We start from the raw sequence: 144,179 nt of genomic DNA, 5'->3' as shown, positions 1-144,179 counted from the left end.
CAAATTTCCCAATTATCTGTTTTCTCTTCTTCTTGTAGAAACTTCATTATTATTATTTTCATTTCTTCTTTTTTTTTTTTTTGGTACAAATATAAGTTGCTAACCTAGCTTAGTAAAAGCAGCGGCCGAGGTAGTCAAGTACAAAAGACATAGCATAACAACACAAAGGCACCCTCCACTTTGTTAAAGATCTCATCAAACATATGTGCAAATCTCCACGGAGGCGGTTGGCTCCCACACACATAGATTAGTAGGTCGGCTCCATGATCCATTCCTAAGCACAAGACTACCGAGAGAGAGAGAGAGAATGCCACTTACCTTGTTTCCAATTACCATCAGCAAGGGGATATACAACTTACCAAGGGGTCAAACATTGTTTTACCCCCTGTTCAAAACTTAAAGAGTGTTCTAATAATAAAAAGGGATTTGGTAGGTTCCATCGCAAAAGGCTTTTCACGGCTGGATTGACAAACCAGCCTCGAAAAGTCTTTTGCGATGGATGCTAGCAATCCCCTAATAAAAATATAACCCACTTTCCTCGTAAGTTGTTTCTGTGCTGCCTTCTATTCAGCCTCAAAGAGGCGAAATGGCACGCACTTAAGGAGGTAGTAATTAGGAACTACATAATTCAGAGTCGTGTTAGAGTGGAAGTCGGAGAAGTTACCAAAATATCCCTTACTCATGGAAAATGATGAAAATACCCTTATGACATAAAAATGATCAAAATACCCCATATAGTAGGGTAAAATAACTAAAATACTCCCGAGTCGTGGAAAATGACTACAATACCCTCTTGACATAAAAGTTGATCAAACTATGGCGTATTGGGTAAAAATGACTACAGTACTTCCGTGTTATGGAAAATGACCGAAATACCCTATATCGGGTGAAATGACCAAAACACCCTTGCATCATGAAAAATGACTAAAATACCCTTATGATGTAAGAATGATAAAAAAAAATCCATATTGGGTAAAAATGACTAGAATACTCCGGGTCATGAAAAATTACTAAAATACCCCTATGACATAAAAAATAGATAAAAATCATGAAAATGACTAAAATACCCCCATGACATGGAAAATGATCAAAATACATCATATCGGGTAAAAATGACCAGAACACCCCTAAATCATGGAAAATGACCGAAATACCCTCGTATTGGGTGGAAATGACCAAAATACCTCTAAGTCAAAGAATATGATCAAAATACCCTGATGAAATTTCACCCTCTATAGTATGTGGTCTTGGAACACTATAAATAAAATACCCCCTTATTTACTTTGTATAATGGAATGACGAAAATTAAATCAAATGCAAACCAATACATGGTAAGTAGATTACACGGGAATGGTTTACCCTAAAAATGGATTACTCAATTGTATTTGCCCTCACTGGAACATACCCTGGGGTAAATGACGAGCGAAGGAATAAGTCCCATACTCCACTCCTCCACGAGGATGGAGGTAGGGGCGAAGGGGGCAATTGCCCCTTCCCCCAAACCCGTGAAAATCTCAAAAAATCTTTACCAGCATATGAAAATACCAAAATTTCCCGTGTCTTCATTTAATTTCCCAATTATTGTGAATGTGGGACAAAGGTCCTTATCGCAATCTATGACCTTTGTCTTTCCATGACGGAATTGTGTTTTTCCAAAACTGCAAGAATCAATATTTCTAGGGATTTTTTTTCACGGGACATAGGCTCATGACCGTTTCTAACTATTTAGGTAAGTTCCTCAATCTCTCTCTGTATCTCCAGTCTCTCTCAATCTCTATGTTTCCCTCACTGATGCGGACGAAAATGACCAAGAATAGTTCGGTTCGTTGGGGTGGAATAATTTTCTTATCTTTTAATTTGTATTTTCGTCATTTTATTTGTAGTAATTTTTAAGGCATTAAATCTTGTTCTTTTGACATGATTTTGGTGTTTTTAGAAAGGTTTTTCGATTACCTATCTAAAGAGCCCAAGATTTACACGATTTGAACTTGATTTGGCTAAGTTATAGGCGGTTTTAGGATATGATAAGTGTCTATTACGGGATTACTATTTTAGGTAAGTTTTAGTCATGTTTTAGGTTTTATTCATGTTATTTTAGATAGACGGCTACGATTAGTTGCTTAAACCTTAAGTTAGATTTTAGGGTTTCTTTTATTATAAATAGATGTTATGAAAGTAATGTAATGGATTTTGATTATTGAATGAAATTTGCCTTTGGTTTTTGAGTTCTTTTGAGAACTTTTGGTTACTTGGATTAACACCTGCAGGAATATTTTCTAGTTTCGATCTAAGAAACTCGACTTCGACGGGATCCAAGTAAATCACATCCCCTTTGACAGTGATCGAAGTATTATATTCCTTAAGACGGTGTTAGAAGGCCCCCCTTTTCATTTATTTTATCAATCTTGCATCCGCTGCTGCGCCACGAAGAGCGTCCAGATTTTTTGACTGTATCACTCACCTCTCTCTCTCTCTCTTGGTGATCACTTACTGAGAGAGGGGGTACTAATTTTTTTTAGTGAATAAAAAAAGCAGATTGAATTGGAGATGTCGTGTTTGCTTCCCATCGGAATGGAATTATGGAGCTATCATTGTGTCCTGGTGTAGTATTATTTTGCCCCCTTCCCAATCTCGTGAAAGGGGGACAACAAACAAAGATTTGAACATTGCATCCCCTCACGCAAGAATAATGGCGGACTCTCTCTTTCTCTCTCTGGTCCTGCTTGTTAAAGATTGTGAGAACCGATTGTGTCTAGATCTGATTATTGGACTCAGATTTACGTTTAATTTTGAGTCCAATAATTAGTTTTGGACTCATAATCGGTACTCAAAATCCAAAACAAGGGCTTCTTTGCTCTAAAGTTCATGATATTGTAAAGGTAAGAAGTTTTTTTTCTTCTCATTAATTCTTTATCTTGACCTCATAAATTTGTTAAATGCAAGCAAATTCACATCCAATCTGCTATTTGAAAATTTTCCTTAAATTTTTTTTTTTTTTTCCAACATGTTGCTTATGTGACTTATTATTCCATACTTACAGTTCTTGTCAACTAAATAATATCTTTACAACTAATACTCCGCCCCTTATGATTTACTTGGGACACTCGGCACATTGAATCCTTCTGACGTGAAGTACATCAGGTCATTGATACACTGCTGCTGCAGGGTGTCCCAAGTAATCAAAGGGGGTGCATTTATCATTTTCCTAATTTTTTGATTATTTATGACGTCAAATCACGTTAACATTGGGTGCATTATCCTAGAAGGGGGCGAAAAAAATATCTCCCCCAAATTAAATATACTCTATTTTTCATCTTCAAGAGAAGTTTCTCAAACCCCCCCTCTTTTTGTTTCTTGCCGCCCAAGAAACCCCTATGTTTATAAGAGAATTTGGCCACATCTTGGAGACCAAAAGACACATCAGGTATTTTCTTTTTTTTTGGTTCTCCTCCCCTGTCACCCTCTCTATGTTTATTTTCCCATTCTTCTTATATCTTATTTTTAGGGTTTTATTTTATTTTATTTGTATCCTTAGTCTAAAATCGTGAAAGTTAGGGTTTCTTTTCTCTTTTCTAACCATCCCTATTTTTTAAAGTTCTTTTGGAACATAATCATAAAATTCTGGTATTTTATTTGTTCTTTTTCAGGTAGCATTTCATCGTCTATATTGAGACCCAGTATGATGGTAAGTTCATTTGATTGTTAAATCTGTAATTTTTTTTTTTCCTTGTAAAATATGTGGGTTGAGAGCCCATTGATTCACTCTACCTTTTGTTTTTGTTGTTTTAGTTTTCATGTTTGTTGTTTCAATTCGATATCATCTTGTAGAATGAATTGCAGTGGAACAAGTAGGTGTATGAAGATTTTGTTTATTTGAGTCAAAATTTTGATGAAAATACCATATTATGACACATTAGGATGAAGATTGCCTGCTTTGTGTTGCTTAATTCTAATGCATTGTGGCTTTTAGACTAGTTGGGTCTCTTTCCAAGTATCTCAACTATTCGTAATTCATATGCATTGTAGGTATATCATTTGAGTAAAAAGTTGAGGTAGAAGTTAGGGTTGTGCTTAATGTAGGGCTTAGCATCCCTGAATTTCCTTTGAAGCTAGTTGACGAGGATGCAATTTCTTTGGTTTTAGAAGTGAAGATATTGGAACTTTGTTACGTAGCTAACCAATATGCCAAAAGCACTAGAGCTGATGGAACGCATTAGGCTAGGCCCTTTAAACCTATTCCATTCCAAGCTGGGTCCCACCTAGTCCCATACCTAAGCAGGCCCACACTCATGACCATAACATTCCACAATGCTTTGGCATCCGCTGTCCTCGGCGGCCCACTCTATGACTGCTTTCACTCTGGCCTTTTTCTTAGGTAGCCCTTTCCACAAGTCGCCCCTCCCGTGTCTCGAACACGGGACGTGGTGGTTGCTCTGATACCAAATGTTAAGTACCTAACCAATACACCAAAAGCTCCAAAGCTGATGGAATGCGTTAGGCTAGGCCTTTTAAGCCTGTCACATACCAGGCTGGGTCCCACCTAGTCCCATATCTAAGCAGGCCCCCACTCAGGATCGTAACAAATTTTCTCTAGTAGTTGTTTCTTGGTGGTTTTATTTTTTAACTTGTCACCTCTTTGCAATGTGCTTGGTGGTGATGCCGAAAGCTTGAAATCTTTTCTCACATTGCAGACCGAATGGAAGTATGTTGCCTAAGCTTTGGCAAGGTCATAGGAAAACACAAGAAGTGCTAAGTCATTGTCCTATTTTTGCTAATACTATGATATATTTGTATTGAATTTTGAGCCCCCCACCCACCAACCCACCCACACACACACACACACATACACTTTGGTAGGTTGTTTTTAATTTTCAAACAGAAGGTTTATTTGGGTTAACATAAAAGCACCATTTGGAGCGCTACTAGTCCTAGTTTTCTAAACAGTATCAAGAAGCTTAAGATCAGGGAATTCAAGCCAAGTCTTACTGCATGGGGAAGTGGATTTTTTCTTGGATGTTGTAAAACAATTTTCCCTTTGGCTTTGGGAGGCTCAAAAGAACCTTGGCTAGTTGGTTGTAAATGGAATAATACTGCATGATAAATATCTGAAGCCCTCCAAGGAGCTTGTCCAACCCTACAATCAAGCCTAAGTCTTGTTTGAAATGCTACGTTAGAGTCATCGATTTTATTGGAGGATGATACGACCTCTTCCACCCTGGTAATGAGAAGTTTTCTTGAACGATGTAGAAGCGTTTCCTACCTTTGGCACATAATAAATATCTGAACCCCTCCGATAAGCTGGTCCAAGTTCACAATGAAGGCGTCTTGTTTGAAACATAGTTATGGATGGGAAGCTCGCTTCCCAAATTTAGGGGATGCCCGCTTTCCAGATGCTTCATATGTGTTTCCACTTAATTAAGATTATGCTTCCTATTTAGGTGATTATTTCCTCCTAAAAGAATATTTTCCTCTTTTGATAATGCCGAAGGAGCTTATTTAAAAAAAGAGTGTATTTAAAACTTGAAAATTCTTCTCTAGTTTCAAATGAAAATTATGTGGATCTTGTTCCAAAAACATGACATTAAATATAGATGAATTATAAAACATGTGAAACTATAAATTCCTAATACTTGTAATCCCATTTGGTTAGGAAGTCTTTTCTTTTCTATTTGCAATTCTTACCTATATTAATCCTTCCTCTTTAACCTACTACAATCCTACTCTTTCTATGTACTTCTTGTTGGCTTCCAATGAGGCTTATTACATGCTTTAGGTTGACTTTCAATGCCGTTTCCCACTTATTTTATCTGTACTTTCTATAAAGATTTTTGCTTCCCGCATTGTCTCTTTTCTCAATGTCTTACTTCCCGCTTTTGCTTCCTGTATCACTTCTCGCACTCGCTTCCCACTCCGACAACTACGGTTTGAAATAATACTATTTGTCTGATTTATATTGGTTTTATTGGAGGATATGCATGTTAAACCATTAAAGAGAGGGACCCTATTTGCATCGTTTAGGTCACGTCAGGCCTCAATGCATATTTCTATACATGATACGATTGGGTTTCTAGGATTTTTCTTCTGATCTGGCTGAGTTTTCAACATGTTACAACTACTAAGATTTCTAATGTTTTTTCTTTTTCCAACAATGGTTTTTCTATTATCTGTCTTGTTAAGGGCCAATATGACTTTATTTTGTTGGGTCGTAAAAGTTTTGGATGTGACCAGTTTCCGATCATTATTTTGACTCATCTGTACTGCAATAGATCTCAGATCGTTTCTTGGATTAATGAAGAATATTGCTCGGATCACTTAAAGTTTAGAGCCTCAAGTGTGACTCACAGTCTAACATCTCATTGCTTTTCCAGCCTTTTTCTATTAGAAGCTTAGTCTAGTAAACTACTGTTCTGGCATGCCATCAATGCAGAGCATTTCTTGGATCAATCAAAGTCTAGGGCTACAAGTGTGACTCAGCCTAACATCTCATCTCTTTTCCAAACCATAAATTCTTGAAGCTGGAACATTTACAGGGATACAAAAGTAGTAGTACCTATTGGTTGCTTGATTTTCTTGTTTGAGTTCCTTACTAATATTTCATTATCTATGGACAACTATACCAACAATCATTGAGCTTAAATTTCTCATGCCTAGAGTCATTCCTCAGACATGATTTGAACTTGGCAGTTCCAAATCTAACCTTCCTTTAATTTGAACCATTTTACTCTGTATTCCACTATTGCCAGTTGACAACCAGATTCCTTAGCTTTAGGTTTGTTGTATCATGCAATGTTTGCTTCCTTTGAGTTTGCTTACATGGTTCATCATATCACCTACATCAATGTTTAGCGTCACTGTAGGCTTTCATCTGCTGATAAGAGAAATCAGAGGTTTGAGCATGCAGAAAATTAGCAAGAAATTATTAGAAGGTGAAATAGTGAGACTTAAGTAGAAGCCCTCAGAGACTTAAATCATGCAGAAAATGTTTAATGTCACCATAGACTCATCCGCTTGTAGCAGAAGCCTTCAGTCTAGTTATTTCTAAAGCAGAAGTAAAGGGTTTCATCAGCGGGTTTGTACCAAGTATGAATTCTCCTTCCATTACACATCTACAAATTGTCGATGACACTCTAATCTTCCGACATGAAAATCTGGAGTACACAAGGAACCTCAAGACAATCTTCAGATGGTTTGAAATGGCGTTCGGTTTGAAAGTCAATTTCTCCAAAAGCGTGTTAGCAGGTATTAACATGGAGGCTGGAGGGACAGAGTGGAGCACGCCTCCACCCTTAGATCAAGATGCGAGAAATCTCCCATCACTTACGTCGGGGTGCCTAAAGCCTCTCAATGGGATCAGTGATTGAAAGAATGGAGAGGAAGCTACCAACATGGAAAATATATACTTGTCTCTTGGGGAGAGAATCACTCTAATAAAGGTGACGCTGGCAAGTATCTCAGTGTACTACATGTCTCTGTACAAAGTCTCGACAAAGGTGGCTAAACAAATAGCAAAATTGCGACTTCTTATGGGAAGGTAGAGAGGCCAAAGGCAACCTAAAGCATCTTATGCTATGGGAGAACATATGTAGGCGGAAACCTCAAGGAGGGGTCGACATTGGACGGATTAAGATGCAGAATGTATATCTTCTGGGGAACTGGCTTTAGAGGTATGGAGAGGAGGCTTTATGGCATTCCATCGTCGGCAACAAATATGGATATGGATGGGGGGATTGGGAGTTTATGAACCCATCTTTTGGTAAAAGTTCGGGTGCATTGAAGTTCATCTGTATCTCGAGACCGTTCTTTGAGCCATGTGCAAGATTATTAGTGGGTAGGTGGGAGGGTACTCGGTTCTGGGTAGATGTTTGGTTAGGGGGGAGTCCTGTCTATGACATGCATTTCTATGATTACATGGAAAGAAAAGGGGGTTGGGAGGGTAGACCGGATCATCAATCTTGTGAGAAACCTAAAGGACCACGAGATAGCCAGCCCTTTCCTAGCTCCTCTCTTTCTTCTTGAGTCACACTATTGCTCCATTTCTTATCTAAATCACAAAGTCTGGTCCCTCGATATTTCCTTTTCTATTTGGTTTTTTTTCCACTAGTTAGTTAGCGGCAACGGGCCTGGAACCAAATTATCACGGATCTGGTGATGTGCGCCTCCCTAGGGTGGTGGCTTTTGCATGGGCGATGAGTAACAATCGGATCAACACTTGCAATAGGCTCACAAGGCACAAAGTCACTCTTGTCAGTCGGTGAATATTGTGTAAGGCAGCTAAAGAATCCATTGATCATGCTCTCTTACACTTCTCTTACATTGCCGCTTCTCTATCAATCTATGTAGTGCCATCATTAGAAGCTTCGATTTCTCTAGAGTATTCCAAAGGTCCATCAGAAGAATAGTCTTATACTGGTGCAACACCCCTTCCGGGAAGACGAGTCGCACATTATGGAATCTGGTCTCGTATGCGACCATGTGACATATCTGACAAGAGAAGAACTGGAGGATCTTTGACGATAAATAGAAAAGCGTCGTGAGAAGCTTGTTAGACATCAAGATTGGTCTCGTCCCATGGGCCAAAATGGAGGACGTGCTATCACCATATTCCATGTCCCCCAATAATGGATGGCTAAAACTCAACTTTGATGTTATTGCTAAAGGAAAACCGAGTCCCGCAGGGATTGGGGGTGCGTGGGGGGGGGGATCCATGACTCAAACGACTACTCTTTGATGTCTTATTCTAGTCTATTTGGGATTTTTTACTCTAATGAGGTGGAGGCTAGGACCCTATTGTGAGGACTAAGGTGGTTCGTGCCACATTAGCTTCCTTTCCCTTGGGGTTTGTTCAGTTGACTTCCTCATTTCAGAAACCCCGAGGAAATGACGTGCAAGGTTTTAAATTTCGGTTTCGGTTTCGGTCGGGACGGAAACGGAAACATTTTAGTTTCAGTGGAAATCTTGTAAAATCATGAAAATGCATGGAAACATATGCAAATGATGAATTTTTTTTATATTAAAAAAAAATTCATATGCAAATGATCAAATTTTAAAATGAAACTTTGGGAAATGCTAGAATAAGCACAAAGAAACACCTAGTGACATGCATTGCCACACATGTCTGGAATAGTGAAGTTAATAAAGAAGTACAATGTAATGAAGTATAAGAAAGTATAATGACCAGTTTCCTCTCTAAGTGCCCTAACTCTATGTCAATGCCACAGAGTTACGAGGTATTATTGGTCCCTTGTCAATCGAAATCATGTGCAGTTCAATGATTGTCTACCAAATATCATTCTCTACATTAATGAAATGAAATGCAAATAATAACATCTTTCCATTTTTTTTGTAGTTCTGACCATTTTGGTCGAATTTTGGGAATTCTAAAATTTCGAGAATTTCGGTCAAAGTTCAGGAATTTTGGTAAAAAATTTGGGGAAAAATGATGTAAAAGAATGTAGATTTCATTTCGGTGGGGATAGAAATGGAAAGATTTAAGTTGTTTTGGGAAAATTTCGGGGAAATTTGAACCATGATTCTCAGCCATTCAGCCAGCCCCAAACAGATCCGGCACCCACGCCTAAAACTGAAGAGGCCTTATTCACCCCAAATCTCTCTACACCATAGCAACCCTATGTTTCCTCCAGACTGCCCCACCATCAACAACTTCCATCTTCAACGACTTACCCTTCTCATCCTGCCACATCCCCTTCGTATTGAACGAAACTGAAGAGACCCTATTCATCCTCAAATCTCTCTACACTAGAAATGGCCCTCTGTTTCCTTCAGACCGCCCCACCATCAACGGCGTCCATCTTCAACAACGTCCAACCATCTCCGTCGTTGGACTCGGTTGCCGATCATCTTCAACAACTTCCAACCATCTCTCCTTGGACCCCAGAGAGAGAGAGAGAGAGAGAGAGAGAGAGAGAGAGAGAGAGAGAGAGAGAGAGAGTTTCATCAAAGAACTTCCTTTTCCCCTGCTGAGCAATGGAAAGGGATCGGAGAAAATTGCTGAAATCCCCATCACACGTCAGATTTTGTATTTTCCACGTCATAAATTCAAAAAAACTATTAAGGTTTCTGAGGAAACTAACCGATCACCCTTTCAACCTCTTTGATGGAAAAAAAAATGAGGCTTTCTACACTGTTTCGGTGGAAAAAAAGCAACTGAACAGACCCTTGGTACTGGAGGAAGATTACACAAAGTCACAAATGTCCTAGCACGGGCTAGCGATTTGGTAATGGGACCTTGGAAACTGTCAGGTATTATCGCGGAGATTTGCGATTGCTGCAGGATTATCCGACCACAATTTTCTCACGTGCTTCGTTCCACAAACAAGAAAGCAGATAAACTTGCCAAAGATGGACTGGAAAAACCGGTCATGGAGGTGATTCTGTCAAGCCTTGATTAGTGGTTGATGGCTGTTTCAATTGGTGTAGCATTGCTTTTTTGCAGGTGGGTCAGTGATTGTAATCGTGTCGGGTGACGTCTTGTTCCCCATCATAATCAGCTGTAATAACATTTAGGAATAAATAAACCTTGCTCACATTATGTGTTTGCAAGGCAGCTCACTATTGTGAATCCTGCTCTATATTATTAAATGATTAATTATGTTTCAGAACTTCTGTACAGAAGGGATTTGATGCCCTGCTTGTGGCATTGGTTGGATACACTCAACTGATTAGGCAGTGGATCAGTGGATCTGTCCACTTGGAGATCCACTGCCGGTACATTTTTATTCGGCTGCAAGTGTTCTTTCTTAAGCTACTAATAAGAAAATGGGGCTTTTTTTTCATTTGTCAAATGAACTGGATATGGGGCTGCATGATGGGTGGTGCACTACCTCAGAGTACATCTGTGTGGCAATTAGAGTTTGTTGGTATAATCTTGTGTTGCATGAAAGGGGAAAGCACATTGAGTTGCATCACTTCTCATTCAAGGGAAGGCACTTAAGGGAGTTCCATTATTCAAACTTCGATGATGAACAAGTAAAATGCCAGCTCAAAAGAAATAACACTTCTTTTGGAGGTTGGATCCAACCCACTTCTGGCCCAATCAATAAAGGTTAGCAGTCACCAAGATTGTAAGATTCCATTTCTAGTGTGCCAAACAACATGTGAGTGGGAGTGTCAAGCCATTCATTGGTTTGGGAGTAACAGCTTGATTCTTGACAATGTTATAGTGATTTCTTAGAAAGTTATATATTCAAGTAGATAAACTAAACTTTTCCTATCTGATGAAGTTACAGGCCCGGCCTCCGATCATTATTTGGATTATAGATTTCTATATATGCATTTTTGTGTCACTGTATGTACAATATTTTGCGCAGTATTTAACATTCATACTCGAGAACTTGGCCAAGGAAACTTGAGTCGACTCATGCGAGATGATGGTCGACCCAGTCAATATTTATCAACTCAGCGAGTCTTTAGGAGTTTTGATTGACTAGGTAGATGATGATGGTTGACCAGATAAAACTTAAGTTTTGCTTTTACCTTTTTGGTTTTTAAAATTGTCAAGGTTTGTGGGATTATATGTTTCCCATTTGAAGTGTCTTAATAACATGGCCCATATGCTGACTATGCTTTTAATCTATGGCATTGCAGGCAGGTCCTCTAATAACAGGTATTTCAGTTGCCGCCGCCGCTTTGGGAGGCAGATATATGATCCAAGCATGGCAGTCATTCAAAGCCCGACCCATCGTTCCTCGAGCACGAAGATTCTACGAGGGTGGGTTTCAGCAGGTGATGACAAAAAGAGAAGCTGCATTAATCCTCGGCATCAGGTACAGTCAGGGCCTCCCTTGACACATTTTCTTCTCCTTTTTTTCCCTTGTTCTTCTGGGTTCTAAACTGTTACTGCATTGGGTTTCAGAGAGCGTGATGTGATGGAAAAGATTAAAGAGGCCCACAGAAGAGTGATGGTAGCAAACCATCCCGACAGCGGCGGAAGCCATTATCTCGCTTCTAAGATCAACGAGGCCAAGGATGTTTTGACGGGAAGGACAAAGAGTGGTGGGTCTGCTTTCTAGAACATGCATCCCTTCTCCTCTGATTTATATTTAAACAACAACAAAGATACGAAGATAAGAAGTGAATCCCTGCAATGGGAAGGGAGAAAGGATACTGTAGTTTTTGGATGGAAATTTTTTTATACAATAAACTTCAATTTTATTGAAAAGTTTAATAAGCTTGTGAAAACTATAATCTATAAGCCTTTGTTTTTTGAAAGGTTTAAACTATAAACTTCATCGTTAGGTAATATGACATTTTTGAATGTTAAACGTCTGTCCGATGCTTGTGATTTTGATGTGACCCATTCCTCATTTTGTTCACTGTAAGTGTCAGCCTAGGTTTGCACTCTAATTGAATTATCAGTGTAATTTGTGTGAAAATTTGCAATACCAGAACTCTATTGTTTTGGTACTGGCACTCCTCTCTTCATAACAGAATAAGAGCTGAAAGTTTTCCCGTGTTTTGGCTGTGGACAATTCACGTTTGCATCAAATCATTCCTCATAGAAGAGAAAATCCACATGGGGTGTGTTAAATCCATATGAAAATGCTGTCATTCATTCTTTTTTTTTGTAGGGTAATAATTTTATTATATATTAAATCCCAGGAAGAACAAAGATAGACCAGGGAACAAGATGTCCTACGAAACTAGTACATCTGAAAGCAAAAAAGAAAAGAAAAAAAGGCCCAGCCAACAGCCAATTACAGCTGCCACCTGTACTATCTTCCCCCATCCTTTCTGCTCTATCTAAAAGCTGGTTTGGTTTTCCATTTCAAGGTATGGACATCCAGACCTCTATGGACTTGTAGTTCCAAAAGAAAATGTAACTTGGTTCTATCAGTAATCTGTTTTCTTTCTTTTTGCTTGTGTGTTCTGTGGCATTTGCAGAATGATCACATGGATTGTGGCTGAAATCTGGAGGCTGAATTATCATACCTGATAGCCCCGCATCTTCACCATTGTTACCTGTGACTCGTTTACTGCTACTGCAGACCATCTATTACTTTAGATAGAACCCCATATCCACTATCTGATTTCCCTTTTCTGCCCGATGTCTATCTTTCTCCTGATTTGAGACACTTCTCTTCTAACTGAGCCAGGCCCACTCCTTCCCTTTGTTCTAGTGAGTTTTGAACCAGCACTAGCATCCCCTGATTTGCTACTTCCACTTCCTCTCTTTCTGGCCCATCCTTTGCCAACTTGTCTGCCTTTTCGTTCGCTGACCTCATTTGATGTTGGATTTGAGGTTTAATGTCTTGGACCAGATCCTTTATCTCTGTTATATAATGTTGGCGAGCTTCCATGAGCCTATCGACTTGCTGGCTGCCAAGCAAGGGCATTTGTAGAGTCTCCTTCAATAATCAACCGTCCGAGGCGGGATTGCATACCATCTTAAACCCCAAAGGAGGGCTTTTGCTTCTGCCTCATTTGCATCACATTCCCCCGCATATCCAGAAGACCAGAAAACGACATCAATCGTCCTCCATTAATCGAATAATGCCTCCAATTCCTGCTCTACCTGGGTTTCCTTTAGAGCTACCATCAAAATTGAGTTTCAGCCAACCTATCGGGGGAGGTGTCCATTTGGGAGTAATTTAATTTGATCTTCACTTCCTTTTCTGCCACTACCGTCTACCGTTCTCTAAGGATGTCTCCTACACTGTAGCTCGTTCCCTCACCTTTTCTAGCCCATAAGATCGATACTGATATCTGAAATAATTTTGCTTCAGCTCTTTTTTTTCTTTTGAAAATGCGATTATTTCTCTCTTTCCATATGTGACATACTATCACATATGGGACTAGATGTTATAACTGTTGCCGTGATTCTCTGAACGGGCCGCCGCTCCAACTTTGCACTACACTTTTGATAGATCTTGGAATAACCCATAGGAGATCAAACTATCAAAGCTCTTAATGATCCCTCTGCCAAAGATGATAGGAGCAGGGGTAATATAACAATAGGTGATCCAGTGACTCTTCATCCTTCCTGGATAAAACACACCAGCTAGTGATATGCATCTTTCTTTTTATAGGCAATCGCACTATTGATTTTCCTGCTTTCCAGAATCCAAACAAAAGTTGTAAACGCCAAAAGTTGACAACCTTGGGGGGCCTGACAACTTCCAAAATTTTGCACAGCCTGATGGTAAAATGTTGGCATTCTTATGCCATTAAATCCTCATTCTATCAAGAACAATAACCTGAGCTTCACCAATAGTCCCTACAAGAACAGAACCCTTCTCTAAATCGATGGAAGCGATTTCGATCCCTTACAATTATTTCTCTTTGATAGAGCTTTGAGACTAGCTTGGTATGAGTGTGACAGTCTCTACACACTCTAAGGTTCTTTACTATTCTAATGGGTATCCCATGGCCTATGTTGATGACTCCAAAAGCAATTGCCAACTTCTCACTGTGATAAGACAATGCTATCTCCTTCTCTTCCTCATCAGCCATGTCCACAAACATCTGAGATGTATCTTGTACATACCCAACCATCTTCAATTTCCTTTCCATTTCACCCAACTTTGCATAGATTTCTTTACTTTGAGGATGACTTGTGTCCCCCACAAAAAACTCATGAACCACTCCGTTCCATTCTAAGAAACTACACCCTCTCTCCTTCGTTACTCCCTTCTCTACCATCACTCTCCTTGTCTCCACAGCATCCTCCCACCGGCCAGCGGCCGCATAGATATTTGATAAGAGAACATACCGGCCTCCATCATGAGGTTCCAACGAGATGAGACGCTTTCCAACCCTCTCGCCCACCTCGACATTATTGTGGGTTTTACAAGCAGCCATTAGAGCACCCCACTGAGAAGCTTGAGGCTCCATTGGCATGTTGGTTATGAGCTCCTCAGCCTCTTGAACTAGCCCGGCGCGACCTAGAAGATCGGCTAGGCATCCATAATGTTCACTCAAAGGCTCGATGCCGTAATCCTTCTTCATGGATTCAAAAATCTCGAGCCCCTCACCGACCATTCCCCCATGGGTGCACCCACATAGAACCCCAATGAATGTGGTCTCATTAGGAGCCATTTCATGCCTTCTCATTGTAGAAAAGAGCTCCAATGCATCTTGTCCATGTCCATGCATGGCAAGCCCACCAATCATAGAATTCCACAATATAACATCCTTTTCATGCACCATATTGAACACTTCTAAAGCAACATCTAAGCAACCACACTTAGCATACATGTCTACTAGAGCTGTCCCTAAAACCACATTCATTTCTTTCCCTAGATTGTTCTTCTCAACATATTTATGAACCCACCTCCCTTGTTCAAGTGCACCCAAGTTAGCACAAGCCTTCAAAACACTCACTAGAGTGATTAAATCAGGTTTCATACCCCAAACTTGCATCTCATTGAAGAGTCTCAATGCCTCTAAAAATCCCCCACACCTTACATAGCCATCGATCATGGCACTCCAAGAAACCAAACTTCTCTTTGGCATTCTCTCAAACAGATCCCTTGCAGATTGGACATCCTCATGTTTCCCATACCCTGAAATCATCGAATTCCAAGAAATCAAATCCAAATCCAAGCTCTTGTCAAACAACACACGAGCCTCCTCTAAGCAACCCATATTACAATACATACTCATAAGAGAGTTCCTAACAACAAGCAAGTCCTCCACCCCACGTTTCAAAATTTGGCCATGTACTTTCCTCCCTAGCCAAATGTCATTACTACCCATTATACAAGCCTTCACAGTAAGGGCAAAAGTGTAATTGTTTGGCGGGACCCCCCTCGCCAACATTCGAAAATAGAACACAATGGCATCATGTTCTACGTGGGCCGCGATCATGGCATTCCACGTGTAGACATCGGGTTGCTCTATGGATTCAAACACAAGGTGTGCGTATCTCCGGTCGCTGGATTCTGACTTCAGGCAGAATTGGACTATGCGGCTTGCCGCAAATGTGTCCCTAATGAAGCCTGAAGTTATAGTGTAGGCATGGAGTGTCCTTAGATCTATGGGTTGGTTATAGGCATATTCTAAAAGGGGTAATATTGGATGGTTTGGGATAAATCGGCTGCCGGGATTTGAGTCGATGTCGCCGGAAAATGACACACCGGTGGAGAGAAAAGAAGGTGAGTGTATAGCGTAAGTTGAAACTCTCAGCCATTGTCGAACGTAAGTTGTTTGCATGGCGTTGGATTTTGGTATTAGAATATGGGTAATGTTTTGGTTATATTAGTGTAAGGAAAAGCCAAATGAAATACCCTCGTTAAGATGTGAAATTACGAAAAAGCACTGCTTGTGCTCCTCTTGTAAAGTTGTAATAATTAGGAGTACAACTAGGGCTGCAACAGGGTCGGATTTTTCAAAACCCTAGCCCAATCCTGGATCCCATTATCTCGCCCTGACCCGACCTGACCCTGAGTCAGGGCCGGAAAACCTCAACCCATTACCCGCCCTACAGGGTATTGTGCTGGCGCTGGCCCGCCCTGATTGGGCAGGGCCTGGCTGGGTCGCCCCTAATTGACCCTAGTGCAAATACCTGTTAAGAGTGCCAAAGATAAAGTAACCACTTATTATATGGAACAAAATGATCAATAAACAGAGAAAGGGAACAAAATAAGACAATATGAATTCAACAACATGCGGGCAACAGAGACAATTAATAATAATAATCTAAAGAAACATCAATCCAAAATAATAGAAAACATTAGCAAAAGAAACATGCACAGATGGTTCAATTCTATAATAGAAAACTCAGGGTCAGGCCGGGTCAGGTACCCAAAGCATTAACCCAAAACCCGCCCGACCTGAGTCAGGGTTAAAAAAAAAAGAAGAACCCTGACCCGCCCTCAGGGTTAGAAAATCCAGCCCTGACCCTGTTCGGGCTCAGGGTGGGTCAGGGCTGACAGGGCCAAACTTGCACCCCTGAGTACAACCATAGTTAGCAAAACTTCATCTTAAACTTTGGGATTTGCTAGAGACTTTCTCGAGAAGGCATTTGGTGGCTCACTTTTGCATGAGAGAACAGTCACATAGGCTCACTTTTCAGCAGATTTTGTCTTATTAATTAAATTTATCTGAGTTGGTTCCTTCTTATTCAAAAGTTAGTCTCGAAATTCCATAGCAAATCCCGTTTTATTTTTAAAAAAGAAAACGGGCTTTTGTTGGTTGGCCGTTTAATACTCTGTTTAAGGCCATTTTTTTAAAAGAAAACTCTTAAAACGTATTCTAAATGTACTACTAAACGTATTTTTTGGCCAACTTTTCAACTTTACCCAACTATATTTTAAATGTATTTGACTATTTTTTACTCCGTATTTCGAACTCATACCATATTAAACTTGAATTTTTCCTCCCCCCACTTTTTTTTTTTTTTTTTACCGAATCACGTTTTGCTAGTTGTCGGTACAACTCGGGTTGATTTTTTGGAAATTTTGATTGAGCTTTCACCATAACATTAGGTTGGGTTCGAGTTGATTCTAATTCAGTTTTTTCAGCAACCCAGCCCGACCCATCTTGCACCTAGTAATAATAGTGACTTGGTTGGCGTGGGTTTAAGCTTTTGTTGAAGGGAAATGATAGTTGTACCTCTATGTTTTGATAGTGCCACTCCTCTCTTTACATTTACCTGATGAACTTCTATAGGCTGTTAAGTTCAAATCATTTTTTACAAATTGAGGAGTACCATTATCAAACCTCGGTGTCCAGAGTCAAAATTGCCGGAAGTGACTTGGTACGAAAAGCAAAAACCTAAAAGGAGTGTTGGAAGGTCGTGGTGTTGGGTAAACATGTTAACGAGCATTCAATGCCCAAAAGAAAGACCCAACTTCATGAAAACAAAACATTAAGTGTGACAATGGCTCATGAAGCCATGTGGAATCATCAATGGGCTACTCAAAGACCATTCCAGATGGGATTTCAACTCCACAATTTTTCTCAAAATAATGATTTTCCTTGACCACTATATACATATAAGATTATATTCAAGTAAAACTATATGAAAAAATATTTTTGGGGGTATACAAAGAGGCCCCAACTGAATAATCAGATCATAAAATTTGAATTTTCTGAATTTAGTATCAAGAAATTCTGACCAATTCCTATCCCCAAAAAATTCATGCTGAAGTCCTGGTTAACCATTATTTACAATGCTTAGCTAGTAAATATTTGTTGAGATTGAAAGGCCATACAATTCAAAGTCATTGAGCAAAAGAAAGAATTTTTTGGTTGTAATGGACAAAGCCTTCCCTTTTCTAACTTTGACTCTCACTATTGGAAGGTTGAACGTTCCAAATAATAGTAGAGCACTCCGCACTTAGACTTGTTCCACGCATACCTTTTCAAACATACCCTATTTTTCACATTTCACCTCATCTTCTGATCATATAGATCTAAATTCTGCTTTTTCATGATACCCTAAGATTTTCTTCACGTGCTTAACAACATGTATCCAAGATTTATTATGAAAAACTATAAAATCCATTCCGACCTAGGTTATTAGTAGGTCTTCTAATGCTAAAAAATGGGTCATGTCAGTTTAGCTTAAACACAATTGTTTAATTATCAAAATGTGATTATTTCTTACATAGCCTTCGATCATGGCACTCCAAGAAACCAAACTTCTCTTTGGCATTCTCTCAAACAGATCCCTTGCAGATTGGACATCCTCATGTTTCCCATACCCTGAAATCATCAAATTCCAAGAAATCAAATCCAAATCCAAGCTCTTGTCAAACAATGCACGAGCCTCCTCTAAGCAACCCATGTTACAATACATACTCATAAGAGAGTTCCTATAACAACAAGCAAGTCCTCCACCCCACGTTTCAATATTTGGCCATGTACTTTCCTACCTAGCCAAATGTCATTACTACCATTATACAAAACTTCACTATAAGGGCAAAAGGGTAATTGTTCGGCGGGACCCGCCTCGGCAACATTCGAAAATAGTACACAATGGCATCAAGCTCTACGTGGGCCGCCATCATGGCATCCACGTGTACACATCGGGTTGGTCTATGGATTCGAACACAAGGTGTGCGTATCTCCTGTCGCCTGATTCTGACTTCAGGCAGAATTGGACTATGCGGCTCGCCGCGAATGTGTCCCTAATGAGGCCTGAAGTTATAGTGTAGGCATGGAGTGTCCTTAGATCTATGGGTTGGTTATAGGCATATTCTAAAAGGGGTAATATTGGATGGTTTGGGATAAATCGGCTGCCGGAATTTGAGTCGATTTCGCCGGAAAATGACACACCGGTGGAGAGAAAAGAAGGTGAGTGTATAGCGTAAGTTGAAACTCTCAGCCAATCGTCGTACGTAAGTTGTGTGCATGGCTTTGGGTTTTGGCATTACAATGGGATAATGTTTGGTTATACGAGTCAAATACCCTCGTTTAGATGTGAAATTACTAAAAAGCCCTGGGTTTTGCTACTCTTGTAATAATTAGGGTTACAATCATAGTTAGCAAAACTTCATTTGAAACGGCCCTTTTTTTGGGAAAAAAAAAAAAAAACAGTTACTCGGTTTAAAATTTTTAGAGAAAAAAAAAATCCTTAAAATGCAAGTCCAAATATTCCTTAATTAGAGCAAAAAAAAAGTCATTATAATGCGTTTAAAACTTACTATACGCCTTTTTTTGGCCAACTTTCCAACTTTACGCCAGCTATATTTTGTAAATGACAAAATTTAAAATGTATTAATAGCATTTTTTCATGTTTCCGTGTATTTAACTGCTTTTTACTACATTTTTTGAACCAATGCCGTATTAAACTCGAATTTTTCCTGTCCCCTTTTGTTTTGCTGAACTGCGTTTTCCTAACTATGGGTACAACTACAACTCGGGTTGATTTTTTAAATTTTTTTTGTTAGATTGAGATTTTATGTAAAATTGGGTTGGGTTCTAGACTTCTAGTTCATTCCAATTCATTTTTAGCAAAAGCTCCACCTGCCAGACCCAAATTACCCCTAGTAATAATAGTGACTTTTGGGTGGGGTCGGTTTGTGCTTTTGATAATGCCACTTATCTCTTTACATTTACCTGATTAACTTCTGTAGGCTGTTAAGTTGAAAGCAATTTTTACAAATTGAGGAGTGCCATTATCAAAACTTGGTGTCCAGAGTCAAACTTGCCGGAGTTCGGAATTGATTTGGTACGAAAAGCTAAAACAAGAGATGAGATAAAGGAGAACTGAGACTGAGAGGAGTGTTGGAAGCTAGTGGTCTTGTGTTCACTTGTATCTTGTATGTTAGCAACCCTTCAATGGCCAAAAGAAAGACCCAACTTCATGAAAACAACATTAAGTGTGACAGTGGCTCATAAAGCAACATGGAGTCATCCATGGGCTGCTCACAGACCATCCCAGATGGAATTTTCAACTACGCACAATTTTTCTCAAAAACAATGATTTTCCTTAATAACCACTATATGCATATAAGATTATATATTCAACTAAAACTATATGAAAGTATATTTTTGGGGGTATACAAAGAGGCCCCAAGTGAACAATCAAATCATAAAATTTGAATTTTCTGAGTTAGTATCAAGAAATTCTGATCAATTCCCATCCCCAAATATTGTTTTTTTTAGCTAAAGTCATGGATAACCATTATTTACAATGATTTGCTAGTAAATATTTGGTGAGATTGAAGGACCATACATTTCAAAGTCTTTGGGCAAAAGTATGAATTGAATTTTTTGGTTGTAAAGGACAAAGCCTTCCCTTTTCTAACTTTGACTCTTCATTGGAAGGTCCCAAATAGTAATGGAGCATTGCACTTAGACTTGTTCCACTCACATTTAACCTTCTTCTTCTGTTCATATAGATCTAAATTCTTCCTTTTTATGATATCCTAAGATTTTCTTCACGTGCTTAACATGTGTCCTCAATTTATTATGAAGAAATATAAAATCCATTTCAACCTAGGTTTTTTTTTTTTTTTTTGATGAGTAAGCTGGGGTTAGGCAAGACCCCGAACAAATATATTACCAAAAAGAAAAATATTACAATAAGAGACCACAGGGGCAGCAGAGGCAAACAAGCCAAAACAAGAAGCAAAGAAACATAAAGGCTAGCCAAAATACAATCTGACGAAGCTCTCCCTAAGACAACCATCATGCAAGATGACATGAAAAACAAAAGGGATCAGATTAATAATTTCAAGAAGTTTGGGAGGGAGCAAGAAAGGGATCAGAAGACCCGCTAATAACCTAGGTTGAAGAGAGCGACAGAGCTGGGGATCTCAAATCTTTGGATCGAATCCGATTCTCTATTTGCTATAGACATTCTTCAGGAAAAAGCAAAACCCACTTGGCGCAAATCCAGGCAGATAAATGAAGTTCTGAGTTCCCTCCAAAAGTTTCAATTGGCGCATCTCACACATTTGGAGGGAGGCAAACATGGCTGCCAATTTCCTTTCTAAAAGAGAAACACTTATATATATATATATATATATATATATATATATATATATATATATATATATATATAATTTTTTTGGTGCGCTTAAGTGGTTATAATGCCTCCCATTCGTTCGCTTAAGCAGGGCTCAAACATTTAAACGAATGGGAGGCATTATAACCACTTAAGCGTATCCAAAAAACGGACCACATCATATGTTGATCTAAACCGTCCATGTGACGGAATACAACAGAAATAGGTTGTGCCCATAAAATCATTTCTATAGGCTGATCCTAGCCCTCCAATCTCTAGAGGTTTTCATAATATGTTGTGCCTCTTAAGGTGCCCTGAATTCGTCAATATTTCAAAAGGCGCCTGAATCCGTAGTATTATGTAATATGTTCACAAAAATCCGTAGTATTATGTAACAAATGTACCAAATCCGTAATTTTGCAATTTGACTTTGTCCACTTTTTTTATTACAAAAGCATAAAGGAGGAAGGTATGATTGAAATTATGGGGCTTTAATGGGTGTCTTTGTTAAAAAGGACAAAGGAGGGGTAGGATTGAAAATATGTGGGTTGAATGGGTGCCTTTGTTAAAAAAAGTCAAAAAAGTGATGTGTAATTCTATTAGAATTTTGGAAGAAATTCAAAGAATCACATTTGGAGTGATTCTAATGAGACACTGAGCATATCATCATGACACTTCTGTTGGGTCGATCCATGACACAATCGGCTTTCACCTATAGGACACATCAAACCCAGACAACACAGTGCTAGGAGTGTTCATCATTGTTCGACTAAAGATACACCTCAAACCAAGCCGTTCAGGCCTACCCTTCTCATACCTCCTATTTGTAAAAAGAAACCAATTCTCTGCTAAGCTAACTGATGCCTTGGACAAACCGATGCAACCATAATGTAATTACACTACGTAAAATGTTCCATGATGTGCAACACAGATATCAATAAACTACTAAACACCTAAGTGATTATATTTTCCTAGACGAGATCAAGTGTGTGTGTGTGTGTTTTTTTTTTTTTTTTCTGCAATGACAGTCCTGATGTAAACCAATTCTTTATTTGAAATGCTCGCACTTTCAAGGATGTGGTTAAAAGCTCTTCCTTTTTCCTTCTACAGGATCGTATCGTCAGTGGTCTCCTAAGCAAAAATCCTCCTAGTTTTTCACTTTATTCGGATTTTGACATAGAAAGGTGCTGGAAAGAGATTTGCAATTGCAAGGAGAATGTAGAGATTTTTGTCACTAGAAAGACCCCGCCTGATCATGGGTAGTTGAAACTGAATTTTGATGGATCTAGCTTGGGAAACCTAGGGCCATCAGGAAGGTCTTCTAAGAGATGAGAATAACGTGATTAAATAGACATTCTCTGGAACAATTGGAATTAAAGATTCCAATGAAGCAGAAGTGAGGGCGGTCCTTAAAGGCCTAATGTCAGAAAGAGATATGGACAACATCATCGTGGAAGGAGAATTTTTGAACGTCATAAGGTGGTCGGAAGGCCGATCTGCTCAGCTGTGGAGATTTTCAGAAATCTTTGACGTCATTTTAGACTTGGTTGAAGGACATAGGATTATCTATCATCATGTTAGGAGGTTGGTGAAAGAAGACGTGGATTGTTTTGCTCGTGAAGGAGTGACAAGAACTGATATAGAATTTTTCGATTTTCTTCCCCATGAGGTCATCATATGTTTGCTCATTTGTAATCCATTGTATCTGTCTTTGTGCTTGGGCTCTTGACCGCCCTGGTAGCCTTTTCTTAGCAATAAAAATCTACCAGTTCAAAAAACAAAGAAAAAATCTATTAAATTAACATTAAACCACATAAGATGAGGCTTGAATCATGGATGAGTTAAAAATTTCCAACTTATCCTCAATCAGAGGGATCTTATTTCAATCAGTTGCCACTAAATGAGACCGACCATGGCAAGAACATATTCATAGGGCTTATGCCATTTCAAAAGTTTGCTGGAGTTTTCACAATAGGTAATGAGTGGTTTAAGTGTACAGTGGAAACCCTACAATTACGTGCCTAACTTAATGGCACATGGGCCTTTAAAAAATTGACCTTATGAGGCCATTACAGTGGAACAAAACTCGGCTCAGGTCGGGATCTGAGGAACTTTCCTCAGACCCCTATAATAGCAAAGGGTGTGGGGGTGTGGAAATATCAATTCCGTGCTTACTTTTTATTTTCAGAAGTAATTGATATTTCCACACCCCTTGCTATTAGACTATTAGCAAGGGGTCTGAAGAAAGTTCCTCAGACCCCGACCTGAGCCAAGTTTCGTTCATTACAGTGTATACTACACAACATACTTAGCCAAACCATGGTTTTAAATTTCGATTTCGGTGGAGACCGACACCAAAACCACACAAAACCGAAACGGTCATTTATTTCGGCCGAAATTTCGGTTTTTCTGAAATTTGACACAAAAAATCTGTTTTTTTAAATATTAATTTAATATTTCACTGAAATTTCGACCGAAATTTAATAATGAATAAAATATTGTTTTTTTTTGTACCAAATTTCGACTGAATTTCAAATTTTCAAGGTCCGAAACCGGTACTAAAACCGAAATTTTAAACCTTGAGCCAAACCACTTATTACCCTTCCTACGGTTTTATTACAAATCCAAGAATTGTCTAAGGGCATTAATCTGGTTCAAACATTTGTTCAACAGAAGAAACCTTGAACTAGTACAAAAGCCAGCCCAAAACACGTACAACTCCACACATATTCAAAGTTGAGACTTAATGGGTTTGAAAATCAGAGAAACATATTCGAAGGATCGAAATACCCCTAGAATATGTCAAAATCTCTGAAAAAATGTTTACAGTTGATGCCAGAAAATCTAGGAAAAATTGTTTTCCCCATTTTTCTCGCCCAAATTTGGATGCTCCCAAAGAGGGCCTAAATTTCATGTAGAACTTTTCGGATACATTCCAGTGGAGTTAAATAAGGGATAAAATGGATAAAACTCTCTATCTCGCTCCACCTCTTGTCTCTCTCATCATGTCTTCTCTCTTCATCTCTCTCTTTATAGCTAGTCTTGTGCTTAGGAATGAACCATGCAGCAGGGCCCCATTATTTCAATGATCTAAACCATTCATTTAGTTGTCCTCGCCGTAGATCCCATGGCCCAAAAAACTTCTCGAAGAAACGATTTCAGCCCTCTGATCTACTTGGTGAAAAAAATGTATGGCATAAAAAAGGTATACATTTTACCCCTACAACATGTGGTCACTAGAACATAAATCCAATACCCCTTTCATTAGTTTACACTGCACATTTGAACATTGATAGTTACTTTAAGGGCACGTTTGGCTACTATGAATTTTTTTTTTCAGTGTTTTTCTTTGGGAAATGTTTTCAGCACTACTGATCCTAAGCCTCTATAGATCGGAGGGTTAGGATCAAGCTATGGAAATAATTTTTGGGGAACAACCTATTTAGGCTGCAGCCCATCTAATGGACGGTTTGGATCATCATATGGTGCGGGCCATACCGTACTTTTAATAAAGTGAGGAGTGCCCTCATCAAAATACAGTAGTGCTGATAACATTTCCCTTTTTTTTTTCATGATAAATCAGCATCAACTAGTTTCCTGTCTTTTGTTTCCTTATTTTTAGCCGCTTCACCTTCATCTCCACTTGGGGACATCGATTTATCGTGAAAAAAATTTCATGGTAGCCAAACATGCCCAAGGGTAAACCAATATGAGTCAAGTAGAAGATATACACATTTAAAAGTACAACTCAACTCGATAGAGAATTTATGAAACGAGCTTACAGAAGAAATGCGTAATCTTGACATAAGCATGTGTAAATTAGGCAAATGTTTGAATGAAAAGTGGCTTCTCCCAAAAGGGGCTGCATTTCTACCTCTTTTTGGTGTCACATTTTCAAGAAAAGAAAAAGAGAAATGTTGACAAACGGACAGACCAATAAGGGTAGTTCCCTGTTTCAATAGTGGCACTCTTCTATCTAGTTAATTCATACTTCTCTAATTACTTGTTAAAGGCTGCCACAGACTCACAGTTACTAAAAAAAAGTATCAATAGACAATAAAAAAATACTTAATTGGTAAAGTGACTAGTGCCATTATCAAACAAGGGGGAATATCAGTTCCCTTGGAACTAGACATGTGTTTTGTCTACTCAACTCAACTAAGCCTTTGTCCCAGACTAGTTGGGGTCCCACGTATATTATCTACAAAACAAAAATTAAGACCATGACTAAGTGAGCCTCATTTGAATTCTTCAAGAAGACTATCTTAACGAGAATTTATATGATGGGTGGCCGCGAAAACACGTGAAGTCTAAAAAAAGTAGGTACAGCCCATTTTTTTTATGATCCAAACCGTTCATCTGTTTGGGCACAACGTAAATAGGTTGTGCCCCAAAAATCATTTCCATAAGATGATCCTACCTGTTCAGATCCGAAAATGGAGATTTCCAAAAATCATTTACGGAATCTTCTACAGATCGGAGGGCTAGGATCATCCTTTGGAAATGATTTTTGGGGCACAACCTATTTACGTTGTGCCCAAATAGATGAACGGTTTGGATCATCAAAAAAAGTGGGCACTTTTTTAGACTTCACGTGTTTTCACAGCCACCCATCATGTAAATTCTCCTATCTTAACATCTCTAAATTGATGACCAAAAAGGTTTTTTTTCTTCTTAAGCACATGTAAACATCTGTGAAGAATGATTTTTTTTTCTCAAGGTATTGAACAATTGTTTATGATCATTTGATATAATTAGATGAAGGGCCTCATTTGAATTCTTCAAGAAGACTTTCTTATCATCTTCATCTAAACTGAAGACAAAAAAAAAAGGTTTTCTGGTTAGAATATGTAAACATCTTTGAAGAATTATATCAATGTATCGGACAATGGCCTGATCATTCGATATAATTAGATGATCTTGATCGCTCGGGGGCCCTGCAATGTGGGTCACAAGTGTTAGTGATTTTGGATTTTCAAAATCATGTATTTTGCATGTTTTAGTGTTTTTGGGCAATGAGCTATAGGGCGTTTTTTTAGGCGCACTTTGCACTTTGCCAGCATATGTGATTCAATGGGTTGTGTCCCTTCCCCCAACAGTCAAGAGCCCAGGGGGTGCAGGGGTGCGTCCCGCACCGTAGATGGTTGATCTAACAGTTACGGGGTTGGAGGAAGGTTTTGCACAACCCAACAGTCACTTTTAGGATCGATCACAACCGTTCAATAATAAATGGGTGCGATCTAATTGTCAGATTTCAAATATTCTGGAAAGGTGCCCTCTAGAGGTGTTCTTTACGCTGAAAAGACACCAGAGGCTCTATAAAAAGAGCAAATTTCTGTCAATTGAGTACAGAAACGAATTGGCAATTCCCTTGTGCAATTCTGACAAACTTTAAAACACTCTTCTACATTCTTTCAAAATCCCCAAGTGTTTCTACATACTGTTTTTTCTTTTGTTTACTATTCTAGATACTGTTCTTTTGCAGAAACAGTATTTGGAAATTTCTCTAAGGCTTGAAATTTCTGAAGGGCATTTCGAGTTTGATTCCGTTAGTGCGAGGCGCCATCTAACATTAGTAGGGCTTCCCTACTAGGCTTCATTGTATCTTGGAGGCAATTCGCGGATCCCCTTTGCACACTACTGGTGGGGGCAAATCTTGTCTTAAGGAAAGTGATATCACGCCTTGAAGCCTTGAAGCAACACATTTCTGTTCTCTCATCACCAACAGTAACCCTCAATTCTACAACAACAAGTAGGTCCTAATTATTGGGACCCGGTTAGAACTCGCCCTTAAAAGCTATTCGTTAAGGAGAAGGGTGCCCAAGTCCTTATTGGCCTTTCACATCCATTCACTTTTCCAATGTGGGATCTTTGCTTTTGTGTGCTTTAGAATTGATGGCCTCCAAATGGATAATTAAAATAAAATGGTCCACAGATTTTCTAGATCAACCAACCATATAGCCATGGGTGGGAAGACCTAAGATGTAACGTAGAACAAAATTTTTTAATGACCAAGATCAAAAGAAGTTCAGTCCAAATTAAATTGAAAACTTCAAGTGATCATAACTTTTGATCCGAGCATTGGGTTGACGCTGGTGAGTACTTAGTGAATTATCTTAAATCGAGTAATATATAAATAAGGTTGAAATTTAAGTTTTTCAATTAAAATTACTATTTCTGATAATTTTTATGCTAGCCAATTTATGGGGTTTGAGTCCAATAATGTGTTAGATTTTGATTTTCAAACTCTTGCATTTTGGTTAAAAAATAGTGATTCGGAAAATGTTTTCTTAGAGTGTTTTGGAAAAGAAAAAATCTTGCTTGGAAAACATTGCTTTTTTTTACGGGAGAGCGTGGAAGTGTAGTGGGAAAATAGTCCCACATCGGATGTGACAAAAGAAAGAGATGTCAGATGGGTATATATAGCATTACCCACTTCTCTTGTTTACTTTATTGCAAAATGGGTTAGCAGTGGGTTGTAGGGCACACTTTATAAATACAACAGAAAATGTTCAGAGCTATAACAATTCGAAAATTCCTTTGGAAAACCCACATTTAGTCTACTTGGAACCCTTTGCACACTACTAGTTTTGAAAATTCCTTTGGCAAACCCACGTTTAGTCTGTCTTCGAACCCTTTGCACACTACTAGTTTTGAAAATTCCTTTGTCAAACCCACATTTAGCCTATCTTGGAACCCTTTGCACACTACTAGTTTCGAAAATTCCTTTGGCAAACCCACATTTAGTCTATCTTGGAACCCTTTGCACACTCCTAGTATCGTCAAGGACAGCGCCTTCGCGCCTGGTTATAAAAATCTGCACACTACTAGTATAAGTCAAGGACAGCGACTTCGTCAAGGACAGCGCCTGGTTGTAAAAATCTGCACACTACTAGTTTCGTCAAGGACAGATACTTAGCGCTTCCAAACATAATTGGTTTTGGATTCACAACTGGTTGTAAAAATCTAAAACATAATTTGGCCTTGAAGCATCTCCATTCTACATCCACCCGAACATAAATTGGCCTTGAAATATCTCCATTCTACATCCACCATTCTTTTTCTCCCACATAATTGCTTTTGGATTCACAACTCGTTGTAAAAATCTAAAACATAATTGGTTTTGGATTCACAACTCATTGTAAAATTCTAAAACGAACAGGGCCTTATGGTCATGATAGCCTGGAGGTCTTACTTATTTCATTGTAGCTTGAACAAAGATGGTTTTCAAAGGGCTTTAATGTCTTAGAGAGTGTGGAGTTTGTATTCATTTCATTGTAGATTGAAAAAAGATTAAGTTTTTTTTTTCTCGTAGATATAATTTGGGTTTGCCCTAATTTTTGTTAGGGATTCAAGGGTTTGCTTAATGATGAAGATGATTGTTACGTGCCCACTTGGAGGAAATAAAGTTGTTTAGATTCTGTTCCTTTTAGGATTTGCTTTCTTAGTTGTTTGTTATGGCTAGGATTCTTAGGGATAAGAGTTAACTAGATTAGTGGATTTTCTATAAATAAGATGTACGTAGTTTGTTTTGAAATGAAGAAACCTGTTACAAAGTGTCTTTGTACACAAAGGAGGATTGATCCTTCCCTCGAAGTGGATCAAGAGGCTGATCTTCCCTCTAAGAAGATCAAATCCGTTGCGAACCGGATCGGGTTCGTAACAATTATCTTCTGCCCTCTATTTAATTTCATGTTTTTCGTTATGCTGTGATGGTTTGTTATGATGATAGTTAGAAACACTTTGCTTTAAACAACGATTTAAAAAAAAAAAAAAAAAAAAAAAAAAAAAAAAAAAAAACTCAATTTATATAGGTTTGCTGTTTAATACTCCATTAAAAATTTTTACACCAGGAAAATTCAGTTTTTTAGGAAAAAGTTTAAAATGTGTTTTAAACGTATTAAACACATTTTAATTTCATGGCCAACTTTTCCACTTTTCCCAGCTATATTTTGTAAATGATAAAATTTTAAACGTTTTAAACACATTATTTTCATGTTTTCGTTTATTTGAGTGTTTTTACTACATTTTTTTAACATACCATAGTAAACTTGAAATTTCCCTGTCCCATCTTTTTACTAATCTAAAACTCCTTTACTACCGAAATGTCCAACAAAACTTGCAATTCTATAAGTTTGGCTTACTTTTCAATAAAACGTACAAACCATTCATTCAACGGGCCCTGTCGATGATAGGCAATTGCCAGAAATATGCCTTCATTTGAATGATCCATATTAATAAGGCAAATCAACATCAATCAAAGGACTAGGATGATTTGAAAAGAGATATATTGGGTGCCAATTTCCATTGATCTAAAGGTTAAGATCATCCTAAGGGTAGCAGTCTATTGCACATCACAGATCCACCGTCAGACCCAATGGATGAATATTTCTCATTGATTAAGTGGTTCCCAAGTGTTTGGTTGCACAAAAGCCGGGATGACTTAGGTGTCTTGCTTGGCTTTTGGATGCCGCATAAGCAAAATCCTCTATTTGCTTGCCAATACAGGGTTGACATCCCAGGATACTTCCACATATATCTCTTGGCTAATAAGCGCATGTCTGGTGATGTGTCACCCTTGTCCCCTCTCTATGATATCCAAGCTAAAATCTGCAAAAGGTAGAATTTTGCTTGAATTTCTTAGAAATGATGTGTTTTCTCTCCATTCCATTTCTCTCTCTTACCTCTCTACTCTCAATATTGATAACGAACCCTACTACTACTATAGGAGGTTGACAACCAAACACTACTTACCACTATTCTCCCAGGTAAGTTCCAGCGAAATCCAATGCTTGTCTTACCTCTCTCTCTCTCTCCAATGCTTGTCTTACCCCTCTCTCTCTTTTCATATTGTATTTTCATTGAATCAACTGACACGTGTCCCACCTATTCAAAGCGCAGACTAATCTATCTAAGAAGGTTCTACTACTAGAGTTTGACAGAGATACCGTTTTGTTTTTTCCTTTTCCTTTTATTAGTTGACTAGAAATTTTTTGGTCATGGCTTCAAGTCTTCGTGGGCCACCATCACTATATTCTGATAGGATTCACTCAGTCTTGAGAGAGATGGTTGGAAAATTGAAATATAACAAAGTCTTGATTTTTTAGAATTATGTAAAGCTGAATGTGGGAAGCTGAGGCTGCGCCACGTGTCACCCCCACTGCATTCCGAAATTTAATAACGGGATGTGGCACTTCTTATTTTGGATTTGAAAAAAAAAGGCTAAAATCAAGGAATGAAAATATCGCCTAAAATTAAGGGTCTATACACAGAACTGGCAAGTATATTTTTCTTTCTCTTAAAAGAGATGATACATAGAAGTTGTGTGTATAGATTAGATACACGCTATATTTATGGAGAGTTATGCCTATTGGACTTCTATGAATATCTACACACGAAATTATAAAAAAATTTGCAATTATGTAGATAGAGAGAGGGTTATAGATAGTTTTTTAGAATACTAATTTTTCTTCGCCCCGTGCATCGAATGGGACTGCAACTAGTTTTTAGAGATATGGACTTTTTAGATAACTTATTCCTCTTTTTCTGTAGACTTAATACATTATTTATTGATTTAGTTTTTCTTTCTCCTCATTCCTCTATCTATGATAAAATTGGGATTTGCTAAGCAATTTTGGTGAAAGCCATTTGCAGCTCACTTTAGCATGAGAGAACAAACACGTGAGATGAATTAAACGAATAACACAAAATTGAGGCGCGAAATTGCTGTAGGTTAAATTGCCTACCAAATCCCAATAAAATTATATTACTCAAGCCTTCTCATTCTCTGCTTCAACAAGAGGGCGACATGGGAAACACTAGAGCAATTCCGCTATGCTCTGATAAACTTTTTTCAATGACTAGGAATTATAAGGATTTGAATAAATGGGCCAGCTTTCATCAATGTCTTCATTCTCCGTAATAAAAAAGGGGGTAAAGTCTTAAAACATTCTAAAAACATGTGTAAAATTACGTTTTCAATGCACCTTAGCAAGTGCCCTTACGCAACTCATTAGCAAAAACCCATAAAATAAAGAAATGTTGAGAACGGTTAAAGAAGACACGATATGACTCTAACCTTATCAAGAGATAGAATAATGCTAGGTGTTAGACCGAAAATCGGTAACAGGTACGGCAGTGACGTAAGGGCTGAGCTGGATGACCAGAGGAACCGAAGTGAAGGAGTCGAGCTCGGCGGGATTGAAATGAAGTGACTGTGTTCTGCACAGAAGCAAACGAGGTCAGAAGACCAACCCGGGTGTTACTCCGGACAGGCCCTTCGACACTCAAGTCAGTATATGAGCAGGAGTGCAGAGCTAGTTTAAGAGTTTTTTGAGGAGAGGAAGGTTATTCATTACCCTTGGTTTGAGCTTTGAACCTCCTTTTATAAAGGGAAAGTTGATGACGTGGGGTTGCCCACCCAAGGGCAGATGGCAGCCTGCTATAACCTGGAGTTCACCTACTCCAGGACAGGTGGCGGCCTGCTAGAGGCTTGAGTTCACCTACTCCAAGACAGGTGGCGGCCTGTGATAGGCTTGAGTTCACCTACTCCAAGACAGGTGGCGGCCTGTGATAGGCTTGAGTTCACCTACTCTAGGACAGGTGGCGGCCTGTGATAAACTTGAGTTCACCTACTCCAGGACAGGTGGCGGCCTGTGACAGGCTTGAGTTCACCTACTCCAGGAGGTATCGGCCTGCTACAGGCTGCTGTTTTTACATCCCATCAGTTGCCCCCCAGTTCTCCAAGTCATTGTAGTGACTTGGGGAAGTGTGGTGAGTTACATTTCTGAATGGGCGGAATCTGTCCGGAAATTTGCTGGAAATGAGTCCGGAAATTTATCAGTCTTGCCTGGAAATGAGTCCGGAAATTTGTCAGTCCGGCTTGGAAATGAGTCCGGAAATTTGCTGGAAATGAGTCTGGAAATTTGTCAGCTCAGCCTGGAAATGAGTCCGGAAATTTGCTGGAAATGAGTCCGGAAATTTGTCAATCCAGCCTGGGAGTCAGTCCGGAATTTGTCAGTCTAGCATGGGAGTCAGTGCGGAATTTGTCAGTCCGGCCTGAGAGTCAGTCCAGAATTTGTCAGTCCGGCTTGGGAATCAGTCCGGAATTTGTCAGTCCGGCCTGTGAGTCAGTTCGAAAATTTGTCAGTCCGGCTTGTGAGTCAGTCCGGAATTTGTCAGTCCGGCCTGTGAGTCAGTCCAGAAATTTGTCACTCCGGCCTGTGAGTCAGTCCGACTTGCGAGTCAGTCCGGAAATTTGTCAGTCCGGCCTGTGAGTCAGTCCGGAATTTGTCAGTCCGGCCTGGGTGTCAGTCCGGAATTTTGTCAGTCCGGCCTGTGAGTCAGTCGAGAATTTGCCTGTCTGGCTTGTGAGTCAGTCCGGAAATTTGTCAGTCCGGCCTGTGAGTCAGTCTGGAATTTGTCAGTCCGGCTTGGGCGGGACTGATTTTTGTCGTGTAGCGAGACGCGTCATATCCAGTCCGGCTTGGGCCGGACTGATTTTTGTCGTGTAGCGAGACGCGTCATATCCAATTCGGCTTGGGCCGGACTGATATTTGTCGTGTAGAGAGACGCGTCATATCCAGTGCGGCCAAGCCGTCAGTCCGGCCTGGAAAAGCAGTGCGGCCGAGCCGTCAGTCCGGCCTGGAAAATCAGTGCGGCCGAGCCGTCAGTCCGGCCTGGAAAATCAGTGCGGCCGAGCTGTCAGTCCAGCCTGGAAAATCAGTGCGGCCGAGCTGTCAGTCCGGCTTGAGATGACATGAATTTTGTCCTGTAGTGCATTGCGGTATATCCACTTCGGCTTGAGATGACCTGAATTTTGTCCTGTAGTGCATTGCGCTATATCCAGTTCGGCTTGAGATGACCTGAATTTTGTCCTGTAGCGCTTTGCGCTATATCCAGTTCGGGTTGAGATGAACTGAATTTTGTCCTGTAGCACTTTGCGCTATATCCAGTTCGGCTTGAGATGAACTGAATATAGCGCAATCTGCTAAAAGACGAAATTGAATTTTGTCTTGTAGCGAATCACACCGAGTCCTGGTCAGCTTGAGATGAACTGAATTTTGTCCTGTAGCGCATTGTGCTATATCCAGTTCGGCTTGAGATGAACTGAATTTTGTCCTGTAACGCATTGTGCTATATCCAGTTCGGCTTGAGATGAACTGAATTTTGTCCTGTAGCGCTTTGCGCTATATCCAGTTAAGCTTGAGATGAACTGAATTTTGTCCTGTAGCGCTTTGTGCTATATCCAGTTCGGCTTGGGATGAACTGAATTTTGTCCTGTAGCGCTTTGCGCTATATCCAGTTCGGCTTGAAATGAACTGAATATAGCGCAATCTGCTAAAAGACGAAATTGAATTTTGTCTTGTAGCGAATCACACCGAGTCCTGGTCGGCTTGAGACGAACTGAATTTTGTCCTGTAGCGCATTGTGCTATATCCAGTTCGGCTTGAGATGAACTGAATTTTTTCCTGTAGCGCATTGTGCTATATCCAGTTCGGCTTGAGATGAACTGAATTTTGTCCTGTAGCGCTTTGCGCTATATCCAGTTCGGCTGGAGATGACGGATGAACCTTCTTCAGGTTAAGCTTTACCCACGCGTTATATCCAGTCTGGCTGGAGATGTTCTGAATGGCTTAGGATGACCAAGTTTTATTGAACTTGGGTTTCCGAGCAGCAAGTACCCTAGTTTTAACGAACTGGGTTTCCAAGTAATGAGTACCCGAGTTTTAGTGAACTGGGTTTCCAGAGTACCCGAGTTTTAGTGAACTGGGTTTCCAAGCGGCGTTGGTTTTTGCATCGGGCTGGTTCCGGACCAGGAGTACGCTCCCGATCTTTGCGGAGACGAGCCGTGGCGAACCAAGCAGCGAGTACCCAGTTTTAGCGAACCGGGTTTCCAAATAGCAAGTACCCGAGTTTTAGTGAACTGGGTTTCCAAAGTACCTGAGTTTTAGTGAACTGGGTTTCCAAGTTGCGTTGGTTTTTGCATCCGGGCTGGTTCCGGACCACGAGTACGCTCCCGATCTTTGCGGAGACGAGCCGTGGCGAACCAAGCAGCGAGTACCCAGTTTTAGCGAACCGGGTTTCCAAATAGCAAGTACCTGAGTTTTAGTGAACTGGGTTTCTAAGTTGCGTTGGTTTTTGCATCCGGGCTAGTTCAGGACTAGGAGTACGCTCCCGATCTTTGCGGAGACGAGCCGTGGCGAACCAAGCAGCGAGTACCCAGTTTTAGCGAACCGGGTTTCCAAATAGCAAGTACTCGAGTTTTAGTGAACTGGATTTCTAGAGTACCCGAGTTTTAGTGAACTGGGTTTCCAAGTTGCGTTGGTTTTTGCATCCGGGCTGGTTCTGTACCAGGAGTACGCTCCCGATCTTTGCGGAGACGAGCCGTGACGAACCAAGCAGCGAGTACCCAATTTTAGCGAACCGGGTTTCCAAATAGTAAGTACCCGAGTTTTAGTGAACTGGAATTCCAGAGTACCTGAGTTTTAGTGAACTGGGTTTCCAAGTTGTACGAAGAGATTTGCAAAAGAGCTTCTGTCATTCACATTCAGCAGATATTTGCAAAGTCACTTCCACGCCGGGTGGTCTACTACTGATAGTATTTTCTGAGGTCTTCGGCGGGTTCACTCACCTGCTTCGTCTCTTAGATCAAGTAGTTCAATTGGCAAGGATTCCGATGCATCTTTGCCTTTTGAGTGCCATGGCATAGCACTCCCTGGACTGTGGTTGATCTCCTCTGATGCAAAAGAGCTTCTGTCATTCACATTCAGCAGATATTTACAAAGTCACTTCCACGCCGGGTGGTCTACTACTGATAGTATTTTCTGAGGTCTTCGGTGGGTTCCGTCACCTGTGCTTCGTCTCTCAGATCAAGTAGTTCAATTGGCAAGGATTCCGATGCATCTTTGCCTTTTGAGTGCCATGGCATAGCACTCCCTGGACTGTGGTTGATCTCCTCTGACCTCACCCACGCCGTTTGGCGTTATGAACATCATTTTCTGGTGATACACTGAAGCGACTGCGCGGATTAGGTTCTGGCCAGGCCGTCCCAAGATAGCGTTATAGACCGAAGTGGCCCTCACTACCAGGAAGTTGACAATGGCGAAGGCTTGGCAGGGCGGCTCTCCGACGAGGACTGGGAGTTCAATCTATCCTTCCATTTTCACGACTTCCCCCGAGAAACCGAACAGATCGGAGTTCGCCGGCCTTAAGCGGTCGTCACCTATCATCATTCTCTCGAAAGCATGATAGTACAAATATCGGCCGAACTCCCATTGTCGACCAGGATTTTCTTCAACTCCCAGTTCACGACGAGCATGGTTATGATCAGTGCGTCGTCGTGTGGCAGTATCAAATTGTCGAGATCCGCATCTGAAAAGGAGATCTCATTCTCCGTCCTCATCTTCTTGCTGCACGTGTGCACGGCGTTGACTCGGCGTGCATATGCTTTTCTTGCAGCTGATGATGTGCCCCCAGCGGCGGGTCTGCCCATAATCGTGCCGATGACTCCCCTTGGCTGGGATCAGTGTGCCTCTGGTGGTGGACTGTATGGCGGAGGAGATTGACCCCGGGTAGGGGGCGGCGGTGACCGCCAAGGGCTCCGGCCCTGAGGAGTTTTCCCTTTGCGCTCACTTCTGTGGCCATCACTTCGGATGTACTTTTTCAAATAGCCTTGGCCAATCAACTGCTCGATTTCTTCCTTGAGCTGCCAACATTCGTCCGTGTCGTGACCGTGGTCCCTGTGGAACCGACAGTACTTCGACTTGTCTCTCCTGTTTCCCTTGGAGATCATTCTGGTTGGCCATCTTACGAATTCTTCTCCACTGATGGCGATCAGTATATGTTTCCGGGCGGTGTTGAGAGGCGTGAAGTTCTCTTCTCTCATTTGGGGGTACTTCTCTCTTCTGGGGGCCTTATCATCCCTACGCTGCTTGGTAGGGTTCTTGTCCTCAGAGGTTCTCCTCCAAGTCGAGTCCAGGGCTGCCAGCGTTTCCTCCACTGTTATGTACTCCTTAGCTCCGGTCATTAGATCCGCCAGTGAGTGCGGATTTTGGTGAGCCACTGAGCGGCGGAAATCATTGGATCTAGCGCCCGCGAGGAGTGCGTTCATTGCCGCTGAGGGGTCCCAATTCGGCACTTGGAGTGCCTCCCTGTTGAAGCGGCGAACAAACGCCTTGAGAGGATCGTGATCCTCCTGCCGCAAGGCCATCAGGGATGCTGTTGTTTTCCTTGGCCTGCGGCTGCTTATGAAATGGCGGACCAGATCATCCCCAAAATCTTCAAAGTTGCTGATAGAGTTTGGCTTAATTCTGGAGTACCAGTCCCGGGCCGCACCAGTCAGTGTTGTCGGGAATGCTCTGCAGAGGAAGCCATCGGATGCGCCGTGGAGGAGCATCATCGCTCTAAACGTCTCTAAGTGGTCCACAGGGTTAGTGGTCCCGTCGCATTGCGGGACGGTTGGCATTTTAAATCCTCTGGGTGTTGGGGCACCCATGACGTCGTCGGTGAACGGCGTTCTGCTCGAGAACGCCCTAGAAGCGGGCCGGCTCTGATCCTTTGCCAGCTCTTCTATTCGGTGATCCATTTCTTCTATCCTCCGTAGCATCGGATTAGCTCTGCAGTCCGGCTGATCCGGTGATCTGTTTCTCTCCACTGACGGGCTCGCCGCAGAGCCGGACTGACTTTCCGGACTCCTACGATGAGGCCGGAGTTTTTCCTGCAGCGCGCGGTCCTCTTGGGCTCGATGCTTTCGTGCAGAGCGGGACCACGATCTCTGGCGGTTGTGAGGTTCTGTGTGAGCGTTCCGAGCTCTGGAGTGATGGACTGGCCTTGAGGAGTGGTGAGTTTGGTCCTCACCGTGGCACGATGACTCTCCCCTGTGTATATTCGACCTTTCCTAGACAGGTTGTGGAGTCTCTGGAGGATGTTGGGGAGGTGCTTGGATCAGCTGCTGGTACTGACCGACAAGGGCTGTCATTTGTTGAAAAAGAGCTTGGACTTGATCCGGAGTAGGCGTAGGATTGAGATGGTCCGAGCGAGCGGGGCTCTGCTCGGCTGTGGCAGAGGTAGCCACCACCTGAGAAGCGATTCGCTCACTACGAGTCCTGCGCGGTAGCGTGACTCGGGTTGTCCGCGCAGTTGGTACTCGAGCACTCTTGCGCCCTACCATTTTGTTTATAGGGGATCTGAACAGCTTTTAGTTCGGGGTCCCACGGATGGCGCCAATCTGTTAGGCCGAAAATCGGTAACAGGTACGACAGTGACGTAAGGGCTGAGCTGGATGACCAGAGGAACCGAAGTGAAGGAGTCGAGCTCGGCGGGATTGAAATGAAGTGACTGTGTTCTGCACAGAAGCAAACGAGGTCAGAAGACCAACCCGGGTGTTACTCCGGACAGGCCATTCGACACTCAAGTCAGTATATGAGCAGGAGTGCAGAGCTAGTTTAAGAGTTTTTTGAGGAGAGGAAGGTTATTCATTACCCTTGGTTTGAGCTTTGAACCTCCTTTTATAGAGGGAAAGTTGATGATGTGGGGTTGCCCACCCAAGGGTAGATGGCAGCCTGCTATAGGCTGGAGTTCACCTACTCCAGGACAGGTGGCGGCTTGCTACAGGCTGGAGTTCACCTACTCTAGGACAGGTGGCGGCCTGCTAGGGCTTGAGTTCACCTACTCCAGGACAGGTGGCGGCCTGCTAGAGGCTTGAGTTCACCTACTCCAAGACAGGTGGCGGCCTGTGATAGGCTTGAGTTCACCTACTCCAGGACAGGTGGCGGCCTATGATAGACTTGAGTTCACCTACTCCAGGACAGCTGGTGGCCTGTGATAGGCTTGAGTTCACCTACTCCAGGACAGGTGTCGGCCTGCTACAGGCTGCTGTTTTTACATCCCATCACTAGGGAAACCGATTGCACAACTGGGCAGGAAACAGAACTAATTGTTTATTGCCACTATATCACAACTGGTTCTTTGTTTCAGGGATATCTTACTCTCGGTTACCATATCATTTTCCAGAGATATACAAATAAGTTTATTTATTGTATCGCTTAAATTTGTACGTACGTAGCCTTTTCATCACAATCCATTGCCAATTTTATGCAAAATTTCATATTACCCATATATTTTTAGAGATTTACTATGGAAATTTGACGAAAGACATTTCGTGGCTCTCACTTTTGCAAGAGACATCAGCCACCTCAAATGAATTAAATGAATAAGACAATCTGTTAAACCTGTGTGGCTGCTGCTGTCTCATGCAAAAGTGAGCCGTGAAATGGCTTTGATGTAATTGCCGAGGAAATCCCAAAATTTTAACTGATCTTAAATTATTGATGTATATATAGCTGACGAATAAAATTATAGTGATCTAACATGTTGATAAATTCTCGGTAGACTTTTTGTGACCGCAGAAATTTTGTTGTTTTCTAAGAAAATGGTTAATGAGGAAATGTAAAAAGACAAAGAAAAAGCTTTCTAATACAGAACACTGTCTTTCTACGTATTTACTTTGAAAAAACTAGTAATAAGTATAAAAGGGGAGTGATAAATCGACCCCTTTTAACAGAAAACATTAGGGCGTGTGAGTTGTACACTTGTATGGTGTTTAACACGAAAAACGTTAGGGTGTTAGTGGCACACTTGTACGGTGTTTAGCGAAACACCCTAACGTTTTACGTTAAAAGGAGTTGATTTAAGATATACTGGGGTCGATTTATCACTGCCCGTATAAAAATTAAAAGAAGAACTCTATCAAAAGTAGGAATATACCAAAAATGGAAAGGTCTTATGAAGATAGAGGGTGTCGGTATTAGCTTCCGCAGAGGGCTTATTGATGAAGGTGCATCCATCCAGATCATACAGATTGATGGCCAAGACTATCATATCTCTAATCGGACAGCCCAGGACCCTCGGATCCACAATTAGGCAATCCAGATCATCGATCAATTCCATACTATGATCGACGAATGTATTCCGTGCACCAATCGTCTTAGAGCCATCAAAGATTGAGGCGCGGATCAAATCAATGGCCCCTGTTTCTTCAAGAGTTCAAATTTAATTTATTTTTGTAATTTTTATATTGTCCGAGATTAGTTATTGTTTTAGTTTTGTTAGGATTTTAAGTGGCCAAAATTCTCCTTAGTTCCTGTGTGTTTAAGATTATGACAACCGATTGTGAGTGGTAAGCCGATTATTGGACACTGATTTAAATGTAATTTTGAGTCAAATAATAGGTTTCACACTCACAATCGGTTTTTATAATCTTAAACAAATAGGACCTTAGAGTAGGAGAGAAAATATGATCGCTATAGATGTTTTTTACTAGAATAACTGTTTCCCACCTTAGCAATCTTTCCCTTTTTTGGCCTTTTAATTCTTTAAATTGGCAAAAATATCCCTCTTGTGCCATGTGGCATGGGGTGATTTGTCCGGTTCCACTATCGGTTCCACTCTGGGTTTGCCTCTAATAGGACTCTTTTTAGAAATCGTTCGTGGACCCGCGAACTGTTGGGAAAAAACCCTTTCCCGCTTTGATCAAACCTGTGAGAAAACGATTGAACACAAACAATGGAAATATACTAACCACAAAAAATATCAACAAACAACCACAATCAACACAAGAGAATTTTTACGTGGAAAACTCCTTCAACGTGAAGGATAAAAACCACGGGACCTTTCTCGGAGTCCACCCAAATCTCCACTATAATACTTTAGGTACAAAACCTAATTCTCAACATCATCAACGGGATAAGCATCCCCCATTCTAACAACAATAGAATCCACAAATATGAGTGAAGATAGAGCAACAATATCAACTCCAAACAAGAAGAAAAAAGTTGAAGAAAATGGTGAAGATCTCACCCAAAATCTGATGTCCGTAAATGACTCCGAAACCTGATTTAGAGAACTCCAAATCACAATCCAACCGTTCAGAATGTAGATCAAGATGTCACGAACCTGCTGTCCAAAAATCAGCTCAATCGGACCACGGATCGACCTCCGATCGTCGGTTTGATCACTGCTGCGCAGAAACCCCTTTTCCTGCGAATTTCCCTTCTTTTTTCTTCTATTTTTGTGTTGTTCTCTCTTGTTGCCAAAGATTAGGGCTACACTTAGATATATGCTTTAGGTATAGAAAGACCATATTATCCCTCTAGTTAAAACAAATTCCAAATAAGCCCTTATTGGGCTGGACTTAAACCCAACAAATCTCCTCCTCCAGCCCAATGAGGGAGATTCCAACACTGACTCCTCAAGTGAAATCCATGCCGGCAAAAATCAAACTTCTCTCTCGGAAGTGCCTTTGTCGTCATATCTGAACCATTAGCTCCGGTATGTACTTTCTGTAGTTCCAACTCTTTGGACTCTAAGATGTCTCGTATCCAATGATACCTTACATCAATATGTTTCGACCTCGCATGAAAAGTGGAATTTTTTGCGAGGTGGATAGCATTTTGACTATCACAAAGTAGCACATACCTTTCTTGAGTGAGACCAAGTTCCTCTGTAAGCGCTTTCATCAAAAGCAACTCCTTGCAAGCTTCAGTTGCTGCGATGAATTCTGCCTCTGTTGTAGACAAGGCAATACATTTATGCAATCTTGACTGCCAAGCCACAGTTCCCCCTGCAAAATTGACCAAATAGCCTGAAGTAGATTTTCTGGTGTCAACATCCCCTGCCATGTCTGAATCAGTATAACCAACAACAATCGGCTGCTCACTTCCAAATAAAAGTTTCAAACTAGAAGTGCCTCGGAGATATCGTAGGATCCACTTTACTGCATTCCAATGCTCTCTTCCTAGATTTGAAGTAAACCGACTAACTACTCCAACCGCATGAGCTATGTCTGGCCTTGTGCAAACCATTGCATACATCAAACTACCCACGGCGGATGCATAAGGAACTCTTTCCATGTCTTTCACCTCATTTTCACTCGATGGACAATGTTTCCTACTAAGCTTAAAGTGTGTAGCAAGAGGCGTGCTCACCACTTTAGCTTTATCCATTTTAAACCTTTGAAGCACTTTCTCTATGTACTTCTCTTGAGACAACCACAACCTCTTGGCCTTTCTGTCACGACTGATTCTCATACCAAGAATTTGCTTAGCTGGCCCCAAGTCTTTCATTGAAAACGACTTACTCAAATCTCGCTTCAACTTTTCAATCATTGAAGCATTCTGGCCAACTATAAGCATGTCATCCACATAGAGCAGTAAAATGATGAAGTCATTTTCTGAGAACTTCTTCACAAAGACACAATGATCGTAAGTTGTCTTCTTATAGGCTTGCTCCCTCATAAAAGACTCAAACTTTTTGTACCATTGTCTCGGCGCTTGCTTCAACCCATATAAGCTCTTCTTTAGCTTGCAAACATAGTTCTCTGTACCTTTCACTTTGAAACCCTTTGGCTGCTCCATGTATATATCTTCCTCCAAAACACCATGAAGGAAAGCGGTCTTCACATCCATTTGCTCAACCTCAAGATCAAGACTAGCTGCCAAACCCAAGATAACCCGGATTGCAGACATTTTCACAACGGGCGAGAAGATCTCATCATAGTCAATTCTCTTTTTATGACTGAAACCCTTAACGACCAGCCTAGCTTTGTATCGAGGATGTGAAGAATTCCCATCATCCTTCAACCTATAAATCCATCGATTCTTCAAAGCTCTCTTGCCCTTAGGCAATGTCACCAACTCAAAGGTGCGATTGTCATGCAACGATTTCAACTCATCTTGCATCGCATCAACCCAGTCTTTCTTGTTCGCATCTTCCATTGCTTCTTCAAACCTCTCAGGCTCACCTGCATCTGTTAGTAGCACATACTCCTCAGGAGAGTATCTAATGGATGGATGGCGGTCTCTGGTAGACCTCCTCAAAGCAGTAGCTGGTGGAACTGTATGTGCATGCTATTGAACATCAACAACATTATCTGCCTGAGCATTACTGTCATCTGCACTCTGCTGGTCATTCTGAGTTTGATCCTGAACCTGATATGGAATCTGATCCTGAACGTCATACTGAGTATCGACGTCATCATGACCTTGCAACTGCGTCTGCAACTCGATGGATGGGGCTGAGTCAACATCAACCCACATATCAGAATCTCTGGATACTATCTTCTCCGTCTTCTCAATGTCTATTATGGTCTGATTCTCAACAAAAACAACATCTCGACTCCTCACAATTTTCTTCTCAACTGGATCGTAAAGTCTGTAGTCGAATTCATCAGAACCATAACCAAGAAAGATGCATTGTCGCGTCTTAACGTCCAACTTGGACCTCTCATCCCTCGGAACATGGACAACCAAATACTCTTAGATGGTTATAAGAGACATCCTTGCCAAACCAAACTCTATCAGGCACATCACCATCTAAAGCAGCAGTGAGGGATAAATTAATAACATGTGCCACTCTACTTAAAGCCTCACCCCAAAAGGATTTTGGCAATTTGCCATCTGAAATCAGGCATCTGACTCTCTCAACCAATGTTCTGTTCACTCTTTCTGCTATACCATTCAACTGAGGTGTTTTAGGAGGTGTCTTCTGATGTCGAATACCCTGCTGTCTACAGTACTCATCAAATGGTCTGATGTACTCACCACCATTGTCTGATCGGATGCATTTCAACTTCTTTCCTGTCTGTCTCTTTACTGAAGTCTGAAACTGCTTGAATACATCCAACACTTGGTCCTTCGTCTTTAAGGCATAAACCCAAAGTTTCCTGGAAGGGTCATCAATGAAGGTAACAAAGTAAGCAGCACCACCAAGTGTTAAAGGTTTTATTGGACCACAAACATCTGAATGTACCAATTCTAATAAATCTGCTTTTCTCGAAAGATGGTGACTTTGAAATGAAACTCTTCTTTGTTTCCCAGCCAAGCAATGTGCACATTTATCAAGCATTGCACTCTTCACTCCAGAGAGTAAATTCTTCTTAGCTAATATGCCCATACCTATCTCACTCATATGACTCAGTCGCTTGTGCCACAACTCGGTTGCATTCCCATCTTTCACAACATTACATATACCCTTGGAAATCTTGGCCTGCAACAAATATAAAGAAGACTCCTTCTTTCCTCTAGCCACAACTAATGAGCCTCTGGTGAGTTTTCACTGTCCATTATTAAAGGTATTGCAAAACCCTTCTTCATCAAGTTTCCCAGTTGAAATCAAATTCAAACGAATATCTAGTACATGTCTGACATCTCTGAGAACCAGCTTTGTTCCATTATTTGCCTCCAAACACACATCTCCCACACCTACAACTTTGGCCAAGCCATCATTGCCCATCTTCAATGTGCCAAAGTTCCCTGGCGTATAAGAAGTAAAGAACTCATTCTTTGATGTGATATGAAGCGAAGCTCCACTCTCAATGACCCAACTCGTCTCATTGCATGCAAAATTAACATTATCATCATAACATACAATGACAAGTTCCTCAGTGGCGGTGGCGACCCGATCATTGTCATTGTGATCCTTCTTCTCATTATTGTCACTACCATTTTTGTTCTCTCTTTTCAGCTGGAAGCAATTTTTCCTAATATGGCCCTTCTTGCCACACTCATAGCATTCAACATCCTTTTTCCATGAACGTGACTTACTTCGGCTCTTGTGTTTACCTTTTAGACCTCTACTTTGACTTCTCCCTCGGTTTTCGACAACCAAAGCTTCAGAGTGGGACGAAGAACCTTGAGTTTTTCTTCTCATTTCCTCATTTAGAATGCCACTCTTAACAAAGTCCATGGTGACAATACCATCAGGAGCAGAATTACTCAACGACATACGAAATGTCTCCCACGAGTCTGGTAGAGTACCAACCAACCAAAGCCCTTGTACCTCATCTTCAAATTTAATATTCATGGCTGAAAGTTGATCTATCACTCCTTGAAACTCATTCAAGTGATCGGATATAGATTGTCCATCTCTATATTTCAACCCCATAAATTGCTTTATCAAGTACATCTTGTTGTTGCCGGTCTTTCGCGCATACAACGATTCAAGCTTGCTCCACAGAGTCCTGGCATGTGATTCTTTATTGATGTGATTCAAAACATTATCATCCACATATTGTCGAATGAACCCACACACAACTTTATGCTCAAGAGTCCAATCGGCATCGGTCATGTTGTCAGGTTTTGTATCGCCGAACACCGGTAGATGCCAACGCTTCACATATAGAAGGTCTTCCATTTTACCCCTCCAAACATGATAATTTCTTCCATTCAAGCTGATCATTCTATTCAAATTTGTTTCCATCATTCAATCAAAGTCAATAACAACCTTGCTTTTCTCAAGCAATATCACAAACACCTTGTGTGCAAACAACCCGAATGCTCTTATACGACTATGTTGGGAAAAAACCCTTTCCCGCTTTGATCGAACCTGTGAGAAAACGATTGAACACAAACAATGGAAATATACTAACCACAAAAAATATCAACAAACAACCACAATCAACACAAGAGAATTTTTACGTGGAAAACTCCTTCAACGTGAAGGATAAAAACCACGGGACCTTTCTCGGAGTCCACCCAAATCTCCACTATAATACTTTAGGTACAAAACCTAATTCTCAACATCATCAACGGGATAAGCATCTCCCATTCCAACAACAATGGAATCCACAAATATGAGTGAAGATAGAGCAACAATATTAACTCCAAACAAGAAGAAAAAAGTTGAAGAAAATGGTAAAGATCTCACCCAAAATCTGCTGTCCGTAAACGACTCAGAAACCTGATTTAGAGAACTCCAAATCACAATCCAACCGTTCAGAATGTAAATAAAGATGTCACTAACCTGCTGTCCAAATATCAGCTCAATCGGACCACGGATCGACCTCCGATCGTCGGTTTGATCACTGCTGCGCAGAAACCCCTTTTCCTGCGAATTTTCCTTCTATTTTTGTGTTGTTCTCTTTTGTTGCCAAAGATTAGGACTACACTTAGATATATGCTTTAGGTATAGAAAGATCATATTATCCCTCTAGTTAAAATAAATTCCAAATAAGCCCTTATTGGGCTGGACTTAAACCCAACACGAACATCATATAATTTCATTTTTTTTTCTTTTTTTAAAGCTTCTATATATAAATAATAATGGGGATGATATTTTCACCTCCTGTGGTACTTGCACATCCCCCTTATAAAGTGATTTGACATAAAGTTGCCCACTTTTCTCGTCAAGTCAGGTTATAAGGGGGGTGTGCAAGTACCGGAGGGGGTGAAAATATCATCACCCTAAATAATGTGTCTAACCAATTGGGAAATAATATAATATATAATCAATTCAAACATCCAAAAAAATTCTTGTGACATTCATTAATACCATAAAGCTATTAGCAATTTAGCAGAAGAAGCTTCGGAAATCTCTTATGCCAAGTCTAAATTTTGGTCTTATTTGCTAGGTTCAAATCCGCAAGAAGATTAGTCCAAATGCCATATCACCTCTTTAGAAAGACTTTATGTCCCACTCCCTACCTTGCAGCCAATTTTTCAATTTCTCCAAGTGACGTGCTTTTATCACCGGCCTCAGCACACATCTAATCACAAACAATCCACTAGTCATCTTGAGAGACGTCATTAGAAGAATATAACCTATAAAAAGACCATTTCGCCCCCCTAAGGCCCAAGAAATCAAAGCTCATGACTTGACCAAAGCAACCATCTTCATAAATTTATAAGAATCGATCTTCCTGTACAGGTTTGTAATACTCTTTCAGTGAAACAATTAAGAGAGAGAGAGAGAGAGAGAGAGAGAGAGAGAGAGAGAGAGAGAGAGAGAGATGGAAGTGCAGAGTTCATTAGAAGAGGCTAAGGAAGAAGAAGTCCTTCCAGGATTTCGATTCCATCCAACGGACGAAGAGCTAGTCGGATTTTATCTCCGGCGGAAGGTGAACAAGAAACCCTTCAGCATAGAACTCATTAAACAGATAGATATATACAAATTCGACCCATGGGATCTTCCAAGTAAGTGCTTTTTATTTAGAGTTTTTTTTTCATGTTTTCTTTCTGAAAAAGATTACTATATTCCAAGCATAAAAGAGATTATAGATTCACATTTATAGGGAGAGAGGACCCAGAGTAAATTAAGTCCCTAAGTCCCTAGATTTAGCCAATCAATCCACTAGATCATTAGCACCTAGGGATATTTAGCAAAAGAAAGAATATTATTGTTAATCATAGAACTAATCTCATCTAAAAACTTGGCTAATCTCCATGAACCAGTACTTGAGCCTCGAACCCAAGAAAAGTCATTTAATGAATCCCATTCTATTTCCAACTTGCCTTCCATTTGGTCCCTAAATAAGCTCATACCATAGTGAAGAGCTCGAACACCATTTTCAAAAAGATAAAAATAAGCTCAAAGCGGAGCTTCAATAGAGTCTGTTATTCCATCAGGCCCATAGAAGACTTATATGTTGTTGCAATTACTATCTCTATACACCTCTCCGATTCCTGCTTTCTCTATAGTTTGTGGGGTTTTTTTTTTTTTTTTTTTTTTTTTTTTTTGAAATTTCTTGCCTATAATCACTGAAATTTTCACCTCATACTTGGTGTTTCTTTTCCTATAAAATCAAATTTTTTTTTTTAAGATATGCTTTTTATATTTTCTTTATCCTCTATGTCTTGATCACTCCATCAACATAAGGCCAAATTAAAGTTTCTATTCTTTAGAATAATCCACCTTAAAAATAAAAAACAGGAACTTCTACGTTTTCCTACACGTAATCTTGTTTGTCAATCTCAAAACTTCAGTCAAACTCCTAGAATTCAAGAAAGTATCAAAATAAGGGAGGACACATACCTTCTCACTAAGTTGGAGAAGAGGAGGAAGAAGAATAAAAAAGAGAGGGGGTTAAGTTCGCTCTTGCAACTTTGCAAGAATGTAAAATAGGGTCATGTAGGTGGGAAAGATGCATTTAAGAAAAGCTGATTTTTCTGATCCGTGTAAAATGGTTGGGATGTCATTTCAGGTGTGGTCAACTGTCTCGAAAAAAACCAGGTCGATTACAGCGGGAGGAAAATTATTGGTTGAATGTTTTGCATTGATAAGACTGCCAGGGGTGTTCTTATAAACATGGTTTCAAATTTCGTTTTCGGAATCCATTTCGGTCCCCACCGAAACTGAAATTTCGAAATTTCATCCGAAATCTGACAAAACAATTAAAAATAATATTTTATTTTATAAACAATTTCGGCTGAAATTACAGAAGGCCGAAATTTCCAAAATTTTGGTAATTTCGGTCGAAATTTTGGGAAAGTATTATAGAAGGTCCTTAAATTTCCGACGAAATCTCGGAAAAACGAAATTTGGAAATTTCGTCCCAAAAATGTAACATTTCGGGTATGTGTGATTCCGGTTTTCGTTTTGACCGAAATAAGAAAATTCGGTCGAAATTTAAAACCATGCTTATAAAAAACTACACCCTACCCTAATAACGATTATGAAGAGGATGATGATGGAATTTTTCATAATAAAAGTAACATCCATAGCAATCTTGCCTATCCATATGAACTGAAAATCGAAGTTCCCAACATCAGTTTAGTCTTGTCTAATGAAATTGTGAATGTGATAAAATAAAAATAAAAAAAGGCTACTGACGTTGTCACTGCCATGTTTTAATAAACGCACTACCTTATTTTGTCTTGTATTATTTAAACAGTTGTCAGAGGTTATTACAGTTCCCAAAAAGCTCTTATAAGCCGATTAAAGAAGAAGAAAAGACAAGCTGATTTTGTCCCATTATTAAAAAATGTAGTGCCAATATCAGAAGCCTAAAAAAGCTGCAGAACTTTAGGAAAAGTATAAGGAAATGATATTGGCACTCCATTGTTTTCATAAATTGCACCCCATACTTTATTAACCATTTATCAAATTGGCTGCTCGGGGTATATATAGAATTATAACAAACCTTAGGGTGTGTTTGGTTGCAAGGGCTAGGATGATCCTATGAAGCTGAGTTTTTGGGCACACCCTATCTATGTGAGGGCCAATCAAATGAATGCTTTGGATCACCCAAACAATGTGCGCCCCCATTGTATTTTAAGCTAGTTTGTAGATAACTTATCTACACTAGTGTGTAGAAACCGTTTTCTCATATGTATTATATATATAATTTTATAAGTTATAATCCTAAATTCCTCACAGGTTATGTAATTATTTAATTTGAATCATTTGATTGTACAGGACATGTCCAAAAGGCCCAAAATAACCCAAAATATGTAGAATTTTGGGGCCCAATTGGCCATTAACGAGCTCGGTAAGGCTCGTGGCCGAGCCCAAGCTCAGGTGTTGAGCTTAACGAGCCGAGCCGAGCCAAGCTCGGCTCGTTTACACCCGTATTTGGATTGATGCTTTCTCTCTCTTTTTCTAGCTTATCTCTCCTCTCTCTCTCTACTGGTAATGACACGCCTACTAATACTCTACAAGGTTGACAGCCACACGATACTAGTATTCTCTTTCCCACGAAATCAAAGGATGGTCTCCTCCGTGTGGACTATTTATTCCAATACTCTCTGAGTCTATGCCCGCATAAACAAGAAAGTACCGGTATCAAATTCCCAAAAAAATTCTTAATTTTGTTTAAAAATCTAAAATGACAGAATAGTAAAACGATTTTTGTTTTCAGATGATGATTTTTCTTACTACTACAAATGAAGAAAAAACTGATGGGATTCTCTTTTAACTTTTGTGTTTTGGCCATGAAGAAGCTAGTAGTGTGGGAGACAACGAGTGGTATTTCTTTTGCCTAAGAGGGAGGAAATATAAGAATAGCAGAAGACCCAATAGGGTCACAGGATCTGGTTTTTGGAAAGCCACAGGCATTGATAGGCCAATCTATCCTTCTGGAGACAAAAACAAAGACTGCATTGGCCTCAAAAAATCGCTTGTTTACTATGTTGGGAGCGCAGGAAAAGGAACCAAAACTGATTGGATGATGCATGAATTTCGCCTTCCCACAGGCCCTCTAAATGCCAAGAACGCCCATGAAGCTGTAAGATCTTTTCTTTTCTTTTTCTCCTCTCCAGTCTATTTTCTTATTACCACTCTTCTTTGTGTTGAAGTATAAAAATAGGTTGTTTCACATGGTATCAGAGCTATTGCTTTACATGTCCCTGGTTCAAAACCTAACAACACCTTGATATTAGAAATCCACATGCACGGCCAACCCATAAAAGGAGCTATGCGTGAGTAGGAGTGTTTGAAGTATAAATGATTAAATAACACCAACTCCAATAGCTTAAGCTTTTGGAGTGATTGGTTGTTTTGCACCACTCCTTTTATGGGTTCCCTTCCTTTGTCTTTGTGTTTTTATAAGTTTCTCGAATGAGTGTTTTACTAAACAATGGTCTTTCTTCCTTTGGGTGGCAGGAAATCTGGACTATTTGTCGAATTTTAAAGCGAACTGTTTCATATAGAAAATTCATACCAGATTGGAGAGGGTCCTCTTCCAACAAGCAGAAACCGCCTGATTCAAGTTCCCAAACATGCAGCTTTGATTCTGATGGCAGAAACAAGTACATGTCTTTTGGATCCTCTAATATCCAACAAGTTGATCACCTTAAACCTGTTGTTAATCAGATTCAAGAAAATACCCAGTTATTATCAGCCCAGTTGAGTTCAATAGCCCAAGCTCCCTTCATGTGTACAAGCTTCCCAAATTCGAATTCTGGCCAATTCTACACAGCTGGGAACTGGGACGAGCTCGGTTCAATTGTTGAGTTTCCTATTGATCCAAGCGCTTGTGTATGGCTGTAGATAGCCCTTGAGAGATTTGAAGTGTAGTTATACCTGGTAATTTATACCTTAGTTTTTATCGCTCATATGTGCCGAGCCTTGGTTCTCCCTCTCTCGCATGTTCCGAGTTAAGGTTGGTTTTGAGCTTTTATTGTATCATCTTTCTCTTTATCTAATAAATCGGTAGGGGTCCCCACTAAACCCCAGCTTACCCATCAATATAAAAAAAACACCTTGTGACTTACATCTATCTATCTATAATATAAACTAACGTGTTTCATGTGGATCATCTTTCTCCTTGAGGAATTTTTGTTTTTGTTCATCTGTATTGTATTGAATTGTGTTTGAGTGAGGGCCCATGACTGTCTTGGTCATGGCTGCGTTAATTAATAAAGATTCACCAATTCAAAAAAAAAAAAAAAAAAACATGTTTATTGCCTCTTGCATTCGTTCTCTAGAATTTTTACTAGTGGAGTTTTTTAGACCTCCCATACAATTGGTGAGGTCGCACATCATTTACACTCATACATAGCATAGGTGGGGTCCACCATTTTACATGGGAAGTGATACATTAGTGGGGGCTGTCCCAAGTAAAACAAGAGAGGCGAATATATCATTTCCTCTCGTGCTGTTATGTGGTAGCTAGGTGTGAAAAATACAGTTGCTCCATGAGCTTAAGCTGTTAGAGTTGGTGTTATTTAATCATTTATACTTCAACACTGAACACTCCCCCTCACGTGTGGCCCCTCATTTTGGGTTGGCCTTAAGGTAGGACCTACAGTGAGGCAATAGCTCTAATACCATGTGAAGTAAAGATCACCAACCGAGTGGGACCCAATCGAGTGAGGATTCAAATGGATCGTGAAATAGACATGGGTGGATCTCATCAGAACTGGATACCTTTACAGGAATGACAGCCCTAGTCATCACACTTGACAAATATCTCATCAGAACTGGATACCTTGACAGGAATGACAGCCCTAGTCATCACACTTGACAAATTGAACTGCGAGCTTCACCGGCAATAAGTTCTCGAATGAAATTATAGTCCACTTCAATGTGCTTGGATTTGCAACCATTCATATGGCACTGACATTATCACACCGCAAAGAAGGGGCTCGCTAAAAGAAAATACTCAAAATCATAGAGTAGGATTAGGGTTGCAACTCGGGTCGGGTAGGCCAGGTTTTCTAGAACCCTAGCCTACCTGAGAAATTATCTCAGCTCAGGTCAGATTGGGTGTTCTTGAGAAAACCCAAGGTTCATAAACCCGACCCTACCCAAGATAGTTTTTCGGGTTGGGTTGGGTCGGGTCGGGTCGGGTCGTTTTTTTATTATTTATCGTAGGATAATGACTAATTTCAAAGATCATAGATAACAACAAATTTTCATGCCAAAAATCTCTAGATTCATATCATCGTGTATAAATTTAAGAAAGAAACTATTTTTTTCACATCACAAACATGATCAACCCAATGAAAACAATTATCAAGAGACATTTAAGAAAGTAATACTACACTTATAAGAGTTATAAGAGTTGGATCGGTTTTTTTTTTTCTTTTTAACTTTAAACCCTACCCTACCTAAGATTGAATCGGGTTTTCCAAACTAAAACCCTACTCAACACAAGACCCATTATTTCTAAACCCGACCCAAGTTGCAGCCCTAGTAAGGATCGTAACCAACATAAATAAGTTCATAGTGATGGCAAGAGCCCCATATTTGGCATCAGCACTAGAGCTGAAAATCATGGCCTATTTTTTAGAGCATTTTGTGAAAAGATTGTGAGCAAAATAAATGAAACGTCTAGATATAGATCGGAGTACATCAATGGATCCTAGCTAGTCAACAGCTATGTAGAAAAATAAGAGAGGTCGACGAAGAGTAAGACTAGGTCCAACAGCACCCTCGAGATAACGAAGGATCCACTTGAAAGAGGGAGGGAGTGGGATACAGGTCGTTGATGTAGGAAGACATGAGAGCATAGGAACAGTCCAAGTTTCACAATACCAGCTATCACATCGTGGAGACTACGAATACTCAAACTACCCTCGTCAATAGGGAAAAAAACATGGCTCCAAACCATAGCTAGCACAACGTGATCTGCTCCAAACCATAGTTAGCAAAACAAATGGGATGGGAAAGATTCTAGTTTAATTGGAGTTCAGCTCAAAAAAACATACATAGTTAAAAAAAAGGTCAAATACATGGAAACACGAAAAAAATGCATTTATAAGTTTGAAATTTTGTTATTTACAAAATGTGGTGGGAGTAAATTTGGAAAGTTGACCAGAAAAACAAGTTTGATACATTTAAAATATTTTGATATATCAGTATATTGGCTTCTGAGAAGATAGGCATGGCTCTATATATTGTGATATATCAGCCAATATATCAATAGAGAAATTATATGATGCCCGACCGTCAAAATAAAGGGCGGAGAGAGACAAAACCTCTCTCCCTTGATTTTTAATCAAGGGAAAGCACCGTTTTTACTTTTCCTTGGTTCAAAACCCAAGGCAACAGGTTTTGTCTCCTTCCGCCCTTTACATTTTGACGGTCGGGCATCATATAATTTCTCATATCAATATATTTTTTTATCAACACCCTTACAATATGCCGATATGTCAAGAATATTTTAGAACATTAAAAAATAGGGATTTGCTAGCGCCCATCGCAGAAGGCATTTTGCGGATGGCCTGTTGCAGCCACATCGTGAATGAAGACAAAATCTGCTGAAAAGTGAGCCTGTGTGGCTGCTCTCAAATGCATCCACGAAATGCCTTCTGCGATGGACGCTAGAAAATCCCTAAAAAATATTCCCATCATATTGATGTTGGAGGGTGTTGCATCAAATCCGAGCTCTGATAAGGGACTGACATGTGGTGTGGGGCCAAGAGCAACCTCACGAGTCACGAGAAGCTTCCACGCAGAACAGCAAAACCGCAGTGTTCGGCTAGCTGGCACGTGGAAATCCTGGGGCGTGGCAGAAATCTCGGTGGACGGTAGTACGGCCCATGATTCCTGAAAGACCGCACGTGCCCCATATCGGCAACCATGCTGGCCATCATGTTGCCAACCCGCGATCCTCGGAACCTCTGTTGCCTCTTGCGAGTCAGAGGGTATCCCAGAGTCCCAACTTAGGGTGGACATGGTTCCGGTTCAACCCGAGGAACCGAACCGAATCGGCCACTTTGCTTCGGTTCGGTTCCACATTTAAATGGTTCGGTTCCGGTTTGAGATCCTGGAACCAGTGGAAATTCAGTTCGGTTCTGGGTTTGGGATCCCGGAACCGAGAACCGATCCTCAACAGATAAAATCATCCCCACCCCGAACAGTTTCCGATTTTCCTTGAGAACGGTAGTACGGCCCATGATTCCTGAAAGGGACCGACATGTGGTGTGGGGCCAAGAGCAACCTCACGAGTCACGAGAAGCTCCCACGTAGAACAGCAAAACCGCAGTGTTCGGCTAGCTGGCACGTGGAAATCTTGGGGTGTGGCAGAAATCTCGGTGGATGGTAGTACGGCCCATGATTCCTCAAAGACCGCACGTGCCCCATATCGGCAACCATGCTGGCCATCACGTCGCCAACCCGCGATCCTCGGAACCTCTGTTGCCTCTTTCGAGTCAGAGGGTATCCCAGAGTCCCAACTAGGGGTGGACATGGTTCCGGTTCAACCCGAGGAACCGAACCGTATAGGCCACTTTGCTTCGGTTCGGTTCCACATTTAAATGGTTCGGTTCCGGTTTGAGATCCTGGAACCGGTGGAAATTCGGTTCGGTTCTGGGTTTGGGATCCCGGAACCGAGAACCGATCCTCAACTGATAAAATCACCCCACCCCTGAACAGTTTCCGATTTTCCTTGAGAACCCCCCCCAACGTTTTGCTTTGCCTTTTAATTCACCCCCCTTTAACGATTTGCTTTACCTTAAAAAGTTAAAAATGAATAAAATCCCAATCGCAAAAAATGAAACCCTAGTTTTCTGTTTTCCACTCTCGTCGTCTCCGACTCTCTCCAAGACTCCAACTTAGCAAGGCGCAAGCCCCTCCTCTCGCCACTCTCGTCGTCTTCAACGAAGCTTGGATAAAACCGGGTATGAAACCTCTCTCTCTCTCTCTCTCTCTCTCTCTCTCTCTCTTTCTCTCTCTCTCTGCAATACAGTTGAAGAAGGGGATGTATTTGGGGATTTACTGATGGAGCTTTTTGGCAATACAGTTGAAGAAGGGGGATGTATCTTGTTTTTTATGCTTTAGTTAGTGTTTATTATGTTTTTTTGTTGGTTGTAATTGGGGGATTTATGCTTGTGATGCGGATATTAGGGGATTTCTTCTTGTAATGCAGAGATTAGGGTTCTTGTGCATATACATTGCAGAGATTAGGGTTTTTGTGGATATACATTGCACCTGGGTAAACCCAGAACCGGAACCGAACCTAGTTCGGTTCCAGAGATAAATGGTTCGGTTCTGGTTCCAAATTCCCGGAACCGATTACATATGGTTCGGTTCTGGGTATACCCCAAAACCGAACCGAACCATGTCCACCCCTAGTTCCAACTCCTGTCACTCCTGTATTCTTTGAGAGCAGGTTGTCCAGATGAGCTGACCACCCCTCCAGATGAGCTGATCACCCCTCTGCCATAGCTAGGCCGTGGGACCCATCCAAGCAGGCCAGATTCAAGCAGTAACAGAGGGGATCTGATATTCGGGTATGGCACACAAAGATATGATAAATTCACATGCAGAGTACACAAATAGCTTCATTGATGATATCAAGCTTTTTTTGTCTGTTGTTGAAAGATTAAAATGAGATTGATGATATCAAATCAAGAGTGCTGCTAGCAAAACGGGATTTCATTTCAGAAAAAAAGAAAGAAAAAAGATGAAAGCCTATGTTGTGACCGGAAGGAAATGAACTCGAATCCCCACAAAATGCAAAAAATACTGTGGAAATGACGAAATTGTTTGTCAATTTCACTTCTTTTTTTTTGAATGATGAGAAATTATATTAAAAGAGAAAGAGAGAACAACATCCACGCCAAGCCTAATTTAGACAATGCGGGGAAAAGAGCAGAGCTAAGGATATACAAGAGGAAAAAGAAAAGAAAAAAGCCACTACCCAAAAAGGGCAAAGCATTGGAGGCCTTCCTTGGCCACTCCTTCCCTTGCTCGCTAGCCGCCTCACTATTGGCCGAAAAATATTCGTGATCCTCCCACTCTCTCCCGAATTTTGTCAAACCAGTGCATAAACCTCCAAGGAATGGGATGGCTACCCTCTAACCATCTTATAACGTTAAGGGAATCCCCTTCAACAATTACCCTAGCAAAGAAGATCAGCCCTAATGAGACAGCGATTAATCCCATAAGTACATAGTTATTAGTAATTGAGATCCATACAACCTTTGATTTTAGCAAGGTAAATCTTGTTTCATCGTTTTCATCATGAAATTTTGTGGACTTTTTTTTCGAAAGGCAACAAGCTTATTAATGACCCATTAAAAAATAACTTCACTAATGAAGAAAAATAAACATCACAGTTACACGGTAAGCCTACATGGGATGAGGCGTCCCAAGGCAAGGAGAAACCAATATATAAACATCACAAAAATCCCACCCAAACCCCATATATCTCACCCCCTTTTTCAATTGAGTTGGATCTGACAAATTGACAATGGTCATATCCTCCTCAACTCCCTTTGCCATCTTATCCGCTTTCTCGTTAGCTGACCTCAATATATGTTGCAATGTTGGGCGTATTTTCAGGCACAAATCTCTAATTTCTACACTGATATCTCCCATTTTTTAAAGACCAATTGATTTCTTTGACGCCCATACAACCATTGGAGGGTGGATGCCACCCCCCATGGTTGGTATGCGATATCTATTAGCAAGCGATGCCTTCCCTCCCTATGGTCGGGTAGTCATGTCTTACTTGAGAGAGAAGACGAAAGAGCGGTTCAATTTTTTAATATTTTATTTGAAAATTAACAATTTTATTAATAATCCAGATCGAGTACAACCGAAAATTGAAAATTAACAATTTTATTAATAATCCAGATGTCCCCAAGAGACCAAAATAAATCCACACCACCCTTAATCAACGGTGGGTATGTTTACATCCTCGTTAAAAACAATTAACATTTCATCACCGGTCGTCCCCTCCTCGCCAGTTTGACCGCCTTTGTATTTGCCAGATCTCCTTCGATGCGCCAATTGCGGCTTTAGACAGCGGATTAAATCCCTAATCTCATCCAAAATATGAGAGGCGCCAAGGCCCCGCGCATTTCTTTGCGGCCCAAGCAATGACATTAGAGGAATCCCCTTCCGCAATCAAAGGACCAAGATTATGCGATCGGAACCATTTCAATCCAAATAGTAGGGCTCTTGCTTCAGCCTCATTGGCATCGCATATCCCGACCGGTCCAGAAAACGTCATTATAGTCTGGTTTTGTGAAATTGATTGTCAAAAACTAAGTGATAAAGGTTTTGTGAAATCTTCTAGGATGTTAATAGGTAAAAGTATTGGGGTCGGTTAAATGTATTTACCGAAACATCAGATTTGAAAAGACCTGGTTTGGTTGGAGCATCCAGATCGTGAACCAAAGAGGAGGTCTGGAATTGTAGAATCCAAGGTAACCCCAAGTTCGAATCGCACACCCAATGCCTTCATCAAAGTTAGTTTGAATCATACACCCTCACCGGTCCAGAAAAAGATAATGTGGGTTCGTCTAAGTTATGGAAAATACCTCCAATACCCACTCGCTGGACCTGGATTACCTCTAGAGTTTCAGTCAAAGTTAAGTTTTGATCGAACCATTCAGAGGTGAATGCCACCTTGGAGCAGCTCTCACCGCCATACCTTTTGTCTTGAATAATAGTCCTCCAATTTCTAAGAATATCTCCAATGCTGTAGTCTGAGAACTTCTTGTCATTTCTTCCTCCTAAAGAACTTGTCCTGACATACAAAATAGTCCACCCAATCGGAATAATGCTCTTGATTAATCTTTGAAACACCCACACTAATCCAAAGCTCGATGACGGAATGCTAAAGCCTTTGAGCCAAGAGGCAATGAACCATGAGATGGTCCAAATACTCATTCCTCCTTGCAAAGGTTACACCAGCTAACAAGTTTCCCTCTTTTGAAACGGTAACATCTATTAATTTTTTTCGCCGCCGTCCAAGCAAATTTTGTGGGCTTGGTGCTCCCCAATTTTTTATTACGGCATCATCCACTAATCTTCTGATGAACATAAAGTGGCCGATATACATCTCCTATTCCAATGCATCTTCTAAAAGTCATTTTCACCCAACTACTCCTACAGAATTGTGCAGTACTGCAAAGGCTACAAGGCAAAAGCTAGGATTTGGTGGATCTATAATAGCCAAATCAATGTAAAACTGAGATTAAATGTCTTAGGTCTGTTAACTGGGTTATTTTGTTGGTAACTTTGAATGATCACATAGCCTCAGTAGTTACTTTTGTTACCTAGCTTCTAAAAATTTGAAGTCGATTGGGTAATTATCTAGTCTGAAGTTAGAAAGGTGGTCTTTAGGAAGTATTCAAACGCTAGGATTCTTCCAAGACTTCTTCAAGTTGATACTCTGGTAATGGATCCACCACGATTGACGCACAAAGCACCTTCCACTGTGTTCTGGGCTAGGAGCCAAAAGAGATTTTGGAAGAGTGGGATGTACAAAAGAAGAAAGTAAAGAGCTAGAGAAGCTAGAGGTTTATGTAAGATGTGGACTATCTCTAGTAAGACACGGTTTTCTCTATCAACTTGAATTGGATGTCAGTTTAATTCAAAGAGTACGAAAGTACTCAAAGTTTATCTCTTTTGTTTTCTTCCTACTGTCTTATTTAGGTGATTTTTCTCCATACGCTCTTACTGTGTCTCTGAAACAACCCCTTGAAAATCATGTCTCTTAATTTCGAGCTCAACAACATGCTTCATGTACCCCTGTTCTTCAAAATAATCTCTGATTTGTTCAGTAAATTGACGTACTTTTTCCTCACCTCCAGAACTGAATGCTTCTCCATTGCAGTATCTCACAGTCCAAGTCGTGATCCACAAAGAAAAGCAGAACAGGGATCTGGTTCCTTATTGCGGAGATCAGGGATCTGGTCCGTCTCATTAACCCATCGCACCGATTGTGCATAGAAGGAGATCCGCCAAGGAAATGGCCGACCAGCTTGCCAAAGATGGGGTCCTAATGTAGTCTATGTCGATTTTTAGTGCTCTAGATAGAGCGGAGAATGTAATCGCTTGATCATTGTGATCTATGTGGTTGTAATTGGGGGTCTGGGGGACATCTTGTCCCCAGCCAGAATTTTGATTATTAATAAAAAATTTGTTATCTTTCAAAAAACAGGTAGAACATGTGACTGGTGTTGGAAAACCCTTGAGAACTTCTTGAGCAGTCCCAAATGCTTTGAAGGCAAAGAAATTTCCTCCTCTCCGGTGACAAATCGACGAAGAGGCCGAACAACACATGAAGCACACCAACGACCCACTTCTTTCAAACATCGCTATTTTGGTTAAGAGGGAAGAATCTTCATTTGGAGAGACGTATGGGAGCTTCTAGAACTCAACCAGCCAGTCCCTCCCTCCCTCTTTGTATCATTCTTCTAAATTACCGCAACCAGCTTTTCATCGCATTGGGCATTCAATCCTTGACTAAAATAGGACAAGGGTGAAACAGCCACAGAGTGGGCTGCCGTGGAAGTGATGACCTCTGGAAAGGGGTACCCGAAGAAAAGGCCATAGTGGGGCGCCAAGGACAGCTGATGCGGAAGAACAGTGGAATGTTATGGTCCTGAGCAGGGGCCTGCCAAGGTATGGGACAAGGTGGGACCCAACCTAGTATCAAAACACCCACGAAAACTCCTTTCCCGGTTTTCCATAAAATCATCTGGTCGCCCTAAATACCATCGTGGCCCTTGAATGATCTTAAATGGAAAATTTTTGGTCCTGTCATCAATATCAAACTCTTCGTCGATTGGCCAAATCCCACTCTGGGCCTTTGTGAGCCTCTCACTCTTCTCTATCAAGATCAATAGCCTTTTGTTTCTGTTTAATCTATGGGAGATTGTAGTTTTTCTCCAGTAAGTTACTCAAAAAGAGATGGATATTTCCAGAGAAAAGTTTCAACTTTAACGGACACTCCCAATTCGAATCCCCTCCAGAGAAAAGTCTCAACTTTTCCAGAGGATGTAGCCATCAGTTTCTTTGATGATCCAAATTTTCAAGGAGATTACTGCTCTCAGTTCTTGGAATAATTGGATGATTTCTATGTTATCATAGAAAGTATCTAGCTTCTATTCAATTGTCACTTTAACGTAAATTAGATTTCTGAGTGTAACAGTAAAATGAGTTCTTAATAGATGTAGCCAAGGAAGGTTTTGGCCAGAAAAACAGCAGTTTCTTCAGGATTTTTGAGCGACAAAGACATTGTGTTGAACAACATGATTAGTTAGGGTTTGAAAAATTCCCAATAGGGTTCAACAATAGGTTTAAGAATCTTCTCTCTCAAATCAAAAAACGAAATAAAAGTTTCAAATCACAAACTGCAAAATCAAACACAAAAAACCCACATCTCAACCAAAAAACCCAACTCATCAAACCAAAAAAAAAAAATTTAAATTAAAGAAGATGGGCCTTCAGAGCGATAAGAAGATCATACCGCGATTACATCATGAGGCCAGGAAGTGATAGTCAGAGAAAGGAAGAAAAAGAAAGGCCGAGCAGCAGATTTTCAGATTGAAAACCAAGTAAAAATGGCATCACGATCCCTCTATCAGATGAGAAATTGCGCAAAAGTAACTTTCTTTCTCTCCACATGTTGCCACTTCTAGAACCCACTTTTTCCTTTCCCCAACACATCGCTCCCTCTTTCTTTCTCTCATAAGAGAAAAGAAATATGAGGGTTTTTTATTCTTCAAAGTTATTTATATTTTTGTTAGGGTTTTAGCTTACAAAAATGACCCTTCAGTAAAAAGGTATTTAACAAAATGCCATGGGTGGATTTCACGGTTGAGATGAATTTTCAAGGTGAATGAATGAATCATACACATACTTCATTGATTTGGATCATCCAAAGAATGGGCATCACATAGATGATGAACTATGGCCAAGAGATCTCTGGCTATTTTTCCAACCCTTCTATGAGTGGTCCAACTTGGGCTGGGCTCAACCCGAACTCGATAGGTTCAACCTTATTTGGCTAGGGTTGGAATGGCATTTCCTAATTCGTCAAGCTGAATTGGGTTAGGGACCGTTTGGATACACAGATTTTAGAATCCAAGTTTTAGTTTAAAAACAATGTAAAAGAGGGTTCATGATCAAGCTGTTGGATGCTGTCCTGACAGCGTTTCTTGGATTTTAAGTAAGAAATCCATGTTTTAGAAATCTCTCCCACATCTTGAGATTTCTAAAACTTGGAAACATGGGACTATCCGCTACTCTCTTGCTTTCTGAAAGAAGGGTGAGAAATCAGAAAACAGCGGCTGGTCTCTTTCTTCTCTCGTCTCCCATCTACAATTTTGAAGAATTCAAGGATTCTAAATTTTGGTTTAGCCAATTTTTTAGCCAATTTTTGTCTTATTCATTTAATTCATCTGATGTTGATGTGATCTCGTGCAAAAGTCAGCCGCAAAAATGGCTTTTTGCGTAATTGCCTAGCAAATCCCTTTTTTGTAGATTTGAAAGGGGGTTGGATTAGGGTAGTCCCTCCTTGATCCAAGGCTCAGGTTGGTCCAGGAGGTTTTGGGTCGGTAGGTCTCAACCTGACCCAACCTGGCCCAAGTTGCACCCGTTCCTTTCAAATTCAATTAACATCCTCTTCCTCGACCGGTTTGAGCGACCACATACAAGTTTAAGTTTATCAACTCCCTTGATTATCTACGCTGCTTCATCACTGTGGGTTCTCATATGATTAGACCTGGCAAACGGGTGGGCCGGGCCGGGTCAACCCGCGGGCGATGCGTGTGCGGGTCACACGTGTCGGGTCAAGAAATGACCCGCATTTTTGCGGGTCAGAATTTAGGTGACCCGCGCGGCCTGCTGGTGGGCCGGGTGAACCCGCGGGTCACCCGCAAATTCAAAGACTCGTTTATTTTGGGAAACGTTATCACTAGATTTTGATGAGAGAGGTATGGTCGGCACCGTGGGATGATCCAAACCGTCCATTAGATGGCCCACAGCCTAAATAGGTTGTGCCCCAAAAATCATTTCAATAGTTTGATCCTAACCCTCTTATCTATAGAGGGTTAGGATCAAGTGATCAACCCTCTCACATTCAGATCGGAGGGTTGGGATCAACCTATGGTGCCAGCCACAACCTATTTATATTCTATGGTTCCAGTCATAACCTATTCAGGCATCAAACCCTTAAAAAATATATTAGCATGACAAAATCACCATCCTTTGCATTAGAAAAAAAAGCCATCTAACTAGATTACCATGACAAAATCACCACCCTTAAAAAAGCCAAATGACCCGCGGGTGCCCGCGGGTTGACCCGACCCGACCCGTGTTTTTGCGGGTTGGGTCACCCGCGGGTCAGTTTTGACGGGTCACTAAAACTCAGACCCGTGCCCGCAAATTTGCGGGTGGGTCGGGTCGACCCGCGGGCACGGGTCGCGTTTGCCGGGTCTACATATGATGCACAGGAAAGGAAAAATATAAGCATATAGACGTACAAGTGGACCCACTTGTTCAATGATCCAAACCATTCATTAGAGAGATTTTAGGCATTGGATGGCATTAAATAAGGGTTGCTTATATGGAGTTTCTCTATAGATAGGAGGGCTAGGATTATCCTATCGAAATAATTTTTGGGGCACAACCTATTTACATTGTGGCCCATCAAATGGACGGTTTGAATCATCCTATGGTGTGGGATGTACAGTCCATTTTGAAAAATAGGGGATGAATATTGTAATATAAGGGGGTGAATTACAAATATAAAAAGAACAAGACAATATTTGCTGCTAGCGGAACTCAAATCCCTCATTACTATTAATCTATTGAGAAACATTAGCTGGATTACAAATATAGTGGTGCCAATGAACCCAGACGGTCCGATGGATCCAAATGGACAGGATTTGAGCACAGTTTTTGGATCCGATCGTGTCCATTGGGTCCATGTCCTAAGATCCGAAATTATTTTGGCAGCTGACCAGAACGTGCCCACTAAATCCTATGGAGCATCGTCGACCTGAGTAGAGGGTTCCAATGCACAAAAATACCCTAAAATTTTAGGGCATATATATATTTATTCCAGAGGGGTGTTTTTGTAACATTCTCAAAACATAAAACAACGTTTTAAGTTTTATTTTTCTGCTGTTTTGTTTCGATGATGATCTTGTTCCTCCCTCTCAAGCTTCTTCCCCTCCCTAACCCAATGTCATAACTATGTAAAAACAAAAGTTACACTCCAATGGATGGCCCGATTTGAAATGGAGTTTGATCCGGACTCAAAAAATAGGATATGAAAAGCACTCTGAAAAGGATCGATAATGGACCTAAATATGGATCCTGACCAAGTTACAAGCGATTCAATCCAAAGTGAATCCCAAGAGAGTACCCTACTCTTATTTACCGTGTCCTCATCTACCAAGAATTTGCTAGAAGTAAAAATAAACCTGAAGGAAAACTAAGAATAAGCGTTTCTTCACATTGTATATGTTACATGCTCACTACCATTATGACCATAAGCTATAGAATCAACAAACTAAACCACGGTGTGTCCATAACCCACTCATTTGATAGGCTAGAAACAAAAATTAAACCAATTTGATGGTGTGCATCACATAAAGGAGTAAGCCCACAAGTCCATAACTAGCAAATCTTTAGGGGTTATGACTTTATATTTCCTCCAGAAGAGACTCCAATATACTCGGAACTCACTTATTTCTTTGTGAGCAATATTCCTACTCCACTTGCAACCCTCGGGTACATGCAACTTTTCTTTTCTTTTTTTGAAATGGGTGTACAGTGTAACTTTTCAGGCACAATTTCAAAGGAATCCTATCATTTACAAGGTAATCAAAGAATACTTCCGTGAAAATGATGACTTTACAAAACATAAGTTAGTTACTAGGCACCAGAGTTCCATGACGAAGTACTAAATGAAATTTCAATTAAGTAACTTTCAAAGTCTCCTACACTTGACAAAGACTAAGTCAAATCCTCTGATTGCCACCTAGATGTCCACTTTGAGAAGACGTGGCACTTACTAGGCCACCACAACAATAGATTTACAAAAACAAATAAAAAAAGGCTAGCACTCATTAAGCATCATTTAATTGCAAAACACATAGTTTAAAATGCAAAAAAAAAAATAAGAACTCTTCACACGCCTATGCATTAAGTTCCTAAACTTTCAAACTTCGTCCTCTCAACTGTTCCCAAAAATCAATCTTCTTTTTTTAGTGCAATCATCTTTGGGGCGACCCCAAAAGATGAGATCCTCCCCCCAGCGCAAGAGAATTCAGTATAAGCAGAGAAAATGACAAAGTATTTCGCAAGCACCCCCAGCATATATAAATATATATATGCCATCTAATGAATAAAACTAAAATCTATAAGCAGATTAATAAAGAATATCTACGCATAAGCACCCTAATCATTGTTCAAAACAGAAATTATCTAAACTAACCAACAGACTAAAGATTGTCCAAACAGAAAACCGGGACTCTGCCCACAAATGAGCTCAGTAACAAAACCTCAGATATGGGGGAAAAGACTTACGGTATTAATCATCAGTTCATATGTCTCCTGAAATGCAGACACAGCTCAGAGCTTGTCTTCGAACTCAGACAGGGGAGTCATCTGCTCCTTGAGCCCCTTCCTCTTTCGTATCTCAGCCACAAGCTGCCCAGCCTGTGATGATGAATCCAACGGGTCGGAACTCATCATCTCCCAATGATCAAACATACACTGTGGGAATGCCTGTCCGGATGTGGCGGCCCTCAGAGTGCCTGAGAACCCAAATGACTCGATAACCGGCAGATAGGCCTTGATGTTGTAGAGCGGAGTACCCGGCCTCTGCATCTCCTCAAAGACATGTCCACGCCTCTAGTTCAGAACACCATAGATACCACCAAGCGACTGCTCAGGTGCCTGGATCTCCACCAGATAAATTGGCTCCAAAAGCCTTGGGTTGGCCGTCAACATAGATGCATAGATGACCCTTCTTGCTGTGGGGATAATCTGCCCACCACCTCTGTGAATAGCATCTGCGTGAAGAACCACGTCACATACCTCAAAACATATTCCACGCATATTCTCATCGGCCAATGCACCTTCTTTTGATGCCCATTGGAATCCAGCCGCAACCGAGTCCTTGATTTCACTTAAGTACTGCACTCCTTTACACATATCAACGACCATGTTGGGGCCAGTGGTTTCAGGTCCGAAGCACCAAATCTTCTTCGCAAGATCCTTGTCCCACCCAAATTCCTCGGCTAGAATTTTCGAACGGACTTTGGGGTCATCCCTTGGGCCAATACGCCCTTCATCAATAGCTTCAGCAAGGCCTTCTTCCAAAGGGCGAGCTTCCATGTATAAACGGTTGTGCTTGTTTGGAGACTTGCTCATCACAGTCCTGCATGACTTCTCAAGCACAGTCTCACGGAAAGAGACAACAGGGTCAGTCGATGTAATTTCTGCCCCTCCCATGAAATCCTCCTGCAAGTCTTTCAAGCAAATTTCAAGATGGAGCTCTCCAGCACCTGCAATGATATGCTCCCCGGATTCCTCAATCGTACACACCACCATAGGATCTGACTTGGCCAATCGTTTCAAGCCCTCGACGAGCTTGGGAAGATCAGATGCAACCTTACATTGCACGGCAACACGGACAACAGGAGAAACAGAAAATTTCATGGCTCGGATTGGATGAGCATCAACTTCCTTCTCATTTGTCAGGGTTGCATTCTTGGTTATGAACTGATCTAATCCAACCATGGCAACAGTATTTCCACAAGGCACATCCTCAACTGATTCTTGCCTCTTCCCCATCCAAATAACAGTCCTCTGCACGCTCTTAACATTAAATCCTTCTTCTGGCCCGGAACATAGTTTGGTCCCATGATCCTGACCTTCAAACCAGTAGAAACCTTTCCAGAGAATACCCGGCCAAAGGCGAAAAACCTACCCTTATCAGATGCCGGAATCATCTTCGAAACATAAAGCATTAGAGGCCCCTCCGGATCACAGTTTCTGATAGCATTAGCATACACATCGTCAAGAGGGCCCTCGTATAAATTCTCAACACGGTATCTCTGTGCTTTGGCAGGAGATGGGAGGTGGAATATCATCATTTCAAGAAGCGCATTACTTGCTGGCAGCCATGTCTGCATGACACGTTTCATCAGAGCCTTCCCAACCAAGTCTTTCTCTTCAGATTTCATATTAACACCAAGCTTCTGCAACATTGGTCACAACTTTTCCTTCTGATCATTCATGCAGGTACTTATTATCTGCTTGATAGGTTCATAACAGAACTGAACAAAGCCACGCTTGCAGGTAGCAGAGCCCGTATTCTTCGTACTCCATTTCTTGGTAGCGGGATCAAAGTAGTTTTCCCCCCAAAGCCTCTCCATCATTTTTGACTAGTCAACTCCGAATTTGGAGGCATACATTTTGGCAAAATTCGTCAAAGTAAAGGCCCAACCATGTAAACCAGCAGAAAAGGCAACAGTCCCTTTCTCAGGGTAGACCTGAACATCACCAAGAAGGGAATCTTCATAAGTGGCCATTATAACGTTGGCATTTTCAATGACTCGTTGGAAGGTCTGATATGCTTCCTCCCCTTCAACCTGAAGCTCGAGGAAACACCGATCCATCTTGTTGGCAGTCAAAACAGGCCTGATCCTCTCTCCAAGGGCCTGTCGAAGAACTGTCTCAGTTTGGACGCAAACCCCCTCAACACAATCCACCACAACCAACGCACCATCGGTGATACGGAGAGCGGCTGTGACCTCAGAAGAAAAATCGACGTGTCCGGGAGAATCAATGAGATTGATTAAATACTCATTCCCAGAACGTTCACCTTTGAAGTTCTTTAGTTCTGAATCTTTCATCTCATAATAAAGAGAGATACCGGTGGATTTAATTGTAATACCACGCTCTGCTTCATCTGCTCGTGTATCTGTCATCCGGACATCACCGGCAACTTCTTGTGCAATGATTCCAGCAGCCGCCACAAGGGAATCCGTAAGACTAGACTTGCCTGCAAGGCACCAAAACATCAGCTTAATGTGAAAATGCATCCATAAGATACACAACAATAAACATATGCCCGATCAATATTCTCAGAGACGAAGGCATAAGGTGTGTTGCTTAATCTTTCTGAGGTGTGAGGCAAAAGCCTTTGAATTGTTTGAATCTTTATATTAAAAATAATAAGGTACCAAAAAAATCAATTTTTTGCTCTCAAGTGGCAAAATCACCGCGCTGGTTCAAAATGCCTGTGAGGCATATGTCTTGATGCATTTTGTACAAATTTGCCCACTGGGACCAACACCTTTGTGGTTCTACACTTGTTGTGTGCACCTGGGGGCATTTTTCTCTGTGCCTCACCTTTGAGGCGCAACTGAAGGTTTACGCCTTGGATGTCTTTGAAAACACCTCAAGGCTTACGCCTTCCAGGTCTTATCATGATTTCTGTGTCAAAAATGTGTCCCCTACAGATCGTGTTTGGTTTAGCAAGGCGCAGAGAAAAAAAAACATAAAATAATACGAATAAAGGAAGGCCCAGTTTCATACCATAGTTGGTCGGAGAAACAAAATGAGGTTTTATATGGTGCGTGAGCATGAAGTCCAGTGCAAGGGGCCTTGCACAGCTCGTGATATTTGATTCACCAGCAGCCCACTTTTCAAGAAGAAGCCCTTGGATTAAATATCATGGGGCGTACTCCTGTCATACCCCTTGAACTGGACTTCACACTCGGGCACCATATCATTTCACCAACAAAATTAACCTCACCAGTTTTAACATTAAAAAAAAAACCTCATTAGTTTACGCCCTTGAATCAAATATCATGGGGGGTACTTCTGTCATACCCCTTGAACTGGACTTCACACTCGGGCACCATATAATTTCACAAACAAAATTAACCTCACCAGTTTTAACATTCAAAAAAAAAAAACACTTCATTTGTTTACAAGCCAATCAGATACCAAAAGCAAACAATAATGATACCATACCATGATCCACATGCGCAATGACAGACATATTCCTAATGTTATGCTTCAGGTCCATAATTCTACGGAGCTCATCTGCTGTAAACTTCACCTGCAAAAAGCAAATATTTTCAACAAACATTTGTCAGAAAAAAAGAAATAAAAAGAGCAACTCAACAACTTCAAATAATGGAATGAAATCACACCATCTTGAGTGCCTTTAGAAATCACCCTCGCAGCAGCAGCAAGCAGAAATATCCTGCAATGCTTAAAAAACTATTCAGCAACTAATTCACCCAACATACAAACAAATAAAGACATAACAAAGGTGTATTGCATATTAAATTAAAATTGAGGAAAAAATTGGCTATATAAAAGTCACAATTCTAGTTTTCAGACATTCCCTTTCTCCATGCCAATTGTATGCCTTTTACAATCACAGTAACAAGTTCACTTGGCAAGAAAGAAAATAGTAGGTCATCCAAAAAGAAACAATAAAGTAAAATACATTAAGGCCCTGTTTGAATTGCAGGAGTTTTCCGGAAAAGTTATGAAAAGAAAAATAATTCTAAAAATTTCACACTTTTCACACAAAGATAACTTGAACCATTTCTATTCATTTTATACCCAGAGGGACCTTCAATTTAAGATAATAACGCCAAAAATAACCACATTCATATCATTACCCTTCATAGTAGCAAAAGCCATTGGAATTTTTATTTTATACATCGGAAGAATCCGTTTTGTTACTAATAAACTAGGGGAGGGGAAAAGAATGACTGAACCTGGACAGAAAGACCCTATGAAGCTTCACTGTTCCCTGGGATTGGCTTTGGGCCTTTCCTGCGCAGCTTAGGCATTTCACCTCGGAATAAGAAATTGTACCGATATTAGATATAAAATATCTAGTAAATAGGTAGTAATAAATAGAGAAAAATGGAGAAATAAATAAATAGTGAAAATTGCACAAAGGAAAAAATTACCAAGAAAAGAATTCCATCAGAAATGTTTTTCTTGCAATCCAAAAAGGACCTAAGAGTTGTCAGAATGGAAGAAGAAAAATAAAAAATGCATATTTTAATTTACACTCTAGCTAACCCAGAGATTAGTCATTCAAGCATTTCTTCTATTGCAATTTACAAGGAAATCTGTCTGGCCTAGCAATAAATAACACCACATCAGCTTTTCTCCATCACAAAGCTGATGGAAGGAACGGGGCAATACACTCTTAAGGGTTTTGCTCTAAAATGTCAATAGAACATGGAATTATAGAGATACAAGATGAGGAAAAAAAAAAAAAAAACCCATCCTATGGGTAACAGTCACATAAAAGAGGAATGTTCTTCGTTTTTTTTTAATGGCACATAAAAGAGGAATGATATGATGAGAAGCTGTGAATAGCTTCTAGCCTATTAACAGGAACATGAAGTCGCCTAAATGTGGTGCATGAAAGAAGCTTCACTGGCACTTTGGTACTCCATATATCGAGTGAGAACGTGAGAGTCTGTCGACAAGAATATGTAAATTGCATTTCTAGTGAAACTAAAGCCATATCCATGCATCATTAAATAAAAAGTAAATTTAGGTCCACTAGGTCAAAACATTGCAAGCTACTTGTGATTTGGCCCCACACAAGGGTTATCACTAAGGCTCAGTTGGGTTGTGTTCCTCAGGTAACCCGAGGAACTGACTTCGCAAAAAAGAAAAGAAAACAAAACAAAACGGAAAAAAATAGAAATTTCTGTGTTCTGTTTCAAGAGAAGGGAAAACCAAAAATGGGCGAAAAACAAAACCAGGATTGGTCGACCAGAGAAGCAGAATAAGGCGACATTCTTCGATTTTCCCCATTTCCAAAGCAACCTGAACATCCCAGAGAAGAAAGTAGAGAGAGAAGGGACGAGGGGCAGTTTCAAACCAGAGAAGCGAGAGGAGAGAGAGGAGAGAGGAGAGACAATGGGGGAGGAGGTGTTGCAATTTCTGCGGAAATCCTATCTCTGCATGGGCCCACAAGGAAATGACATAGAAAACACGTCATTTTCCCTCTTCCAGTTTTCATGGCAACCAAACGCTGAGTCAACGTCTGTTGACGGGAAAAAAAGTGTTCGGCATCTTCTCCGCGACAAATGGTTCAACCGAACAAAGGCCAAGGTAATTTCAGAAAATCAAGCACGTTCAAGAGATCATATAGCTGCAAATGCGCATAAGATCAACCGGTCCTAATGCTTTCTTATATTAATAAAACACAATTTACTTAAAATATATAAGAGGATTAGTACTTAAAGAACCTATCTAAGGTTTTTTGAACGGATCCTTTTTACCATCAGTAGAGTGTCACCTCGACAAATAACCATTTGTAGAGTGCCTTGTTTAATAGAGATTTGACCCTTTGAAACATTAATCCATTAATTGGGATGACCATTAACCTTTAGGAGTTCCTCCCTAGACATGTTAATAACAGTCATCCCAAAGATATTATTAACCAGACAGGCTCTTCTCTGCTGTGTGTGCATGCAAAGATAAATTCTATCTAATGATTTTAGGGCTATGGACAATTGGCCATCCCTGAAATGGCCAGCCGGAAAATTAACCACAATCACCATGCGCATGGCACACACACAAATGGGAAACAGCAGGGAAAAACAAAATAAATACAACGTTATTTCTCATGTTCAGATTTGTATACATATTGTTTTTGGTTTAATCGAGATAAAAAATGGAACAATAGAGATTCCAATCAGTTGCTTCTAACATTAAGCAAGGATCAGATATGCACTATTCACAAAAAATAACAATGTGAGGAGAAACAAATATCCACCTTTTACTTTAAAACAAACAAGCAAATATTTATAGTAACCACCAAAGATCGAGGAGGCATGAATTGATAAATAAGACAAACAAAATTCAAGACACTGCTCTTAAAACAAGAAAAATGCTTACAGAAGACTAGATTATCATTAAAAAACATAAGTAGACAACAAGATCAATACCCAAACAACTGTTATCATGCTTTATGTTAGATGGTGTTCTGCTTGATGCAACTTTCAGATGAATAAATAAATAAATAATAGATTAGCAGATTTATTACAATATAAAAAACAACTTAATCTAAATTCATCTATTCCAGATACCAAGAGCGAAATAAAACTAAAGCAAGAACTAGAACACCATCATGTGACCACAAAAAAAAATCGAATTAATATATAAGGCCTCAAAACTAAGACTCATAAAAAATCATCTAAACCCTAGAACACCGTCACGTGTGACTACAAAACAAATCGAATTAATATATGAAGGGTGATGATAAATTCCCACCACCTGTAGGATGATTCGCACCCCTGTAAGGTGAATTGACATCAAAAGGCGTCAAAAAGCATCAAACTTTAACGCTTTTGGAAAGTCAATTTACGTTAAAGGGGTGTGAATCATCCTACAAGGGGTGCAAATTTATCATCTACTCATACAAAACGAGCATGCAGATAACTTGATTTACAATCAGAAAACAAAACGTAATGCAAACCTAGAAGAACCAAAAGATAATAACATAACAGGAAAAGAAAAAAATTCATAAATCAGGATTGTAATCTGTTTTTGAAAAAAAAACTCACATAAAATAGATAAAAACGATAAATATGCATGTATTTCTTCCTAAAAAAACTTAGCTCTAAAGCTTTTATTCAGCACTTGATCTAGGATTCTAACATAATAATCCGCCTCAAAAAACAAAACACACTCGCAGGAAAAAATCACTTATTCATTGTAGACAGTACGAGAAACTGGTAGAAGAGAGATTAATATGAGCAAAATCAAACCTTTCCAGAAAATTAAGAAAAATAAATAGGAAAATGGATAAAATCAATGAATTTGCATGTATTTCTTCAAAAAAAAAAACATTAGATCTAAAGCTTTTATTCAGCTCTTCATCTACAAATTTAACACAACAATTTACCTCAAAAAAAAAAAAAAAAAAAAAAACAGGTATTAAATGCAGAGAGTATCAGAAAATAGTAGAAAAAGTATTGTTCTTAGCTAGGGTTTTACCTCAGAGCGAGGGTTTAAGAGAGCTCTCAGTCAATAGTAAATTTTTGAAAGGAAGAGATTAGCATAAATAGGCTTTGAGAAACCCTAATGTTGATGGTTAAACTAATCGAAGCCGTTGACTATTGAGGAATCTTAGTCGTTGATTTTGTGATATTGGCGGTTATGGAGTCCTACCGTATATACCCACTCTATAGGAGCTATCTTTTCCTGTTATTTAGATACTTTCGTTCCTTAAATTTGTACTTCCAATTTTAACTCCTTATATTTTAGGAAATGATATTTTCAGCCCCCTTATAAAGTTAAGTGGGCAACTTTAACGCTTTTTGACGTCAGATCACGTTAGCAGGGGGGCCGAATGCATATTGCAGGGGGTGAAAATAACATCGCCCTGTATTTTCCTGCTATTTAGATACTTTTCGGGGAGATGATCTTTTCGCCCCCGCTATAGGATTATGCACCCTCCAGTCAACGTGAATTAGGGGCAGACTCATAATGCTTTTTGACGTCAAATCAGGTTAACTGAGGGGCGCATAATCCTACACTGTGGGTGAAAAAATCTTCGCTCAACTTTTCGTTCCTTAGATTTGTACTTTTAAATTTACTCCTTACTTTCTTTTTTATTTTTTAGAGACTCAGCCTAGTTGCATTGCATGGCATTCTGTTGTTCGGAAAAAACGGAAGAACAGAAAACCACGGGAAATGACGTGGCGAAAAAGGGTGATATTTTTTCGGCCTTTTCCGTCGCAAATATTGCAACCGATCAAAGCCAAAGGCAATGTTTGGTTAGCCTTAAATTATTTATTAATAATATGAGGAATGATAGAATGAAGGGCGCCTAGGAGTGTAAACGAGCCAAGCTTGGCCAGGCTCAGCTCGTTAAGCTCACAAGTGAGGCTCGGCTCGGGCTCGGGCTCGAACTAGGCTCGGATAGGCTCGCGAGCCTTACCGAGCTCGGGTTATATTATGTTTACACCCCTCATCTTCCCTGGCCAGCCCTACTAGTGTAATTTGACTACTTTTTTTACACTATGGGGGGTGGTCCTAGTAACAAATGGGGTTCCAAAAATGAAGTGACATATTTTGCCCCCCCTTTCACTCCATGGACAACCCTTTTAATGTATATATCAATATATAATATATATATTTAAATATATTAAATTTTTAACGAGCCTTAACGAGCCGAGCCGAGCCTGGCCTAACTCGGGCTCGGCTCGGCTCGTTAAGGATTCGAGCCAAGCTTTTTTCGAGCCGAGCTCGAGCTCGAGCGAGCTTCCTAGCCCGAGCCAAAATTGACACCCTTAAGGGCGCCCTTACGAAAATCAGCTCCAAGGGCGCCCCAATTGGTTGATTTAAGCAAAAGTCTGTGTAAGCATTTGTTCAAAAGAGAGCTTTGTCATGGAAATTGAAACTCCAAGATGCACCCCCAAAACAAGAAATCTTCTACATCTTCTCTCTGTCATGAAAATTGAAATAAGAGCTCTTTTCAGCTGGGGGAATCAACAAAGGTGCTGTGATTTACCCATTCATTTTGCAGCTTCAAGGTCTAAACCAAAATCTACCTGGAAAATTAGATTTCCTTGAAAGGTGGGAGAATGAAAAGAGAAAAATGGGGATGCGTATGTGACACAATGCAAGCCCAAGGGCGGCCCATGGGTGAGATTTGCCAAAATCAGTTAACTGGTTGGAGGTCCACCTGCCGTACAAGTTAACATGGGCATTTTTTAGAGGCTACTGATATTTGCACTAACATGTTTTGTTAATTGTACTAACTCACTTTGTCTTTTGCTATTAGTATTTAATTGGCCATCAATTGTTAACACAATTTCAAAAAATGCTCTCAGAAGCAAATTAAGAAAGAAAAGCCACGGTGAGTTAGTGCAAATTATAATAACATGTTAGTGAAATTTTAACTAATCTCCATATTCTTTATTCATATCTATTCTATTTTTATTTTATTTTTCATATCTTTCTTCTCTGCATATGCAATTAGAGCAATATACTTGGGTGATTCAAATCTCTTAGATATCATCGATTGTGTAGAGATTGGTGGTGCCTGTCAGGGCTTTGGGTTGGAAGATAAGGGAGGGGTAACTTGGGAGATGGTGATTGGTGGAGAGTATTAGGTTTGTGAGATTTTCTAGATCAGTGGGATTGTTTTATTCTGATTTGGATTTGAGGTGATCAATTGATCATACATTTGAGAGTTCGTTCTTTTTGGGAAATGATATCAGCACAACCATGTTTTAATAATTGTACTAACTCATCTAAAGACCTGACAAAGTTATTATAGTTACCACAATTAAAAACGAAAAGACAAGCTGGGTTTGTGCAATTATTAAGACATGGATGTGCAGAAATTATTTTCCTTTTTTTTTCTTTTTTTTTTCTTTGGATTAATAGACCACCCAACCAATGAGTTTGGTTCAACTTAGGGCCGGGTCAATCTAATCAACCCAATTTCTGCACAGGTAGGCTTAACATTTGCTCGAGTAGGGATATTTAGGATTTTTTTTTTTTGGATTGGTAAGCTGGGGTTAGGCAGGACCTCCCGACCAGATATATTAATATAAAAAAGAGAATTTTCAAAAAGGATGCATGCAGTAGCCCACAAACCACGTGCATCAGGTAAGTCCGGGTGGGATTCGAACACTCGTCTCCGGGAGCAACCCGTGACTTTATGCCGAAGAGCCAACACCCGTTTGGGCAAGGGTTATTAGGATTGGAAAAAACCAACCCAATTTGGTGTGCAACTTGGATCGTGCACAACCCGATCAACTCGATTTCGGCTAGGTTGGATTGGCATTCCCTCGGGTTGGGTTGTGCTAGGGTTGGAAAAAGCAAACCCAATTTGATTTTTGGTTGGGTTAGGGCAAATTGGGCAAGGGTTATTTACGATTGGAAAAAACCAACCCAATTTGGTGTGCAACTTGGATCGGGCACAACCTGATCAACTCGATTTCGGCTAGGTTGGATTGGCATTCCCTCGGGTTGGGTTGTGCTATGGTTGGAGAAAGCAAACCCAATTTGATTTTTGGTTGGGTTAGGGCAAATTGGGCAAGGGTTATTTACGATTGGAAAAAACCAACCCAATTTGGTGTGCAACTTGGATCGGGCACAACCTGATCAACTCGATTTCGGCTAGGTTGGATTGGCATTCCCTCGGGTTGGGTTGTGCTATGGTTGGAAAAAGCAAACCCAATTTGATTTTTGGTTGGGTTAGGGCAAATTGGGCAAGGGTTATTTAGGATTGGAAAAAACCAACCCAATTTGGTGTGCAACTTGGATCGTGCACAACCCGATCAACTCGATTTCGGCTAGGCTGGATTGGCATTCCCTCGGGTTGGGTTGTGCTAGGGTTGGAAAAAGTAAACCCAATTTGATTTTTGGTTGGGTTAGGGCAAATTGGGTAAAGTAAACCCAATTTGATTTTTGGTTGGGTTAGGGCAAATTGGGTAAGGGTTATTTAGGATTGGAAAAAACCAACCCAATTTGGTGTCCAACTTGGATCGGGCACAACCCGATCAACTCGATTTCTGCTAGGTTGGATTGGCATTCCCTCGGGTCGGGTTGTGCTAGGATTGGAGAAAGCAAACCCAATTTGATTTTTGGTTGGGTCGGGGCAAATTGACACGAGCCAAACCTGGCCCTGTCCCTCTCACTTTATCACAAGATTCAAAATCTTAGCCTATATTTTTTCTGTTTTTTTTTTTTTTTTTCTGGGAGTTAATCTGAACTCAACCCGACCTGATTTGGAAAAAAAACGAGTTCACCGGGCTGGGTCATGGTTGAGAGATATAGAGGCAGGTTGGGTTAGGGTTGACCCTCCTGGACCTGAGGCTCAGGTGAGGTAGAATCTCTACCTCAGGTGGGGCTAGGGTTGGCCTAGACCCGATGTGGGTTACAGACTTAGTTAATTGGTGCCCCTGAATCGGTGCACATGTTTTTCAAAAGGAAAAAATACAAGCTCACGTATCAAAAGTCTATGAGCATTTTATGGAGATGATAATCGGGACATGGCCCTTCTACGTTGGGGCCAAACAAATGAAAGGTTCGGATCTTCGAACAAGATGTGTCCCACCTTTTTTTTTTTTGTTTTGAAAAATACCTGCACACACCATATAAAAACTCTTTCCAACAGCATAATCTTAAATATTTTCCTATGAAGATAGACAAGAGACCACATAACATTTGTACTATGGAACTAGGAAATAGCCTCTTCACAAGTAAACAACTTCTTGGAATGTAAGGATTTGTAGAACATCCGTGAGATGAACCACCTGAACTTGATAAATGAACATCATCTAATCAATGACAAATCAAGGGCCTAATATCATCTCATCAAGGGGAGCTCAATGGAAGTTCGCTACACTTAGGATTTCTGTTCATCCGATCATGTACACAAGGCAAAATTGGACCCCCTCTTTTACACACATCTAAAAGTTTCAAAGTTTTTAAAACCCTTATTATAGATTGAAGACAAGATTTGTAACCAATTTTTTCGTACAAGCTTTCCAACATCTAGCTTACATTGCATTCTTGGGCACCCTTTTTTATTTCAATATTTTTCAAATTTGTTAAAATAATAATCAAACTAAAAACATTCAAATCATGTATCATCTTTAACAAAATGGAACCACCGAAACGGAATTGAAAACTAAGGTAGCAAGTAATGCTCACCACAAGAACCATATCCAGATTCAGGAGCTTCTCTTCATTTCCTACTGTCTTCTTCTTCTCTGCTGGAAAATGTGGATCAATTGGATCAGAGAAAAAAGAAAATTCCAGATCAATTAACAAGATCTTTATTTTCTGAGATTTTATATGGTGCCCGGCAGTGAAGTGAAGTGTGGGCGGTACCACCCTTGATATTTGATCCAACAACAGAACACGTTTTCAGAGTCTGCTGTTGAATCAAATATCAAAGGCGGGTACTTTCATCGTACCACCTACACTTGATTTCTCTTACTTTCCTTTCTGCCACAAAATGAAACCAACGATAAAAGATGAAAGGATCAAGAAAGTTGGCTTCTTCATTGCCCTGCAAATGATCTTCTAATGTGAAAAAAAAAAATGTAGAATATCCACAGGGCAAAATAACATACGTGGAGATGTCCAAATTTATGAGTGGCAACACAAGTCCATTTTCACCATTTCAAAAAACACAAGTCCATTTTCACTCAATTTCCACCCCCTTTCCCAGTATTTTAACTCAATTATGTTTGTCTTTTCCAGAATATGACTTCATTTGGCATTGGGAATTTGTTCTATCCGGATTTTTATCCTTAAGCCTTGGCTTTGTCTTATATTACGAATCTTTCTTTTTATGCACATAGACTGGCAATGAAAGACAATATATTCATGGACTTAAGTAGATATGGTCTGCGTATGAATTTAAAAACATGTTTACATCTATGTACGAATGCATGAGTAGCCTACAAGTATATACACCCTCCCTGGCAGATCTTCTCACTCCCTCTTCCACCTCAGTTTTTCCTCTATACTGAAGTCTTGAATGACCTATTTGTAACTGTACATGAATGTCAAAGTTGATCATGCTTTTCCATTGGGATTTAATCCAATTGTGTAACATGAGTAAATGGATAAATACATAAAAGAAAGCAATAGATCTCTAAGGACTTGTTTGATTTGGATTTTGAGAATTGGTTTTGAGTCCAAAACTGATTATTGGACTAAAAATTGCATTTAATTTTGAGTCCAATAATCAATTTTGGACTAAAGTCAATTCTAAAAATCTAAAATAAAAAGGGCCTAAATTACAGCACCAAGAGAACACTTCGACTACATATATACATTTCATTAAGAAAACAAGTAAGCAATCAATTTACCAGGAAGAAAACAAATGGGGCTTAAGTTGGGCGTCAAACAGCAAAAAATTCTTTACCTGATGATGGGAACAATAGCAAGTGTGGATTTCAGATCCATTGAGAATTGAGAACTATATGCAAAAACATCCATCTGTCTGGCTTGCTAGGGGGATACCCAAGGTTGCCTTCTCTTTGCACAAATAGGAAGTCACAGAAGCTATGACCCACCAGTCCTCGGACTTCCTCTTAGCACGGTCTACACACAATCAACCCCCAGCATCATCATGATCATAATCATGGTTTTAAATTTCGATCAAAATCCTAAATTTCGGATTTCGGTCAAGACCGAAACGGAAACTACCTGAAACCGAAATTTTGGCCAGAGTCCAAATTTCGGCAATTTGGGCTGAAACTTACTTTTTTCCAATATTTCGGCCGAATTTCGGCACAAGTTTGAAATTTGTTTTTTCCCGAAATTTTGGTTTCGGCTATGTCTAAAACCAAAACCGAAATTTTAAACCTTGATCATAATTCAATGGTATCATGAAAGCAGGATGGCATCCTAGTAGAAATATGTCTTCACTCTTAACTTGATTTCACATGCTACCTTTATGCAGTATGTCACATGGATTTGGTGCATTTAACAAAAAGTACTAACAGCTTCATGTCGAAGATGGAAAAAAAAAAACAGTGAGCTACTGCCAAAATCATGAACCTAGTTTCATTCATGTGAAATTCTACAGTTGTACTAGTGCAAAATAGATCAACATATATTACTCCTTACAACTTTTATGTACCTTTTCTCAATTCTCTTCCGTTTTGGGCAGGTTTTAGTTTGATGTTGTGACATCTTCAATGCCCATAGACTCAAAATCACCTTCATGATTAGAAGTTGCTAAGTGGCAGCCATTTGAAACCGTGGGAGCCTCTGCCATGCTTGAAGAAGATGGAACACTCTTAACACGTTCTTTGATATATTCCCGCAACATAACTCCTGCAGAAGTTTCAGAGCAATAGAAAATATCAAATGTACTCCTGGAGTATGTATATATCGAATGATACTATGAGAAGCTCGACATGGGTCCACCCACAGGACAGTACTGTGATCCACACCCTTCATTTGGCAGCCCAGTTCATGGAGATTAACACGACTAGAAACTAGTTATTAGATGATCCCAACTACCTGACCAATACCTTGCAAATGGATGGTCAAAAAAAAAGAAGCAAAAGCCCATGTTCAAGTCGGTTCAATGATAACATTTAATTTATTTATTAATTTACTTTCTCAAAAAAATAAAAACATTTAATTTACTTAAAATATGAATTCTTTATAAGACAATACCAGTTACCGTTTCAAGGAGTTCTTTACATCCATGTAGAAGTGAACAGTTATTCAATAATCAACTTCAAAATAGAAAGTGAAAACTGAAAAGTAACAGTTACTAGAAACTTCCTAGTCAAATTCAGGGGAAGCGCGCTTCACACACTCACAGCGGGCCATACGCGTTTTTTCTTAATACACTTCAGAAGCTAAGTTCTTTTCCTAAAAGAGTATTTTCTCTTTTTGATAATACCGAAGGAGCGTATATTTAACAAAAAAGAATATATTTAAGTTTCAAATGAAACTTCTATGGATCTTTTTCCACCCAAAAAAAATAATTAACATTAAATCTACAAGAATAAAGCATGAAAAACTATAAATCCCTAACACTTGTAATTATAATTCACTCGCAAAGCCTTCTCTGGTAATCGTAATCCTTACATTAATCCTTCCTCTCTAACCTATTATAACCTTATTTGACTTTCCTCACAAATCAAGAGAAAAAGGAAAGAAACAGGAATCTTTAATCCTTTTTTCTTTTCTAATGATGAATCTTTTGTCCTTTCTTTCTACTTCTATATTACGTACATCCAAACCGACCCCAGAACTTTTCGCTTCCCGCATTTTTTCTTTCCCAAATCCCTCGCTTCCCACATCCGCTACCCAATCGGGCAACTATGGTGGCTGCAATTTCATTCAAAGAGGAAAAGGAAGACCGAGATGATCATCCGGAAAGTACAAAGAGAAGCTACAAGGAGAACATAAATAAGCTAGCAGAAAACGAAAGAAAACAAGAATCATGGGGGAAGGAAATCAAACATCTCCAACCCCAGCTTCCCCAACCCCTCTCTAGCAAGTCTATGAGACTCACTGTTAGTTATTCAAAAAAAATAAAGTGAAAACCCTTACTCAGCTTCCTTTGGTGAAACCTTAATCTTGGCTATTCTTTCTTTGTTACATTTGTTGAGGCATTGCGAATTTACATAAGCTCCAAAACCTGGAAAGAGAATCACAATCAGACTTACAGCAGCTTCCTAACTTGACTCTGAAGCAAATGTTGACTTAGGGTAGTGTTGTAATTGGATTGGTAGATGGTTTCAAATGCCAATTTTGGTAGGGACTTTGGTCCCCACAAAAGTAGAAGTAGGTCGACCTCAGTCACGGAAGTGCATAGAAATTCTGTTAAAATTATAGAAGTTCGTGGAAGTCCGTGCAAATACAACTCAACTCAACTAAGCCTTTGTCCCAAACTAGTTGGGGTCGGCTAATGAATCCTTTAGAAAAATTTCATGAAGAAGGTGAAAGGATCTACCCGGTTCAAATTGACTAAGTCTAATCCTGACACTAGTTGGGTTCGTGGAAGTCTGTGCAAATGATGAAAATTTAAGATAAACTTTGGGAAATACTAGAATAAGAACAAATAAATACTTAAAAACATCATATAAATAAATAAAAAATCCAAAATGGTTTACTAAGCCTTGAATTTGTTATTTTTTTGAAAATATAAAGTTTTTTTTTCAATATAAAGTATAAAAATAGTTATAATATTATAAAATAAAGGAATGCGAGACTCAAGCGGCTAACTAGCCACTTGAGAATACACGGCTAGTGATAGCTCCAGCGTGGCTTAAGTGTTTGGCAACTTTTTACAATTCCGTTTCGCGAAGAGAAGAAAATATTAATGTTCTTAATAAGGGGTAGTCAGAGCCGGAAACCGATAGTTGCAAACCCGAGGCTTTCATTGATTTGGAGGATTTCAGTGAAGCATTAAACCGAGAACTTTGAAGGAGAGAAGCTTTCACGGGTTTTACAATTTGCCTCACTCCAAGTGTTGGTGACCTAAGTTATAAACCAACCTAGAAGAAGATGGATATCAAAAACAAGGTTTTTATCTTGCTAAGGGCAGTTAAAGGCTTCCATTCATGCTATTGACAACAACTTTGGAGTCTGATCATTCTAGATATTTGCTCTAGAGAGATGGGGGATTTCCTTCTTGATGGCCTGCAATTCTAACAAGTGGAAGGCACTCAGTTGAGTGTTACTAGTCACACAAGCATTTTTCCCCCAACTATTTTTACTAGAAAGAATCTCAAGTTGGTAAAGACAAAAAAGAAATGACATGTCAATAAATGGAAATATAATGCACAAGTATTTTAAATTCAGGTTCACAGAAATAGAGATTTTAACTGAAGTTTCAGGAAAGTAGATCATACCAAGAGCACGGAGGATCTTCACATCAAATTTGTTACCCATACTCTGACAACCAATAACTTTTGCACGTTGAATAGCCATTTGTTTTAAGCTAATCAGCATATCCTGCAAATGTGTTTAATTAACTCTAAGAGGCCTAATAAATTAAACATCATCATACATAGAGAGGAGATGTGTCATGAAATTGTTGAGAGAATAAGTTATGAACCAAACTGAATCCACCATGGAAAAGTAAACTTATTATCAAATTGTAATTCCATTTATATAGTACGAATGCTAGTACCATTTCTAAAACCACGACCATGTATGTTATAGAAAGAATTGCATACAGAATTACTTCCTAGAACACACACATATATAAATTAGGCTTAACCCTTCTTTTTTCAAGAATGTGAAAATAAAATAAAATATAATAAAAGAAATCATATCAATGCCAAGGCAACAAAATTATATTTGCACAAAAAAATAAAAAATAATAAGCCCAAAGTACATAGAAGATGGATATATATCAAATGCTAGCATGCAACCTACATGCCCCACCTCACATCCAACCAGAGCATATAAATAAAAAAAGCAGCAATAGATTAACAAAATACATATTTTTCAAGAAACTAGAGTTAGAATTGATTTTGCATTTGATGATTAAAAGATATTATGCGGGAGAAGTAGAAGATCAAAATAAATGTCGACTGCACCAGCTGGCAAGTATCATCCTGGAATTGGTTGCAGACTATGCACACGATTTGTGGGCTTGGCCAACGAGCACTTGATGATGGGGAACCGACCACAGGCTGCAACACATGTCCAATGAGCTCAATCGAGAGATGCTGACAGTAAAACCAATCTTGGGTTTGTCCCACGTGGTCGATCCCAATGCAGAACCTACCACAGGCAATACCACATGTCTCACGGGCTTGCATCTAAGAGGCTTCTTGCAAAGGCAACTAAATGCAGTGTGTCCTACATGGCCAAACCCAATGTAGCACCAACTGCGGGTTGTGCCATCTTGCTAGCCCCAATGGCTACACTACATGTCCCGTGAACAGCATCCAATACCACATGTCTCACGGGCTTGCATCTAAGAGGCTTCTTGCAAAGGCAACTAAATGCAGTGTGTCCTACAAGGCCAAACCCAATGTAGCACCAACTGCGGGTTGTGCCATCTTTCCAGCCCCAATGGCTACACTACATGTCCCGTGAACAGCATCCAAAACCAACAATTTTCACTCCTAGGAGGGCCCCAAAACATATCGACCCGTTTCCCCACTAAACAAGCCGTTACAAGGTCTTTTCAATTGAATAAAACCTATATACACCTTAGATTAAGGGTTGTGAGAGTTAAAAAAGGGATAAATTTTCCATGTGTCTCCCTCCTCTAGACACATGACAACACCTAATAAGCCTTAGGTAGTTGTGTAATCAATAACCACCCCCTCCCCACGCTACCCCAAAAGAAAAATGTGGCTCATTGCTTATAGAAGCAGTAGAACCTCAGTTGACTTGCAATACACACTATCAGAGAAATTAAAGAGGGAAGAGAGATGACATGAAAATCCACTAAGAATATGAGATTAATAATTGATTAAGGGAAGGAATACCCAATGTTCACTTTTCACAAAACTTGGTCAAAAGAAGAACAAGAATTAAAAGCAGCGCACAATAATGGAGGTGCTCTAGTTAATCTTTATTAATTTTCCTCCCCTGTTTAAGCTCCTTATGAGCACTCTCTCCCTCAATAAATCCAGTCCATGACAGCCTTTGTTATCTCTTTAGGTAGGAAAACTCTGAATCAAATCTAAATGGCTTTAGAGAACCTTGTCCATAAGAGAAGTCAAGTGCCGAACCTTTGTTATAGATCAAATTCCCTAAAACCCTGGCAGTTCAATTTTCACGTTATATCAACATTTTTTTGAAAGGTGAATTTTATCGAAAAGCAAAACTAAAACCCTTGACCAAGGTGGTCCAAGGCAACAAATGAAGGCCAAAAAGAATCTTCACTCCCAACCCAATCTCGTTTAACATCTTGGATGCATTATAAACATGATGAATTGATAAAATTCCATAACTTGATGACAAGGTCTTGTGAATCTCTTTCCGACAAACATCTTAGCAACTCCGGAGGTCCAATAAAGAACTCACCCTATGAGAACCCACTTTCTCACATGGGATCCTAAAAAGGGCTAGCCTTTTCGTGAACAGATGTGATACTTTTCACACTTGCATTTTAGAAAAAATGGATTGATCATCTTTAGACTTCTTTTTTTTTTTTTTTTTTTTAAATGGTAAAAATGATTGATCATCTTTAGACTATTAGCTTACAATTCTACTGGTACCTTCCAAGGAGCAATGAAAGCTTCACGTTCCTCTTTGCTACATGAGCTGACTCTTCGCATTAAAAAGGCAATTGATATCATAAAGGTTTCATTTGTAAAAATTTCTCATATGTAGAAAGCATGCACTCTAAAATGTCTTATGGGTATTTCACCTTCTCCTGTATAGTGGAATTGGTTTCAATTTGTAAATATTTCTTCCTCCTGAGAAATCTAGAATAGTTAATAAAATCACTCTTACCATTCAAAAGAAAAATCTAGAATAGTTTGATCTCCTCCACGTGTGGATATCGAGATCTAGATGGATCCCTATCTCTTTAAACTAGTTACGAAGGAGGTCTTCTTGAATGCAGTAGCAATGACACGTTTATACAATCAATACTCGAAGGTTTTTTTTAGGAAAGTCCTAAAGGTAAGTTAACCCTTACCTAAATCATCTATTCCAGCAAGCGGAGCTGGGTTACTACTGACTCTGTGGTATAGATAATAGAAAGACTTGGTGTGACTTTCCATGGCTCTTCATAGGGAGGTGGTGTTACTCGCCCACTAGAGGGATCAAAGACTATTGATGGGATGCGAAGCTCTTTTTGGGGTAGATTTCTGCGATACATTGCCTAATTGGAAGGGTTTGTCTAATAGTTGAAGGTGATACTCTCAACACCAACCAATGAACCTCGCAAGGTGCGGATTTTCATTCATGCCTTGTTAGATCATTCGATGAAACTGTTGACATCCATGAGTCTGAACTGAACTTCAATTCCTCAAAAGTACAATGGGAAGCCATCCCCATCTCAAGGTTGGAGGTGAATCCCTCGTTAAAAGGGCTCACCAAATAAAATCTAGACAAGTTTCTTGAAAACAAAGGAAAATCCCTCGTTAAAAGGGCTCACCAAATAAAATCTAGACAAGTTTCTTGAAAACAAAGCAAAAAATTGAAGCCATCCCCATCTCAAGGTTGGAGTCGAATACCTCCGTATAAGGGAGCACCAAATAAAACCTATACAAATAACAAGTTTCTTGAAAACAAAGCAAAAACTCATTTCTTAATGAATAGAAACATGTTGATGAATTGTTCTCCATGAAGAAATAAAATGGATGTCTTTTAAAAAATATTCATTTATCTAAAAAAAAGGAAATAAAATCGCTATAAATTCCAGACTACTTTTAGATTAAATGACATGAATATCTACAACAACATAATATCATCTTAAGAGTATTTTTCAGGCCAGAAACACTGAGCATGTGTGTACGTAAGATGTAAGAGCAAAAAGAAAGTTTCTACTTACTAGCTCAGAATGGGAGAGGGATGAGAGCCAGGCCATATATTCTGGGCAAGAATTTTTGGCATCTATGTCGTCTTCATCTGATAAAGACATATCGATTTATTGATTCCGAGAGAGAGAGAGAGAGAGAGAGAGAGAGATGAGATTTCTTCCTTTTGATGGATGGATCTGATTTCGTGTTCCTGTGCGAGCGTATCTATAGATTAAAGGATGTTTGATTCCTATAGAGAGATGAGCTTTCTTCACTCACATGCTGACCACAATCAATTGGAGCCACCATGTACAAACTCTCATAAAAGTTTCCAAAGAAAGAAGCACCTTGTATACACCTATAGAATTACAACAATCACTTAGAAAATACCAAAGAATTGCACAAGATGCACTAAGCATGAAAGTTGACTACAACTTATAACGATGAATTTCTTTAAATTGCTTCACTTTCCATTGTTTCATTGTTTCAATTCATCATCAAGCAATGATCCAATTCCAAAGCCAAACTCAATCAATCTATTAAAATCACAATGAAGCTATCAGATTTCCCTGCTCTTTTTCTGAAAAGATTGTTATAGTCTCGTTTCAAGGCTGAACTCAATCTGTTCATCTCAGTGTTTAAAAACATGTACAAGAACAATTAGCAAGGTGTAACAAGCCTTGAATTATATGTTTTGTTCAATGTAGAAACTCTTTACCTTGGACATCAAAGCAAAAAGACAATTTGATTGTCAATTATTAGCTCCTACTAACCTGTAAATATAATATAATTTTTTTTTATAATCACTCGTTTCAAACTGAATTATAAGTACCAATCAAGATGAATTTTGAGGTTATTTTCACAGGATAAACAGAGTTAATTTATTATTCCCTGCCTTTTGGAGGTTACAAAGCATGTCCATGTATTCATTCATCCATTTATTCATGATAATGTCCTGCACAAAAAGGTACTTTATAATTTATTGTGGTTTATTCAATGAACTTATGCAATTGTAAGAAACAATGAGTTACTTTGCCCACTCTCATGATATACGTGCTTATTCTATCATTTTCTCAAGTTTCATATAACATTTCCATCATGTACATGCATTTTCATAAATTTTCATGATTTTACAAGAAGTCTACCGAGATCTATGATGACCAAAACCGATATGTTTCTCTTCCGTAGAGACCAACATGCATACCAAACTGACATTTAAAACCTTGAATACACATAAGAATAAGGTACATAAGCACTAAACGCTCATCACTGCTGAAAATGTCGACACTAAAAAGCCCAAAACAACACACGTTTGGATCAGATTTAATCTGGAATCAGTTAGCAAATTTTGGTATGTCCTGTACAGAGTTGAGGGTATACAACCCAGAAAATCCATGCAGAATTGGGGTTTTGCACCTTAGAATAATTATGAGTAAGAATCTTCCTCGTGCAGAAATCCAACATAAAGTATCCATGTAGGACCGAATCAATCTGAATACAAAGATTGATTACGTGTGTACGTTTAAACTTTAAACAAATCATAAATCCTAGATTTTAAGCCTAGGCAGCATATAGAAAATCATAAACATGGTTTCATTCAGTTTTAGAAGCTTATCTTATAGACAAACAATAATTTGAAAATAGAAACCGTTTTCAATACATTCCAAATTCTGTTATAGAGGCCATGCAAAACGATCTCGTGGCTTCATCCAGTGATTTGAACGCCATCTAAAAAGTACTGTTCAATCCTCTGTATATCATAGCACTACGAAAAAAAACCTAAATAAATTCGCCCAAAAGGGACTGGAAAAAACGTCCAAAAGCAGATAATCATGCTGCTGCTAGATTGCTCATGTTACCTGAAGACTGTTAAGATATGAAAAAAGATATAAAAAAAAACATTACGTCAAACCAAGAAAACAAGGAGAGCACGTTGCGTTGAGAGGGATTCAAAGAAACGTGATTTGGGTCGAAACGAAGAAAACCCACAAATTTCAGCTAAATAAAAATTTGAAAAACCAACAAAACCCCATCGAGACATGGATTGCATAAGCCCAATAAACCCTTTTCGAAAGAATGGGCAAAATGTACCTTTGAGCACTGCAATCGAGAGAATGAAGGAAGTTGAAAGGCCTTTGTGAGAGAGGACGTCGGATTCGTCGTCGGCCTTTTGATTGAGAAGGAGTCCGGAAGAAGTTTTACCTTTCAAGTAGAGTTTCTAACTTTCTATTTATAAGGGAATCAATTTCTAGCCATTGTGTGTTTGGTTGCGTTTGGAGCCGAAATGGTTTTTGCTCCGTTCACTTGTCGGGAATGGAAGGAGATTGACGTAGTAAAATGGAAAGGAAAGGAAAAGGAGCCTGATAAAAAACCTGTCAGATAGGTATTTTGTTGCTAAAAAACCTGACAGAAACTAACAGAAAATACAAAAAGATGTGTTCAGTAGCACGGAAACTTAAAAGAAACCTGTTGGATATCATGTAAAACATAAATTGTGAGTCCTAACATGCAAACTGGGGTCCACATAGGGCCTACGCCACAAATGTGACCAAAACAAATGGGTCCAACATAAGGTTTACAATCTACCATTCAAAATAAGAAAACTACTAGATAAATTGAAAGTAGAAAGCATAACCTAAGAATCTATATAAATTGATAAAGACAAGAGACTTCAAAGAAAAAGGACTGACTAATTTAATTGACATAAATCATGACTGTAAAACACACATATCCATGGAAAACTATCAATATGTTACAATTCTTAATTGGGCATATTAGAAAGGAGATATAAAAAAACAAAACCAATGCACCTATTGATTGTGTAAATATCAGAAAATATACATCACTAACACTGCCAACTTATTCTGTCTGGATACCTTGCGAAAGAACCAAGAGAATACGTCAAATATATATCCCGAGAAACATTGAATTGGAAGCAACAATTTATCACCAACAAATTTGATTTCGCGATTATCTATTCGATGAGTAAAAACAGTACAGGACAGTTGCATAAGCAGTTAAAAATCATGTCTTCATTCATAATTGGTCTTGTATTATACACATCTGCTTACCTGAGTAAGAGACTTCCAAGAATATGAAAAAGTGCATAGAAACCCTAATCTTCAAATCGTAAATACTCTAATATACAATTCCTAAAATCTGTAAAATGAAGAAGAGAAATATGGAAAAAAAAATTGGACAGAAAAACTAATCTAGAAACCCTAATCTAAAATCCCTTAAATATGTAAAAATGAAGAGGAGGAGGAGGAGATCACGGTGCCAGGCAGAGAGAGAGAGAGAGAGGGGGGTTCCTACTGCGAGCCGGCGAGCCGCGTGGAGGAGGTGGGAGGCACCAGTGAGGCGCGTGGAGGAGCTGGGAGAGGGTTAGAAAGGAAAACAAGTGAACACTAAATTATGCTCTGTTTGGTTGCCGGGTTTTTTTTGTTCCTGGGAGTTTTGTGGGAGAGTAAGTTAAATTTTGGTCCCATCCCATGTTTGGTTGCCTTTTAGCACTAGGTTTATTTTAATCCCACTCTTGTAATGATTACTTGTGGGGTGAATTTTTTAATCCCACTTTTGTAATGATTGCCTTTTCATCCCATCCCAAGATAACCCCAGGAACAAAAATAAACTCAGGAACCAAAAATAAGCTTGAGAAGAATTTTTTTCTACCCAACAGTTCAAGCAACCAAACAAAGGTTTTTTTTTCCCCACCATATCGCCCAGGGTATTTTTTTCTACTACATAACCAAACATGGGATTTTTATTTTACCAGGATACTTCTAGGACTTCTTTTTTTTTCCCAGTTTAGGGTTTCGTGCGGGGTTATTTTGGTTCCTGGTATTATTTTGGGCCCAGCAACCATACGTGGGTTTCCTGCATAAATTCCACAAAAGTCCCAAGAACCAAAAAAATTCCGGCAACCAAACGGAGACTCTGGGCATTGGAAATCTAGACCGGCTCTGAGAATTACTTGTGCGGTTTGCCCTAAATAAAGATGGATCTCTCTTTTTTCGCCTTGTTATAATAGTAGCATGATGAGATGGTGTGATGTTCCCTTTTTCAGGCAATGTGATAAAAAAGGGGTTATTACAGATGGACAACTGCCTGGTTAAGGCCCCCACCCTAATGCATGGGCCTGGTTAGAGATAGTGGGCCCGATATAAATTGTAGGCCCCATCTCAACAAAAAAAAGAGGGTGTAAACCGGTGGCGCCATCCTACCAATAACATGAGATTTAAAATCGTGGGCCCCACCCTAATGCATGGGTTTGGATGGAGATGGTAGGGCCGCCACATCAAAACGTGTACGTGCTGTGCAAAATTGTGGCCCCACATATGGTAGGCATGATTATAAATTATTGGACCCACTCATAATCACATGAGGTTGTAAACTGTAAAATAGTCTGCCCAATCATGTGGTAAGTTGCATAGATTAGCAAATGAGCGAAATTACGTAGGACAGTTAGTATTCAATCCGCCTTCTGTCCTTCTTCCATCCCGCATAAAAACGACTTGGATCTATTCAAGAGCCCTTCTTTAGCCCTCACATAAAGAGGGCCCAGGCATCTATCATTCCTCCTCAAACAAATATTCAAACATCGTGAATTTGATTGGTCCGAGCTGAAAAAACTAACATTGAACCTCCAAACTAAACAACGTAAATTTTTTATAGCTCATCTGATCTTAGGTAAAGCAGGGACTTAATCAGGGGAGATGAGAATTCCAAAAATTCTTTATGGAATCCACGGATCCAACTGAATGAGACCCAACCAAGTTAAGATTCAAATTGATCACACATAATACATGCATAGGTTGATCTCATCTGAATTGGGTCTGTTGAAAGATCTACAAGTCGGATTGCCCGGAAATTTCCTGTTTGAAAGAAATGAGGGGTGCAAACATGCACCATTGATGTCCATAACATTAGCAGTGCCTGAGTTGCCCATAACAGGCAATTTTAAAAGGTGTTTGTCTTCATTCTATACTTTCTTACGTAGTTTGTAGGAGCTGTTGCAAACAACCAACATCCAATAAAAAAGCACTTCAGAAAATTGAGAGTGCCATTCTCAAAACAAGGGTGCGTACATATCATTTTCCAATATGAGTTACATAATTACATATATAATTATATCATAATCACATATCCAAGGAGGCTACTCCATTTATTTTTCCCTGGTCCTCTTCCCTCCTCAAACAAAAACCCCACTGCAGTGGCATTCATTAAGAATAGACACGAGTATGACAACTTCATCTCCAAAGGTTTGTCTTTAGATTTTTTCAAATGGTGCTCTAAATATCAGAACATGAACATAGATAAAGGGCAAAACAGCGAACTGGTTAAAATAATCAGACTTGGGTTAGAACTCACCCAAGAAAAGCCGAGTGAATTCTGGCGACTCACTCAACAAGCTTTCTTTATTTTCAAAAACAAGGAGAATAAATAATCAACCAGTAAAAATGCAGCTCATCAAATTGAAGAGAATTTTCTTTCAAATTTCCAGTTATGTGAAAGTTGACAAAAGAAGCTCCCTCAGATGTTTGACAGGAGAATCAGCTCAATAAGTATTCTAGTAAATAGATGTTAATAAAAGAATATAAATATATCATACTAGAGCTAATCTAACCAACCTTAATATTACAATAATTTTCATAACAATATCATAAAACAAAATGTAGACAATGACTTGACAAATCCAACCATGACCCTACAATTTGGGGACATCATGGTTATCATTTTAGAAACAAAGGCATGTAATTCCTAGTTCAGGAAATGTAGATACAAGATACCTTACCATTGTAACCATATCTTCTTTTTTTTCTTTCTTTGAAATAAAAGAAATATAAAATCAACCTTGCGGAAGATACCTGAACATGTGAATCTTCGAATCATACACGGTCCCAGTCAATGGACATATACAGCAACCAGGACGCTACAATTCCTCTATTTGCCCTGTTCGTACCTCAACTTTCACATGAATGGAGGCTTCTATCCATCTAGATTACTTTCAAAGCAATCACTCCAGCCCAACGGAAGAACCACCGTAACACGCAAGAAAGTTCTACGAAGATCCAAGTTGCATGGAATCAAACTTTTAGCCTTTAACACAACCACCTAGACATGCCAAGTCAGCTGAAGTTTGACTCAGATCAGGATGCAGCTGAGTCAAGCCTCTTGTTCTCATTTTTAAGTATGAATTTTGGCCATTTAGCAGAGCTTTTCAGTGATGGTGGTGGTGAACAACAAAACGGAAGATGATGAAGCCTTTCCAAAAATGAGGATTCATTCTTCAAGAGAGATCTCAACTTCTACTAGTATAGTTTCTGCATTATGGGAGCTTTTCTATCTAGAATAATCACGAGAATGATGGCAACAGATCTTTCTCCTACTCATCAAAGTTATAAGCTTTTGGTAGGAGTCAGTTTGGGAGCCGTACCAATCTTTTCTGTGGACGGTTATGATTCGCACCCCATGAATCAGTAGACCATCATAAAGGCAATGAAATTATCAGCCTTCTATTCATCTACAACTTACTATTGACAAGACCTTCACTTCACAGGTCGTACTCCGACAGTTTTAACACGGAACCGACACTGAGGTTGTGAATCTTCTTCTTCTTCTTCCTCTTCGCTTGACGGCGGATGCGGAAGAACAGTGGAATGTTATGGTCCTGAGAGGGGGCCTGCAAAGGTATGGGACAAGGTGGGACCCAACCAAGTATGAGACAGGTTTAAAGGGCCAGCCTAATGCACTCTGGAGCTTTTGGTGTATTGGTTAGGTACCTAACAAATAGGATCTTTCATTTGGACAAAATCAAAACACCCACGAAAACTCCTTACCAGGTTTTCCATAAAATCATCCGGTCGTCCTAAATACCATCGTGGCCCTTGAATGATGGAAAATTTTTGGTCCTGTCATCAATATCAAACTCTTCGTCGATTGGCCAAATCCGACTCTGGGCCTTTGTGACCCTCTCACTCTTCTCTATCAAGATCAATAGCCTTTTGTTTCTGTTTAATCTATGGGAGATTGAATTTTTCTCCAGTAAGTTCCTCAGAAAGAGATGGATATTTCCAGAGAAAAGTCTCAACTTTAACAGGCACTCCCAATTCGAATCCCCTCTTTGAAACTACTGAAATGGGGATGTAGCCTTCAGTTTCTTGGAATTTTTGGATGATTTCTATTCAACTGTCACTTTAACGTAATTAGATTTGTGTGTAACTAAAAAATGGGTTCTTAATAGATGTGGCCAAGGGACTGTTTTAGCCAGAAAAACAGCAGTTTCTGTTACGTGCCTAATCGGCCGTAACGCAAATAAACAAAATCAAAAGATAGAAGAGGGAGACAGAGGTTGATTCGAATTGGGAGTGCCTGTTAAAGTTGAGACTTTTCTCTGCAAATATCATCTCTTTTTTAGGAACTTCCTGGAGAAAAATTCAATCTCCGATAGATTAAACAGAAACAAAAGGCTATTGATCTTAAATACAAGAATGAAGGTAGTGCCACATAACTACCCCATTAACCCACTTACATAACACTTAACAGGTAACCAACACCCTCTAACAAGACACATATTCAAAAACTAACTCCCACTACCCTCAACCCATACACCATAACTCAAACACATTCCCACAACTAGACAATAATTAGATTACAACTACCCATATGCACCATAGTTATATGCACATAACAGTTTCTTCAGGGTTTTTGACCGACAAAGACATTGTGTTGAACAACATGATTAGTTAGGGTTTGAAAAATTCCCCATAGGGTTCAACATTAGCTTTAAGAATCTTCTCTCTCAAATCAAAAAACGAAATAAAAGTTTCAAATCACAAACTGCAAAATCAAACACAAAAACACCACATCTCAACCAAAAAACCCAACTCATCAAACCAAAAAAAAAACAAATTGAATTAAAGAAGATGGGCCTTCAGAGCGATAAGAAGATCATACCGCGATTAGATCATGAGGCCAGGAAGCGATAGTCAGAGAAAGGAAGAAAAAGAAAGGCCGAGCAGCAGATTTTCAGATTGAAAACTAAGTAAAAATGGCATCACGATCCCTCTATCAGATGAAAAATTGTGCAAAAGTAACTTTGTTTCTCTCCACATGTTGCCACTTCTAGAACCCACTTTTTCCTTTCCCCAACACATCGCTCCCTCTTTCTTTCTCTCATAAGAGAGAAGAAAAATTAGGGTTTTTGTTCTTCAAAGTTATTTATATTTGTTAGGGTTTTAGCTTACAAAAATGACCCTTCAGTAAAAAGGTATTTAACAAAATGCCATGGGTGGATTTCACGGTTGAGATGAATTTTCAAGGTGAATGAATGAATCATACACATACTCATTGATAGGATCATCCAAAGAATGGGCATCACATAGATGATGAACTATGGCCAAGAGATCACTGGGTATTTTTCCAACCCTTCTATGAGTGGTTCAACTTGGGCTGGGCTCAACTCGAACTCGATAGGTTCAACCTTATTTGGCTAGGGTTGGGTTGGCATTCCCTAATTCCTCAAGCTGAATTGGGTTAGGGACCGTTTGGATACACAGATTTTAGAATCCAAGTTTTGGTTTAAAAACAATGTAAAAGAGGGTTACTACGCACAATTTCAAAGGAATCCTATCATTTACAAGGTAATCAAAGCATACTTCCGTGCAAAGGATAACTTTACAAAACATAAGTTGGTTACTACGCACTAGAGTTCCATGACGAAGTATTAAATGAAATGCCCATCAAAAAAAAAATTTCAATTAAGTAACTTTCAAAGTCTCCTACACTTGACAAAGACTAGGTCAAATCCTCTGATTGCCACCTAGATGTCCACGTTGAGAAGACATGGCACTTACTAGGCCACCACAACAATAGATTTACAAAAACAAATAAAAAAAGGCTAGCACTCATTAAGCATCATTTAATTGCAAAACACATAGTTTAAAATGCAAAAAAAAAAATAAGAACTCCACACGCCTATGCATTAAGTTCCTAAACTTTCAAACTTCGTCCTCTCAACTGTTCCCAAAAATCAATCTTCTTTTTTTAGTGCAATCATCTTTGGAGCGACCCCAAAAGATGAGATCCTCCCCCCAGCGCAAGAGAATTCAGTATAAGCAGAGAAAATGACAGAGTATTTCGCAAACACCCCCAGCATATATAAATATATATATATATATATATATATATATATATGCCATCTAATGAATGAAACTAAAATCTATAAGCAGATTAATAAAGAATATCTACGCATAAGCACCCTAATCATTGTTCAAAACAGAAATTATCTAAACTAATTAACAGACTAAAGATTGTCCAAACAGAAAACCGGGACTCTGCCCACAAACGAGCTCAGTAACAAAACCTCAGATATGGGGGAAAAAACTTACGGTATTAATCATCAGTTCATATGTCTCCTGAAATGCAGACACAGGTCAGAGCTTGTCTTCGAACTCAGACAGGGGAGTCATCTGCAACTTGAGCCCCTTCCTCTTTCGTATCTCAGCCACAAGCTGCCCAGCCTTCTTTTGATGCCCATTGGAATCCAGCCTCAACTGAGTCCTTGATTTCACTTAAGTACTGCACTCCTTTACACATATCACCTTCCACTGTGTTCTGGTCTAGGAGCCAAAAGAGATTTTGGAAGGGTGGGATGTATATAAGAAGAAAGTAAAGAGCTAGAGAAGCCAGAGGTTTATGTAAGATATAGAATATCTCTAGTAACACACAGTTTTCTCTATCAACGTGAATTGGATGTCAGTTTAATTCAAAGAGTACGAAAGTTCTCAAAGTTTATCTCTTTTGTTTTCTTCCTACTGTCTTATTTAGTTGATTTTTCTCTATACGCTCTTACTGTGTCTCTGAAACAACCCCTTGAAAATCATGTCCCTTAATTTCGAGCTGAACAGCAAGCTTCATGTACCCCTGTTCGTCAAAATAATCTCTGATTTGTTCAGTAAATTGACGTACTTCTTCCTCACCTCCAGAACTGAATGCTTCTCCATTGCAGTATCTCACAGTCCAAGTCGTGATCCACAAAGAAAAGCACAACAGGGATCTGGTTCCTTATTGCGGAGATCTGGGATCTAATCCGTCTCATTAACCCATCGCACCGATCGTGCATAGAAGGAGATCCGCCAAGGAAATGGCCGATCAGCTTGCCAAAGATGGGGTCCTAATGGAGTCTATGTCGATTTTTAGTGCTCTAGATAGAGCGGAGAATGCGGAGAATGTAATCGCTTGATCATTGTGATCTATGTGGTTGTAATTGGGGGTCTGGGGGACATCTTGTCCCCAGCCTTCTTTTGATTATTAATAAAAAATTTGTCATCTTTCAAAAAAACAGGTAGAACATGTGACTGGTGCTGGAAAACCTTTGAGAATTTCTAGAGCAGTCCCAAATGCTTTGGAGGCTAGTTATATGCACATAACAGTTTCTTCAGGGTTTTGACCGACAAAGACATTGTGTTGAACAACATGATTAGTTAGGGTTTGAAAAATTCCCCATAGGGTTCAACATTAGCTTTAAGAATCTTCTCTCTCAAATCAAATAGCGAAATAAAAGTTTCAAATTACAAACTGCAAAATCAAACACAAAAACACCACATCTCAACGAAAAAACCCAACTCATCAAACCAAAAAAAAAAAAAGAATAACAAAAAAAAAAAAAAACAAATTGAATTAAAGAAGATGGGCCGTCAGAGCGATAAGAAGATCATACCGCGATTAGATCATGAGGCCAGGAAGCGATAGTCAGAGAAAGGAAGAAAAAGAAAGGCCGAGCAGCAGCTTTTCATATTGAAAACTAAGTAAAAATGGCATCACGATCCCTCTATCAGATGAGAAATTGCGCAAAAGTAACTTTGTTTCTCTCCACATGTTGCCACTTCTAGAACCCACTTTTTCCTTTCCCCAACACATCGCTCCCTCTTTCTTTCTCTCATAAGAGAGAAGAAAAATTAGGGTTTTTGTTCTTCAAAGTTATTTATATTTGTTAGGGTTTTAGCTTACAAAAATGACCCTTCAGTAAAAAGGTATTTAACAAAATGCCATGGGTGGATTTCACGGTTGAGATGAATTTTCGAGGTGAATGAATGAATCATACACATACTCATTGATATGGATCATCCAAAGAATGGGCATCACATAGATGATGAACTATGGCCAAGAGATCACTGGGTATTTTTCCAACCCTTCTATGAGTGGTTCAACTTGTGCTGGGCTCAACCCGAACTAGATAGGTTCAACCTTATTTGGCTAGGCTTGGGTTGGCATTCCCTAATTCCTCAAGCTGAATTGGGTTAGGGACCGTTTGGATACACAGATTTTAGAATCCAAGTTTTGGTTTAAAAACAATGTAAAAGAGGGTTCATGATCAAGCTGCTGGATGCTGTCCTGACAATGTTTCTTGGATTTTAAGTAAGAAATCCATGTTTTAGAAATCTCTCCTACATCTTGAGATTTCTAAAACCTGGAAACATGGGACTATCTGTTGTTCTCTTACTGTCTGAAAGACTGGTGAGAAATCATAAAACAGCGGCTGGTCTCTTTCTTCTCTCGTCTCCCATCTACAATTTTGAAGAATTCAAGGATTCTAAATTTTGGTTTAGCCGATTTTTTAGCCAATTTTTGTCTTATTCATTTAATTCATATGATGTTAATGTGATCTCGTGCAAAAGTCAGCCGCAAAAATGGCTTTTTGCGTAATTGCCTAGCAAATCCCTTTTTTGGTATTTTTTTCTGTGTTTGCTCTAGGCCAACCCAAACCCAATTGCTTCCAACTTGAACCAATCCGGCCCGAATTGGAAAATTCGGTTCGGCTAGGGTTGATAGATTTGAAAGGGGTTTGGATTAGGGTAGTCCCTCCTTGATCCAAGGCTCAGGTTGGTCCAGGAGGTTTTGGGTCGGTAGGCCTCGACCTGACCCAACCTGGCCCAAGTTGCACCCTTACCTTTCAAATTCAATTAACATCCTCTTCCTCGACCGGTTTGAGCGACCACATACAAGTTTAAGTGTATCAACTCGCTTGATTATCTACGCTGCTTCATCACTGTGGGTTCTCATATGATGCACAGGAAAGGAAAAATATAAGCATATAGACGTACAAGTGGACCCCACTTGTTCAATGATCCAAACCATTCATTAGAGAGATTTTAGGCATTGGACGGCATTAAATAAGGGTTGCTTATATGGAGTTTCTCTATAGATAGGAGGGCTAGAATCATCCTATGGAAATAATTTTTGGGGCACAACCTATTTACATTGTGGCCCATCAAATGGACGGTTTGAATCATCCTATGGTGTGGGATGTACAGTCCATTTTGAAAAATAGGGGATGAATATTGTGATAGAAGGGGGTGAATTACAAATATAAAAAGAACAAGACAATATTTGCTGCTAGCGGAACTCAAATCCCTCATTACTATTAATCTTTTGAGAAACATGAGCTGGATTACAAATATAGTGGTGCCAATGAACCCAGATGGTCCGATGGATCCAAATGGACAGGATTTGAGCACAGTATTTGGATCTGATCGTGTCTGTCGGATCCATGTCCTAAGATCCGAAATTATTTTGGCAGGAGACCAGAACGTGCCCACTAAATCCTATGGAGCATCGTCGACCTGAGTAGAGGGTTCCAATGCACAAAAATACCCTAAAATTTTAGGGCCTATATATTTATTCCAGAGGGGTCTTTTTGTAACATTCTCAAAACATAAAACAACGTTTAAGTTTTATTTTTCTGCTTTTTTGTTTCGGTGATGATCTTGTTCCTCCCTCTCAAGCTTCTTCCCCTCCCTAACCCAATGTCATAACTATGTAAAAACAAAAGTTACATCCAATGGTTTGAAATAGAGTTTGATCCGGACTCAAAAAATAGGATATGAAAAGCACTCTGAAAAGGATCGATAATGGACCTAAATATGGATCCCGACCAAGTTACAAGCGGATTCAATCCAAAGTGAATCCCAAGACACCCCTACTCTTATTTACCGTGTCCTCATCTACCAAGAATTTGGTAGAAGTAAAAATAAAGCTGAAGGAAAACTAAGAATAAGCGTTTCTTCACATTGTATATGTTACATGCTCACTACCATTATGACCATAAGCTATAGAATCAACAAACTAAACCACGGTGTGTGCATAACCCACTCATTTGATAGGCTAGAAACAAAAATTAAACCAATTTGATGGTGTGCGTCACATAAAGGAGTAAGCCCACAAGTCCATAACTAGCAAATCTTTAGGGGTTATGACTTTATATTTCCTCCAGAAGAGACTCCAATATACTCCGAACTTTAACGGGCCTCACTTATTTCTTTGTGAGCAATATTCCTACTCCACTCTCCGGTACATGCAACTTTTCTTTTCTTTTCTTTTTTTGAAATGAGTGTACAGTGTAACTTTTCAGGCACAATTTCAAAGGAATCCTATCATTTACAAGGTAATCAAAGCATACTTCCGTGCAAATGATAACTTTACAAAACATAAGTTAGTTACTACGCACCAGAGTTCCATGACGAAGTATTAAATGAAATGCCCATCAAAAAAATAATTTCAATTAAGTAACTTTCAAAGTCTCCTACACTTGACAAAGACTAAGTCAAATCCTCTTATTGCCACCTAGATGTCCACGTTGAGAAGACATGGCACTTACTAGGCCACCACAACAATAGATTTACAAAAACAAATAAAAAAAGGCTAGCACTCTTTAAGCATCATTTAATTGCAAAACACATAGTTTAAAATGCAAAAAAAAAAATAAGAACTCTTCACACGCCTATGCATTAAGTTCCTAAACTTTCAAACTTCGTCCCCTCAACTGTTCCCAAAAATCAATCTTCTTTTTTTAGTGCAATCATCTTTGGGGTGACCCCAAAAGATGAGATCCTCCCCCCAGCGCAAGAGAATTCAGTATAAGCAGAGAAAATGACAAAGTATTTCGCAAACACCCACAGCATATATAAATATATATATATATATGCCATCTAATGAATAAAACTAAAATCTATAAGCAGATTAATAAAGAATATCTACGCATAAGCACCCTAATCATTGTTCAAAACAGAAATTATCTAAACTAACCAGCAGACTAAAGATTGTCCAAACAGAAAACCGGGACTCTGCCCCCAAACGAGCTAGTAACAAAACCTCAGATATGGGGGAAAAAACTTACGGCATTACTCATCAGTTCATATGTCTCCTGAAATGCAGACACAGGTCAGAGTTTGTCTTCGAACTCAGACAGGGGAGTCATCTGCTCCTTGAGCCCCTTCCTCTTTCGTATCTCAGCGCCACAAGCTGCCCAGCCTGTGATGATGAATCCAACGGGTCGGAACTCATGATCTCCCAATGATCAAACATACACTGTGGGAATGCCTGTCCGGATGTGGCGGCCCTCAGTGTGCCTGAGAACCCAAATGACTCGATAACCGTCAGATAGGCGTTGATGTTGTAGAGCGGAGTACCCGGCCTCTGCATCTCCTCAAAGACATGTCCACGCCTCTGGTTCAGAACACCATAGATACCACCAAGCAACTGCTCAGGTGCCTGGATCTCCACCAGATAAATTGGCTCCAAAAGCCTTGGTTTGGCCGTCAACATAGATGCATAGATGACCCTTCTTGCTGTGGGGATAATCTGCCCACCACCTCTGTGAATACCATCTGCGTGAAGAACCACGTCACATACCTCAACATATTCCACGCATATTCTCATCGGCCAATGCACCTTCTTTTGATGCCCATTGGAATCCAGCCGCAACTGAGTCCTTGATTTCACTTAAGTACTGCAGTCCTTTACACATATCACCTTCCACTGTGCTCTGGTCTAGGAGCCAAAAGAGATTTTGGAAGGGTGGGATGTATATAAGAAGAAAGTAAAGAGCTAGAGAAGCTAGAGGTTTATGTAAGAAATAGACTATCTCTAGTAACACACAGTTTTCTCTATCAACTTGAATTGGATGTCAATTTAATTCAAAGAGTACGAAAGTTCTCAAAGTTTATCTCTTTTGTTTTCTTCCTACTGTCTTATTTAGTTGATTTTTCTCTATACGCTCTTACTGTGTCTCTGAAACAACCCCTTGAAAATCATGTCCCTTAATTTCGAGCTCAACAGCAGCCTTCATGTACCCCTGTTCTTCAAAATAATCTCTGATTTGTTCAGTAAATTGACGTACTTCTTCCTCACCTCCAGAACTGAATGCTTCTCCATTGCAGTATCTCACAGTGGAATGTTATGGTCCTGAGAGGGGGCCTGCCAAGGTATGGGACAAGGTGGGACCCAACCTAGTATGAGACAGGTTTAAAGGGCCAGCCTAATGCACTCTGGAGCTTTTGGTGTATTGGTTAGGTACCTAACAAATAGGATCTTTTATTTGGACAAAATCAAAACACCCACGAAAACTCCTTACCAGGTTTTCCATAAAATCATCCGGTCGTCCTAAATACCATCGTGGCCCTTGAATGACGGAAAATTTTTGGTCCTGTCATCAATATCAAACTCTTCGTCGATTGGCCAAATCCGACTCTGGGCCTTTGTGACCCTCTCACACTTCTCTATCAAGATAAATAGCCTTTTGTTTCTGTTTAATCTATGGGAGATTGAATTTTTCTCCAGTAAGTTCCTCAGAAAGAGATGGATATTTCCAGAGAAAAGTCTCAACTGGCACTCCCAATTCGAATCCCCTCTTTGAAACTACTGAAATGGGGATGTAGCCTTCAGTTTCTAGGAATTTTTGGATGATTTCTATTCAACTGTCACTTTAACGTAATTAGATTTGTGTGTAACAGTAAAATGGGTTCTTAATAGATGTCGCCAAGGGACTGCTTTAGCCAGAAAAACACCAGTTTTTGTTACGTGCCTAATCGGCCGTAACGCAAATAAACAAAATCAAAAGAGAGAAGAGGGAGAAAGAGGTTGATTCGAATTGGGAGTGCCTGTTAAAGTTGAGACTTTTCTCTGGAAATATCATCTCTTTTTGAGGAACTTACTGCAGAAAAATTCAATCTCCGATGATTATACAGAAACATAAGGCTATTGATCTTAAATACAAGAATGAAGGTAGTGCCACATAACTACGCCATTAACCCACTTAAATAACACTTAACAGGTAACCAACACCCACTAACAAGACACATATTCAAAAACTAACTCCCACTACCCTCAACACATACACCATAACTCAAACCCATAACTCAAACACATACCCACAACTAGACAATAATTAGATTATAACTACCCATATGCACCATAGTTATATGCACATAACAGTTTCTTTAGGGTTTTTGACCGACAAAGACATTGTGTGGAACAACCTGATTAGTTAGGGTTCGAAAAATTCCCCATAGGGTTCAACATTAGCTTTAAGAATCTTCTCTCTCAAATCAAAAAATGAAATAAAAGTTTCAAATCACAAACTGCAAAATCAAACACAAAAACACCATATCTCAACCAAAAAAACCAACTCATCAAACCAAAAAAAAAAAAAAAAACAAATTGAATTAAAGAAGATGGGCCTTCAGAGCGATAAGAAGATCATACCGCGATTAGATCATGAGGCCAGGAAGCGATAGTCAGAGAAAGGAAAAAAAAGAAAGGCCGAGCAGCAGATTTTCAAATTGAAAACTAAGTAAAAATGGCATCACGATCCCTCTATCAGATGAGAAATTGCGCAAAAGTAACTTTGTTTCTCTCCACATGTTGCCACTTCTAGAACCCACTTTTTCCGTTCCCCAACACATCGCTCCCTCTTTCTTTCTCTCAAAAGAGAGAAGAAAATTTAGGGTTTTTGTTCTTCAAAGTTATTTATATTTGTTAGGGTTTTAGCTTACAAAAATGACCCTTCAGTAAAAAGGTCTTTAACAAAATGCCAAGGGACTATTTTAGCCAGAAAAACACCAGTTTTTGTTACGTGCCTAATCGGCCGTAACGCAAATAAACAAAATCAAAAGAGAGAAGAGGGAGAAAGAGGTTGATTCGAATTGGGAGTGCCTGTTAAAGTTGAGACTTTTCTCTGGAAATATCATCTCTTTTTGAGGAACTTACTGGAGAAAAATTCAATCTCCGATGATTAAACAGAAACAAAAGGCTATTGATCTTAAATACAAGAATGAAGGTAGTGCCACATAACTACGCCATTAACCCACTTACATAACACTTAACAGGTAACCAACACCCACTAACAAGACACATATTCAAAAACTAACTCCCACTACCCTCAACACATACACCATAACTCAAACCCATAACTCAAACACATACCCACAACTAGACAATAATTAGATTATAACTACCCATATGCACCATAGTTATATGCACATAACAGTTTCTTTAGGGTTTTTGACCGACAAAGACATTGTGATGAACAACCTGATTAGTTAGGGTTCGAAAAATTCCCCATAAGGTTCAACATTAGCTTTAAGAATCTTCTCTCTCAAATCAAAAAATGAAATAAAAGTTTCAAATCACAAACTGCAAAATCAAACACAAAAACACCACATCTCAACCAGAAAACCCAACTCATCAAACCAAAAAAAAAAAACACAAATTGAATTAAAGAAGATGGGCCTTCAGAGCGATAAGAAGATCATACCGCGATTAGATCATGAGGCCAGGAAGCGATAGTCAGAGAAAGGAAGAAAAAGAAAGGCCGAGCAGCAGATTTTCAGATTGAAAACTAAGAAAAAATGGCATCACGATCCCTCTATCAGATGAGAAATTGCGCAAAAGTAACTTTGTTTCTCTCCACATGTTGCTACTTCAAGAACCCACTTTTTCCGTTCCCCAACACATCGCTCCCTCTTTCTTTCTCTCATAAGAGAGAAGAAAAATTAGGGTTTTTGTTCTTCAAAGTTATTTATATTTGTTAGGGTTTTAGCTTACAAAAATGACCCTTCAGTAAAAAGGTATTTAACAAAATGCCAAGGGACTGTTTTAGCCAGAAAAACAACAGTTTCTGTTACGTGCCTAATCGGCCGTAACGCAAATAAAAAAAATCAAAAGAGAGAAGAGGGAGAAAGAGGTTGATTCGAATTGGGAGTGCCTGTTAAAGTTGAGACTTTTCTCTGGAAATATCATCTCTTTTTGAGGAACTTACTGGAGAAAAATTCAATCTCAATCTCCGATGATTAAACATAAACAAAAGGCTATTGATCTTAAATACAAGAATGAAGGTAGTGCCACATAACTACGCCATTAACCCACTTACATAACACTTAACAGGTAACCAACACCCACTAACAAGACACATATTCAAAAACTAACTCCCACTACCCTCAACACATACACCATAACTCAAACCCATAACTCAAACACATACCCACAACTAGACAATAATTAGATTATAACTACCCATATGCACCATAGTTATATGCACATAACAGTTTCTTTAGGGTTTTTGACCGACAAAGACATTGTGTTGAACAACATGATTAGTTAGGGTTCGAAAAATTCCCCATAGGGTTCAACATTAGCTTTAAGAATCTTCTCTCTCAAATCAAAAAATGAAATAAAAGTTTCAAATCACAAACTGCAAAATCAAACACAAAAACACCACTTCTCAACCAGAAAACCCAACTCATCAAACCAAAAAAAAGAAAAACACAAATTGAATTAAAGAAGATGGGCCTTCAGAGCGATAAGAAGATCATTCCGCGATTAGATCATGAGGCCAGGAAGCGATAGTCAGAGAAAGGAAGAAAAAGAAAGGCCGAGCAGCAGATTTTCAGATTGAAAACTAAGTAAAAATGGCATCACGATCCCTCTATCAGATGAGAAATTGCGCAAAAGTAACTTTGTTTCTCTCCACATGTTGCCACTTGTAGAACCCACTTTTTCCGTTCCCCAACACATCGCTCCCTCTTTCTTTCTCTCATAAGAGAGAAGAAAAATTAGGGTTTCTGTTCTTCAAAGTTATTTATATTTGTTAGGGTTTTAGCTTACAAAAATGACCCTTCAGTAAAAAGGTATTTAACAAAATGCCAAGGGACTGTTTTAGCCAGAAAAACAACAGTTTCTGTTACGTGCCTAATCGGCCGTAACGCAAATAAACAAAATCAAAAGAGAGAAGAGGGAGAAAGAGGTTGATTCGAATTGGGAGTGCCTGTTAAAGTTGAGACTTTTCTTTGGAAATATCATCTCTTTTTGAGGAACTTACTGGAGAAAAATTCAATCTCCGATGATTAAACAGAAACAAAAGGCTATTGATCTTAAATACAAGAATGAAGGTAGTGCCACATAACTACGCCATTAACCCACTTACATAACACTTAACAGGTAACCAACACCCACTAACAAGACACATATTCAAAAACTAACTCCCACTACCCTCAACCCATACATCATAACTCAAACCCATAACTCAAACACATACCCACAACTAGACAATAATTAGATTATAACTACCCATATGCACCATAGTTATATGCACATAACAGTTTCTTTAGGGTTTTTGACCAACAAAGACATTGTGTTGAACAACATGATTAGTTAGGGTTCGAAAAATTCCCGATAGGGTTCAACATTAGCTTTAAGAATCTTCTCTCTCAAATCAAAAAATGAAATAAAAGTTACAAATCACAAACTGCAAAATCAAACACAAAAACACCACATCTCAACTAGAAAACCCAACTCATCAAACCAAAAAAAAAAACAACAAATTGAATTAAAGAAGATGGGCCTTCAGAGCAATAAGAAGATCATACCGCGATTAGATCATGAGGCCAGGAAGCGATAATCAGAGAAAGGAAGAAAAAGAAAGGCCGAGCAGCAGATTTTCAGATTGAAAACTAAGTAAAAATGGCATCACGATCCCTCTATCAGATGAGAAATTGCGCAACAGTAACTTTGTTTCTCTCCACATGTTGCCACTTCTAGAACCCACTTTTTCCGTTCCCCAACACATCACTCCCACTTTCTTTCTCTCATAAGAGAGAAGAAAAATTAGGGTTTTTGTTCTTCAAAGTTATTTATATTTGTTAGGGTTTTAGCTTACAAAAATGACCCTTCAGTAAAAAGGTATTTAACAAAATGCCAAGGGACTGTTTTAGCCAGAAAAACAACAGTTTCTGTTACGTGCCTAATCGGCCGTAACGCAAATAAACAAAATCAAAAGAGAAAAGAGGGAGAAAGAGGTTGATTCGAATTGGGAGTGCCTGTTAAAGTTGAGACTTTTCTCTGGAAATATCATCTCTTTTTGAGGAACTTACTGGAGAAAAATTCAATCTCAATCTCCGATGATTAAACAAAAACAAAAGGCTATTGATCTTAAATACAAGAATGAAGGTAGTGCCACATAACTACGCAATTAACCCACTTACATAACACTTAACAGAAAACCAACACCCACTAACAAGACACATATTCAAAAACTAACTCCCACTACCCTCAACACATACACCATAACTCAAACCCATAACTCAAACACATACCCACAACTAGACAATAATTAGATTATAACTACCCATATGCACCATAGTTATATGCACATAACAGTTTCTTTAGGGTTTTTGACCGACAAAGACATTGTGTTGAACAACATGATTAGTTAGGGTTCGAAAAATTCCCCATAGGGTTCAACATTAGCTTTAAGAATCTTCTCTCTCAAATCAAAAAATGAAATAAAAGTTTCAAATCACAAACTGCAAAATCAAACACAAAAACACCACATCTCAACCAGAAAACCCAACTCATCAAAGCAAAAAAAAAAAAAAAAAAACAAATTGAATTAAAGAAGATGGGCCTTCAGAGCGATAAGAAGATCATACCGCGATTAGATCATGAGGCCAAGAAGCGATCGTCAGAGAAAGGAAGAAAAAGAAAGGCCGAGCAGCATATTTTCAGATTGAAAACTAAGTAAAAATGGAATCACGATCCCTCTATCAGATGAGAAATTGCGCAAAAATAACTTTGTTTCTCTCCACATGTTGCCACTTCTAGAACCCACTTTTTCCATTCCCCAACACATCGCTCCCTCTTTCTTTCTCTCATAAGAGAGAAGAAAAATTAGGGTTTTTGTTCTTCAAAGTTATTTATATTTGCTAGGGTTTTAGCTTAATAAAATGACCCTTCAGTAAAAAGGTATTTAACAAAATGCCAAGGGACTGTTTTAGCCAGAAAAACAACAGTTTCTGTTACGTGCCTAATCGGCCGTAACGCAAATAAACAAAATCAAAAGAGAGAAGAGGGAGAAAGAGGTTGATTCGAATTGGGAGTGCCTGTTAAAGTTGAGACTTTTCTCTGGAAATATCATCTCTTTTTGAGGAACTTACTGGAGAAAAATTCAATCTCCGATGATTAAACAGAAACAAAAGGCTATTGATCTTAAATACAAGAATGAAGGTAGTGCCACATAACTACGCCATTAACCCACTTACATAACACTTAACAGGTAACCAACACCCAATAACAAGACACATATTCAAAAACTAACTCCCACTACCCTCAACCCATACATCATAACTCAAACCCATAACTCAAACACATACCCACAACTAGACAATAATTAGATTATAACTACCCATATGCACCATAGTTATATGCACATAACAGTTTCTTTAGGGTTTTTGACCGACAAAGACATTGTGTTGAACAACATGATTAGTTAGGGTTCGAAAAATTCCCGATAGGGTTCAACATTAGCTTTAAGAATCTTCTCTCTCAAATCAAAAAATGAAATAAAAGTTACAAATCACAAACTGCAAAATCAAACACAAAAACACCACATCTCAACTAGAAAACCCAACTCATCAAACAAAAAAAAAAAAAAACAAATTGAATTAAAGAAGATGGGCCTTCAGAGCGATAAGAAGATCATACCGCGATTAGATCATGAGGCCAGGAAGCGATAGTCAGAGAAAGCAAGAAAAAGAAAGGCCGAGCAGCAGATTTTCAGATTGAAAACTAAGTAAAAATGGCATCACGATCCCTCTATCAGATGAGAAATTGCGCAAAAGTAACTTTGTTTCTCTCCACATGTTGCCACTTCTAGAACCCACTTTTTCCGTTCCCCAACACATCGCTCCCACTTTCTTTCTCTCATAAGAGAGAAGAAAAATTAGGGTTTTTGTTCTTCAAAGTTATTTATATTTGTTAGGGTTTTCGCTTACAAAAATGACCCCTCAGTAAAAAGGTATTTAACAAAATGCCAAGGAACTGTTTTAGCCAGAAAAACAACAGTTTCTGTTACGTGCCTAATCGGCCGTAACGCAAATAAACAAAATCAAAAGAGAGAAGAGGGAGAAAGAGGTTGATTCGAATTGGGAGTGCCTGTTAAAGTTGAGACTTTTCTCTGGAAATATCATCTCTTTTTGAGGAACTTACTGGAGAAAAATTCAATCTCAATCTCCGATGATTAAACAGAAACAAAAGGCTATTGATCTTAAATACAAGAATGAAGGTAGTGCTACATAACTACGCAATTAACCCAGTTACATAACACTTAACAGGTAACCAACACCCACTAACAAGACACATATTCAAAAACTAACTCCCACTACCCTCAACACATACACCATAACTCAAACCCATAACTCAAACACATACCCACAACTAGACAATAATTAGATTATAACTACCCATATGCACCATAGTTATATGCACATAACAGTTTCTTTAGGGTTTTTGACCGACAAAGACATTGTGTTGAACAACATGATTAGTTAGGGTTCGAAAAATTCCCCATAGGGTTCAACATTAGCTTTAAGAATCTTCTCTCTCAAATCAAAAAATGAAATAAAAGTTTCAAATCACAAACTGCAAAATCAAACACAAAAACACCACATCTCAACCAGAAAACCCAACTCATCAAACCAAAAAAAAAAAAAAAAAAAAATTTGAATTAAAGAAGATGGGCCTTCAGAGCGATAAGAAGATCATACCGCGATTAGATCATGAGGCCAGGAAGCGATCATCAGAGAAAGGAAGAAAAAGAAAGGCCGAGCAGCAGATTTTCAGATTGAAAACTAAGTAAAAATGGAATCACGATCCCTCTATCAGATGAAAAATTGCGCAAAAATAACTTTGTTTCTCTCCACATGTTGCCACTTCTAGAACCCACTTTTTCCGTTCCCCAACACATCGCTCCCTCTTTCTTTCTCTCATAAGAGAGAAGAAAATTTAGGGTTTTTGTTCTTCAAAGTTATTTATATTTGTTAGGGTTTTAGCTTACAAAAATGACCCTTCAGTAAAAAGGTCTTTAACAAAATGCCAAGGGACTATTTTAGCCAGAAAAACACCAGTTTCTGTTACGTGCCTAATCGGCCGTAACGCAAATAAACAAAATCAAAAGAGAGAAGAGGGAGAAAGAGGTTGATTCGAATTGGGAGTGCCTGTTAAAGTTGAGACTTTTCTCTGGAAATATCATCTCTTTTTGAGGAACTTACTGGAGAAAAATTCAATCTCCGACGATTAAACAGAAACAAAAGGCTATTGATCTTAAATACAAGAATGAAGGTAGTGCCACATAACTACGCCATTAACCCACTTACATAACACTTAACAGGTAACCAACACCCACTAACAAGACACATATTCAAAAACTAACTCCCACTACCCTCAACACATACAGCATAACTCAAACCCATAACTCAAACACATACCCACAACTAGACAATAATTAGATTATAACTACCCATATGCACCATAGTTATATGCACATAACAGTTTCTTTAGGGTTTTTGACCGACAAAGACATTGTGATGAACAACCTGATTAGTTAGGGTTCGAAAAATTCCCCATAGGGTTCAACATTAGCTTTAAGAATCTTCTCTCTCAAATCAAAAAATGAAATAAAAGTTTCAAATCACAAACTGCAAAATCAAACACAAAAACACCACATCTCAACCAGAAAACCCAACTCATCAAACCAAAAAAAAAAAACACAAATTGAATTAAAGAAGATGGGCCTTCAGAGCGATAAGAAGATCATACCGCGATTAGATCATGAGGCCAGGAAGCGATAGTCAGAGAAAGGAAGAAAAAGAAAGGCCGAGCAGCAGATTTTCAGATTGAAAACTCAGAAAAAATGGCATCACGATCCCTCTATCAGATGAGAAATTGCGCAAAAGTAACTTTGTTTCTCTCCACATGTTGCTACTTCAAGAACCCACTTTTTCCGTTCCCCAACACATCGCTCCCTCTTTCTTTCTCTCATAAGAGAGAAGAAAAATTAGGGTTTTTGTTCTTCGAAGTTATTTATATTTGTTAGGGTTTTAGCTTACAAAAATGACCCTTCAGTAAAAAGGTATTTAACAAAATGCCAAGGGACTGTTTTAGCCAGAAAAACAACAGTTTCTGTTACGTGCCTAATCGGCCGTAACGCAAATAAACAAAATCAAAAGAGAGAAGAGGGAGAAAGAGGTTGATTCGAATTGGGAGTGCCTGTTAAAGTTGAGACTTTTCTCTGGAAATATCATCTCTTTTTGAGGAACTTACTGGAGAAAAATTCAATCTCAATCTCCGATGATTAAACATAAACAAAAGGCTATTGATCTTAAATACAAGAATGAAGGTAGTGCCACATAACTACGCCATTAACCCACTTACATAACACTTAACAGGTAACCAACACCCACTAACAAGACACATATTCAAAAACTAACTCCCACTACCCTCAACACATACACCATAACTCAAACCCATAACTCAAACACATACCCACAACTAGACAATAATTAGATTATAACTACCCATATGCACCATAGTTATATGCACATAACAGTTTCTTTAGGGTTTTTGACCGACAAAGACATTGTGTTGAACAACATGATTAGTTAGGGTTCGAAAAATTCCCCATAGGGTTCAACATTAGCTTTAAGAATCATCTCTCTCAAATCAAAAAATGAAATAAAAGTTTCAAATCACAAACTGCAAAATCAAACACAAAAACACCACTTCTCAACCAGAAAACCCAACTCATCAAACCAAAAAAAAGAAAAACACAAATTGAATTAAAGAAGATGGGCCTTCAGAGCGATAAGAAGATCATTCCGCGATTAGATCATGAGGCCAGGAAGCGATAGTCAGAGAAAGGAAGAAAAAGAAAGGCCGAGCAGCAGATTTTCAGATTGAAAACTAAGTAAAAATGGCATCACGATCCCTCTATCAGATGAGAAATTGCGCAAAAGTAACTTTGTTTCTCTCCACATGTTGCCACTTGTAGAACCCACTTTTTCCGTTCCCCAACACATCGCTCCCTCTTTCTTTCTCTCATAAGAGAGAAGAAAAATTAGGGTTTCTGTTCTTCAAAGTTATTAATATTTGTTAGGGTTTTAGCTTACAAAAATGACCCTTCAGTAAAAAGGTATTTAACAAAATGCCAAGGGACTGTTTTAGCCAGAAAAACAACAGTTTCTGTTACGTGCCTAATCGGCCGTAACGCAAATAAACAAAATCAAAAGAGAGAAGAGGGAGAAAGAGGTTGATTCGAATTGGGAGTGCCTGTTAAAGTTGAGACTTTTCTTTGGAAATATCATCTCTTTTTGAGGAACTTACTGGAGAAAAATTCAATCTCCGATGATTAAACAGAAAAAAAAGGCTATTGATCTTAAATACAAGAATGAAGGTAGTGCCACATAACTACGCCATTAACCCACTTACATAACACTTAACAGGTAACCAACACCCACTAACAAGAAACATATTCAAAAACTAACTCCCACTACCCTCAACCCATACATCATAACTCAAACCCATAACTCAAACACATACCCACAACTAGACAATAATTAGATTATAACTACCCATATGCACCATAGTTATATGCACATAACAGTTTCTTTAGGGTTTTTGACCAACAAAGACATTGTGTTGAACAACATGATTAGTTAGGGTTCGAAAAATTCCCGATAGGGTTCAACATTAGCTTTAAGAATCTTCTCTCTCAAATCAAAAAATGAAATAAAAGTTACAAATCACAAACTGCAAAATCAAACACAAAAACACCACATCTCAACTAGAAAACCCAACTCATCAAACCAAAAAAAAAAAAAAAAAAAACAAATTGAATTAAAGAAGATGGGCCTTCAGAGCGATAAGAAGATCATACCGCGATTAGATCATGAGGCCAGGAAGCGATAGTCAGAGAAAGGAAGAAAAAGAAAGGCCGAGCAGCAGATTTTCAGATTGAAAACTAAGTAAAAATGGCATCACGATCCCTCTATCAGATGAGAAATTGCGCAAAAGTAACTTTGTTTCTCTCCACATGTTGCCACTTCTAGAACCCACTTTTTCCGTTCCCCAACACATCGCTCCCACTTTCTTTCTCTCATAAGAGAGAAGAAAAATTAGGGTTTTTGTTCTTCAAAGTTATTTATATTTGTTAGGGTTTTTGCTTACAAAAATGACCCTTTAGTAAAAAGGTATTTAACAAAATGCCAAGGGACTGTTTTAGCCAGAAAAACAACAGTTTCTGTTACGTGCCTAATCGGCCGTAACGCAAATAAACAAAATCAAAAGAGAGAAGAGGGAGAAAGAGGTTGATTCGAATTGGGAGTGCCTGTTAAAGTTGAGACTTTTCTCTGGAAATATCATCTCTTTTTGAGGAACTTACTGGAGAAAAATTAAATCTCAATCTCCGATGATTAAACAGAAACAAAAGGCTATTGATCTTAAATACAAGAATGAAGGTAGTGCCACATAACTACGCAATTAACCCAGTTACATAACACTTAACAGGTAACCAACACCCACTAACAAGACACATATTCAAAAACTAACTCCCACTACCCTCAACACATACACCATAACTCAAACACATACCCACAACTAGACAATAATTAGATTATAACTACCCATATGCACCATAGTTATATGCACATAACAGTTTCTTTAGGGTTTTTGACCGACAAAGACATTGTGTTGAACAACATGATTAGTTAGGGTTCGAAAAATTCCCCATAGGGTTCAACATTAGCTTTAAGAATCTTCTCTCTCAAATCAAAAAATGAAATAAAAGTTTCAAATCACAAACTGCAAAATCAAACACAAAAACACCACATCTCAACCAGAAAACCCAACTCATCAAACCAAAAAAAAAAAAAACAAATTGAATTAAAGAAGATGGGCCTTCAGAGCGATAAGAAGATCATACCGCGATTAGATCATGAGGCCAGGAAGCGATAGTCAGAGAAAGGAAGAAAAAGAAAGGCCGAGCAGCAGATTTTCAGATTGAAAACTAAGTAAAAATGGCATCACGATCCCTCTATCAGATGAGAAATTGCGCAAAAGTAACTTTGTTTCTCTCCACATGTTGCCACTTCTAGAACCCACTTTTTCTGTTCCCCAACACATCGCTCCCTCTTTCTTTCTCTCATAAGAGAGAAGAAAAATTAGGGTTTTTGTTCTTCAAAGTTATTTATATTTGTTAGGGTTTTTGCTTACAAAAATGACCCTTTAGTAAAAAGGTATTTAACAAAATGCCAAGGGACTGTTTTAGCCAGAAAAACAACAGTTTCTGTTACGTGCCTAATCGGCCGTAACGCAAATAAACAAAATCAAAAGAGAGAAGAGGGAGAAAGAGGTTGATTCGAATTGGGAGTGCCTGTTAAAGTTGAGACTTTTCTCTGGAAATATCATCTCTTTTTGAGGAACTTACTGGAGAAAAATTAAATCTCAATCTCCGATGATTAAACAGAAACAAAAGGCTATTGATCTTAAATACAAGAATGAAGGTAGTGCCACATAACTACGCAATTAACCCAGTTACATAACACTTAACAGGTAACCAACACCCACTAACAAGACACATATTCAAAAACTAACTCCCACTACCCTCAACACATACACCATAACTCAAACCCATAACTCAAACACATACCCACAACTAGACAATAATTAGATTATAACTACCCATATGCACCATAGTTATATGCACATAACAGTTTCTTTAGGGTTTTTGACCGACAAAGACATTGTGTTGAACAACATGATTAGTTAGGGTTCGAAAAATTCCCCATAGGGTTCAACATTAGCTTTAAGAATCTTCTCTCTCAAATCAAAAAATGAAATAAAAGTTTCAAATCACAAACTGCAAAATCAAACACAAAAACACCACATCTCAACCAGAAAACCCAACTCATCAAACCAAAAAAAAAAAAAACAAATTGAATTAAAGAAGATGGGCCTTCAGAGCGATAAGAAGATCATACCGCGATTAGATCATGAGGCCAGGAAGCGATAGTCAGAGAAAGGAAGAAAAAGAAAGGCCGAGCAGCAGATTTTCAGATTGAAAACTAAGTAAAAATGGCATCACGATCCCTCTATCAGATGAGAAATTGCGCAAAAGTAACTTTGTTTCTCTCCACATGTTGCCACTTCTAGAACCCACTTTTTCTGTTCCCCAACACATCGCTCCCTCTTTCTTTCTCTCATAAGAGAGAAGAAAAATTAGGGTTTTTGTTCTTCAAAGTTATTTATATTTGTTAGGGTTTTAGCTTACAAAAATGACCCTTCAGTAAAAAGGTATTTAACAAAATGCCAAGGGACTGTTTTAGCCAGAAAAACAACAGTTTCTGTTACGTGCCTAATCGGCCGTAACGCAAATAAACAAAATCAAAAGAGAGAAGAGGGAGAAAGAGGTTGATTCGAATTGGGAGTGCCTGTTAAAGTTGAGACTTTTCTCTGGAAATATCATCTCTTTTTGAGGAACTTACTGGAGAAAAATTCAATCTCCGATGATTAAACAGAAACAAAAGGCTATTGATCTTAAATACAAGAATGAAGGTAGTGCCACATAACTACGCCATTAACCCACTTACATAACACTTAACAGGTAACCAACACCCACTAACAAGACACATATTCAAAAACTAACTCCCACTACCCTCAACACATACACCATAACTCAAACCCATAACTCAAACACATACCCACAACTAGACAATAATTAGATTATAACTACCCATATGCACCATAGTTATATGCACAAAACAGTTTCTTTAGGGTTTTTGACCGACAAAGACATTGTGTTGAACAACATGATTAGTTAGGGTTCGAAAAATTCCCCATAGGGTTCAACATTAGCTTTAAGAATCTTCTCTCTCAAATCAAAAAATGAAATAAAAGTTTCAAATCACAAACTGCAAAATCAAACACAAAAACACCACATCTCAACCAGAAAACCCAACTCATCAAACCAAAAAAAAGAAAAACACAAATTGAATTAAAGAAGATGGGCCTTCAGAGCGATAAGAAGATCATACCGCGATTAGATCATGAGGCCAGGAAGCGATAGTCAGAGAAAGGAAGAAAAAGAAAGGCCGAGCAGCAGATTTTCAGATTGAAAACTAAGTAAAAATGGCATCACGATCCCTCTATCAGATGAGAAATTGCGCAAAAGTAACTTTGTTTCTCTCCACATGTTGCCACTTCTAGAACCCACTTTTTCCGTTCCCCAACACATCGCTCCCTCTTTCTTTCTCTCATAAGAGAGAAGAAAAATTAGGGTTTTTGTTCTTCAAAGTTATTTATATTTGTTAGGGTTTTAGCTTACAAAAATGACCCTTCAGTAAAAAGGTATTTAACAAAATGCCAAGGGACTGTTTTAGCCAGAAAAACAACAGTTTCTGTTACGTGCCTAATCGGCCGTAACGCAAATAAACAAAATCAAAAGAGAGAAGAGGGAGAAAGAGGTTGATTCGAATTGGGAGTGCCTGTTAACGTAGAGACTTTTCTCTGGAAATATCATCTCTTTTTGAGGAACTTACTGGAGAAAAATTCAATCTCAATCTCCGATGATTAAACAGAAACAAAAGGCTATTGATCTTAAATACAAGAATGAAGGTAGTGCCACATAACTACGCAATTAACCCAGTTACATAACACTTAACAGGTAACCAACACCCACTAACAAGACACATATTCAAAAACTAACTCCCACTACCCTCAACACATACACCATAACTCAAACCCATAACTCAAACACATACCCACAACTAGACAATAATTAGATTATAACTACCCATATGCACCATAGTTATATGCACATAACAGTTTCTTTAGGGTTTTTGACCGACAAAGACATTGTGTTAAACAACATGATTAGTTAGGGTTCGAAAAATTCCCGATAGGGTTCAACATTAGGTTTAAGAATCTTCTCTCTCAAATCAAAAAATGAAATAAAAGTTACAAATCACAAACTGCAAAATTAAACACAAAAACACCACATCTCAACTAGAAAACCCAACTCATCAAACCAAAAGAAAAAAAAAACAAATTGAATTAAAGAAGATGGGCCTTCAGAGCGATAAGAAGATCATACCGCGATTAGATCATGAGGCCAGGAAGCGATAGTCAGAGAAAGGAAGAAAAAGAAAGGCCGAGCAGCAGATTTTCAGATTGAAAACTAAGTAAAAATGGCATCACGATCCCTCTATCAGATGAGAAATTGCGCAAAAGTAACTTTGTTTCTCTCCACATGTTGCCACTTCTAGAACCCACTTTTTCCGTTCCCCAACACATCGCTCCCTCTTTCTTTCTCTCATAAGAGAGAAGAAAAATTAGGGTTTTTGTTCTTCAAAGTTATTTATATTTGTTAGGGTTTTAGCTTACAAAAATGACCCTTCAGTAAAAAGGTATTTAACAAAATGCCAAGGGACTGTTTTAGCCAGAAAAACAACAGTTTCTGTTACGTGCCTAATCGGCCGTAACGCAAATAAACAAAATCAAAAGAGAGAAGAGGGAGAAAGAGGTTGATTCGAATTGGGAGTGCCTGTTAAAGTTGAGACTTTTCTCTGGAAATATCATCTCTTTTTGAGGAACTTACTGGAGAAAAATTCAATCTCCGATGATTAAACAGAAACAAAAGGCTATTGATCTTAAATACAAGAATGAAGGTAGTGCCACATAACTACGCCATTAACCCACTTACATAACACTTAACAGGTAACCAACACCCACTAACAATACACAGATTCAAAAACTAACTCCCACTACCCTCAACCCATACATCATAACTCAAACCCATAACTCAAACACATACCCACAACTAGACAATAATTAGATTATAACTACCCATATGCACCATAGTTATATGCACATAACAGTTTCTTTAGGGTTTTTGACCGACAAAGACATTGTGTTGAACAACATGATTAGTTAGGGTTCGAAAAATTCCCTATAGGGTTCAACATTAGCTTTAAGAATCTTCTCTCTCAAATCAAAAAATGAAATAAAAGTTTCAAATCACAAACTGCAAAATCAAACACAAAAACACCACATCTCAACCAGAAAACCCAACTCATCAAACCAAAAAAAAAAAAAACAAATTGAATTAAAGAAGATGGGCCTTCAGAGCGATAAGAAGATCATACCGCGATTAGATCATGAGGCCAGGAAGCGATAGTCAGAGAAAGGAAGAAAAAGAAAGGCCGAGCAGCAGATTTTCAGATTGAAAACTAAGTAAAAATGGCATCACGATCCCTCTATCAGATGAGAAATTGCGCAAAAGTAACTTTGTTTCTCTCCACATGTTGCCACTTCTAGAACCCACTTTTTCCGTTCCCCAACACATCGCTCCCTCTTTCTTTCTCTCATAAGAGAGAAGAAAAATTAGGGTTTTTGTTCTTCAAAGTTATTTATATTTGTTAGGGTTTTAGCTTACAAAAATGACCCTTCAGTAAAAAGGTATTTAACAAAATGCCAAGGGACTGTTTTAGCCAGAAAAACAACAGTTTCTGTTACGTGCCTAATCGGCCGTAACGCAAATAAACAAAATCAAAAGAGAGAAGAGGGAGAAAGAGGTTGATTCGAATTGGGAGTGCCTGTTAAAGTTGAGACTTTTCTCTGGAAATATCATCTCTTTTTGAGGAACTTACTGGAGAAAAATTCAATCTCCGATGATTAAACAGAAACAAAAGGCTATTGATCTTAAATACAAGAATGAAGGTAGAGCCACATAACTACGCCATTAACCCACTTACATAACACTTAACAGGTAACCAACACCCACTAACAAGACACATATTCAAAAACTAACTCCCACTACCCTCAACCCATACATCATAACTCAAACCCATAACTCAAACACATACCCACAACTAGACAATAATTAGATTATAACTACCCATATGCACCATAGTTATATGCACATAACAGTTTCTTTAGGGTTTTTGACCGACAAAGACATTGTGTTGAACAACATGATTAGTTAGGGTTCGAAAAATTCCCCATAGGGTTCAACATTACCTTTAAGAATCTTCTCTCTCAAATCGAAAAATGAAATAAAAGTTTCAAATCACAAACTGCAAAATCAAACACAAAAACACCACATCTCAACCAGAAAACCCAACTCATCAAACCAAAAAAAACAAAAAAACAAATTGAATTAAAGAAGATGGGCCTTCAGAGCGATAAGAAGATCATACTGCGATTAGATCATGAGGCCAGGAAGCGATCGTCAGAGAAAGGAAGAAAAAGAAAGGCCGAGCAGCAGATTTTCAGATTGAAAACTAAGTAAAAATGGCATCACGATCCCTCTATCAGATGAGAAATTGCGCAAAAGTAACTTTGTTTCTCTCCACATGTTGCCACTTCTAGGACCCACTTTTTCCGTTCCCCAACACATCGCTCCCTCTTTCTTTCTCTCATAAGAGAGAAGAAAAATTAGGGTTTTTGTTCTTCAAAGTTATTTATATTGTTAGGGTTTTAGCTTACAAAAATGACCCTTCAGTAGAAAGGTATTTAACAAAATGCCAAGGGACTGTTTTAGCCAGAAAAACAACAGTTTCTGTTACGTGCCTAATCGGCCGTAACGCAAATAAACAAAATCAAAAGAGAGAAGAGAGAGAAAGAGGTTGATTCGAGTTGGGAGTGCCTGTTAAAGTTGAGACTTTTCTCTGGAAATATCATCTCTTTTTGAGGAACTTACTGGAGAAAAATTCAATCTCCGATGATTAAACAGAAACAAAAGGCTATTGATCTTAAATACAAGAATGAAGGTAGTGCCACATAACTACGCCATTAACCCACTTACATAACACTTAACAGGTAACCAACACCCACTAACAAGACACATATTCAAAAACTAACTCCCACTACCCTCAACACATACACCATAACTCAAACCCATAACTCAAACACATACCCACAACTAGACAATAATTAGATTATAACTAACCATATGCACCATAGTTATATGCACATAACAGTTTCTTTAGGGTTTTTGACCGACAAAGACATTGTGTTGAACAACATGATTAGTTAGGGTTCGAAAAATTCCCCATAGGGTTCAACATTAGCTTTAAGAATCTTCTCTCTCAAATCAAAAAATGAAATAAAAGTTTCAAATCACAAACTGCAAAATCAAACACAAAAACACCACATCTCAACCAGAAAACCCAACTCATCAAACCAAAAAAAAAAAAAACACAAATTGAATTAAAGAAGATGGGCCTTCAGAGCGATAAGAAGATCATACCACGATTAGATCATGAGGCCAGGAAGCGATAGTCAGAGAAAGGAAGAAAAAGAAAGGCCGAGCAGCAGATTTTCAGATTGAAAACTAAGTAAAAATGGCATCACGATCCCTCTATCAGATGAGAAATTGCGCAAAAGTAACTTTGTTTCTCTCCACATGTTGCCACTTCTAGAACCCACTTTTTCCGTTCCCCAACACATCGCTCCCTCTTTCTTTCTCTCATAAGAGAGAAGAAAAATTAGGGTTTTTGTTCTTCAAAGTTATTTATATTTGTTAGGGTTTTAGCTTACAATAATGACCCTTCAGTAAAAAGGTATTTAACAAAATGCCAAGGGACTGTTTTAGCCAGAAAAACAACAGTTTCTGTTACGTCCCTAATCGGCCGTAACGCAAATAAACAAAATCAAAAGAGAGAAGAGGGAGAAAGAGGTTGATTCGAATTGGGAGTGCCTGTTAAAGTTGAGACTTTTCTCTGGAAATATCATCTCTTTTTGAGGAACTTACTGGAGAAAAATTCAATCTCCGATGATTAAACAGAAACAAAAGGCTATTGATCTTAAATACAAGAATGAAGGTAGTGCCACATAACTACCCCATTAACCCACTTACATAACACTTAACAGGTAACCAACACCCATTAACAAGACACATATTCAAAAACTGACTCCCACTACCCTCAACACATACACCATAACTCAAACCCATAACTCAAACACATTCCCACAACTAGACATTCGGACAAAGACATTGTGTTGAACAACATGATTAGTTAGGGTTCGAAAAATTCCCCATAGGGTTCAACATTAGCTTTAAGAATATTCTCTCTCAAATCAAAAAACGAAATAAAAGTTTCAAATCACAAACTGCAAAATCAAACACAAAAACACCACATCTCAACCAGAAAACCCAACTCATCAAACCAAAAAAAAGAAAAACACAAATTGAATTAAAGAAGATGGGCCTTCAGAGCGATAAGAAGATCATACCGCGATTAGATCATGAGGCCAGGAAGCGATAGTCAGAGAAAGGAAGAAAAAGAAAGGCCGAGCAGCAGATTTTCAGATTGAAAACTAAGTAAAAATGGCATCACGATCCCTCTATCAGATGAGAAATTGCGCAAAAGTAACTTTGTTTCTCTCCACATGTTGCCACTTCTAGAACCCACTTTTTCCTTTCCGCAACACATCGCTCCCTCTTTCTTTCTCTCATAAGAGAGAAGAAAAATTAGGGTTTTTGTTCTTCAAAGTTATTTATATTTGTTAGGGTTTTAGCTTACAAAAATGACCCTTCAGTAAAAAGGTATTTAACAAAATGCCATGGGTGGATTTCACGGTTGAGTTGAATTTTCGTGGTGAATGAATGAATCATACACATACTCATTGATATGGATCATCCAAAGAATGGGCATCACATAGATGATGAACTATGGCCAAGAGATCACTGGGTATTTTTCCAACCCTTCTATGAGTGGTTCAACTTGGGCTGGGCTCAACCCGAACTCGATAGGTTCAACCTTATTTGGCTAGGGTTGGGTTGGCATTTCCTAATTCCTCAACCTGAATTGGGTTAGGAACCGTTTGGATACACAGATTTTAGAATCCAAGTTTTGGTTTAAAAACAATGTAAAAGAGGGTTCATGATCAAGCTGCTGGATGCTGTCCTGACAGTGTTTCTTGGATTTTAAGTAATAAATCCATGTTTTAGAAATCTCTCCTACATCTTGAGATTTCTAAAACCTGGAAACATGGGACTATCCGTTGTTCTCTTGCTGTCTGAAAGAAGGGTGAGAAATCAGAAAACAGCGGCTGGTCTCTTTCTTCTCTCGTCTCCCATCTACAATTTTGAAGAATTCAAGGATTCTAAATTTTGGTTTAGCCGATTTTTTAGCCAATTTTTGTCTTATTGATTTAATTCATATGACGTTGATGTGATCTCGTGCAAAAGTCAGCCGCAAAAATGGCTTTTTGCGTAATTGCCTAGCAAATCCCTTTTTTGGTATTTTTTTCTGTGTTTGCTCTAGGCCAACCCAAACCCAATTGCTTCCAACTTGAACCAATCCGGCCCGAATTGGAAAATTCAGTTCGGCTAGGGTTGATAGATTTGAAAGGGGTTTGGATTAGGGTAGTCCCTCCTTGATCCAAGGCTCGGGTTGGTCCAGGAGGTTTTGGGTCGGTAGGCCTCAACCTGACCCAACCTGGCCCAAGTTGCACCCCTACCTTTCAAATTCAATTAACATCCTCTTCCTCGACCGGTTTGAGCGACCACATACAAGTTTAAGTGTATCAACTCCCTTGATTATCTACGCTGCTTCATCACTGTGGGTTCTCATATGATGCACAGGAAAGGAAAAATATAAGCATATAGACTTACAAGTGGACCCCACTTGTTCAATGATCCAAACCATTCATTAGAGAGATTTTAGGCATTGGACGGCATTAAATAAGGGTTTCTTATATGGAGTTACTCTATAGATAGGAGGGCTAGGATCATCCTATGGAAATAATTTTTGGGGCACAACCTATTTACATTGTGGCCCATCAAATGGACGGTTTGAATCATCCTATGGTGTGGGATGTACAGTCCATTTTGACAAAAAGGGGACGAATATTGTGATAGAAGGGGGTGAATTACAAATATAAAAAGAACAAGACAATATTTGCTGCTAGCGGAACTCAAATCCCTCATTACTATTAATCTATTGAGAAACATGAGCTGGATTACAAATATAGTGGTGCCAATGAACCCAGACGGTCCGATGGATCCAAATGGACAAGATTTGAGCACAGTATTTGGATCTGATCGTGTCCGTTGGGTCCATGTCCTAAGATCCGAAATTATTTTGGCAGGTGACCAGAACGTGCCCACTAAATCCTATGGAGCATCGTCGACCTGAGTAGAGGGTTCCAATGCACAAAAATACCCTAAAATTTTAGGGCATATATATATTTATTCCAGAGGGGTCTTTTTGTAACAATCTCAAAACATAAAACAACGTTTAAGTTTTATTTTTCTGCTTTTTTGTTTCGATGATGATCTTGTTCCTCCCTCTCAAGCTTCTTCCCCTCCCTAACCCAATGCCATAACTATGTAAAAACAAAAGTTACACTCCAATGGTTTGAAATGGAGTTTGATCCGGACTCAAAAAATAGGATATGAAAAGCACTCTGAAAAGGATCGATAATGGACCTAAATATGGATCCCGACCAAGTTACAAGCGGATTCAATCCAAAGTGAATCCCAAGACACCCCTACTCTTATTTACCGTGTCCTCATCTACCAAGAATTTGGTAGAAGTAAAAATAAAGCTGAAGGAAAACTAAGAATAAGCGTTTCTTCACATTGTATATGTTACATGCTCACTACCATTATGACCATAAGCTATAGAATCAACAAACTAAACCACGGTGTGTGCATAACCCACTCATTTGATAGGTTAGAAACAAAAATTAAACCAATTTGATGGTGTGCGTCACATAAAGGAGTAAGCTCACAAGTCCATAACTAGCAAATCTTTAGGGGTTATGACTTTATATTTCCTCCAGAAGAGACTCCAATATACTCGGAACTTTAACGGGCCTCCTTATTTCTTTGTGAGCAATATTCCTACTCCACTCTCCGGTACATGCAACTTCTCTTTTCTTTTCTTTTTTTGAAATGGGTGTACAGTGTAACTTTTCAGGCACAATTTCAAAGGAATCCTATCATTTACAAGGTAATCAAAGCATACTTCCGTTCAAATGATAACTTTACAAAACATAAGTTAGTTACTACGCACCAGAGTTCCATGACGAAGTATTAAATGAAATGCCCATCAAAAAAATAATTTCAATTAAGTAACTTTCAAAGTCTCCTACACTTGACAAAGACTAGGTCAAATCCTCTGATTGCCACCTAGATGTCCACGTTGAGAAGACATGGCACTTACTAGGCCACCACAACAATAGATTTACAAAAACAAATAAAAAAAGGCTAGCACTTATTAAGCATCATTTAATTGCAAAACACATAGTTTAAAATGCAAAAAAAAAAATTAGAACTCTTCACACGCCTATGCATTAAGTTCCTAAACTTTCAAACTTCGTCCTCTCAACTGTTCCCAAAAATCAATCTTCTTTTTTTAGTGCAATCATCTTTGGGGCGACCCCAAAAGATGAGATCCTCCCCCCAGAGCAAGAGAATTCAGTATAAGCAGAGAAAATGACAAAGTATTTCGCAAACACCCCCAGCATATATAAATATATAAATGCCATCTAATGAATAAAACTAAAATCTATAAGCAGATTAATAAAGAATATCTACGCATAAGCACCCTAATCATTGTTCAAAACAGAAATTATCTAAACTAACCAACAGACTAAAGATTGTCCAAACAGAAAACCGGGACTCTGCCCACAAACGAGCTCAGTAACAAAACCTCAGATATGGAGGAAAAAACTTACGGCATTAATCATCAGTTCATATGTCTCCTGAAATGCAGACACAGGTCAGAGCTTGTCTTCGAACTCAGACAGGGGAGTCATCTGCTCCTTGAGCCCCTTCCTCTTTCGTATCTCAGCCACAAGCTGCCCAGCCTGTGATGATGAATCCAACGGGTCGGAACTCATCATCTCCCAATGATCAAACATACATTGTGGGAATGCCTGTCCAGATGTGGCGGCCCTCAGAGTGACTGAGAACCCAAATGACTCGATAACCGGCAGATAGGCCTTGATGTTGTAGAGCGGAGTACCCGGCCTCTGCATCTCCTCAAAGACATGTCCACGCCTCTGGTTCAGAACACCATAGATACCACCAAGCGACTGCTCAGGTGCCTGGATCTCCACCAGATAAATTGGCTCCAAAAGCCTTGGTTTGGCCGTCAACATAGATGCATAGATGACCCTTCTTGCTGTGGGGATAATTTGCCCACCACCTCTGTGAATACCATCTGCGTGAAGAACCACGTCACATACCTCAAAACATATTCCACGCATATTCTCATCGGCCAATGCACCTTCTTTTGATGCCCATTGGAATCCAGCCGCAACTGAGTCCTTGATTTCACTTAAGTACTGCACTCCTTTACACATATCACCTTCCACTGTGTTCAGGTCTAGGAGCCAAAAGAGATTTTGGAAGGGTGGGATGTATATAAGAAGAAAGTAAAGAGCTAGAGAAGCTAGAGGTTTATGTAAGATATAGACTATCTCTAGTAACACACAGTTTTCTCTATCAACTTGAATTGGATGTCAGTTTAATTCAAAGAGTACGAAAGTTCTCAAAGTTTATCTCTTTTGTTTTCTTCCTACTGTCTTATTTAGTTGATTTTTCTCTATACGCTCTTACTGTGTCTCTGAAACAACCCCTTGAAAATCATGTCCCTTAATTTTGAGCTCAACAGCAGGCTTCATGTACCCCTGTTCTTCAAAATAATCTCTGATTTGTTCAGTAAATTGACGTACTTCTTCCTCACCTCCAGAACTGAATGCTTCTCCATTGCAGTATCTCACAGTCCAAGTCGTGATCCACAAAGAAAAGCAGAATAGGGATCTGGTTCCTTATTGCGGAGATCTGGGATCTAATCCGTCTCATTAACCCATCGCACCGATCGTGCATAGAAGGAGATCCACCAAGGAAATGGCTGATCAGCTTGCCAAAGATGGGGTCCTAATGGAGTCTATGTCGATTTTTAGTGCTCTAGATAGAGCGGAGAATGTAATCGCTTGATCATTGTGATCTATGTGGTTGTAATTGGGGGTCTGGGGGACATCTTGTCCCCAGCCTTCTTTTGATTATTAATAAAAAATTTGTCATCTTTCAAAAAAACAGGTAGAACATGTGACTGGTGCTGGAAAACCTTTGAGAACTTCTAGAGTAGTCCCAGATGCTTTGGAGGCAAAGAAGTTTCCTCCTCTCCGGTGACAAATCGACGAAGAGGCCGAGCAACACATGAAGCACACCAACGACCCACTTCTTTCAAACATCGCTATCTTGGTTAAGAGGGAAGAATCTTCATTTGGAGAGACGAATGGGAGCTTCTAGAACTCAACCAGCCAGTCCCTCCCTCCCTCTTTGTAGCATTCTTCTGAATTACCGAAACCAGCTTTTCATCACATTTGGCACTCAATCCTTGACTAAAATAGGACTAGGGTGAAGCAGCCACAGAGTGGGTATATATCAAATGCTAGCATGCAACCTCCATGCCCCACCTCACATCCAACCAGAGCATATAAATAAAAAAAGCAACAATAGATTAACAAAATACATATTTTTCAAGAAACTTGAGTTAGAATTGATTTTGCATTTGATGATTAAAAGATATTATGCGGGAGAAGTAGAAGATGAAAACAAATGTCGACTGCACCAGCTGGCAAGTATCATCCTGGAATTGGTTGCAGACTATGCACACGATTTGTGGGCTTGGCCAACGAGCACTTGATGAAGGGGAACCGACCACAGGCTGCAACACATGTCCAATGAGCTCAATCGAGAGATGCTGAAAGTAAAACCAATCTTGGGTTTGTCCCACGTGGTCGATCCCAATGCAGAACCTACCACAGGCAATACCACATGTCTCACGAGCTTGCATCTAAGAGGCTTCTTGCAAAGGCAACTAAATGCAGTGTGTCCTACATGGCCAAACCCAATGTAGCACCAACTGCGGGTTGTGCCATCTTGCTAGCCCCAATGGCTACACTACATGTCCCGTGAACAGCATCCAATACCACATGTCTCACGGGCTTGCATCTAAGAGGCTTCTTGCAAAGGCAACTAAATGCAGTGTGTCCTACAAGGCCAAACCCAATGTAGCACCAACTGCGGGTTGTGCCATCTTTCCAGCCCCAATGGCTACACTACGTGTCCCGTGAACAGCATCCAAAACCAACAATTTTCACTCCTAGGAGGGCCCCAAAACATATCGACCCGTTTCCGCACTAAACAAGCCGTTACAAGGTCTTTTCAATTGAATAAAACCTATATACACCTTAGATTAATGGTTGTGAGAGTTAAAAAAGGGATAAATTTTCCATGTGTCTCCCTCCTCTAGACACATGACAACACCTAATAAGCCTTAGGTAGTTGTGTAACCAATAACCACCCCCTCCCCACGCTACCCCAAAAGAAAAATGTGGCTCATTGCTTATAGAAGCAGTAGAACCTCAGTTGACTTGCAATACACAATATCAGAGAAATTAAAGAGGGAAGAGAGATGACTTGAAAATCCACTAATGATATGAGATTAATAATTGATTAAGGGAAGGAATACCCAATGTTCACTTTTCACAAAACTTGGTCAAAAGAAGAACAAGAATTAAAAGCAGCGCACAATAATGGAGGTGCTCTAGTTAATCTTTATTAATTTTCCTCCCCTGTTTAAGCTCCTTATGAGCACTCTCTCCCTCAATAAATCCAGTCCATGACAGCCTTTGTTATCTCTTTAGGTAGGAAAACTCTGAATCAAATCTAAATGGCTTTAGAGAACCTTGTCCATAAGAGAAGTCAAGTGCCGAACCTTTGTTATAGATCAAATTCCCTAAAACCCTGGCAGTTCAATTTTCACGTTATATCAACATTTTTTTGAAAGGTGAATTTTATCGAAAAGCAAAACTAAAACCCTTGACCAAGGTGGTCCAAGGCAACAAATGAAGGCCAAAAAGAAAACAAGATCCCTCATGGGGGCAAATGGTCAAACACCACAAAATCTTCACTCCCAACCCAATCTCGTTTAACATCTTGGATGCATTATAAACATGATGAATTGATAAAATTCCATAACTTGATGACAAGGTCTTGTGAATCTCTTTCCGACAAACATCTTAGCAACTCCGGAGGTCCAATAAAGAACTCAACCTATGAGAACCCACTTTCTCACATGGGATCCTAAAAAGGGCTAGCCTTTTCGTGAACAGATGTGATACTTTTCACACTTGCATTTTAGAAAAAATGGATTGATCATCTTTAGACTTTTTTTTCTTTTTCTTTTTTTTTGAATGGTAAATATGATTGATCATCTTTAGACTATTAGCTTACAATTCTACTGGTACCTTCCAAGGAGCAATGAAAGCTTCACGTTCCTCTTTGTTACCTGAGCTGACTCTTCGCATTAAAAAGGCAATTGATATCATAAAGGTTTCATTTGTAAAAATTTCTCATATGTAGAAAGCATGCACTCTAAAATGTCTTATGGGTATTTCACCTTCTCCTGTATAGTGGAATTGGTTTCAATTTGTAAATATTTCTTCCTCCTGAGAAATCTAGAATAGTTAATAAAATCACTCTTACCATTCAAAAGAAAAATCTAGAATAGTTTGATCTCCTCCACGTGTGGATATCGAGATCTAGATGGATCCCTATCTCTTTAAACTAGTTACGAAGGAGGTCTTCTTGAATGCAGTAGCAATGACACGTTTATACAATCAATACTCGAAGGTTTTTTTTAGGAAAGTCCTAAAGGTAAGTTAACCCTTACCTAAATCATCTATTCCAGCAAGCGGAGCTGGGTTACTACTGACTCTGTGGTATAGATAATAGAAAGACTTGGTGTGACTTTCCATGGCTCTTCATAGGGAGGTGGTGTTACTCGCCCACTAGAGGTATCAAAGACTATTGATGGGATGCGAAGCTCTTTTTGGGGTAGATTTCTGCGATACATTGCCTAATTGGAAGGGTTTGTCTAATAGTTGAAGGTGATACTCTCAACACCAACCAATGAACCTCGCAAGGTGCGGATTTTCATTCATGCCTTGTTAGATCATTCGATGAAACTGTTGACATCCATGAGTCTGAACTGAACTTCAATTCCTCAAAAGTACAATGGGAAGCCATCCCCATCTCAAGGTTGGAGGTGAATCCCTCGCTAAAAGGGCTCACCGAATAAAATCTAGACAAGTTTCTTGAAAACAAAGCAAAATCCCTCCTTAAAAGGGCTCACCAAATAAAATCTAGACAAGTTTCTTGAAAACAAAGCAAAAAATTGAAGCCATCCCCATCTCAAGGTTGGAGTCGAATACCTCCTTATAAGGGAGCACCAAATAAAACCTATACAAATAACAAGTTTCTTGAAAACAAAGCAAAAACTCATTTCTTAATGAATAGAAACATGTTGATGAATTGTTCTCCATGAAGAAATAAAATGGATGTCTCTTAAAAAATATTCATTTATCTAAAAAAAAAGGAAATAAAATCGCTATAAATTCCAGACTACTTTTAGATTAAATGACATGAATATCTACAACAACATAATATCATCTTTAGAGTATTTTTCAGGCCAGAAACACTGAGCATGTGTGTACGTAAGATGTAAGAGCAAAAAGAAAGTTTCTACTTACGAGCTCAGAATGGGAGAGGGATGAGAGCCAGGCCATATATTCTGGGCAAGAATTTTTGGCATCTCTGTCATCTTCATCCGATAAAGACATATCGATTTATTGATTCCGAGAGAGAGATGAGATTTCTTCCTTTTGATGGATGGATCTGATTTCGTGTTCCTGTGGGAGCCTATCTATAGATTAAAGGATGTTTGATTCCTATAGAGAGATGAGCTTTCTTCACTCACATGCTGACCACAATCAATTGGAGCCACCATGTACAAACTCTCATAAAAGTTTCCAAAGAAAGAAGCACCTTGTATACACCTGCAGAATTACAACAATCACTTAGAAAATACCAAAGAATTGCACAAGATGCACTAAGCATGAAAGTTGACTACAACTTATAACGATGAATTTCTTTAAATTGCTTCACTTTCCATTGTTTCATTGTTTCAATTCATCATCAAGCAATGATCCAATTCCAAAGCCAAACTCAATCAATCTATTAAAATCACAATGAAGCTATCAGATTTCCCTGCTCTTTTTCTGAAAAGATTGTTATAGTCTCGTTTCAAGGCTGAACTCAATCTGTTCATCTCAGTGTTTAAAAACATGTACAAGAACAATTAGCAAGGTGTAACAAGCCTTGAATTATATGTTTTGTTCAATGTAGAAACTCTTTACCTTGGACATCAAAGCAAAAAGACAATTTGATTGTCAATTATTAGCTCCTACTAACCTGTAAATATAATATAATTTTTTTTTATAATCACTCGTTTCAAACTGAATTATAAGTACCAATCAAGATGAATTTTGAGGTTATTTTCACAGGATAAACAGAGTTAATTTATTATTCCCTGCCTTTTGGAGGTTACAAAGCATGTCCATGTATTCATTCATCCATTTATTCATGATAATGTCCTGCACAAAAAGGTACTTTATAATTTATTGTGGTTTATTCAATGAACTTATGCAATTGTAAGAAACAATGAGTTACTTTGCCCACTCTCATGATATACGTGCTTATTCTATCATTTTCTCAAGTTTCATATAACATTTCCATCATGTACATGCACTTTCATAAATTTTCACGATTTTACAAGAAGTATACCGAGATCTATGATGACCAAAACTGATATGTTTCTCTTCCGTAGAGACCAACATGCATACCAAACTGACATTTAAAACCTTGAATATAGAAGCACATAAGAATAAGGTACATAAGCACTAAACGCTCATCACTGCTGAAAATGTCGACACTAAAAAGCCCAAAACAACACACGTTTGGATCAGATTTAATCTGGAGTAAGTTAGCAAATTTTGGTATGTCCTGTACAGAGTTGAGGGTATACAACCCAGAAAATCCATGCAGAATTGGGGTTTTGCACCGTAGAATAATTATGAGTAAGAATCTTCCTCGTGCAGAAATCCAACATAAAGTATCCATGTAGGACCGAATCAATCTGAATACAAAGATTAATTACGTGTGTACGTTTAAACTTTAAACAAATCATAAATCCTAGATTTTAAGCCTAGGCAGCATATAGAAAATCATAAACATGGTTTCATTCAGTTTTAGAAGCTTATCTTATAGACAAACAATAATTTGAAAATAGAAACCGTTTTCAATACATTCCAAATTCTGTTATAGAGGCCATGGAAAAACGATCTCGTGGCTTCATCCAGTGATTTGAACGCCATTTAAAAGTACTGTTCAATCCTCTGTATATCATAGCACTACGAAAAAAAACCTAAATAAATTCGCCCAAAAGGGACTGGAAAAAACGTCCAAAAGCAGATAATCATGCTGCTGCTAGATTGCTCATGTTACCTGAAGACTGTTAAGATATGAAAAAAGATATAAAAAAAAACATTACGTCAAACCAAGAAAACAAGGAGAGCACGTTGCGTTGAGAGGGATTCAAAGAAACGTGATTTGGGTCGAAACGAAGAAAACCCACAAATTTCAGCTAAATAAAAATTTGAAAAACCAACAAAACCCCATCGAGACATGGATTGCATAAGCCCAATAAACCCTTTTCGAAAGAATGGGCAAAATTTACCTTTGAGCACTGCAATCGAGAGAATGAAGGAAGTTGAAAGGCCTTTGTGAGAGAGGACGTCGGATTCGTCGTCGGCCTTTTGATTGAGAAGGAGTCCGGAAGAAGTTTTACCTTTCAAGTAGGGTTTCTAACTTTGTATTTATAAGGGAATCAATTTCTAGCCATTGTGTGTTTGGTTGCGTTTGGAGCCGAAATGGTTTTTGCTCCGTTCACTTGTCGGGAATGGAAGGAGATTGACGTGGTAAAATGGAAAGGAAAAGAAAAGGAACCTGATAAAAAACCTGTAAGATAGGTATTTTGTTGCTAAAAAACCTGACAGAAACTAACATAAAATACAAAAAGATGTGTTCAGTAGCACGGAAACTTAAAAGAAACCTGTTGGATATCATGTAAAACATAAATTGTGAGTCCTAACATGCAAACTGGGGTCCACATAGGGCCTACGCCACAAATGTGACCAAAACAAATGGGTCCAACATAAGGTTTACAATCTACCATTCAAAATAAGAAAACTACTAGATAAATTGAAAGTAGAAAGCATAACCTAAGAATCTATATAAATTGATAAAGACAAGAGACTTCAAAGAAAAAGGACTGACCAATTTAATTGACATAAATCATGACTGTAAAACACACATGTCCATGGAAAACTATCAATATGTTACAATTCTTAGTTGGGCATATTAGAAAGGAGATATAAAAAAACAAAACCAATGCACCTATTGATTGTGTAAATATCAGAAAATATACATCACTAACACTGCCAACTTATTCTGTCTGGATACCTTGCGAAAGAACCAAGAGAATACGTCAAATATATATCCCGAGAAACATTGAATTGGAAGCAACAATTTATCACCAACAAATTTGATTTCACGATTATCTATTCGATGAGTAAAAACAGTACAGGACAGTTGCATAAGCAGTTAAAAATCATGTCTTCATTCATAATTGGTCTTGTATTATACACATCTGCTTACCTGAGTAAGAGACTTCCAAGAATATGAAAAAGTGCATGCCGCGTGGAGGAGCTGGGAGAGGGTTAGAAAGGAAAACAAGTGAACACTAAATTAGGGGTTTTGCTTGGCATTTGCACGTTAGTAAAACCCTCTTTTTGGTGCAATGTAGTATTGAAATCCCAAGTAATCAATAGGGGCGGATATATCACTTCCCTTAGGATATAGAGGAATGCAGGATTCACATGCGCCCTTGCAAAATAACGGGATGGAAATTTGCAATCATAACTGCCTCTAATGGTTTTTGACCAATAGGGGCGCCCTTTGCCCCTTATTTTGCAAGGGCGCCTATAAATCTAGCATTTCTCTAGTAAATAATTTGCCATGCTATTCAAGACATATTTAAGTCATAGCACACCTATAAGAGTCGGGTCGGGTTTCAGGTTTTTTTCTTTCTTTAAACTCTTTAAGCCCGACCTGTCCGGGTTTTTCAACCTAAAACCCTATTCAACTCAAGACCCATGATTTCCAAACTTGACTTGGGTTATTTCGGGTCAGGTCGATGTAGGTCAGGCGACCCAAGTTGTAGCCTTACTTAAAAACCCTACCATAGCTCTGTTTGGTTGCCGGAATTTTTTTGGTTCTTGGGATTTCTGTGGAACAAAAAACTCCTTGTGAGATTGGTGGAAAAAAAAAACTCCCTGGAAGTATCCCGGTAAAATAAAAATCACATGTTTGGTTGACCGGACTATGGTAGGAAAAAAAAAATGCTTTGTTTGGTTCCTTGAACTGTTGGGAAGAAAAAAAATCTTCTGCAAGCTTATTTTTGGTTCCTGGGAGATTTTTTTTTTTCCCAGTTTAGGGTTTCGTGCGGGGTTATTTTGGTTCCTGGTATTATTTTGGGCCCAGCAACCATACGTGGGTTTCCTGCAGAAATTCCACAAAAGTCCCAAGAACCAAAAAAATTCCGGCAACCAAACGGAGACTCTGGACATTGGAAATCTAGACCGGCTCTGAGAATTACTTGTGCGGTTTGCCCTAAATAAAGATGGATCTCTCTTTTTTCGCCTTGTTATAATAGTTGCATGATGAGATGGTGTAATGTTCCCTTTTTCAGGCAATGTGATTAAAAAGGGGTTATTACAGATGGACAACTGCCTGGTTAAGGCCCCCACCCTAATGCATGGGCCTGGTTAGAGATAGTGGGCCCGATATAAATTGTAGGCCCCATCTCAAAAAAAAAAAAAGGGTGTAAACCGGTGGCACCATCCTACCAATAACATGAGATTTAAAATCGTGGGCCCCACCCTAATGCATGGGTTTGGATGGAGATGGTAGGGCCGCCACATCAAAACGTGTACGTGCTGTGCAAAATTGTGGCCCCACATATGGTAGGCATGATTATAAATTATTGGACCCACTCATAATCACATGAGGTTGTAAACTGTAAAATAGTCTGCCCCATCATGTGGTAAGTTGCATAGATTAGCAAATGAGCGAAATAACGTAGGACAGTTACTAGTTAGTATTCAATCCGCCTTCTGTCCTTCTTCTTGGATCTATTCAAGAGCCCTTCTTTAGCCCTCACATAAAGGCATCTATCATTCCTCCTCAAACAAATATTCAAACATCCTGAATTTGATTGGTCCGAGCTGAAAAGACTAACATTGAACCTCCAAACTAAACAACGTAAATTTTTTATAGCTCATCTGATCTTAGGTAAAGCAGGGACTTAATCAGGGGAGATGAGAATTCCAAAAATTCTTTATGGAATCCACGGATCCAACTGAATGAGACCCAACCAAGTTAAGATTCAAATTGATCACACATAATACATGCATAGGTTGATCTCATCTGAATTGGGTCTGTTGAAAGATCTACAAGTCGGATTGCCCGGAAATTTCCTGTTTGAAAGAAATGAGGGGTGCAAACATGCACCATTGATGTCCATAACATTAGCAGTGCCTGAGTTGCCCATAACAGGCAATTTTAAAAGGTGTTTGTCTTCATTCTATACTTTCTTACGTAGTTTGTAGGAGCTGTTGCAAACAACCAACATCCAATAAAAAAGCACTTCAGAAAATTGAGAGTGCCATTCTCAAAACAAGGGTGCGTACATATCATTTTCCAATATGAGTTACATAATTACATATATAATTATATCATAATCACATATCCAAGGAGGCTACTCCATTTATTTTTCCCTGTTCCTCTTCCCTCCTCAAACAAAAACCCCACTGCAGTGGCATTCATTAAGAATAGACACGAGTATGACAACTTCATCTCCAAAGGTTTGTCTTTAGATTTTTTCAAATGGTGCTCTAAATATCAGAACATGAACATAGATAAAGGGCAAAACAGCGAACTGGTTAAAATAATCAGACTTGGGTTAGAACTCACCCAAGAAAAACCGAGTGAATTCTGGCGACTCACTCAACAAGCTTTCTTTATTTTCAAAAACAAGGAGAATAAATAATCAACCAGTAAAAATGCAACTCATCAAATTGAAGAGAATTTTCTTTCAAATTTCCAGTTATGTGAAAGTTGACAAAAGAAGCTCCCTCAGATGTTTGACAGGAGAATCAGCTCAATAAGTATTCTAGTAAATAGATGTTAATAAAAGAATATAAATATATCATACTAGAGCTAATCTAACCAACCTTAATATTACAATAATTTTCATAACAATATCATAAAACAAAATGTAGACAATGACTTGACAAATCCAACCATGACCCTACAATTTGGGGACATCATGGTTATCATTTTAGAAACAAAGGCATGTAATTCCTAGTTCAGGAATGTAGATACAAGATACCTTACCATTGTAACCATATCTTCTTTTTTTTCTTTCTTTGAAATAAAAGAAATATAAAATCAACCTTGCGGAAGATACCTGAACATGTGAATCTTCGAATCATACATGGTCCCAGTCAATGGACATATACAGCAACCAGGACGCTACAATTCCTCTATTTGCCCTGTTCGTACCTCAACTTTCACATGAATGGAGGCTTCTATCCATCTAGATTACTTTCAAAGCAATCACTCCAGCCCAACGGAAGAACCACCGTAACACGCAAGAAAGTTCTACGAAGATCCAAGTTGCATGGAATCAAACTTTTAGCCTTTAACACAACCACCTAGACATGCCAAGTCAGCTGAAGTTTGACTCAGATCAGGATGCAGCTGAGTCAAGCCTCTTGTTCTCATTTTTAAGTATGAATTTTGGCCATTTAGCAGAGCTTTTCAGTGATGGTGGTGGTGAACAACAAAACGGAAGATTATGAAGCCTTTCCAAAAATGAGGATTCATTCTTCAAGAGAGATCTCAACTTCTACTAGTATAGTTTCTGCATTATGGGAGCTTTTCTATCTAGAATAATCACGACAATGATGGCAACAGATCTTTCTCCTACTCATCAAAGTCATAAGCTTTTGGTAGGAGTCAGTTTGGGAGTCGTACCAATCTTTTCTGTGGACAGTTATGATTCGCACCCCATGAATCAGGAGACCATCATAAAGGCAATGAAATTATCAGCCTTCTATTCATCTACAACTTACTGTTGACAAGACCTTCACTTCACAGGTCGTACTCCGACAGTTTTAACACGGAACCGATACTGAGGTTGTGAATCTTCTTCTTCTTCTTCCTCTTCGCTTGAATCATCTTCAACTCCATCCCACCGTGAGTAATCCAGCCTGGTGTGACCCTTTGGCTTTGGGATTGCTTCCCATCCTTTGGAATGTAAATCAGATGAATCTTTGAAGACTTGAGCCTGAGTGGTGGGGACTTTGGAATTAGTCATTGGAGGCTCAGTTTTGCGAGCCTGAGTGGTGGGAACTTCAGGATTAGTACTCGGAGGCTCAGTTTTGTGATCCTCATCTGCTTTTGAAACCACTGCCTCTTCTTCTTCAAGCTCAGATGCCAGTGCTTCTTCTTCTTCCGACTCAATTATGGGAGCAAGTGACTTCACAAGTAAAAAGAATCCTTTAATTAGACAGGCAGCCGACTTAATTCACAATTGAATCACCGATTGCTGTTTCAATTTTCAATTGCCAAAGCCAATTAATCAAGAATGGGCAATACTATTTGAAGCATCAATCTCTGTGACACACGAATCCATCCAAATTGGACATTTAGGGTATCAATCCTGGAGAATAAAGCACGTGAGAAGCGTACCAATTGTGTCCTGAGTCGTGCTTGTAGGTTCTGATACACATCAGATGAAGGGTTCAGCTCAATAAGCCTGTTGACATCAAATAGTGCAGACTGGTACTCCTTAAGGGTGACCAATGTTTGTGCACGCAACATCAAGGCTCCAGTGTGCTTACTATCCAGCTCAAGCACCGATGTACATTCCTCTGCTGCCTAAGATGTTGGCAGGCTCGTCAGTTAAATGCACCAAAAATGTGTAAAGCCAAACCAAGCACTGAAAAAAGAAAACATGGATCATGATTTTATGTTTCCTGGTGCTATGCTGTAAAGTTCCAGTTTGCACATTTTAAGGCCTTCTCTACGTTTGGATGAGATAGTGTTTAGGATTCAAGAAAACATGTGCCCATTCGCATCATCCGAAACAGCTAAAACCAAAGTCTCTCTATGTTACCTGGATAAAAATACAGGTATCTATTATGGCGAGGATTGGATAAAGCTACGGCGAGGATTCAATGTCCATATTAAACAAGTCTACTCATCAATCATCATACACCACCCAATGTCACGCTGAAGCTTTTAATAAAATGCTTTGTAAATTTCCTAGAAAGATGGTCTCAAAAAATAAGAGACTGACGTTAAAAGGCTTCTAAAACCCCCGTTGTACAGACACCACATCATACACCAGCTCAATCTACATTTTATGCCTTGGAATGTTGTGAGGAAGTTATTTTGCATCTTGGTGTAGAGGCACCATTTTTTAGAATAGCAATTCAAAATTCCTACATAAGAGGAAAACCGAAAATGTGAAGAGGCCACAAGGGCTTAAAACCTTGAATGAATGATGGCTTGAAGCACCGGGGAAGTTGGAAACTTACCAAGTGAGGGTGTCCATGGTTTTTCAACATGAAGGTTAAAAGGCATTCCTTAAAAAACGGTAACTTAGTTCTTGCAGTCGAAAGACTAATGGTAATTTCATGACAATCAGGTGGGTTATCTGAAGAAAGGAGTGAGAGAAATTTGTGGTTAAAAAAGTATATAAAAATGGCACCTATCAATTAATTATCATCAAGGATGATTGAATGATTCCCACATAACTGGCATCTCCTAAAATTATGTTATGCTTAAGAACAGTATCATTTTCATTCAAAGAACAAAAAAAGAAGAAGCAGTAGCACCATTCGAAAAAAAAGAAGCAGTAGCATTACTCCATAGCCGCACCAGTATAAATTGCAGGGTACTTTACTCCTAACTGCATGAAAATAAACAGTGTGGTTGTCTACAGACTACATGGCTATGTTATTACAAATTACTGACATGATTTTATAAGTTGTATTTGTATACATTAACGAATGCAAATGCCTGTTCCTTACAATAGAATCTATATTGATAATTCATGTGCAAGGCGATTCTTTAGCTTATGTCATTATGTTCCACAATTATTGAACCAAACAAACCATAGCTAAGACAAGATGGGCAAGATAGCTCCATTGGGAAGTGGAACACTAAGGGTTCTTTCTCGGTAAGATCTAATGCAGGGGCACCAGTTTAGTCGAGGCGTTGATGAAGTAATATTTTTATGTTTTCATTTATTTATTTTGGTTTGTCTTTAGTTGATTTAAGAGTGGGGGGCCACAAAATTAAGTCATTACTTAGTATGGGTAGTTGAATCTTTATTTTATTTTCACTTAATTTAATGTGTGGCAGTGATTAGACTATTTGGATGAGTGGGATTGTTATTAGAGTTTTCTTGAGTATAAAGGGGGAGTTACGAGTGGCAAATACTTCATTATTGACAAGTTGGTGAAATTGTGAGGGTGATTTTCGGTCCAATATCTGGTTGTACAGACCAGATGAACACCCCTTGGTTTCTCTCGCTTCCGACTCTCTTCTTCATGTTATTTTCTTCTTCTCTAATCTCTTAAAACAAGATTATTCAATATCTGGCCCTTGTTTTTGCTATATCAAGATACTTTTACTGCAACTTGGGGGTTGGTGAGATGCGCACACTTCTTACAACTCGTGATCTATCCAATCTCCTCATATTATTGCCTTCTGTTAGAACACATGTCTTGACAATATCCTAATTGTGGATCAACTTATTCATAGTAAACAATTTATCATTAACCGTTGTGTGATGTGTCGTGCCATGAAAGAATCAGCTCATCACATTCCCATTCATTGTTAGTTTTCTTCCAAGCTATAGTGCCCAATTTGGTCCCTTTTTGGTTTGGCCATGGAGGTAGAAGCATTAGGTTTTATAGACATTGTGCCTCTCTACCTGGAAGGTAAGAGAGGATCTTCAAAGGAAAGTCCAAGAGCACTGGATTTCAAAAATGAAATAGATTTTACAACACCTATAGAAGGTCTCATTAATAAAAGAGTACTATTTTGTAAGGAACCGACATGTATTTAGAAAATTCCCCCGTGCACTGGTTAACAACTAGAAATATTAGGGGAAAAATGATTTTTCTCACCGAGTATGGATTTTATTCATATTTGAGTGTAATTGAATTTTTAAGCCTTTTAAAATTGGCAAAATAGATAATTTGACCCAACCCCTAAAAATGAATTTCGTACACGAACTGAAAATTTCACTATTTATTCTTTTGGAATTTAGAATCTGGGAGTGTTTTTAGTGAATTCTAATGGGGGACATTCCCTTATTTACATGTAAAATCTGAACTGACACTTAAAAGGTTTTCATGTAAATTAGTTTTGTTGCAGAAATTAACCTTAAACCAACTTACCACCGACCAACCTCCCATCGATTTATAACCCTTTCTCGACTCATCTGTTTCTCTCACAAACCGAACCATCTTATTATCAAACCAGTTTTAATTTAACCTTAAGATAAAGACTACAATGAAGAAAGTATCGTCACTATCAAAATATGGAAGTACTGGTATTAGTCCATTTTATAAAGACTAAGATATAGGGATTACGGGTTAGGTTTTCTTTCCTGTCGTTTTACCTACTGACGAAGAGAAAACGAGTTTCTGGTCGAATAAGTAGAAGAAAGAGTTACTACCTTGCTGTTTTTTCGCAACGATTATATGATCTCGACAGCAGCCCATGATATGCTCATGTTGGTGGGAGATCTGATGAATCATAAAAATGAGAAGAAAATGTAGACTGAGAAGAACAATCGATTGATACTAGGCACTGACTTTGTAGATATCATTTTCGACATTTCTTTTGATTTTTTATTTACAACTGTTTTTAGTTTTTTTTAAGAAAAATCAATAGTATGATGATCATGAGCGTTGTAAAGCGAAAAATTTTATCGTGTTTCGACTGTTTCGGTGGTCACATCACATGTACATTCAACCAGCTATGTACTAAAACGATTCCATTAGAGTTACGTGTGAGTGCAAGCGGAAACTGAAACATTTTGATAGAAGCTTGAATCCATGTATACGTGTGTGCGTGAGCACACATGTGGGTGTGTTTGTGGATTTGGCTCTAATGGTTTATATGTAAGGTTTATCTTGAAAAGTCTTCTTTTTTTCCACAATAACTATATAAATGATCTACAATATTCACGCCTTTAAATTTGAACACATACGAGTTTCAGTTGCGCCACTCCTTGTCCTTACCAAACCAAAGAAAAGGTGTATCACTCAATCTTTGATCATGATGTATGGCGGATCCCAGCCAAAGAGTATGGGTAACACTTAACCAAGGCTAGATAGGTTTATTTCCTTTCTTTCAAGCGTGTAGATAGGTTGGTGTATGTGTACGTGAGTATATGTTTTAATTGGGTGAGGGAGAGAAAAAAGAAATCATAAGATAGAGGGGTTGGTCGAATAAAGTATGGTAGGGTCTGAAATAAATGAAAAAATGGGCTGCCATATAGACAAGCAAGTGGGTTGCCACATCGCCAAGGGGGAAAGCTGTCCCATAACTAATTCCCTTGCTACGTCAGCCATTTACGGCTGGCCCACAGCTAGCAATAACTAGCCTTTTCTAGAGACGTCTTACCATGCTTAAAAATAGGCATTGGTAGGGTGTAAATTTTAGTTTTGACAGAGATTTTAGAGTTGTGAGAGAGTCTTGGTTCCTTTTGTGACGAGCCTTGGGCTCAAGGAGGACTCACCTCCATGGAAGGTGAATGGGAAGAGAATTTCAGAGTATGATTCTCCATCTTTCTCTCCGTTTTTTTTTTTTTGAATGGTATCATCTTTGTTTCCTTTAGACATTTGAATAAAAGTCATTCTTGTTCTTGGGTTCAATCCTTGAATTCCTGTCATGAATCTCTCCTAACTTAATGTTCTTGCTGTGATTTTTCTCTCTTTTGAATCCACCCTTGTTTCTGCCCAAGATCTACGCTATTACTTTCTTTGATAGCTTGAATTCAAGAAAGATCTGAGTTTTAAAATTCAGATCTTGAATTAGATTGCAGGATCTCATTGAACATGACTGCACATTTCACTTTGCTGAACCTGATGCCATGTGCTTCAGCCTATTGCTCTTTCTCTGTTCTTGCTACAACTTCCATTCGATTTGTCATAAAGTGATCATCTGAAATCTCATTACATATAGATCTATTAACGAACTGACTTGATCTGGTCGAGATTAGAAGAACTAAGCCTTGAAGTTTCAGGTACTTTCATTGAAAGCTTGAAAACAACTTAGTCTTGGTTTCCTCTTGCTCTTCCAACTGCCATTGATCTGTTCCTATCCTTTTGAGATCCATCACTCCCTGAGATAATAACCCATATAGATCTGCAAGTTCTACCAAAGGCTAGCACAGATCTGCGATTCTTCTCAAGAACAAACACTTCTAATTCCAGGTTACCAATTACTACAATCCTGCAGACAGTATAGATTGTTTCTCATTGCTCTTCCACGTTCTTTCTTAGCTGAGAGTTCTCCTCACCAGGATCCACGGTTTCCTGTGTTGTATCCACTTTAGATCTATATGACCTAAGGAAAACTCTGCAGAGGATTGTTCGTATTACATAGATCAGAGATTTAAATCTTCAGATTGCATTCAAAAATCTGCATACAAGGCTACACTCACGAACTGAAGTGAGATCTCTCCACCAAATCCTCAAGTCCTCAAACTGAGAAATTAAATCTAGTAGAGAGTTCTTCTATGTTTCGGATAGAATTTGTTCCCATCTTTCATATTAAGCCTCATTCCTTCTCATGAACCTTGTCGTTCTAATTCTTATTTGGCTTCACTCATAAAGAGCTAACATAAGTCATCCTGGATCTGAACAAGTGTTTTAAGATTGGATCAGCTCTACACCACACCTCCCCCATAAACAAATCCACCTCTATCCTTAGCATTTTATATTAATTTACTATAGTATCAAAACAAGAAACATCTTTTCTATAAAATAATCAGTAAGAGGATGGGTAAACTAACCAGTGAAACCCAGTCCAATGACAGAAATAACAAACATGTTTGAACGACCGAAGTGAGCCCTAACAAAAACAAGTTTATGCTTCTTCTTCTTTTTTTTTGTAACTGCACTCTAACTTCCCTTATGCAAAACAAACTTTACACAAACCTTCCAGCTCTCCACGGTGTTGCATGTTGCCACCCACTACTTTAAAAAAGAAATGCCTATATTGGTATCATCATTAGTTTTGTAAAAAATTCAGGGTCAAAGTCTTCTAACAGTGAACTAAAGCAAAAAGGACATTATAAGTGGTTTCTTTTCTTTCTTGATATTTCAAGGTTTATGCTTAAGGTTGCGAAACAGCCAACAGCAGAAAGTCAAAACAAATTAATTGCCATAGTCATAGAAGGAACACAAATAAATAAAGATTAAATGGCCCAAAACTAAATCGAATCCGCACCTTCTTGAAATCGTGCAATTTCAAATAGCACGCGGCACGATTACTATGCAGAGCAATCCTCTGCCCCTTCGTCTTTGCCATCGCAAGCGCGTCTGTGTAAAACCCTAGGGCTTCCGCGTGCCGTCCATCCCTGTACATCTGATGCGCTCTTTCAATCTTGTTAATCGACACTGCAGCCATTATCTATTCCCTCCTAATTCAATAAAAACCTAAAATCAATCTCGCCAATTAAATGCGGAAAGGAGAAAAGATTGGAAGAATGATCTCAATCATAAACTAAAATTGATCTCTCCGGTTAAATCCGGAAAGGAGAAACGATTTGACAAAGAAAAGAACAAAAGAACAAACGATTTGACAAAGAAAAGAACAAAAGAACAAACGATTTGACAAAGAAAAGAACAAAAGAACAAACGATTTGACAAAGAAAAGAACAAAAGAGCTGCGAAAGACTCGATAATCTGCGAAGAAATTTCAAAGAACATGAAATTTTGATGCTGAGATCGAGATGGATAACCTAACCCTAAATCGGACCTCGATCTATGAAATTTGATTGGAAAAACAATCGAGAGATTATAAATTCTCCTAAAAGTAAGAGGGAGAGATTAATAAGAAAATCAAAGAAGAATCGAAAGAAGATGAAATCGATAAACCCTAGAAAATTGGAGTTTTTTTTCTTCTTTTTTAGTTTGCAAGGAAGTGGAGTGAAAGGAGGGAAAAAAAAGAGGCGGAGGTTTTCGTATGAGAGCGGGTTTTGAGGGTCGGGGAATATTTTTTTATAGGAGGTGTGTGGGAACAGCGGCTAAACTCGAGGCAATGATTGTGCTCTGTTTTTACATGAGCAATGATATATTCGCACCCACTGTAGGATGATTCGCACCCTCTGCAAGAATTAACGCTTTTTGATGTGTAAAAGTGGAGTGAATCATCTTACAGGTGTGTGAATTTATAATCTACCTTTACATGTGTTAACTTTCAGGGTGGAGTGAATCATCTTACAGGGGTGTGAATTTATAATATACCTTTACACGTGTTAACTTTCAGGGCACCTTCAGGAAGTTCAAAAATGGAAGAAAGAGGCGATAAAGATCCGGTACGGACGTAAAAGACAAACTTGTGGACCATGTTTGATTTCCCAAGGCCCTGTGGACCTGGCCCCTGGGAAGTAATATATTCATTCGCCCACTATTCTTCCCCGGGGCACCAACTTGAGTGTGTTTTTTACTGTTTTTAGGTGCAACTTGGGCAGGCTCAACCCGAACACGACGGGTTCAACTCTGAAAAAAGTCGGGTTGGGTTGAGTTCGGGTTCGGGTTTGGGTTGAGGGCTTGGGCAACCCGACCTGAGTCAACCCGACATTTTTAATATTTTTATTTTTATTTTTTAAGCTTAAAATGTCGGGTTAGTTCCGGCAGGATAGGTTGAACTCAGGTTGGGTTAGGTTCGGGTTGGCAAAAAAGGGTTCCTCGGGTCCGGTTAGGTTGGAACTTGGGTCGGGTCGGGTTGAGCAAATGGTTGGTCGGGTCGGATTTGGGTTGCCCTCAACCCGACCCGAGGTTTACCAAATATGTCCACTGATTCTGCTTTAGTACAGTATAGGAAGTCCTTGTTTGAGTGAGAGCTTCTAGAATGCCATTCATTTCGCAATAAGAAACTTTTCCACATGGGAGGGGAATGATTTGCACTCCTTTATCTACCATTCCCACCCTCTTTTATTTGTCTTTTTTTCTAAAGAATAATGCTGAAGTGAAGAATGTCCTTGCACAAAAATAAAAAAATAAAAACTACAAAGGTTGCCCCAATGGGAATACCTTCATCAAAGTGCCTTTATAATGTTACATAAAAAAAATTAAAATATAAAACAAAAGGAATAATAAATGCACTTGGTGAGTTGGTCCATGTAGACACCCCATTTTGACCGTGCCCTTCACCTTCCAATTTTATGCAAAACCCCATCAAATGAATGAATTAGGGTCCCAAACTTCACCCTAAGCTAGGTTAGGGTCTCATCTAGGTCCCTGCAAAATTTCGTCAGAATCCGAGTGCGTTTGCCTAGCGATCCAGCCGAGGCGGTGTCATAGTGTAAACCAGAAAGAGGGGTGAATGTATCCTGAGAGGGGGCGAATTTATCCTGGAATTGACGAATCTGGACCTAAAAAGACGAGGATTGCGTGCGCGTTTATCAACATCCGCGCGCTCATCAATTTCGGTTGTGCCAATATCAGTTTTATTTTTCTCTATAAATAATGGATTTAAGCTCATTTGAAAAAAAAAAAGAAGAGAAAATTCGTCTGAGAGAGAGAGAGAAATTTTTCCCCAAATTCTTCTTCTGATCTTCTTCTCCGATCACATCCCTGTGAGATCTGAGATTTGAGAAGAGAGAAAGAGAGAGAGAGAGAAAGAAAGAGGAAGGGTTTTCTGTTGGATCATCTTCTCCGGCCTAGCACTGGTGAAAATTTCATATCACTCTTGAATTTCATTTAAGTGCAAGGAAGCTAGATTTTCCAGCTTCGGTTCTTGTCCTTCAAATTAGATCCTTGAGTTTGCGAGGAGGTGTCGTCTGCTTCAGATCTAGCGTCAAAACGCTGGAAAAAATCAATTGGTGTGCATGAGCTTTGTGAAGAAAGATCCTGAGGCGTGATTCTAGCTTGAAGTTGGAGCGACGAGGGATGATTACTATGTGGAGAAAGATTTTGCTGTGCTTTTAGTTTGTTGAGAAGCTTGTTAATTGGTAGAACTTTGGAAGATCTAGATATGTTGGAAAAGAGGGTCAAGATGCTATCTGACGCTGGGTTGAGGGTAGAATACTTATCTGCCACGACTTTGCATTTAAAGGAACCTGCACTTGAGGTTGGGAAGGAAGGGGGTGCTGCCTTTGTACCCGACGACTGCCAATTGGATGCCCAACATACTGTTGCATTCCTTGAGAAGGCTAATAGATCTTTTGCTTCGGAAGGCAGATATGCAGAATTCTATCATAACCCAGCAACTTCTTTGTTAAGGTGCCTGGAGTGGTTCTTTGATGCGAAACCTTGTTATGGAATCAGATATTGAATTGGATGTCCCTGTGCAGCCTCGAAAGGGCCACCTTCTTGTGCTAGAAAATTTTAGCCAATTTCGGCTGAACCATGGTCTGATGGAGCTTGGGGAGCAGCCGTCAGTTCACCGGGTTCAATACAAAAACAGAAGATGCCATCGTAAATCGTATATGGGAACGTGCAGGGGAGTTCTTCCCTTCTATAAAAGAGCAGTCTCTTCTGCATTTCAGTAGGGGCAAAAAAAGTTAGAATAGGACTGCGTCCTTATATGCCTGATGGAAAGCCACTCATTGGACCTGTCCCTGGTTTACCAAAACTATTCCTTGCCACTGGACACGAAGGAGGGGGACTCTGCATGGCTCTGGGGACTGCTGAAATGGTTGCTGATATGGTGTTAGGCAACACTGGGAAAGTTGATTGCACACCCTTCTCTATCCAGGGCAGATGTTGCAGGTAATTTGTTACTGCATTATTTCAGACCATGAAAATAAAATACAATCTACAATCTTTAGACCATGGCTGTGAGCATTGATTCAATTAGATAGTGACTAATGGATCAACTTTGAGATCACACAAAAATGCTGGAAGCACACACAAATCTGCACACGAATTGTACTATCAAGCTATGTTTGCCATTTTTGGCATTCTTGAAATAACACCTGGAGTTCAGTTACTCATGTAGCTAAGAACGTGCACGATTGGAGGGAGAAATGAAGTACATATACAGCTATCTATATGCATAGTAGTTTCTGTCATGTTTAATTTGATACTGCGAATGTACATACATCCATTGTATTGCATGTCCTTGATTGGCTCACTAATAATTTGTAGCCCAGAGCATGTTATCTATTTCACAATATTCTGGTTATGGTTTTAGTTCCTGCATGTGTGTAGTCTCAGATGTACATACATGTGTTTGATTGTACGTTGGTTTAACTTTAAGTTACAGGATTCTTGTTGAAGTGTTAAAAAAAAAAAAAAAAAAAAAAAAAAAAAAAAAACTGAACATGCTTGCTGTCCAGCCCATTGTTTTTCTATTTTCGGATTTATAAAGCTTGAAATCACCAAAAACAAACGTCTCAATCTTCTAGATCTCGTCGAGCCGGTCAATTCGACATATGGCGGCT

At 39.1% G+C, this 144,179-nt stretch overlaps 4 protein-coding genes and 2 pseudogenes across 20 annotated transcripts; 2 read left to right on the top strand and 4 right to left on the bottom strand.

Annotated features, from left to right (window-relative positions):
* Positions 1-3,305: 3,305 nt before the first annotated feature.
* LOC143855083 (mitochondrial import inner membrane translocase subunit TIM14-3-like) lies at positions 3,306-12,301 on the top strand. The gene is made up of 4 exons (XM_077365245.1): positions 3,306-3,424; positions 3,648-3,685; positions 11,605-11,783; positions 11,873-12,301. Exons 2-4 carry the CDS (start codon positions 3,680-3,682, stop codon positions 12,027-12,029), a joined length of 342 nt encoding a protein of 113 aa, XP_077221360.1. The 5' UTR covers positions 3,306-3,424; positions 3,648-3,679; the 3' UTR covers positions 12,030-12,301.
* A 1,919-nt stretch (positions 12,302-14,220) lies between these two features.
* LOC143854896 (pentatricopeptide repeat-containing protein At5g66520 pseudogene) lies at positions 14,221-16,170 on the bottom strand (annotated as a pseudogene).
* Positions 16,171-63,499: 47,329 nt separating this feature from the next.
* LOC143854338 (elongation factor 2-like) lies at positions 63,500-69,329 on the bottom strand (annotated as a pseudogene). The gene is made up of 5 exons (XR_013237484.1): positions 69,142-69,329; positions 68,134-68,852; positions 67,555-67,607; positions 67,373-67,460; positions 63,500-66,395 (listed from the first exon to the last, which is right to left on the bottom strand). The product of XR_013237484.1 is annotated as an elongation factor 2-like (transcript).
* A 6,478-nt stretch (positions 69,330-75,807) lies between these two features.
* LOC143854383 (elongation factor 2-like) lies at positions 75,808-129,346 on the bottom strand. 16 transcript variants are annotated; one of them, XM_077364319.1, is made up of 10 exons: positions 129,093-129,346; positions 127,048-127,353; positions 122,179-122,831; positions 86,419-86,687; positions 84,360-84,685; positions 80,746-80,848; positions 79,442-79,529; positions 78,009-78,205; positions 77,289-77,467; positions 75,808-76,125 (listed from the first exon to the last, which is right to left on the bottom strand). In XM_077364319.1, exon 3 carries the CDS (start codon positions 122,806-122,808, stop codon positions 122,224-122,226), a length of 585 nt encoding a protein of 194 aa, XP_077220434.1. In that variant the 5' UTR covers positions 122,809-122,831; positions 127,048-127,353; positions 129,093-129,346; the 3' UTR covers positions 75,808-76,125; positions 77,289-77,467; positions 78,009-78,205; positions 79,442-79,529; positions 80,746-80,848; positions 84,360-84,685; positions 86,419-86,687; positions 122,179-122,223. The 16 variants fall into 16 exon arrangements, with proteins under 16 accessions (XP_077220434.1, XP_077220429.1, XP_077220430.1 ...); XM_077364314.1 differs by lacking the exon at positions 79,442-79,529; XM_077364315.1 differs by lacking the exon at positions 79,442-79,529 and having other exon boundaries at positions 75,808-76,122.
* Positions 129,347-132,700: 3,354 nt separating this feature from the next.
* Positions 132,701-140,862, bottom strand: LOC143854441 (uncharacterized). The gene is made up of 3 exons (XM_077364424.1): positions 140,018-140,862; positions 134,231-134,419; positions 132,701-134,018 (listed from the first exon to the last, which is right to left on the bottom strand). Exons 1-3 carry the CDS (start codon positions 140,195-140,197, stop codon positions 133,626-133,628), a joined length of 762 nt encoding a protein of 253 aa, XP_077220539.1. The 5' UTR covers positions 140,198-140,862; the 3' UTR covers positions 132,701-133,625.
* Positions 140,863-141,581: 719 nt separating this feature from the next.
* Positions 141,582-143,895, top strand: LOC143854894 (uncharacterized). Its single transcript, XM_077365025.1, is given in 5 exon segments — positions 141,582-141,607; positions 142,723-143,013; positions 143,015-143,155; positions 143,157-143,283; positions 143,285-143,895. Coding segments are annotated over 5 exon segments (810 nt in total). The 3' UTR covers positions 143,510-143,895.
* The last annotated feature ends 284 nt before the right edge of the window (positions 143,896-144,179 follow it).

Source organism: Tasmannia lanceolata, unplaced genomic scaffold (assembly GCF_043159265.1).
Source record: "Tasmannia lanceolata isolate RefF3 unplaced genomic scaffold, GAP_Taslan_0.1 ptg000020l, whole genome shotgun sequence".
Lineage (NCBI taxonomy): Eukaryota > Viridiplantae > Streptophyta > Magnoliopsida > Canellales > Winteraceae > Tasmannia > Tasmannia lanceolata.
Note: the sequence above shows the minus strand (reverse complement) of the source record. Positions and strands in the feature narration are given on the sequence as shown.

Bases quoted from the DNA above. Each gene is read 5' to 3' on its own strand.
- LOC143855083 (XM_077365245.1), top strand. The intron at 11,784-11,872 runs GTACAGTCAGGG...ATTGGGTTTCAG, and splicing joins GCATTAATCCTCGGCATCAG to AGAGCGTGATGTGATGGAAA.
- LOC143854383 (XM_077364319.1), bottom strand. From the start codon at position 122,808: ATGTGTAAAGGAGTGCAGTACTTAAGTGAAATCAAGGACTCAGTTGCG.
- LOC143854441 (XM_077364424.1), bottom strand. From the start codon at position 140,197: ATGGCTGCAGTGTCGATTAACAAGATTGAAAGAGCGCATCAGATGTAC. The intron at 134,420-140,017 runs GTGCGGATTCGA...CCAACATCTTAG, and splicing joins AATTGCACGATTTCAAGAAG to GCAGCAGAGGAATGTACATC. The intron at 134,019-134,230 runs GTACGCTTCTCA...TTACTTGTGAAG, and splicing joins CACGACTCAGGACACAATTG to TCACTTGCTCCCATAATTGA.